The sequence below is a fragment of the Ambystoma mexicanum genome, chromosome 12 (assembly GCF_040938575.1).
Source record: "Ambystoma mexicanum isolate Mex_15411 chromosome 12, UKY_AmexF1_1, whole genome shotgun sequence".
NCBI classification, from domain to species: Eukaryota; Metazoa; Chordata; class Amphibia; order Caudata; family Ambystomatidae; genus Ambystoma; species Ambystoma mexicanum.
In genome coordinates this window covers 952,572-1,096,750 of record NC_090936.1, presented here as the reverse complement: position 1 = coordinate 1,096,750, position 144,179 = coordinate 952,572, and the positions used below count along the sequence as shown (strand labels likewise).

General features: G+C 45.9%; 1 protein-coding gene across 1 annotated transcript; it reads right to left on the bottom strand.

Moving 5' to 3' along the window:
• Positions 1–54,315: 54,315 nt before the first annotated feature.
• ECHDC3 (enoyl-CoA hydratase domain containing 3) lies at positions 54,316–141,817 on the bottom strand. Its single transcript, XM_069627781.1, has 5 exons — positions 141,633–141,817; positions 135,611–135,732; positions 86,983–87,077; positions 61,672–61,872; positions 54,316–54,847 (listed from the first exon to the last, which is right to left on the bottom strand). Exons 1-5 carry the CDS (start codon positions 141,761–141,763, stop codon positions 54,515–54,517), a joined length of 882 nt encoding a protein of 293 aa, XP_069483882.1. The 5' UTR covers positions 141,764–141,817; the 3' UTR covers positions 54,316–54,514.
• Positions 141,818–144,179: the final 2,362 nt, after the last annotated feature.

Genomic DNA, 144,179 nt, shown 5'->3' with positions numbered 1-144,179 from the left:
TTCAATCGGGTGTCATCTCAAACTGTCAAGGAGTTCCCCCCCTTCTCACCTGGGTCCGGTGTTTGCCGGTGACTTCGATCGCTGGCTTCTTGCGAACGCTCCTGGTCTTGAACAGCGCTGCTCGAGTCTAGTCTGGTTCCAGGTTGTGTTTGGTTCCGGGATCGCAGAGTCCAGGAATCCGGGAGACTGGAAAAGATAGAAATGCTCGGAACCAGGAAGGGGGAAAGGGACAGGAGTGGGTAATAGCACAGGGAGAAAGGAAATAATACCGCGAGCTATGAACACACGTCTGGGCAACTCTGCAATAGCATTGAGATGCGCTGAGCCACGGAAGGCGTGGTCTATAAATAGATCACGCCGCCTTCGGCGCATGGAACGAGCAAGGGCTTCAGCTCTGGACGGCCATGTTGGAAGTAGTACGGAATGTAAGCCCCGTTGAGACAAGGACCATGAGGTCCAAAAGGGGCGTGATCTGAAGTTCCTGACAGATACAACTGATAACCCTTTGCTTTGCAGAACCCACTTGTGGTTCGATATTCAACTTGATAGTTTCTTATGACAAATAACTATCTGAGTTTTATCAACATTTATAGTTAGGTTGTTTTCACAAGAATACTCATTCAATTTGTTCAACAAATTTTGAAGAACACTTGGAGTACGAGATAATAAAACAAGATCATCGGCATAAAGTAGCCAAATGATTTTTTGACAACCCAGTTTAGGAGCATCTGCGATGACATCAGCAAATTTACATCCTTTATCTAAAAGGAAAAGATTGAACAAAGTGGATGCTAGGATGCACCCCTGTTTTAAAACTCGCTGAGTGGGGATGGTGACTGAGAGCAATCCATCTAAATAAAGTAAGTTTAATTCGAATCGAGGTGTTACTATGACGTTTTTTAATTAGGCTGAGGAGAGAGGAGGGGCACCCATAACGTTGTAGTTTGTCAAAAAGCAACAACTGGTCAACCGAGTCAAACGCCATGCGGAAATCCATAAATGCCATATAGAGCATCTGGTTCTGATCTAAATATTTGGATTTGAGCAAATTAAGAGTGAGCATGTTTGGTGCAGTGCCCATCCCGCTTACGAAGTCAGATTGAATGGGATCTCTTTTGAGGTCTCGCATAATCCATACATTAAGTTCTTGGAGAATGATGCGACTATATATCTCACCCGGGGAATCAGTAGGGCAATGGGTCTGTAACTTTCTGGTCGATGGCATTCGCCCTTTTTATAAATTGGGATGATTAAAGATTGTTTCCAAGAGGGAGGGATACTTTGTGAATGGTTAATATGTTGATAGATTTGAAACAGAAATCTGACCAAAGTGCGGGATTTTGTTTAAAAATCTTGTTGGAGAGCCCATCCGGGCCTGGAGCCTTAGATTGGCTAATTACATTGATGAAGTGGAGTATGTCAGATTTCACAATGTCAAGATAAAAAGGAAAGTCAGCCTCTGATTCTCGAGTGCGCAGAAGGGCTACTGGTTTCGCATATATTTTCTTGAAATAATCTACCCACACCAACTCGGAAATATTATGTACCTGGGACAACAATTGTGGAATCCCTATCGTCTCATTTAGGGTATGCCAAATTTGTGCTATATTTTTATTATTTATGAAAGAAAGCATTTGTTCTCCATCCCTTTGACATAAAAGTGCACGATGCAAACAAATCCAATTTGTATATGTTGTTTTGGCTTTAATCAGAGCAGTCGATTTTAAGTCAAAAGGAAGTGTTAACGCTTTCCGCTTTTGAGCACGAAAAGCTGACTTCTTATTCTTGACTTCAATATCAAAGGTATGAAGCCTGCGTTCAAATCTTCTTTGGTTAGAAGACATTATGATATATTTTTGCATAAGGTCATAGTATGGAATCTGACCTCTAGAATCACAATATGAATAGTTATTGAACGCAGAAGTTAAAGTATCTGCAAATTGAGCTAAGGTTCCCTCTGTCCACATAATCTGATTCAATTGGGGTTAACAGTAATTACTCCAGGAGAAATTGAACCTTGGTATAAAGCTTGTTGGAACACTATGGGCCATTGCGCGGAAAGCATACAATGGTTACTAGATCCTACAGTTTGTAAATGGAAATGTCCCATTATAGAAAAAAGCCTTGAGTCCACATAGATGTAGTCAATGGTAGCTTTAAATTGACCTTGTGTCCATGTGTGATGAGGTGGAACATCTCCTGGAAATGCCCCATTAAGCACGCATAAAGCACAAGAAGATACGAGCATACAAAATAGAGTGGACTGAAACAATAGTGATTTGAGAAAAGGCATTGGGAGCATAAGAAAAAACAATTCTGAGGCCAGAGCTGATGTTAATGCAGGTGAGAAGGCCAGGCATTGGACGACCTTTCTCTCCTGCAAGGCTGGAGTAAGATGTAATACGTGGTTGTGCCAAATGGATACATTGTTCAACCAAGTTTCTTGTAACATGACTATATCGAATAATTCTAGTTGGGATTCCTTATTATTCATCAGATGACCATGGCCACACATATTCCAAGACACCATTGTTACAAGTCCTCGCACATCCTGTGGCTCTAGTTAACTTCTCGACCCACACTTGCAATCACACTTAGGCCTAGATTGTACATTTTTGTTTACAGTAGCACTGCCAGATAACAAACGTGTGGTTGTTTCCTTAAATAATCCACCCTCTTGTTGAACATCAAGGGTCTCGGAGGGGCCTACTAAAAGAATAAACCCCATTTCAAAAAGTTGTGCCTTGGTGCTCCAAATAATGTTACGCACAGCTTGTGAACAAACCCATAAACGAACAGTACTCAAGGTGAAGTCATTAAAAAACTTAATCTGATCAAGATCACCGGTACCTATGTCCTCTGGTTTGCTGATGTCAGAAAACAACTCAAGAATGCTGTGTTGGTTTAGATCATATTGAGGGAATGGCGCGGGTCGACATCCAAGTATTAAAGCAGTAGCCTGGTCACCCTTAAATGATGGTTTTAATATAGGTTTCAAAACCTGTTTTGATGTATGTGTAATCAAGGGCTTTTCCATCTGCTTCTTTTCTTGAGTTCTTGGAAGGAGAGATGGAAGCATTTTCGCAATCTCCGCCCCATGCCCTACATACTGATCTTCTTTGGCACTAAAGGGACACGTGGGGCAGTTTGGACCCGCAAGAGGTTCGATTTTTGAAACAGGACTTCAGTTAGAGCTTCCTCTCGTATAGGTTTAACCAAAACAGTGTGAATAGGAGCACATGGGTTAGAAGGTGCTGAGGAGGTGGAAGTGGTACATTGCCCAGATGGTAAAAGAGATGGGGCACCTATGATAGGTACGTTTGTAAATCGAGCCAAATAGGCATCAACTTCCTTTCTAATTTCCTGACGTCTAATAACCTTTACGGCTTGGTCGTCAGAAAATGTAACATGAGGAGGCGCAACACAACAGTCAAGAGCAGGGCTTTTAAGTGTTGTTCCAGGAAGAGCAGATTGGTGCTTTTGAACCACTTCGATGAGATCATCCAAGGGAGGATAAGACAAAATAACTGGTTCACTCGTACATTGTAACCCCATTTTAACTTTGCAGGATTGATTAAGTTGCATGCACTTTTCTGCTCGGAGCTTTTAGGGTTTTAATGAACTGTTTAGTGGCACCAGACGAGGTCGACTTACTGGCTTTAATGTTCTTAGTCTTTTTGATATTAGAGGTAGTAATAGCTGGAACCTCTGTTTTATTTTTGGGAAAAATTGTATAAGCTTTCCCAGTGATTTCAGGAGATGCACCTTTAAGAGGTAGCACTGCCACATCCTGGGGCGCTTTGAATTCAGTAATTACACCTGAGATAAGCGGCAGAACAGGTATAGTTTGTGTGCGTTCAGCGGCGCAACGCAAATTCACAGAAGAAGTGGCTTTGTTTGCAACTATCAAACATTGAGGAGGAAGCAATTTTTGGACAGGGGAACACATGTGTTTTTCAAGGAGGGTCTCATGATTAGCTTGCCATGTAATAATAGAGGCTATCTGAGGGGACTGGATGTTCATTTTATCGTTTAGGGTTTCAAATAATTTCACAATAGTATGCATAGTGGTATTCATCGCCTCCAGCGGTAGGCCCATAACTTTGCCCATATCGCGAGAAGCGGAATGGGGTGCACTTACATTGGTTGTTCGAGGAGTAGGCGCAAGAAAGGAAACCTCTACCTCAGATCTGACAGGGCTAGCGTCAGAGAACATGTTCGGGGAGAATGACAGTTTTTCTGAAATTGCTTGGACAGAGTAATCAGTCTTCATAGAATCTAAGTCTATGACAGCTACATCAACAGACAGGTTGGGTTCATTCACACCATTACACACCTGGTCAGCCGTCACCGATTCGCCTTGCAGGACCGCACTGTCCGTAAGTGATATATTACACGCTGTGGACTGGGCTGTATTTGATTCAATGTTTTGTATTTGTATTTATTTAGTTTATATAGAACTTTACACCAAAGCGCTGCACATTTTGACAACAGGATACATATATCAATTAACAATATAGCAGTAACAGTGGAAGCAATTTACAATTGAGAATCAGACCAACAAAACAGTAAGTAGAGCAATTAACTGGAGGGGAGAAGGAGAGGAGTGCAGTAGAACTGAGAGGGAGAGGGAGGGGAGGGGAAGAGGAGGAGGAGGGAAACGGATGGCTGAAGGGTGCAAATGGGGGGACGGGGGAGGGAGGTGGTCAAGGAGGTAAGGTAAGGTGGGAGGGAAGGGGAGGGGAGGAGGAAGTGGGGGAGGGGTTTCATGGCGGGGAATGGAGAAGGAGAGATTTGAGGGAAGTTCGGAATGAGGAAAAGGTAGAAATTGAGCATAGTGAGAGAGGCAAGGAGTTCCAGTGTAGGGGGGCTAGGAGATGGAAGGAGTTTTGAACCACATCGCGAGTGTGAGCACCCAAGCTATGCAAGTCATCAACGTTAGCATTCGAAGAGGACCCCAAGGGTGGATCCGGATTAAAAAAACGTATATGCGCTGCAGTAAAATTCTTACATTGGATTAAAACCTGTTCCTTCGTCTGCGGGTGATAATTAGGCGCAGAGCACACATTACGTTTAGTGGAGCTAACTGCTAAATTCAATGGTTTGATGTTTTTCTGTAAGACAGAATCAGTCCCTCTCCCAAGCAGTAGAGACGGCATGTCTGTATGCAGTGTATACAGATTACATTTCATTAGATGTCAAAAAAGAAAAAAGTAAAAGAAGAGATTCCAGATAATGTTAGGCTTGGCAACATGTCTATGAAAATAAAGACTTACTTAAGCTCTCCACCCAAACCTAAACAGCAAACAGACAGCAGACACGTTCAACACTTACCCGTGTCTCACTAGGAATTCTGGGAAGAAAAGGGGCGGGGGGTGGTGGACGTCACACGCTGACTGAGGAGAGCTATAATTAAATAAAAAACAAAAGTTGCATCAGTGACTGGGTGACACTAAGTAGGCAGCTTCAGGAGTCACTGTGAAAAGCACAGTAGAGCACCGGTAAAGAGTACAGAAATTGGACTTGGTGACAGGAATATTTACTTAATCAATGTTCCAAAACGGCATTTCTCAGCATTTCGCCGCAGGTGCTTGTAAAAAGTCCGTTCCTTCTCCTTGCGACTCGTGTTGGGCAGCGTTTCTTTTAGTTTAATCCCAGCAACGTTGCATGCAGCCTCCTGTGCTGACAACAGACACGTTCAACACTTACAGTGCGATGAATGTTATTATGTGGCTAGACTCGCACTTTAATGGAGCCAGTTTTGACATATTACCACACTGTGGCAGGGCATTTATAATGGTAATGCCAACTGGGGTACGTTCTGACACGGGGTACTGCCATGTTTTGGCAGAACAAGCGTGGACATGATTTCTTATAGTATAATTACTGCCATTATAGGTAAAGCAAACATGAACGTGTGATTAAATGGGAATACTGGCAAATATTGGTGCAGCCAGCATGGAAATGTATGGCCGCAGCCAGCGTGAACATGTTTTAACACTGGCATGTATTGTGGGCAAACGCAACCTGAAAATGTGTTGGCAAAATGCTCATCTGCGCTGTTGGTATCTTGCATCCATTGAATGTTTTCATGCGTTATCGTACAAAACCAACTGCAAACTGTTTGGCATTTTCCCAATTTGTGCACCATTTGAAGCCGTTATTTTTTTTTAAATTGCCTGGATGGGAAACACACCAACACTTCTTCAATATTTCGGGCTCCCTCGCTACACTCTATCACACTTGCATATTTGGGAGAAATATTTACGCCCCTCCAATTAAACAATTCACCAGCTGCCAGTGCGGCAGGAACTGAAAACTGATAATTCTACAGGGGCAAAGCGAGATTCCTGCAACTATTGCGAAAGAACCAAGGGAGCAGTTACCTCATTTCCTCCTGTACTTCGTGCCTTTATGTAATGTTTCATCTGTTATCATTTGAAAGTGAGGTATGAGGGATGTCTCTTCTGTTAAACAGGCTATTTTTGACTGGCTTTTATTTAAAGCTGAGTCAGCAGTGATGTCGCTTCTGCTATATGCCACCTGGAACTAGACATTATTTGAAGCTGCGCTGGGAGTGATGTCTGCTTGGCTGGGAGTGATGTCTGCTTGGCTGGGAGGGATGTCTGCTTGAAGTAAAAGAATGCAGTATCTTGCTGAGTGCAGGGGCATTTTTGCAACTGTTGAACATGACCGTCACTCTAGGGCAAATAACAGCATAACATTGCAGCCAGCTTTTCCAATCCGGTCTCTACGCGACCCATACCCCATTTTCTTATATTCACAGCCCCTCACGCCTGAGATGCCGAAGCTAATGTCCTCTGCTCCCTGGAGCCGGGTCAGCTCGATATCCAGTACTCAGCAAATTCATCAACTAGAACAAGAGGAAAGGCAAGTACCATCAAAAGAATTCTTTTCAAAGCGAATAGAAATTTCCTGAATTGAATGTGACCTCATTAAAAGAAAGTAGAATGTGTAGCAGTATTTCCACAAACTTGATTACAGCTGGTACTTTAAGAAAGGGGGGTGCATAAGGTGTATCATTGCCTTGTCTGAGGCAATAGGTGAAAGAAAGGAAAATGATCAATGAAGAACGTCAAACCTAGTTAACAAAGTTAAACTTCTCTCTTCCAAGCCTGGGCTGAACAACAACGCAACACTGTTTACAAAGGAACCCACAGCCAACAATGACATGCTCTGATGCGAAACCTCGGCTAGTGTCCGTTTATGGGAGAAACACTTCCTTATCACAAACAATCAACTATTCACTGTGATGAGTGGGAGCGGAAGGTGTCTAATGAAGAGCTTCAGGGCACCCATCTAGGATCAGAAGAACAGGTAAACACCCAGGCCATGCCCAGCAAACTCGCAGGGGCCAACCGGGCCACACTCAGCAAGCTGCAGGAACCAACCAGGCCACACCCAGCAAGCTGCAGGAGCCAACTCTCTCACTGCCCATGCTCTTGAAGTCAACAACCTCATCACAAGCCAGGTTTTGGATATACTAGCCATCGCTGAAACTTGGTTACATGAGGCAGCTGGCCCAACCATCTCATTAGCCCCACCCCAAGGTTACTCTATCCTCAGACAGGATGGACTATCTAAGATAGTAGGGGGGGTAGCCCTGATTTTTAAAGATGCGCTACCTTTTAGGGCCATACCCCATCTATGGGAGGGTAACGCAGACATCCTATCAGCCAAATTATATATATCTCCCAAATACAGCATAAATATGCATGTCATCTACCGGCCTCCGGTCACGTCATCCACTTACTCAGTGAAAACATAAAAAAGACCACAAAAACTCTACTCCTAGTTGACCTAAAACTAGGACTCAATGATCCTAATGATAAAGCCACTACAGTGCTCTCCAAGGACCTCATAGATCTCGGTTTCTCCTAGAAAATGATGACCCCCACCCACTCCAAAGGCTGCACCCTTGACTGGGTTGTCGATCCCAACTGTGACTCCACCATCACGTCCAAGGCAGCCTACCCATGGACTGACCACAATTGTATACAATTCACCATCGCCTCAGCCTCAAGCACCAAAACTACCACACAAGCACCTGCTACTCAAGCAAGAAGTTCAAAAAAGCTAACCGCAGACAACCTTCGTCCATATCTCGACATCCCATTCGTAGCGCCTCCTTTCTCACAAGAACCAAACATCCTAGCGGATATATTCAAGGACACCATTACTCACGCAGTCAACACCATTGCCCCACGAGAAGAAAAGAAGGAAAAAAAGTCCTTCCACTCTAACTCGTTCACGGAAGAGCTCCAAACCTTAGGTAATAATAAAAGGCAGGCGCAGGCTAACCCCTGTGACACCACTAAAGAAAGCTTCAAAACTAGTGCCAAAAAATACAAAGACGCCAGTTTCACTACCAAATCTGAAGCGTATAATCAACGGATATCCAACGCCAACTCCCAATCCAAAGAACTCTTTACCATCTTCAATGAACTCACTGACCCTCCTATCTGCACAGATGAGATCATTAAAGACAAAGCTTGGTGCTCTAGCATACAAGCTGTAATGCTAAAAAAAATAGACCTACTACAAAACAAAATACGAGACCTTTACAAAGCCTAAATGAACCAGAGCCAGCAAATACAGGCCCTGCCAAGCAGCAAAACCACCAACTTATTTTTGCATTTAAAGACATCACAGAAGAAGAGGTCATAGACATCCTCAAACATCTTAAACCCTCGCAATGTAAGGGCGATACATGCCCTCCCAAGATCATCAAGGAGTGTGCAGAGCCTCTTGCCCCACTCCTTACCGCTTTCATCAACGCATCATTTAAATCAGGCATTGTCCCTGACAGCCTTAAGGAGGCATGGGTGCGTCCCCTCTTAAAAAAGCCTACACTAGATCCATCCCAACCTAACAACTACCGGTCAATAACTACCGTCTCGTTTCTGCTCACAATACTAGACAAGGCCGCTCATAGCCAGATCCAACATTATTTAGAAACCAATTTCATACTGGGAAAAAGACAGTCTGGATTCTGCAAAGGGCACGGAACTGAAACTGCCCTGTTAGATCTAAAAAATCAAATAACGCAGATCTTAGACAAAGGTAAGCCCGCCCTACTCCTCCTATTAGACCTCTCAGCAGCGTTCAATCTTGTTGACCACAAAACACTCACCACACACCTCACGCATGATGCACACTTCTCTGACCAAGCAGCTTCCTGGATCACCTCCTTACTCGAAGGCAGAGCAATGAAAGTCTTCTCCAAAACAGCAAATGCAGCTCCCACCATCATTCACTGTCACGTCCCACAGGGATCCTGTATTGCCCCTACGCTCGACAATCTCTTCACTAAGCCCCTATCTGATAAACTGGATGCACTGGGGATCGCATACACTAACTATGCTGACGATACCCAAGTGATCCTTCCTCTATCCGGCTCATACCACCAAGATGCCACAACCCTACGGCAAGTCTACTCCAGTATTCAAGCATGGATGGCCACAAATGGCCTATGCCTCAATGGGGACAAGACAGAGATTCTTATCAATGGCCAAAAATCCACGCTAGCTAAGCTCGACTCACTCTATTCCAACTTTAACATCGACAACTGCATCATCCAAGTCCTTTCCTCTGTGAAAACACTAGGGGCCTCATTACAAGTTTGGAGGTAGCCATGGTGCTATTAGCGCCAAGGCTGCCTCCAAAATCGTGTCCGGGTTCCTTGAATGAGGAATTACCGGGTCGTTCCAACCTTGGAGGACCCGGTAATTCCTCATTCAAAAAACCCATCCCCATTCCCATTCGAGCCCCCATAGGACTCAATGGGAATGGGGATGGAGCTAATAACGGGCCCGTTAATAACAGGCCCGTTTTTAGCTCTCTGGTCCCCTTGTGGGACCTGCAAAGGACATCTGGTCTAACCAGATGTTCTGAGCGGGTCCCGCAAGGGAACCTCGTAATAGGGCGGAATGGGTTTACCGGCACCGGCACCATTACCGGTGCCGTTAAACCCATTCCGCCCACCTCATAATGAGGCCCTAAGTGTCCATATTGATGCTTCACTCTCTATGAATAACCAAGTCTCTGCCTATAGCACCAAACTCATCAACGCCATTAAACCATTCCTTACAAAGGACAACTGCCTATCAACAGCCAGAGCCACCATAGGGGCCAAGCTTGATTATTGTAATGCGCTATTAGATGGCACCTCCTCAAAAAAACTTAAATAGACTCCAAATCACCCAAAATAACTCACTCAGCTTTAAGCATACCAAAAAGAGACCACATTTCACAAGCGAGAAAATCTATTCACTGGCTCCCAGTCAAAGACTGCATCACATTCAATATTCTTACAACCACACACAAATGCATAAACCTCACAGCACCTTCCTAGCTCTTAGATACACTATCTAGATCCACCTCATCCAGGCCCACTAGAATGGGCTACTCCAACCAACTCACCATCCCTCGCATTAACGGAGCCAAAACAGCAGGGAGAGGCTTCCCATATTTAGCACCAAAGCTTTCGGATGTGCTCCCCACTGCCCTCAGAGCTGAAATGTCTCTCCCTGCCTTTCGCAAAAACCTTAAAACTGCTCTTTTCAACTAACCACTTCTACCCCTCCCCTATGCCTCTTCCTCCACCCTACTCTTTTTAGAAGTACAACATGTTCTATTCATATAGCACAATATGCATTACTGTCTGCTTTTCTATGTAACTAAGCTACGATCATTCAATGTAACAAGCACCACAATGCTTTCGGGCTGCTGCACGCTCTACAAATGTGAATAAAAAAAACGTGGCCACACCCAGCAAGCTGCAGGAGCCCATGGATACAGACACTGGCAATGGGCGAACCTTAAAGGTCTCCATAACCTGGGCATCTGTCCATTTATTATGCCAACATACATCACCCTTGCCCATTCTCTTGGCCCCTTGGTTTCCCCACCAGTAAGGTGCAGAATGAGACATGTCTTTTTTTGGCATAAAAGCAGATTTATTTTCACACATAATAAAACACAGCAGACAATAGTGAAAATAGTTCTGAAGGTGCAGCGACTGCTCCATGTCCAAAACCTGCTTCCCCCTTTTCCCAGTAAAGTCCATAATAGGCACAACTCCCCCAATGCTTTGTGTCTGAGACCCGCCTGCCCCTGCAGGTGTTCCTGGGCTGAGAGAGCGCCGTTTGTTGGGGGGAAGCTGAGCCCTCATTGCTACCACCAGACGCCCCTGCTGCTTAGGCTCCCAAGAAACGCTGGTCCGAAAGAGCGAAGACCCTTCCGGCTTTGCAATGGCTCATTCAGAGTCTATCTCTTGTCACTGGTCGCCAAAACAATGCCACGCCGAAGGTGGGCTACCGCCCACCGCGGCTCCCCACTTCCCTCATTCATAGTTCCAAGAACTTTGTGCAAACATTCCAAAAAAACAGATCCATCCCGATGCCAATAATTGCACTCCATCTTTCAAGTAGTAGTCCAGGGATTGCAAGTTGAGCAAGCCGTGCCTGATGGGGGGAAAACCTCTGCCCATGCATAATTTAGCCATTGTGCAATTCAATTTCCTCCTCAATTTCTCCACAGCTGAGTGACACTCGCCACCCCTCCATTCTTGCCTCGGAATGACTTCAGACCACACAATCTCGGTCTCCTGCAGCTGTGCTGACAACTCCTGTAAGGAAAACATCATCTCCCTCATCAAGCTCCCTCCCCCTGAGATGTATGATCAAGACGTCTGGTTTCCGCTGCTTACCCAGCAATTTGTGAATGTGCCCCTGTTGCTGTGCCCATCTCATCCCAGGCACCCCATGCCACCATATCCGGTACTCGCCAACGGTCAGCGCCTCCTGCTCGGCCGTTCAGCTCTCCCCAGCCCTTGACACAAAGGAATGCCCTACCACCCAGACGGACTGCCTCCTTCTCTGTGCTGCAGCTACTAGGAAGAAGATGAGAAGGAAGCTGTTAGCCCTACATTTTTTCAGGCCTGGTGTACCTCCTGAAACATCCCAATTTCCACCCCCCTATTTGCTTGATAGCATCTGCACTCAGGCCCATCTGTGACACAGAAGTGGCTGCCCCTATCCTAAAGGAATGAGTCCCGAACACTCCCTCTGTAACCCCCATCTTCTCCAGTGCCATGTCCATGACCCTCTTGAATTGGAAACGGCTCAAGGCTAACCCATCACTGTGCAAGAGAAGAGGGGACCCCTCCCATGTAGATGGTCTCTGCTGGAGATACGCCGCAACGCATCCCACCGGGCACACCGTGCTGCCTCGTTTGCCGATGAGTGTAACCGTCCTACCTTTCTCCTTCTGATCTGTCTTGGATTGTCTCTGAAAAATGCTCAAACGACCTTCGGATAAGTGTACGTCACCCCTCCTCAAAAACCCAGAGCCCCTGCCATCTCAATTCTCTGTTACCAGCTCACTCACTCTGAATGCCCCAAAGAAAGCGAACATGAAAGCCGCCGTGAACAAGATCGTCTCGGACTTGTTCCAACACACCCCTCCTAGGCATTTGATCATACTGTGCAATTTCACTACATCAATGGGCCGTCTTTCATCTGGCTTCCTCTCAGCCTGCTTGGCCCAACCTTTCATTGCCATCACAATGTAATGCTCTTTAGTGGGATCATACCTACCCCCTAACTTGTAATAATGTTTATTGCCGCCAAATGATAGGCCATCCAAGATCTGGTTCTCCCAGACCACCAACACCATCCCACAAAGGCCCGTACTGGCAACTCCCTTTGTCCTTCTGCCAACACTTTGTTCTGAAAGGCCAAGAACCGCTCCCAGCACCTTTTGTATCTCCTCGCTGTGCCAGGTGCTAGAGTGGCATAGATTAGGGAACTCATATCCCCCCAATCATGCCCCACCACTGTGCCTTGAATGGGGTCATCGTCATGCTTGCTTCGGACAGTTCCCCCGAAACTTCTCCCACTGTAAACGAGAGAGAGAGTCAGCGGCCACGTTTTCACCCCTGGTATATATCGTGCCCTCACCTCTGTGTTCAGCGTCAGCAGGCTCCTTGTGAGCAATCTAAGCAGCTTCAGAACCTTGGAATTACTGGACGTCCCTTTATTGATGATCTGGACCACTGCCTGTCTGACCAGAGCAACACCTTCTTGTTCCCCAACTGTCGCCCCCACATTTTAAAAGCTACTACGATGGGCTACAACTCTAGCAGTGTGATGTCCTTAGTAATCCCCTTGTGATGCCAAGCTGCCGGCCACGCCTGCCCACACCACTCGCTCCCCAAGATGGCCCCAAATCCATGTGAACCTGAGGAATCAGTGAAGAATTTAAGCCCCTCGCCGCTGTCCAACTCCTCTCTCCATAACAACACCCCATTAAAGTTATCCAGAAATCCATCTCACATTCTGAGATCCTCCTTAACCTCCGACCCCAGACGGACATGCTGTACTGCGTGTTGTAACCCCACCATTTTAAGCTTGATGCTCCTAGCGAACACCTTACCTGCCGGGATGACCTTTCCCGCAAAATTGAGGTTTCCCGCCAAAGATTGAAGCTCCCTCAGGGTGGCCTTACTCCTGCCCCTCAAAACCTCGATTGTTTCCTTCGATTTCAGCACTTTATCACCAGGCAGCCTGCACTCCCCTGTGACTGAATCAATCTCAATCCCTAGAAAGGTCAGTGTCGTGAACGGGCCAACTGTCTTCCCCCTGGCAAGTGGGACCCCAATTTCCTCAGTCAGTCCCTGAAATTATCTCATGAGCGACCTGCACTCCCCCGTTCCCTTCTTACCAATAAACAAGAAATCATCGAGGTAGTGCAGTTCGCCACCTAGTTTCTTTGCCTCAATGCAAACAAAGTATGCACACGAAATAGCACAACTCATTGGCAAACATTTATCAAAGAAGTAATCATTTTGAACCTTGAAGCGCAGTAAATGGTAACTCTCCTTGTGGATTGGCAACAACCAGTGCGGACTCTATGGGCCTCATTACGACCCAGGCGGTAGGAGGTTAACGGCGCCAGTAGAGCTGCCGGTGCCGTTAACCCCCTACTGCCTCATTACGAGGTCTGCTTGCGGGTCCCGCTAAGGGTAAACCAGGCGTCTTAGCGGGTCTCGTGAGCAGACCAGGATGCTAACAACGGGCCCGTTGTTAGCATCCTCCCCATTCCCATTGAGCCCTATGGGGGCTCAAATGGGAATGGGGATGTACTGGGTCTGGGTTCCTTGAATGGGGAAATACTGGGTCCTCCAAGGTCGAATTGGCCCGGTATTTCCCCATTCAGGGAACCCGGTACCCGGTATGGGGGTAGCCATGCCGCTACAAGTAACTCCATACTTGTAGTGAGGCCCTATTTCAGCTTTACCCATCAGAGCACCTCTTTTTCACCATCTCAACCGCTTCATCAAATGATGCATAATGCACCCTGCACTGCTCTTCCGCTGTGCCGTCATTCACGGATTACCCTTCCGGGAAGGACAGGTGCTGTATTAACCGGTACTGCCCTTCCTCCTTCTTAGGAACCAACCCCCAAAGGTGATACCACAAAATTGTCCAAAGGTGGGCAGGAGAAAGGGTCAGCAACCCTCCTGAGTTTGATTTCCTTTCCCACCTTTTGTGCCAATACCTCCGGCAACACCGACGCTAACTTCAAACTGCTGGCTTCCCTGCCAACCTTCGCCCCCGTGAAAGGAACCCTGAATCCCCACCTAAGCCTTCCTAGAGTGGTACACATTTAGAAAAGGAATCAACGCATGCAATCGGACCGGTGTGGGTAAATGGCTTTTACTCATGCTTTGTTTTCTCCTTAGGTTTGGCACTGCTACGCTGCTTCCCTTCCCCTGAAGAGGAGCGGCGATCCCTTGAGCTTTTGCCTTTTGCATGCTTGAATCTACAAGCTTTGCCGAAGGTACAGTTCCCTTCTTCAAACCTGCAGCATTCCGGCTGCTCCCCCTGGAAGCTGGAATGGTTGTTCCAGGAGGAGTTCCCATGGAAGGACCCCCTGCCTCTATTTGAGTAAGACCCTTTGTTCTTCCCGTATTGCCACTTCTCCCCTTGCGCCTTGTATCCAGATTCCCTGGCCGGTACCATCTTGTCTATGTAGCCGCCCACATCCACCTCATCCCAGGTCATAGCTGGCCACACCTGCATCTTAAGTCTAAACCCCCTGTCATAATTGAGCCAAGCGTCTGTGCCATATTGTAGATACAGATTGTGCATGTACTGCTCATATGCAATCATTGCCACCGCATCCTGTGGGAATTTCTCCAGCATGATGGAAGTATACATCCTAAAAGCCCTCAGCCAATTGTGAATAGTAGCCTACACCTTTGGTCTCTCTCTGTCTTTCTTCTCCCTCTCCTTCTCGGTTAACTCCCTTAACCCTTCACCCTCAGTTCCATTCCTACAAGATCCAGGATTTCCCAAAATTATTTTACCATACCCTCTCCTTGTATGCCCTTGGTATATGCCATACCAAGGAATTCACTGCCACCCTTGCAGGGGCAAAGCTTGGCATAGGCCTCCCATACTGCGTGACATTGCTCGCTAACCCGCTCTGTACCTGGTTTACTATGGGTGCCAGTACCGGCTGTGGCACCGGGCCGCCCCCCCACAGAGGTGACCCCAGGTACCGCTGCCCTTTGTCCCCACCATGTTGGCCCTACCACCTGCGGGCCAGCTGGTGGTGTACCAACCTGTGCTAACTGCCCTACTCCTACAACTGGTCCTGCACCGGGCGAGACAAAGGCTTGTCCCACCCCATAACCCAAGCCCCCAGATGGCAGTTTCTCCTCTTGATGTTGAACCGCCTCAGCATTCCTCCCCACTGGTTAAATGCATTGATATTGCCACATAACATTTGGCCATTCCCCCCATTTCCCCATACACTGCATGAACATACCTTTTACCATCTCCAAGGATGTAGGGCCCTCTGCTGCTACCGCCGAGTTGACTACAGGAGCGCTGGGTTCACCGCCACGATTCCTCGGATCCTGAGCAGGTGCAGGCTCCGTCAAGGCTACAGACTCCTGCGCCTAGGGCCGGTCTTGGCGTCAGTCCGCCTCTAGGGGGCGCTGCACCAGCAGTCCACAGTGCTAGAATACACGTGTAACACGTTATAAAATTTAATAAAAATTAATAAAAATTAATAAAAATTAATGTGCATGTTCATTTTTATAATGTTAGGAAACAAACGTGTTACATGTGTATTCTACCACTGGCACTGCTGCAAGATGGGCACTGCTGCAAGATGCGGCCTCAGACAGGACAGTGCTGGAATACACGTGTAACACGTTAGTTTCCTAACATTATACAAATTAATGTGCCTGTTCATTTTTTATAAAGTTAGGAAACAAACGTGTTACATGTGTATTCTACCACTGGCACTGCTGCAGGCTGCGACCTCGGCCAGGGCAGTTTCTAGTCCATTTGGTACCCAGGGCAAAACACTAGGTATGCGCCCCCCTGAACCCCATCCCATGTGCCACTCCCGCCACTCCCACCGCACCCCACGCTCCACTTCCGCCGCACTCCACGCACCACTCCCGCTGCACCCTGCACGCCATTCCCAAAATACACCATTAAGGAACTCGTACCCAAAGTCAAACAGTCTGTCACACAAGGAATGATTTGCCATTTGCAATGGTGGGCCATTTTTTCACTGGTGCCCAAGACAATTTTATGCCCCAGTCCCACTTAGGCTGCAGATAATGAGGACTCGGCACACCAACCAAGAGACCATGAACATGGCACAGGATGCAGTATATACAACCAACAAAGAACACAAGATGCTGAAGGGGGTTTGGAGGCAACCTAAGCCAAAAGGGCAATGACAAGGAGACACCTGAACCCAATAAACAATCACTTTAACATTATTTGAATGGGAATCAAGGGTTATGCTTTGATACAGTAAAGTCTTGACTGTTGTAAGGATACATGGACCAGGATTATTTATTTATTCATGCAATGTTTGTCGGGTACCTGCATATTTATTTATTTATGCAATGTGTGTCGGATACAGGTATCCGACAAACATTGCATGAATAAATAAATTATCCGTTTCCATGTACCCGACAAACATTGCATAAATAAATAAATAAACCGGTTCGTAGCTTAAAGAATATTTACTCAGCAACACTGCTCAAAACTATTATCCGCACAGTGAAGTAACTCATCACCAGTGCCATGGAAGTGGTTTAAAGTGTAATTGATATATAGTTTGGAAAAGAAGCAGCATGAAAGAAATAGCGCTGCTTTAAACTATTATTTTGGCCATTTTCTGGGCTTGCAGGGACGCACCATGGGCCCAAACGGGTCTCCGTTTGTACCGTGTTGGGGCCCACAGTGCGTCCCTGCAAGGCATGCCCACTCCCCACAGCCCACTGAACCTCCCCTCCCATCTCAATGCCAGCACGAAACCATTTAGTGACTAATGGGCCACCATTAGCAGTTTCCTGCCGACATTGTGATGGAAGGGGCTGGTCTTAGCTGCAGTGGGACCTAAAGTGTTTTTATTGGTGTGCTTATGCCACCACCCCAAGTGGCGCAAAAGTGGTCAGAGGGAGCCTCTGACTTCTGTAATGTCACGTAGTACTTTTGTACTACGTGACATTACAGTCGGAAGGGGCAGCGCCAGCACCTGACCTGCGGAACTTTCCCGATGTCAGTGCACCGCCCCACAAACTGGGGAATTCCATCCCCTCCAGAGGCTCCAGGGACCGGGGCAATTGCGTCCACCTGGGGCTATTGCACCCCAGGCAGTTGCCCACCTGGTCCAGGCCAAGAAACAGGCCTGGCCTCGGCCCTCAGGCAGGGCAATTGGAAAATAATTTAGCAACATTTGTTGCTTTATTACCTTCCCCTGGCCCCGGGTGGTGCCAGCATTGCTGGCGCCAGCCAGGCCCATGGGCGCATGTGCGGTGTACCCTCCTCCAGGCTATGGGCCCGCACTGACACTGAAGTGTGGATCGATTGGGGCTGGCTGGTGTTGTCGGCCCCAGCCATTACAGAAAAGAGGAGCAGGTGGGTCACTAAATCCTGAAGTTGTTCCCATCACAAGCACACACTCCCAAGCAGCAGCAGAATCAGCAAATACAAACAGTTCTGCATCCTGCCCTCACTGATTGGCCTTGTTTCAGGAAACCTGGCAGTAACTACAGCCTGCCGAGGCAAGCACACTTCTTTCCTCCTGCTCCCTTCCTCGTAGGTGAGGCCTATTGCTGCATAGGCGTTTTATTTATTTTAAAATGGTATTGCGGAGATGACTGAGCCATCCAAGAACAGCCTCTGGAGGCCACAAAGCTAGACACTTTTGTCAAGGCTCAAGTAGTCATGAAAAAGGAAGCGAGCACTGGTGATGAACTCTCCTCAGGAGATCAAAAGGCCGGTTCTCGGAAGACCTGGGCAGAGTGTCACCGTCAGCAGATCTTAGACAGTTGCACGTTCCAGCAGGGTTGGATGGTTGGCAGTTGGCCGGGCCAAAATCACTTCCAGGGCGAGGCCCTGGGGGCCGGTACCACGCTTGTGCCGGTTTGGGGGTTACTACGCCCCCCTAGTTCCCGCTCCTGAGCATATTGTTCGTCGTTCCCTCTTCCCTGGGCATGCACTGCTGACTTTCTTTTAGTGCAAGAGTTTCATACATTTCACTGTTCGCTCAGACTTGTCTTATACTCTTCTTTGTCGTTGTGCTTCTTTTGTTTGGATTAGCAATCACGCTGGTCTAACGAGATAAACAAACACCTACACGAACGCGCCTTGTGAATGATGGTGTGAAGGATGGATGCAGGCGCTGGACCAAAAGCTGAGTGAAGTCTGCACAGCAGCTGGCTTGGGAAAGCGACTCAGCAACTACAGTAGAAACCGACTCCGTGGACGGTTGGCCCAGCTTCCGTATAATGCAAATACCCAGACTTGCAGAATGCATGCTTCACTTTCTTTGTTCCATTGGGGGTGACATGCTGTAGCAACAATTCATGGCCTTTAAAATACCCCGCACAGTGCAGCTTCCGATCTCCTTTAACAAAAATGCTGGGATATGGCCATGACTAGCTAACGCCACATTAATCAAAGCCAGGTCTCTAAATAATGGTTCAAGTGTTGGGGAATCACCTGCTCACACTTTCTGTAGTGTGACCAACCAGTGCACAAAAGTTGTTTTAGAGCGTGGGGCTCTTGATGCCACCCATTTCTGCATTTGATGGACCAGCAGCTAAACACACCCTGGGGAGGCAGCTCCTTCTGCATAGTCCATTTCTCTCCCAAGCTCAGGACAATGTTCTTTACCATAATGGAGAATGAGAAAAAGCACAGGGCTGCAAGGCTGGGGGGTGAGGGTGGAGGGCAAAGCGCATTACGCTTGGGGTACACTGGAGATGCTTCCCCTGATACCCTTGAAATGAAATTCGTCTATACACTGCACAATGTGCAAGGGCCGCTGTTATTCAAGCAGCACGCGACTAGTAATTTGCAAAAAGTAAACTTAACGAGTCCCAAGAAAAGGTCATCTTCCCCTCTTTAAGAATTTGATAGTTTTTGTTTTTATGTTGGGATGGTAGACATTGTTTTTCTTTGCGATCTTACAGTTTCATGGTGCTGTCGCGAGCTAAAATTAGTGATCACGAAGGAAACATTTAAGAATTTGGAGAGTTCACAAGCATGAGCGAAACAAACCCCAATACTCGTACTGCCATTTCTCTGTAGCGGTAATGCACTGCAGTGTGTTTCAATGTAAAGTCCACATTGTAATGTCATAATTTTAGAACGCCACCTCTCCAACATTAACATGGGGAGCTATGTTGAATTGTACATGCATGTTAACTCTCTGCATATGTTTAAAGTAGACTTTACCACTCACATGGAGTAGTGATATTGTTTACGTGTGTACCTCCTAAATATATTTAACTTCCCATGAATATTTGATGCAATACATATTGCATAAATGCATGTATTTTAATGCTCAGATAGACAGGCTTGTACAGCTATCGGGGGGTGTGTTGCTAGTGCTTGTTCTTGGAGGTTCGAGTAACACTGTTCAAGACCAGTTCATCACCTTTTAAGAGTGGCTAAAAGTTTGAGGTCATATGAATGACATTAGTGTAGATCTGAAATTGTCGATTCTCTGACCTGAGTCACAGCAGCAAACTGGTCATTGTTACTAAAAATGAAGAGCAAAAGCAGACTAACATAACCAGGCCTGTTCGGGTTTGACCTTCTTATAGCTGTTTTCTGAGGTTCATGAAATTCAGCAGAGGCCAGCATTGACAATTGTGTTAACTCATAGTCCCCACTCCCACTGCTCAGCCCACGACACATGCATGAGATCACAGGTCGGGGGAGAGGGGGCACCAACGATGCTTCCCGCCTGGGGTGCAATCTGTTGTAAAACCGGCCCTGCCTGCGCCCTCCCCTTTAGCGCCAACTGATCTGCACCTCCTGGCAGCTTCGGCCTGCTGTTTTCTGGCCTTGGCTTTCTCTGTCATGGTCCTCTTCCTCTTGTATACTGGCTCTTCCTCTTCGCTCTGCTCCTCTTCTTCCTCTTCACCCTCTTCCAATGCCTGGCTTTCCTGCCAAGGCCCCTCATTGGAAGTGGATTGACCAAGCCTAGGAACATGCACTGCCACTGCCCAGCCTTCCAGGCTAAATAGTGACATATGTCCTTCTCTTCGTTCCTTCATTGAAATATTATAAGGTAAACAATCCTTTCGTTCCACGCCGTTAAATGCAGCCAAAAGTACTTAGAAATATGCCAGACCCTTTGTAATGGTTCACCCAGGCGAGCCCGGCAGCCCAATTCAGTCAAAAAGTACTTAAAAGTATGGCTGCTCCTTTTCAAAACGTACCCCCAGCGAGCCCGGACGATAAATGCAGCTACTAACGATTACAACTGCGGCCACTCCTTTGCACGCCTCCCCGAGGAACGCCGCTCATGGCAGCCGACTTCTTTGAAATGTACCTTATCTTCCAGGCAGGATGAGCCGTGAAATGCACACTTCCGCCTGCTCACTCGTCCGCTCCACGCCATAGCAGACCCAGCTGCTCCTGACAGCCTGTTGCTGCTCCTCCTCTGGATCACCCCGCTGCGAACAGCACCCCTGCTTCTTCTTCCCGACGCTGAACAAGGCTTCCTCGCAGCTACGGCGCCTTCAGCGGACTCTGTGGCTCCCGATATTCCTTCGCTGCTCTTTGCCGATACGACTCAAACTCCTCCCGTCAACAAATCCTCGAGCGAAACAACGAACCAAAACGAAAACCCTCCTCTGCTGCGGCGGGCATCCTTCTGCTGAAAGCTGAAAGTTCTTTGCAGCAGGAAGCCCACCGCTTATATGGGGCTTGGCCCGCCCCTTTCTTTTGTCGCCCCCTCGCGGGCTTTCCACACAATTTGGCACGCTTGGACTTATCCCTCCCCCTTACCCAGGGGGGAGGGAGGAGGAGTACCCTGCCCCGATTATCGGGGGGCCTCCTCCATTTTGGTTGTTTTTCCACATGAAATCAAATAATATAAATATAAAGAGAAGAGTGCAACAGAAGGTTCAGTGAGAACTGGTCGACATCCACCATTCAAAATGAGCTCCTAACCGTTCTCATCACTGTGAGTTTCTGCTGCATAGGGTTTGCATTTTTCCATGGTCCTTAGACTCAAGCTGCATTAATGGAAACGCAAGTACACGCATGTCTGAGGGGCATAGTCCAAATAGCTGAGTAGCGTGCAGGGGTCAAGAAGCAAAGCTGCACAATCATCTCAGTCACGGGAGGCGCTGTGCCAGACAGAGCAGCACAAAAGACTCTGTGCTCAGCCATGCAAAAGCACTTGCACACGCTTAGTCCAACAACCGAGAAATGCAAAACGACTCCATACAACTCAGTGGAGCAAAGCCAGGAAATGGAGGCGTTTCCAGAAATGCTAAAGGACACCAGCAGCCAAATGGAGGGCAAAGTTGTGAAAAGCTAATTAGGCAAACGGGAGACAGATGGGACATTGCAGCAAAGCACACAGGCCATGTTAGCAACTCAGAAATGCATCTGAACATTACCAGGCAGAGGACCGCACTGGAGAGAAGGGTCTTGGCTGGTAAACTAAATCAAGCAAGAAATTAGTTCTAGGTCAATTGACAGTTCTGAACTAATGAAGCAGAATAGTCGGAGTCTTTTAGCAGTTTTCATTGTGCTGACAAGGTTGTGTGTGGGTCAATGAAAGGTTCTCGGTGGATGATCTCCTTTTGCCATGTGTTAGCGTAGCTATGTATACTTGGTGGTTAGTCAGTTTGCGTCATTTGTGCCATTAGCCACATTGGCTCTCATTTCTTTTTCGAGATCCGCTGGTGTACTTGTCTGATTTCAAATAGACTTACCTCTGGTTTCTCCTCAAAACCTGCCACATTGAGTGCGTCAACTGTGCGCGCGTCTGTGCAATCCCAATTCTGTGCAGCTTCTTCCCTATTTCTGCAATCGGTTCCTCCGATTCGTAGCAATCCCCTTTTTTGTTTTTTGTTTAAGATAGTTCTTCTTGTGTTAGAAGGCACCCAGCAGGTAGGGTAGTACCAACCCCCTTATGTGTACAAATGTTGAGACTGAACAATGCACCACGGGGACTCGCGCCTCCTCCCAACACTTCAGAGTCTTCCTTTGAAAGGGGCAGTTGATGCCATCTCTAAGCGACTTTATTGCTTCGCGAAGGACTCGGCAGCTCCGAGACACTCCACGAGAGCATTGTAGTTTATCCATCCTGGGAGTAGAGAGAGCCATCTTGCTTGTCTCTGTGTGGGTCCCCCACTAACCCCTGGTAGGACGAGTGGTAGAGCCTCATGCACTCTGGGTGGGCCTGCTCCCATGCACTACATTGCCCGTTTACTACCTGAAAAACCTTTCTTGATGGAAAAGAAGGTCAAGGCAGGCATGCACCTGATTTTGAATCCAAGGGAACTGAGCCTCTGTCGCCTACTTCGTGGCCAGCAAGGTACCGAAGGAAGACAAGTCTCAAATCAGAAGTGAATAGGATTTCTTGTCTTGGAAAGTCCGAATGATGATAGGTCAGTGAAGGCATCCGCTCGCTGAGACTGCTGGTATAGCCGAGCACAGATGTCTTTCTTCCATCAACTTGCCTTGTGTATTTCACAGTTATCCTAGAATGGTTCCGTATTTTGAAAGTTGCTGCTGACATGGTCAGGTAGCAATCTTTCCATTTTAGTTTTTTCTGTCGAGTGTTAGTTATGCTCTACCCATCCTTTACTCTTGAATTTGAAAGGACTCAGTTGGCCAGCCATCTTCCCATTTTGGTCATGTCTCAGAATCAGTGTCAGTTGAACCTTGGGACCCGATCCCTGCGGTGCTTTTGGTGAGGTGATGTTAGGTCAGGGTTAGATATCAGTGTTGTTGGGAATTAGTCACACACCTCACCCTTTATATTCGTGGCTTCTCCTTCTTAAATGATAACCAGCTTCCCTAGTTCTTGACCTTCCCAATGTTCTACTGTAAAAAATAAGGGTTGTAGCTCATAGACCACCTCCTTACTCAGGGATTGGTGTCTTTCCTCAAATTCATGTTAATGGGGGTTGATCTGCGATTAACCGAAATTTGTGGCCTGTCAAATAATATTTCAAGTGCGTGACTGCCCACTTTATGGCCGCACCTTCCAGTTCCAAGTTTGCGTAGGATTTCTCCCTGGGGAAGAGTTTCCTACTCTCACATAGTAAAGGGTATTCAACGCCATCATGTTCTTGTGAGATCATGACCCGTAAGCCCACTTTAGAAGCGTCCATTTGTAATAAAAAGTTTCAATTAAAGTCAGGCATATTAAGAAGAGGTTCATTACCAAAACTTTCTCTGGACCATCATAGCTGTCTTGATCCCGTTTGTCCCATAGTATCTTTTGAGGTTGGGCATTCTTGAGCTTGTCTGTCAGTTTGACTGCAATTGTGGAGTAATTAGGAATGAATCTCCTATAATATCTAGTGAACCCCAGGAAGGCACAAGGTTCTTTATTTGTCTTTGGGACTGCTGTGAGCTGAAATGCCTTTACTTTCTCATGTTGTGGTTGTGTCAGACCCTATGAACAATCCTACGTATTTCACAGCGGATTGTGTGTTGTGACACTGACGAGGGTTGGCTGTGAAGCCACTTTTCTCAAGGCTCTAGTGATTTCATATAAATGATGGACATGTTGTGAAGAATCCTGCGGATCCCTCACTGAAACCCTACCTAAAGTTTTCTCCCAGACAGATGCTTCCTGATCCCAACCCTGTGGGTGGCGTAGGATTCTTTCCAATGTACCTAAAGAGGTTATGGCCTATTGCCATTTCAACATCTCTCAGCCTCATATCAAATATAAGGTTGCACATTCTAAGGTTATAAAGTCAAAGCACCCTATACCAAAAGAAAGACCCTTCTGGTCTCCCAAACTAAACACCCTCCTCAATCCCAATTGTACAATGCAAAGGGTTATAGAAATTATGTCTTCTCTAAACCATCTTCCTCTGTACAAGCTACACCTCACAGTCTGTTAAAAACCTTAAGGGAATCAAATCTACCCTTACAAGTAATTCAGAAGTAGGTAAACCTAACCGAATCCTAGAGGTACTAAGATGCGGAAGAGGATTAAAGAGGCATGTAGATGTAGTAGTCAGGCAATTCAGCTCAGTAGCCATTGTAGGAGTCAGGCAATTGAGGCTAATAACCCACACCTGGAAACAATCATTAACCCGGTGAGGCATAAAAGGCCCCAGGAGGACGAGCTGGAACAGGAGTTGGAAGGCTGGCAGAAGTAGTAGCACAGGAGAAGCACGAGGCTGGCAAGTCACAAGTAAGTGGGAGTACAGAAGGGTCGCCGGCACTTGGAGACAGCATATTTCACCTGCTAGTTCTGAGAAGGTCCTGTTCTCCCAAAACCTTAATTGCACCAGCTGCAAAACGGAAGCTGTACTGGAAGCTGAGTTTTCCCCATGTGAGCCGAGTTGCTGTGATTGCAGATCCGTGACCGTCCTGAAGCCCATGGCCAGAAGCAGAAGGCACGCCGAGGGTCTAGGGAGAAAGGGAAACTCCCAATTGAAGTTGCCAGACTGTGAAAACAAGGAAATAATATGAGGCAGGGTAACCAAAAAGGAAACACACCAAACACAGGTTACAAAGGAACATACAAAGTACTTTATTTTATACTGAATCCAGTTACAAAAGAACAGAACAAAATTCAGATAGCTATCGACCCTCAGTACAACACAGCGAACTCCAGCGTGGTTCGGTGTGCTCAGTGAGTGCAAATATTCATTGAAACCGTCAGGCTTTTATACATTTCTCCAGCCTGTTGTCCAGCCTTTCTTCAGGTTAACCATTCCATAAATAGGTTACTGCTCTAGGGTCCCTTGCCAGGTCAAATCTAGTTCATCTTAGGTTTATACATTAACAAGAAGAAATGGTAATAATGTATGCTCTAGGCCTAACATTACAATGCAGGACTTAATTTATACAATATAGTTAAGCAGGTGTTCTCATTCAATTATAGATCAGTTTTGGTGATACAGGTAATCCATTACACACAGGTCAGCAGAAGGACAAGGTCTCAGCTCATGACCCTAACAAGTGGCCTGCAGGCAAGTTATACATTAGCTATACAGAGGTCATGACAATCAAGTTCTGTTCTGAATAACATAAGCTACCATTTTAGCTCACATGGTGACTTTATAGAGCAAGAAAACCTAAAATGGCGGCTTGGCCCAAAATTACAGTTTACATGGTTTCTAAGGTCAGGACCTTGCAATGCGAGTTTATTCACAAGTAGTTTATAAGCAGCTTGTTAGCAGCTTGGCGTAGGCCAATATACATATATTCATAGCAATAGGAGGCACGATATAATTTCTAGTTTGACAAACCCTCCTTTTGGCCTATGCCAAGTGTTAAACTACTTCTGATCTCCCTGCAAATAACTCCATGTGTCATCGTCCATACACCCTGAATAGCTGTCAGAAATATCTATCGCCATTAGATCTTTTACTAAGATCTCTTTCAGTACATACTCCTTAGAGGTTTTATCCGGGGCATACACTTTATGTCCTATTGTACCTATCGCCTGAGCGCAACATCCCCCTAGCATTGAACATATACTTGGTAGACATTGGATACAACAACAAAGAAATAGCAGAATTCCCAAAATAATCAGCAAGACTGAAAGCACTTTCCAACCCCAAGACCGCAAGAAGTCCCAGAACCAAGCGCTAAAATCCCAATTTCCCTCGGGAACATGCACTTCTGAACTAAGAATATGCAGATTCTGTATTGCCTTAAAAATAGTTGGGGAGGAATCCGGTACGAAAACACAGCAAGCGGACCCCACTAGTTTACATACTCCACCACATTCAGCCAGAATGACATCTAATGCCATCCGGTTCTGAAGCGCTACCAATCTGATCGCTTTCTGCTCTAAAGTCATATTATAGAGTATATCTGTGGTCCGGTTGATGGTTCTCTCCAGTACTCTCGCTAGTTTCCTGATATCCTCGGAATTCGCTATCTGCCCAAAGAATGGAAGGAATTATTTCGCTACATCTCCTAAAACCTGTGCTGGAGTGTCGCCATTCTCGTCCCGCCGTGGACGAGCCTTCGAAACCTCTACAGTACTTGCTATAAACACCCCAGGTAACAGGATTCCTAGATAACAAGTTCCCTGCCAATCCCTGGGCAACCATGGAAATGCCACATTACCGCAAACAAAATAGATAGGTTCGCCTACATACAAAGGTCTGTCTTCCCCAGTCAAATTTGCAACGTTGGCACAACCTTTAAAATCTCCCATTGACCGGGTGCCATTCCTCTGGATGCAGAAAGAAACTGAATCGGGGCTATGGTTAACAGTATAAGAAGGAGGCACGGCATCCTTATTGCCTATCGGAGCCATTTTAAAGGAAATCAAAGATTGGAAAGGACGAGACAGTCTATCAGAAGGCCTAATAGAAGCAATATTGAGCTTACTCCTATTTGCGAAAAGCGAGCATCCCAGGGGAGTCAGAACACGTTTCTCAAAACTATTCAAATTTTTGTGATCAAAGTTCCCCGAGATGCTATCGTTCCATCGGCCAAAGAACAGTGCTCTAAGTGAAGCATAACAAGCAGTTGTCAAAGGTAAAGGGTGAATATACCAACCTAGCCCCTTATCCCCATGTTGCGGTAAATGTGAGCAGACCCAACAATTAGTCTTATTACAAATGGCATGCATTCATTATAAGCAACAAGGTATTATTGTGATACTTCTGTCTATGCTGTGAGTCCCTAGGTGACAGAGTATGCAAATGTACAAAAGCTGTAGGAACAGTGGGTACAATTTCAGTCGGCAGCAAAGACTCTAAAGGATGAGTTTCTTCGAAATACCAAAGGCCTAAGACAGTGACTATTATAAAACCAAATATTATCATAAAAACACAGCAATACGTTTTCGGGGCCCAGGCACATTGTTCATTGTCCGAGTTGGTCACCCCCTTATTTATAAGTCCAATACGAGCAGCAGCGGTGGCGGTAGCAGGCATTGTAGATTTTCAATCGACGACCCCAATGTTCGTTGGTGGCGACACTACGGTCGCGCGGCTTCTTAGTCCTTCCACAACCCCTAGCCAACAGAATCCCCTTCCTCAACTTTTTGGGCAAAAGCAAGCCCTTGATTATCCTTTCCTTCCTTGAATGCACAGCTGAACCATGCCGTATGTCTATCAGATGCACAGCAAAACCGTGCCGTATGTCTATCTTCGTGGCCGGAAGTTGTATCTTGTTGTGCCTGGTATTGTTTGATCCGAGAACAAGATGTCGTCACTTCCCGTTGGAAGCAACGTATCAGAGGCAAGTGAAGTTGGAACAGCAATTTCCGGGAGCAACATTTTCGGAGAGAGTGCGGAGACAAAATGGCAGCTTCCCCAAGCCTCACGGGCTCAGAAAGATTCTCCAACGCACTCTCAGTGCTACTCACTGCTTTGGGATCATTGGTTGCAGCGTTAGCGAGGGGTTCTGTTTCTTCTGTAATGTGTGGCACTGGGTGAGGAAGTTTCTTGACATGCGTTGCGTGGATCCAATGCTTCCGGCCTGCGACACGCACTGCTGTTTGTGTGACCAGCAGGACCTGGAACGGGCCCCGCCACCGAGGTGCAAGGCAGGAGGATCGGTCAAAGGATTTGACCAAAACCCAACTTCCAGGTTGTATACTGTGGCCTGGGCCCTCGTATCGCGGGTAAAGCGTCTCGTACCTGGTGATAAATGAAATACAGGTTTTTAGTCAACTGGCTACAATAGTCTGAAAGCAATACATTTTCTACATTCCTCAATGCCCTAGGCTTCGGAAGACCCCAGATATTGGCAGGTCTCCCCATTACCACCTCAAATGGAGAGAGCCCAGTCTTAGTTTGAGGGGTTGTACGCATGGCTAGTAACACGATCGGTAAGGCGTCCGGCCATTTTAGTTTGGTGCCGGAAAACGTCTTAGCGAGCTTGTTTTTTATGATACCATTGTGTCTTTCCACTAATCCGGCGCCCTGAGCATGTCTGGCCGAATGGAGTTGTTTGTCAATTTGCATTGCCGTACATATCTGTAGAATTACAGGAGCGATAAAATGCGACCATTATCCGACCAGATAACTCTCGGCAAACCGAACCGTGGAAAGAATTCCTTTAACATGGTCTTTGCAGTGGTCATGGCTGTAGCGTCTTTAACAGGGAAAGCCTCGACCCACTTACTAAAGGCGCAAATGACCACAAGGACATATTTTAGATTGTTACATCGCTCCATTTCAATAAAGTCAAAGTGAATCACTTCAAACGGGACAGAAGGAGGCCCAAAGCTACCTCTTGGAGTTGCTGTCCCCTTTCCCACATTGTGTTGTAGGCAAATCATGCGATTTTGGACATAATGCTGGGCAATTTTTGAAATCTTATCATTTACCCAGACTTTCTCTAACATTCTCGTGATCTGTTGAGCGCACGCATGTGTAGGACCGTGTGCCATGGTAACCATCATTACTATATAGGCATTAGGAAGCAACCATTTCCCTTCAACCATGTCCACCCAACATCCATCATCATCGAGTTTCCCCAAGCCCTCAGCCCACCTCTTGGATTCTTCTAATGTGGCATCGGCTTGGATATCCCGTACAGACCCAACACCCTCATCCATTGCATAGGCATCTACAGTCTCCCTTGAAACATACATCTCCGTGAAGAGATCAGAAGCAGTTTGTCAAGCTATTTGATCAGCAAAAGCATTCCCTTTCCTTACATCATCTATAATCTTGCGATGTGCTGCGCACTTAATGATTGCTAACTGACTAGGGAGCACAAGCGCTGAAAGCAATTGTACTATCAGGGAGCCATGTTGGATCTTGGTGCCATGCGAAGTTAAAAACCCTCTCTCTGACCAAAGTCTCCCAAAGTTGTGAGCCACCCCAAAGGCATACTGGCTATCAGTATATATGTTTACTGTTAGCCCTTCGGAAAGCTCACAAGCTCGAGTCAATGCTATAATCTCTGCGGCCTGCGGAGAGTTATGCGTAATTCTCTTGGTCTCCACAACCGTACTTAATGTAGTGACTGCATAAGCAGCTGTGGATGTACCATCCAGTAGTTTGAAGCAGGAGCCATCACAAAACAGCTCCCCTTGTGGGTTAACCAAAGGAGTGTCCCTCAAATCAACTCTGCCTTTTGTATCTTGTTCAGTAGTATACAGGCAGTCATGTGACTCTTCGTCACCGCAAACAGTATTTTGCGGGAAAGGTAGGAGTTCAGCCGGATTAAGAACGCAGCACCTCCTAATTTGAATCTGGGGAGCAAACAAGATTAATTCATATCTTGTCAGTCGTGCGGAAGTGAGGTGTTGCGTTTGGGTTTTGTTCAATAGAATATCTACAAAGTGAGGCACCATCAGGGTTAAATCATGGCCTAGGACCATTCCCTCACTCTGTTTTACAGACACAGCAGCAGCAGCGACAGCGCGGAAACATCTTGGCAAAGCGCATGCAACAGGATCAAGGGCGGAAGAGTAGTAACCACATGGCCTATTCTTCCCTCCATGTTCCTGCGTTAATACAGCCAAAGCACATCCATCACATTCATGCACAAACAACACAAAAGCCTTCTCATAGTTCGGTGTGCCCAAAACTGGCGCTGAACATAATGCAGTCTTGAGCAACTCGAATGAATGTTGATGCTCCGTATTCCATGGCAATGGCGAAGAAATACCCTTCTTCGTCAAGGCCAACATCGGTTTTATCACTAGTGAGAAGTTTGGGATCCATAACCTACAGTAAGAAGCCATACCTATCAAGGCTCTAACTTCCTTTTGTGTATTTGGGACAGACATGCCAGAAATGTGTTTTATTCTTTCAGGTGTCAATCTTCTTCCCTCCTTTGACAGGAGATAGCCTAAATAGGCGACCTCCTGGCAACAATATTGAAACTTTTTAAGCGAAGCTTTGTGACCATGCTTAGCTAGATGGATGAGCAACAACACAGTGCCCTCTTTACAAGAGCTCTCAGAGTCAGCGGCTAAAAGCAAATAATCAACATATTGAAGCAACGTACAAGTAGGGGGCAATCCAAGGGTATCAAGCTGCTCTTTCAAAGCCCTACTATAAATACTAGGACTCTCAGTATAATCTTGAGGTGCACGAGTAAATGTGAATGAGCGTCCCCCTAAGGTGAACGCGAACAAGTATCTACTATCCTCATGTATAGGAATACTGAAGAAAGCATTCTTTAGGTCCACAACACTGAAGTGAGTAGCCGTAGATGGAATCATGGTTAATATTGTCGTCACATCAGGCACAATTGGAAATTGCGGAGCGACGACTTTATTAATGGCACGTAAATCAATTATAAAACGAAATGGAATTGCATTATCACCTTTTTTGTACACGGGTAAAATCGGACTATTGCACAAACTTCCTGCAATCTCCTCAATCACCCCACGATGCACAAAATCGGAAACAATGCTCTTCAAAGCTCGCTCACCTTCAACTGAGATCTTATACTGTGGAATACGAGGCAGCTTAATTCCATGTTTCAAAACTATTTTAACAGGCTCAATCTGCAAAACACTGACATCATTGTCATCAACTGCCCACAAACACTCTGGTACATTACTGAATTCTGGCGGCAAAGGTCTAGTCAAGAATTGCGAAACAGAACATTGCTGTGGTGAAATCGTCAAACACACTCCATCAGAAGAACAATGAATTACTGCATTTAATTCCTTCAACACATTCAACCCCAGCAAATTCTCTCCACAATTCGAAGTCAAGAGAAATGGACAGTGGTCCGTAAAGGGACCCAAAGAAATAGGTACCGGTGAAGAAACCGGACAAACAACTGGTGTGCCAGAAAACCCTACAGAAACATTGGTTTGCCCTGACAGTGGAATGTTTGGAACCCGAGAATGATCAATGGAGCACTTCTGTGCTCCAGTGTCTATCAAAAATTGATGTTTCCTATTTCCCACTACCATTTCAACGTAGGGACCTTTCTGATTAACGGGAATAGGTGTAGGTTCCAAACCCTGCTTCGGGCAATCCTAACGAAACAAAATATCATCAAAAGGAAGCTCTTCAGATAGATATGCAGCAGAAAGATGATCAAATATGTTTCTAGTATCCACACTTGAAGTCTGATTATCCTGTGAAAAAGGTTGCTGGGGATCCTGCGAAAACTGGCCTCTACCAGGGCCCCCTACACCCGGGCGACCTCTGGATCGTCTACCCATATTTCCAAATGTGTTATTCGACCTCTGTCGAAGAACGGGGCATTGTGCACGCCAATGACCCTCCTGGCGACAATAGGCACACTAGTTAATATTCACAGGACCCAAGGGCACATTCCTTTGAGGAACATACTGACCTCTAATATGCGAACTACCCCCTCTGGGGCCTCTAACAATTTGCTGTAACAATACTTTAGTCTTCAAATCACCTTTTCTCTTCTCGACTCTATCTTTTTCATTATTGACACAGTTCTCGTAGTACTGAGCCATGTGCAGTACTTCTGATTGGGATTTCGCCTGCCAAGCGCTCTCAGAAGACATAATTTGTGACTGGATGTCAGGCAGCAATCCACGTACAAATTTGTCCACAAATAATCTTTTCCCAGACTCTGTGCCTAAGTCTTGTCCACTGAAATCCGAGAATACCTGTTCAAACCGATTAAAGAACTCGGTAGCACCCTCAGATTTTCCTTGGACACAGGCCGTAAGCTTGTCCCAAATAATTCTCTTTTCAGGGATTATAGTTTTCAGTTTTGCAATGATTCTGTCAGGCAAAGTTAGTATCACCTGAGGTGGTCTCTCACCAGCTGGCCTTTCCCCATCAAGCCTAACTATGTTAGCCCATGTATCTCCCAACCCTGGTACATCGTCTATAGTTCTAACGTGTTTCCACAAATCTACAGGCAGGAGTACAGGGAATAGCAAATCAATGTCGCCTAGGGTAAACACTGAGGTCTGCAAAACGGACTCTATCTCTTTATAGAACCCTGTCGGATTTTTCCTAATGTCAGGAATAGTTTGTCTAATAGTATTCACTTCCTGTCGTGAAAACGGGACGTGAACAAACTGCGATACATAATGTGCAGGAATGTCCACAGCAGGTGTACCTGCTGCAGCATTAGCAGGAATCTCAACCTTTGGGACAAATGTCGGATGAACCTCTCTCATAGGCAACTGAGATGTAGGCAACTCCGAACGCTTACTAAGCAACAGAGCTAAGTCGAGCGCTAAAGCAGTTGAAGAAGTGTCAAGTGAAAAAGCTCTCTTATAAATGCTCAATAACTCTGTGGGACAACTAACCTTTCTCTTTAAACATTCATCCTGCAGGTATTCTACCATTACCTGTATCACTTACCTCTGCATTTCTAGCGTATATTGACTGTATGTGTCATATACCTCAACTGGAGTTATCGATATGTCTGAAATCCATCTAATCGCATCTTTTGTACAAATTTGCGCCGCCTCAGATGTCGATTTACGACACGGAAGAAATCGTTTCTGTACATACATACTTTCTTCTTCGTCATCCTCATTCCGTAACCTTTCCAACTCCTTTCTATACTCAAATATCCTCTCAACATGCTCATGTACCTTCTCCACAGTGTCTCTTGAAAACGCTAAAGTATTCAGGTCCCTCAACCCTTGTGGGAGGTCTGCATTATTTAATTTACCCCACATTACACATAAATTAATCCCTAAACCTTCAATGAAAAAAAATGTTCTCAGGAAAATTATCCATATTAGAAAGGGTGGCAAGAACATTAGCTCGATCATCTCTCTCCATACAATGCTTAGCCCATGCAAACAAATCCTGTTTCTTTTCTGTAGGAACAGTATTACGAGTAACAATCCTCGACCCCGCACCCTGATCAACTACAAGCGGTACAGAACTACTTGGGAGTGAGTGTGCAGGCAAATTCAATGGAGGTACTATTACTGGTGCAATGGGCAGAGGAGCAGGTGGAGGAACAACAACCGGAGGAATAGGAACAACAGGTTGAGCAGGAAGAGCAGGAATAACAGCATGAAGAGGTACAGCAGGAGGAAGAGGAACATACGGAGGTGGTGCAGAGGCACCAGGCCTTCGTTCATTTAAAAATTTGTCGATAAACTCATCAGAAACATGAAGATCTTTAGAAGGATAGATTTTCTGAATACCGAGTGAGAAAGCCCTGTCCATATTCCTAACCGACTCAGACTGTTTGTCCTGATCATATAACAACGCCTTTTCAGCATTTGTTTTATGACGGCGAACATGTTTTTCCCTACTTTTAAGCTGCTGCAACGCTTCTCTTTTCCAATTTTGCAAAACATCAAATGCTGCAGGTCTGGCCTTCTTTTTTAACAAGACTGACTCTAAATATTCAATACGAGGGATCTCAAAACTACCATTGACTGGCCACTGGAGTTTCGGAGGCATGTCTGGTTTGTCTGTGCCAAATTTTATTAAATACTACACTTCCAATGCCATGCTTACAGTACATAGTACATGCCGGTGACCCCTCCTGTGGTGCCGGACGGCTAAATTCCAAAGATTGTCTATCGCTGCAGAATAATGCCCTAAAGCAGCTAGACAATTTCCCAGGCATTTCTCAAATACTCGGTGTTACCTGGTCAATAATTGTGTCTGCAGATACAATGCGCCAAATTCAAATTGTCAGGGTTGAATTAAGAGTCGGGTAACGACTCACCTGACCAAACCTAAGGAGGACCGATCGGTTTACAAAGGACTTACCTAACGAATTTTTCCTTGTGTATGGTGATTTCGGCAAATCTGCCCGCCTCAAAAAATTGACCCTTGTCAAGATGCCGTCTCAGAATACACGGCTATCGTCCAGGGAACGGATCGTGCAGCACTGTTGAGGTGTCGCGTCTCGTTCAGTCGGGCCCTTTATGTCACACCGTCCGATCCCGGTACGATAGCGTGCGTCAACCTTCAATAATCCGGCATCAATCTTGAAGGTCCCTATTCCGGGCGCCAACTGTGAAAACAAGGAAATAATATGAGGCAGGGTAACTAAAAAGGAAACACACCGAACACAGGTTATAAAGGAACATACAAAGTACTTTATTTTATACTGAATCCAGTTACAAAAGAACAGAACAAAATTCAGATAGCTATCGACCCTCAGCACAATACAGCGAACTCCGGCGTGGTTCGGTGTGCTCAGTGAGTGCAAATATTCATTGAAACAGTCAGGCTTTTATACATTTCTCCAGCCTGTTGTCCAGCCTTTCTTCAGGTTAACTATTCCATAAATAAGTTACTGCTCTAGGGTCCCTTGCCAGGTCAAATCTAGTTCATCTTAGGTTTATACATTAACAAGAAGAAATGGTAATAATGTATGCTCTAGGCCTAACATTACAATGCAGGACTTAATTTATACAATATAGTTAAGCAGGTGTTCTCATTCAATTATAGATCAGTTTCGGTGATACAGGTAATCCATTACACACAGGTCAGCAGAAGGACAAGGTCTCAGCTCATGACCCTAACAAGTGGCCTGCAGGCAAGTTATACAATAGCTGTACAGAGGTCATGACAATCAAGTTCTGTTCTGAATAACATAGGCTACCATTTTAGCTCACATGGTGACTTTATAGAGCAAGAAAACCTAAAATGGCGGCTTGACCCAAAATGACAGTTTACATGGTTTCTAAGGTCAGGACCTTGCAATGCAGGTTTATTCACATGTAGTTTATTAGCAGCTTGTTAGCAGCTTGGCGTAGGCCAATATACATATATTCATAGCAATAGGAGGCACGATATAATTTCTAGTTTGACAAGACCAGACATCAGGGCATGGGGGGGGCCGGGGGATGCACGATGCGTGACACTTTTTTTCTACCTCCCCGCTCCAGCGCCTCGCAGGGAGCTAATCACTGGAATAGGGCGTTCATGCTAATGCACAAGCGCCCTATTCCAATGCAAACCGCCTCACTCCCGTGTCAGAGCGAGGAGGTAATCATGTGAATAGGGTGCTGATGCAAAGCATCAGCACCCTATTGTTATTAAATACGCCCACTGCCGGAGGCGCATTTAATAGAAAAAGAGCACCTGCCGTGCCTTCTCCCACTATGCTAACTTGGGGAAGCCCTTGAAACACTCCCCTGAGCTGGCGTGGCAGGGGGTAATGGTGCCCTGGGGGGCACTGCACCCTGGACTGTTGCCCGGCCCGCCCTGCCCTTTACCTGGCCCTGCTCACTCGCCCTCCATTATTTGAGCCCTAACACACACCTCAGGCTATGCCTCTGTTAGGGAGAATTCTCATCTATGGCTAATTTCCCTCACCTAGTGAGTCCCGCAGCAGCTTTGCTGGACTTCTGGAGTTTATTTTTTTCCACTTGGTAAGAGTGTGAGCTTTTCCCCCGCTCTTACCTGTGTTTTGCTATGTGTTTCTAACTGTTTTTGTGATTGTGGACTCTGAAGTACACCACTTCAGTAGCCCTCTTCTTTTTGTGTGTCACACAGCACCTTCAGTGCCGTGGCACAGGGTTGTCTTTGAGACTTCCTTCGACTCCATTTCTGAGGCGACTACCGTCCCCCAGAAAAGGGTAAAGTTACCATTAACTTTACTTAGTCAATCTACCACAGATCCAGTACACCCCATCTTCCATGGAGTACTGGAAAGGGTTAATTCGTATCCCTTTTTATCTGTACCTCCTAGAGCATTGTTTCGCTCTTTTAACATTTAGACTTGGCTGGTGGCAGTGGTACCTACCCTAACCTTTCTACCGCGATTATATTAGATAAACGTGGTACTGTTCTTGGCTATTATATTAGCCTCGAACATAAACCCGCTTGACCAAATCGTCTTTCTTTTGGCTCCGGTTGGGTTTATTCGCAATTTCTTTTTGTTAAAGTCCTTCTTGTGTTTTACTTTGCGTGGCAAACTAGGTTCACCTTCTTTGTTCACTGTCTTTTGACAGGCTTTCTGTTCAGAAGCCCTCCACCAGGCGCCTGGGTGTCTAGGTGGGCTGAATGTGAGGGAGGGGGGTAGTCTCCCCCTGCACAGGGTATCCTAGGAAACCCAAGTCGCACTTTGTCATGATTGGCCAGGGTAATTGTCTGGGCTGGACAACCCCCCTGCTGGGTGATTGACAGCCAGGCTGTGTGAATAGGGGTTTTTCGCATAAAAGGCAGGTCTCTAGGGCTAGAAGTCAGAGAGTCGCCACTGGAACTACAAGGAACTGAAGAGAAGCGGAGAGAACGACGGTTGCTGCAACTACCCCGTCCCGGTGAAGCCCTGCTGCAGTCCTGAGCTATCTTCCCTTCAACGACTTAGAGAAGATCCAGTCCGGAGTCTTCTTCCCTTGAGCTTGGTGGCGATAACCAGCTCATCTTCTACTGCCAGAGGATCCTCTTCCTTGGTCGAAATCGTTGCACGCTGCTGTAGTGGTCCAGTTAGCCACCTGAAGAGCCTCTCCTGTTTTTAAGGAGCACCCCTTTTATTCCTCGTCGCTGCTGCTGGCTTCATCCCTGTGTGGTGCAGACCCCCTTCAGACGTCCTCCTTCACAACGAAGCTCCAGGAATCATGGGTCTGTGGGAAACCAACAGGAACAACTGCCAGGGCACGAGCTGCACCACTGGAACAAGGTACTGTGTTCTGCTTGAGGAAACTGGGTGAATCAATTTTTCTTCATTTCCAAGGCTTGCCCTGGTCTTCCCTCCTTCTTATAACTTTTGCTTCCGAACATTGACAATATCGAAGTACTTTTGGCTACATTAAATCGTGAACTGTCTGACTGTGTGATCTTCGGCAACAGGCCCCGGTGTCTTTCGACCCTGGCTCCTGCCCTTTGACTTTTGAACTCCTGTCTCTGAGTGTTTCTTGATTCTGCCTGCCTAACCAAAATATTGCCTGTGATTTGTGCCTCCAACTCCCTCTGGGTATCTCAGGTGCTAAGTGTGTTTTTGCCCCGATACCATTTCATGTCACGGATACGTGTTTATTTAGTAGACCGAATTGTCAAAAAGTGATCGCAATCGTATTTGCGGTAACGTGTTTTGTTCAAAACACCGGTTCATTCAAACACAGGGTACTTACCTTGAGACTTACTGTACAAAGTGAATTGGTTAGTTGTAGTGTATTTAACGTGTGGTTTTTATTGAAGTTTAATAGAAGTGTTGTGTTTATAACGAATGGTTTAAAAATAAATGTACTTATATTTTTCTACCTGAAACCTTGAGTCAGTGTTTGCTTGAGTCACAGTAATTGTGGTCCCTTTGTGTTATCTCTGCTACTGCTCATATACTCTTGAGATAAGCCTGGCTGCTCCGCCACTGCTACCCCTCTGACATAGTAGTACAGGCTTGTACCAAAGGTAAAACTTGTATTGCCACCTGTAGTCTTAATTGTGTGTAGTGGTCCCTAAGGGCACTGCACAGGATTCTGCCTAACACTGGTGTACAGCAGTGAGGATTTGGAAGTAGAGTGATTACACTTAGAGTGCTGCTATTGCTTGGGTTCAAATAACCACAAGGCTAACAGCACTAATTCTATTTATCTAAGAAATCATGTCAAATATGGAAAGCTACACTGAAGAGAGTCTTTTACTCTATACTGCTGAGGTTCTGAGAACCATGTGTAGGGATAAGAATATCTCTGGTAAAGGAAAGAAATCTGAACTGGTTGCAAAGTTAATGGGAAAAAGCCTGGAGAGTGGGTCAGAAGGACCTACCACTCCAGGAAATGTGGATTTTGATGTTTCTGATTCTGAGAGTGTTAATTGTGAAGAAGTAGATGAGTCCTTGCTATGAAACCCTGTAACTCCCTTGCCTGCTCAGAATGCACAACCTCTGTCCACAGGGACCCACACAGGTCCTACACTTACTCCTGAGTTTATTGCACTTGAGAACATGAGACTTGAATTGGAAGTGAAACGTATTGATGCACAAACTGCCATGAAACATCAAGAGTTAAGGCTCAGAGAAATGGAGCTGAACCATGAACTATTTTATTTATTTATTTATTTATTTATTTGTTACACGCCCAAACCCTCAGGTGTCACGGCGACGAAATAAGATGCCTTAGGAATTAGTCATATTCATACATTACATTAGTTGCTTCAACTAGAGATGAAGAAATTGTCTCTAGAAAATGCTTCTCTCCCAGAGTCTTCTAGGTCTTCCAGCCCTAAGAGACCCTGTATGCCAAAGGAAATGAATGGTATGTATGAGACTAAACTTGATGTTTTGGATTGGTTAGCAATGCTTGAGTACAATCATGGGATTCAAGGTATCTCAGGGAATCAGTTGATTACCTGGCTTTTCTCTAGGCTTCCCCCTGTTGCAAGTGATGCTGTAATGGAGTTGGGGGAGGAGGATAAACAGGATTATGAGTGTGTGAAACTAGCATTAACAGCTAGGTTTGGGAAGACCCCTTCCCAGTATCTTAAGAGGTTTAGAACCCTCAAAAAGCATGATGGTACCTCTTGGGCTACCTGGGTGTGTGAATGTTTGAAAAACTTAGATGGTTGGGTTAAGGGTTACAAAGTGAACACTTATGAAGGTTTGAGGAATCTTGTAATGTTGGAGTCTATTTTTGATGTCTGCTCTCATGAGCTTAGACAGCACCCGGCTGATTCAAAGGAGATAGATCCTAAGAAGCAAGCTAAGGCTGCTGACTTGTGGGTTGTCAAAAGGGCTACTCACAAGGATTCTGGGGCCACTCAGAAGAAGGAAGAGGGAAAGCAGTCAAAGAAAGACAACAAGGAGAATTCCAATAGTTTCCATCCAAAAGAGGGCCACAAACATAACCAGGCTAAGCCACAAGGTAAACCGAATCAGGCTAGTGTACCACCTGGTTACACACCAGATGGAGGCCAGGGCAAACCCCCCATTCCAGAGAGCATTTGGAAAATGCTTTGTTTGTGGGTTGCCTGGCCATGTGAAAGGAGATCCCAAGTGTAAGGGTATACCTTCAGGGATCAACACTGTCTCCTTAGCCTTCTCCCAGGTGGATGAAGTACCTATGACCAGTGGAAACTTTCAGCTCCTAGCTGATGAGCCCAATGAGAGTCTCAGCTAGTGTTTCTTTAGTGTCCTTGGGTCTTTGGGAACAACAGAACTTAGATGTCTATAACTCAATCCCAGATAATACTAAAGAGTATTACAAAGATAGTGTTCTTGTGAATGGTCAGGAGACCCCTGCCATCAGAGACACTGGAGCCAGCATAACTGTGGTTGATGAATGTTTTTTCAAAGTGGAGGATGTTGCTAAGGCACCCGGTTCTCATCCAGTGTAATGACATGACTGTCAGAATCCCTGTAAGTGTGCAAAATAACATACCTGGGAGGGTCCTGTTGGGTAATGACCTTAAAACTCTTGGAGTTGTGTCTAGCACCCCCAGACTCCCAACAGAAGGAATCAGGAGCTTGCAAGGTCTGCAAGGAAGAGAACCTTAAGAGGCTCTCCTGGGGACATGATAGAGGAAGCTATCACCCCACGTCCACAGGACGTACTTACTGCCATTGCAGGACAAGAAAAGACAAAGGGGAAACCTAAGTTTGCCAGCAAGAAACCAGCAAGCACTCCTGTGCCCAGTAGGACATCTACGAGACTGTCCAAAGTCACACCTGTGACTCCCACACCAGCTGAGGCTGAGTGTGAGGTTCAACCCTGTATGGTCAAACTAGATACTGAGGAATCAGATCTAGAAGAGGATCTTACCTTGGTAGGAGATCTTGACCCTGTTGACCATCCTGAGCTGCAGTCTTTACTGACAGAAGGTGGACCCAACAGGGAAGATTTCAGTAAGGGACAAAGAGAGTGTCCTACCTTGGAAGGTCTTCGCCAACAGGCAGCTTCTCAGCTCAATGGGATTGAGCCTGGGAAGTATAGGTTGCACTGGAAAGATGGCCTCTTCTACAGTGAACCAACTGAGTAACCCCTGGAGACTACAAAAGACTTGTAGTACCTCTAGTGAACCGACTCCAGCTTCTGCAGTTAGCCCATGAGGTACCTTTGGCTGGTCACTTACGTTTTAAGAAGATAAAAGAAAGGCTATCTCTGCACTTCTACTGGCCTAAAATGGGTACAGAAGTAGACTAATTATGCAGAAGCTGCCACACTTGCCAAACCTCTGGCAAGAGTGGATCCAAGAATGTGGCACCCTTAGTGCCTCTCCCAGTGGTGGGAATTCCTTTTGTGAGGGTTGGGATTGACATTGTTGGTCCTCTTGACCCTCCCACAACTTCAGGCAACAGGTTTATCCTGGTTGTAGTGGACCATGCCACTAGATTTCCTGAAGCCATACCTATGAGGACTGTTACGGCTCCGGCTGTGGCTAAGGCCCTACTTGATATTTTTACCAGAGTAGGTTTTCCTAAGGAGGTGATATCTGACAGGGGATCAAATTTCATGTCCCACTACATGCAAACCTTGTGGAAAACCTGTGGAGTCACCTACAAGTTCTCAACTGCCTACCACCTCCAAACCAATGGACTGGTAGAGAGGTTTAACAGAACTATCAAGAGCATGATAGGTGCTTTAGAAGAACCCCTTAGAAGAAAGTGGGACCTTCTACTGCCATGCCTTCTCTTTGCATATAGAGAAGTCCCTCAGGAGGGAGTAGGATTCAGTCCATTTGAACTTCTCTATGGCCATCCAGTCAGAGGTCCATTGGCCCTGATTAAGGAGGGGTTGGAGAGTGCTCCTTCCCCCAAGCCAGTCAGAGTGACTGACTATGTGATAGGTCTCCGGAGGAGAATGTCACACATGATGGCAGAGGCAAGTGATGACTTGAAGGCTGATCAAGCTCTGGTCAAACATTGGCATGACCAGAAGGCTAACATGGTTGAGTTTACTCAAGACCAGCTTGTTCTGGTTATGGGCCCCACAATGCAGAGGGCCTTGCAGGACAAATGGATAGGACCCTTCAAGGTTGTGGTTAAACCTGGATAGGGGAACTATCTGGTGGACTTAGGCCATCCTAAGGAGGCTCCCAGAGTCTTTCACACCAACCATTTAAAGGCTTATGTCTCTAGACCTGACATAGGAGCTTTGCTTCTAGCTTCAGCTCAGGAGGAGGAGGAGAGTGAACCTCTACCTGACCTCCTCAGAGGGTTACCTTTAGATGAGCAATTGGAAGGAGTTAATCTCTCTTCCAGTCTCACATCTGACCAGCAGGAGGAGTACAAGTTACTGTTAAATCAGTTTGCCTCCCTGTTCTCACTTTCACCAGGCTTGACCCCTTGAGGCCAGCATGACATACACACTGGTGACTGTTTGCCTGTCAAAAGCAGGGGGTACAGAATGTCAGATCCCACATAAGGAAGGAGGTCAACAAGATGCTTGAACTCGGGGTAATAGAGCCCGCTACTAGCCCATGGTCTAGCCCAATTGTGCTTGTACCAAAAGTCGGATCCAAGGAGTTGAGATTCTGCGTGGACTATAGAGCTCTAAATGCAGTCACCACGACTGATGCCCATCCTTTACCTAGGACAGATGAACTGGTGGACAGGCTTGGTGCAGCCAAGTACCTCAGCACATTTGACCTAACGTCAGGCTATTGGCAAATAGCCCTGCCAGACCATGCCAAGGAGAAAACTGCATTCTCCCCCCCAGCTGGCCTCTACCAGTTCAAGATAATGCCTTTTGGATTAAAGAATGCACCTGCTACATTTCAGAGGATGGTCAATCAAGTTCTGAATGGGATGGAGGACCTCTGCATGGCATACTTGGATGACATTGCAGTGTTCAGCCGTACATGGAAAGAACATGTTGAACACATAGGTTATGTATTGCAGGCTCTTGAACAGGCCCATCTGACCATAAAGACAAGCAAATGTCAAATTGGTAAGAGTTCAGTGGTCTACCTTGGACATGAGGTAGGAGGAGGTGAAATAAGGCCATTGCCTAGCAAAGTACAAGCTGTACAAAACTACTGCTAAAACCCCACTGAGAGCCTTCCTAGGTCTCACTGGGTATTATAGGAACTTCATAGAGAACTATGGGACCATAGCTTCTCCCTTGAATGTCATCTCCTCTCCCAAATTTCCTAAAAAGGTCAGGTGGAATGAGGAGTGCAATCAAGCCTTTGAAGGTCTAAAGAACAGTCCTAGCTCCAGTCCTAAGAGCTCCTGACTATCACCAACTCTTCATTGTACAAACTGGTGCTTCTAATGTAGGTATAGGTGCAGTCCTTAGTCAACTGGATGAAAAAGGTAGGGAACACCCCATTTGTTTCATCAGCAGGAAGTTAACAGATCCTGAGACAAGGTGGGCAACACTAGAAAGAGAAAGCCTTGCTATTGTGTGGGCACTGAAGAGGTTTAGACCATACTTGTATGGATCTACCTTCACTATTCAGACTGACCACCAACCCTTGAGATGGCTGATGCAAATGAAAGGGGAAAAACTGTCTGCAATGATTTGATTTTTCCATTGAGCACAGAGCAGGAAGTCACCACCAAAATGCTGAGGGTCTCTCTAGGATGTTTGTAACCGACTAGAGGTATGAGGTCCATCCAGGAGTGGATTAAATCCTCCTGTCCCTTAGTCTGGGGGGGCGAGTGTTAGGGAGAATTCTCATCTATGGCTAATTTCCCTCACCTAGTGAGTCCCCCAGCAGCTTTGCTGGACTTCTGGAGTTAATTTTTTTTTTTTCACTTGGTAAGAGTGAGAGCTTTTTCCCCCCACTCTTACCTGTGTTTTCCTATGTGTTTCTATCTGTTTTTGTGATTGGGGACTCTGAAGTACACCACTTCAGTAGCCCCCTTCTTTTTGTGTGTCACACAGCACCTTCATTGCCGTGGCACAGGGTTGTCTTTGAGACTTCCCTCGACTCCATTTCTGAGGCGACTACCGTCCCCCAGAAAAGGGTAAAGTTACCATTAACTATACTTAGTCAAACTACCACAGATCCAGTACAGCCCATCTTCCATGGAGTACTGGAAAGGGTTAATTTGTATCCCTTTTTATCTGTACCTCCTAGAGCATTGTTTCGCTCTTTTAACATTTAGACTTGGCTGGTGGTAGTGGTATCTACTCAAACTTTTCTACCGCGATTATATTAGATAAACGTTGTACGGCTATTATATTAGCCTCGAACATAAACCTGCTTGACCAAATCATCTTTCTTTTGGCTCCGGTTGGGTTTATTCGCCATTTCTTTTTGTTAAAGTCCTTCTTGTGTTTTACTTTGCGCAGCAAACTAGGTTTGCCTTCTTTGTTCACTGTCTTTTGGCGGGCTTCTGCCTAGAAGCCCTCCTCAAGGCGCCTGGGTGTCTAGGTGGGCTGAATGTGAGGGAGGGGTGTAGTCACCCCCTGCACAGGGTATCCTAGGAAACCCAAGTCGCACTTTGTCATGATTGGCCAGGGTAGTTGTTCGGGCTGGACAACCCCCCTGATGGGTGATTGACAGCCAGGCTATGTGAATGGGGGTTTTTCGCATAGAAGACAGGTCTCTTGGGCTAGAAGTCATAGAGTCGCCACTGGAACTACAAGGAACCGAAGAGAAGCGGAGAGAACGACGGCTGCTGCAACTACACCGTCCCAGTGAAGCCCTGCTGCAGTCCTGAGCTATCTGCCCTTCAATGACTCAGAGAAGATCCAGCCCAGAGTCTTCTTCCCTTAAGCTTGGTGGGGATAACCAGCTCATCTTCTACTGCCAGAGGATCCTCTTCCTTGGTTGAAATCGCTGCACGCAGCTGTAGTGGTCCGGATAGCCACCTGAAGAGCCTCTCCTGTTTTTAAGGAGCACCCCTTTTATTCCTTGTCGATGCTGCCGGCTTCATCCCTGTGTGGTGCAGACCCCCTTCAGACGTCCTCCTTCACAACGAAGCTCCAGGAATCGTGGGTCTGCGGGAAACCAACAGGAACAACTGCCAGGGCACCAGCTGCACCATTGGAACAAGGTACTGTGTTCTGTCGAGGAAACTGGGTGAATCCCTTTTTCTTCATTTCCAAGGCTTGCCCTTGTCTTTCCTCCTTCTTATAACTTTTGCTTCCGAACATTGACAATATAGAAGTACTTTTGGTTGCGTTGAATCGTGAACTGTCTGACTGTGTGATCTTCGGCAACATGCCCCGGTGTCTTTTGACCCTGGCTCCGGCCCTTTGACTTTTGAACTCCTGTCTCTGAGTGTTTCTTGATTCTGCCTGCCTAACCAAAATATTGCCTGTGATTTTTGCCTCCAACTCCCTCTGGGTATCTCAGGTGCTAAGTGTGTTTTTTCCCCGGTAGCATTTCATGTCACGGATACGAGTTTATGAAGTAGACCGAACTGTCAAAAAGTGATCGCAATCGTATTCGCGGTAACATGTTTTGTTCATAACACCGGTTCATTCAAACACACGGTACTTAACTTGAGACTTACTGTACAAAGTGAATTGCTTAGTTGTAGTATATTTAACGTGTAGGTTTAATTGAAGTTTAAGAGAAGTGTTGTGTTTATAACGAATGGTTTAAAAATAAATGTACTTATATTTTTCTACCTGAAACCTTGAGTCAGTGTTTGGTTGAGTCACAGTAATTGTGGTCCCTTTGTGTAATCTCTGCAACTGCTCATATACTCTTGAGATAAGCCTGGCTGCTCCGCCACTGCTACCACTCTGACATAGTAGTACAGGCTTGTACCAAAGGTAAAACTTGTATTGCCACCTGTACTCTTAATTGTGTGTAGTGATCCCTAAGGGCACTGCACAGGATTCTGCTTAATAGCCCTGCCCTCCTCACTGTGCACTCACTCACCCCCCCTCAACTATCCTTTCTCTGCTGTCCTTCACTCTTCCGTGCTCCTCGCTTGCCCTGCCTGTACTCTTCCGGTCTGCACTCTGTGCTCTGTCGCACACTAGCACCTGCTAACTCCTGCCTCTGAGGGCATCTTTCCAACCCCCCTACTATGCCCCTTTAAATATTCCACGAGGAATATCCCCCCCCCCAAAAAACAAATATTTTTAATAAACTTTTTGTGTGTTTGCCCATGGGTTCTAATAGCTTTATAGACCTCGCCCTCAGCTGTACCGTCGTTATGGACCCTGAAGACCGAGTTCAAGGCTATATTAGAACCCTAGGTGAGTGAAAAACCCTTTCCCATTGGCCAATTTGCGGGCTATAAGAATCGGTATAGCTCACAGTTTCATTATAGCCCGCAAATTGCCCTTTGCTTTCTTCAGCTCGGAAAGTTGTGCATTAACAGTGATTCAGCCCCCTCTAGTGGCCAAAGTGAAAATTACACTTTCATATGAATACCCTCTTTTTTCCTTTAATAGTTTGTTAGTTAAAAGAATAGCTTACTATAATTAAGCATTTCTTATTTTTTAATCATGCTATATTTCATGTTTTTTTCATATTTCAAGGAATATTTAAGTGCCCAAAAAACAATATAATAATTTTATAAATTATATTTTTAAATGAACTTTTTTTTCTCTGGCCATGGGTTCTAATAGCTTTTTGTAATGTTAATTTTCATTTTTTTGTAAACTTAAACATTCAAGACCCCAAAAAACAATGTATTAATGAAAAAATTATATTTTTAAATGAACTTTTTTCTTTTTGCCCATGGGTTCTAATAGCTTTATAGACCTTGCCCTCAGGCCGTACCGTCGTTATAGGCTCTCATACCTCGTCAAAGGCCCTCGGTGTGCTCAGGCCTTTAACTCAGTCTTCAGGGCCCTTACTGCCTGGTACGGCCCTCAGTGAGGTCTAAAAAGCTATATTAGAACCCTGGTCCGGGGAATACGCCTTTCCTATTGGTCAATTTGCGGCCTATAAGAAACGGTCTAACTTGCTTACAGCCCGCAAATTTGGCCTTTGCTTGTTTTGTAGCTCGGAAAGTGGAGCACTAACAGTGTTTCACCCCTCTCTAGTGGCCTTCTTTAAAATAACGTTTGCCTACAAATACCATCTGTTTTTCATTTTCTTTAAATGCATGACGGCTGGCGGTAGCTGTAAAGTCAGAGAGGGACCCCTTCACTTGTCCCTCACTCGCAGGGCCGGCTTTAGCGGCAGCAGCGCCCTCTGCAAGACAGTGCCACTCTCCCCAAGTGCCTCTGGTCACGGCGGGGGCCGGGGGATGCGTGACATTTTTTTTCTACCTCCCTGCTCCGGTGCCTCTTAGGGAGCTAATCACTGGAATAGGGCGTTCATGCTAATGCACGAGTGCTCTATTCCAATGTAAACCGCCTCACTCCTGCATGAAAGCGAGGAGGTAATCATGTGAATATCAGCACCTTATAATTATTAAATGCGCCCCACTGCCGCAGGCCCTTTTAATAGGAAAAGGGCATCTGCCGTGCCTTCTCCCACTATGCCAGCTTGGGGGAGCCCCTGAAACACTCCCCTGAGCTGGCATGGCAAAGGGGGTAATGGTGCACTGGGGGGCACTGCACCCCGGGCGATCGCCCGGCCCGCCCTGCCCTATACCCGGCCCTGCTCACCCCCCCATTCCGTGAGCCCAAGCACACAGCTCAGGCCCTCTCCCTCCTCACTGTGCACTCACTCACTCCCTCAACTATCCTTTCTCTGCTGTCCTTCACTCTTCCGTGGTCCTCGCTTGCCCTCCCTGTACTCCTCCGGTCTCCACTCTCTGTGCTCTGTCGCATATTTGCACCTGCTAACTCCTGCCTCTGAGGGCATGTTTCCAACCCTCCCCCTACTGTGCCCCTTTATAAACTTAAATATTCCACGTGGAATATTCCCCCCCCCAAAAAAACAAATGTTTTAACAAAATATATTTTTACATAAACTTTTTGTGCGTTTGCCCATTGGTTCTAATAGCTTTAAATACCTTGCCCTCTGGCTTTACCGTCGTTATGGGCTCTGAAGACCGAGTTAAAGGCTATATTAAAACCCTGGGTGAGTGAATAACCCTTTCCCATTGGCCAATTTGCGGGCTATAAGAATATAGCTCGCAGTTTCATTATAGCCCGCAAATTGCCCTTTGCTTTTTTCAGACCGGCAAGTTGTGAATTAAGAGTGATTTGCCGCCATCTAGTGGCTAAATTGAAAAATAACTTTTCCTATGAATACCCTCTTTTTTCCTTCAATAGTTTGTTAGTTAAAAGAATAGCTTACTAAAATTAAGCATGTCTTATTTTTTAATCATGCTATTTTTCACGGTTTTTTTAACTTAAATATTCCACAAGGAATATTTAAGTCCCCAAAAAACAATATAATAATTTTTTAATGAACTTTTTTCTATTTGGCCCTAGGTTCCAACAGCTTTTTGTAATGTTATTTTTCATTTTTTTTGTAAACTTAAACATTCCATAAGGAATATTCAAGGGCCCCAAAAAACAATGTATTAATAAAGTAATTATATTTTTTAATGAATTTTTTCCTTTTTGCCCATGGGTTCTAACAGCTTTATAGACCTTGCCCTCGCACCGTACCGTCGTTATTGTATTTATTTATTTGCATTTTTAAAGCGCTCACACAGCCCGCGGGCATCAAGGCACTGTTACAGGAATTGTTTGTTTTTCAGTTGCATAATAGTTTTTTTTTGTCTTAGTTGCGTACTTATAACGTGCTTAAACACCCAGAGGTTTCTAAGCATGGACCCGGGGATCGAACCTGTGTTGCTTCGTGTTGTCTTGCTTCCAAGGCGTGCACTTTGCCGCTGAGCTATGGGCCTTTTGCGCGGTCTTCAGGTCCCATAATGCCAGTACAGCCCTCAGGCTATAAAGCTATAATATGCAACTATTCCCTACTTTGGATGTTTCAAAGGGGCCCTTCTAAAAGTCCATCGCAATTCTTGAAAATGGAATTTCAATGATGGGAAACGTTTGCAATGAGGCAGGCGGAATAGGAGTGGCAGCTTTTTCCTGGCATATTTTACAAGTTAGAACAAAGTTCTTGATATCAGCAAAGACTCCTGGTCAATAAAACCTGGGAATGATCTGGTTTTGTGTTTTTCCTATTCCCATGCCAGTTCGAAAGGTACTCGTGTATGGCTCCGTGGGACAACTATCTGTTTATGCCATGCGCACTTGGTGGTTTCACCCCCCTGATAAAGTAAGTCCTTTAAAAAAAAAAAAAAGGGACTAGCTTGACTTTGTCCTTTCTCTTCAGTAATGACAATGCTAAAGGGCTCTGTGAGAATGGGGTCATTCCTTTGGGCAAAGGCTAGGTCAGTCAAGGGAACGATACTGCATCTGGAATTTCCTCTTCTCAGGGAAGGTCCGCCTCCCCAAACCCTGTGTTCCCTGCTCTGTTTGTTTGTTCTGTCACTTCCTGTGGTCGCGGGAATAAGGTTTTTTCAAGAATCCCTTGGGCTATCTGTTCTCGCACTTTTATGGTATACAGGTTTGTTTGTTTGTTTGTTTATTATTTCTAATGCGCATCATACCCTGGGCTAACAGGGCGCAATAGTTACAAGTATATGCGAAGCTTGGTTGCACAAAGGAATATACAGATTACAGAAATACAGATTACTTACGAATAGGTATTACAAGGGTGTAAATACAGAGAGGTGTTATTCAGCCAAGGTACGCATCATGAGAATACACAGGCAATTCCCAAGTGGGTACATACAAATAGAGTCTGGTGCAGGGGTAATTGTAGAAATGCTGTCATAACAGTGAACGTATTAGGTAAAAAGGTAGTTATCAAGGCGAAGGCCAATCAGTTGCAGGATGATAGTTATGAGTGCTGGATGTTGGATTTGAGCCATGTGATGGTGTTGGATCTGAATTTGTGGTAAGTTTGGTCTGTTCTTAGACTGGGAGGCAGCGTATTCCAGAGTTTGGCAGCTTTTACCGGGAAGCTGTTGCCTCCAATTGTGGATCGTTTATAATTTGGTATGGAGAGTCGATCTCTGTTGGCAAGTCTTACTGGTCTTGTGGACGTCTGCTTATGAAATCTTTCGGCCAGGTAAATAGGTGCAGCATTGTTGAGAGATTTGTGAGTTAGTCCGAGTTTTTAGGAGGACTTTTCCGTGGGTGGGAGCCAATTATTCTGGCGACTGGTTTCAGAGATGTAGTCGCTTCTAGATATGCCCAGGGCCGCGCTAAGAGCATTGTTTTGTAGAGTTTGGATTCTTTTGATAGTAGCTTTGGACGATCCTAGGTAAAGGGCATTACAGTAGTCCAGGCGTGATAGAATGAGGGCTCTGGCCAAGGTAATGCAACTGCTGTCCGAGAGGAATGGCTTGCCAGTGCGTATCAATTTACACATGTAGGCTGTGGATGATGCTAGGGAATTGACCTGTTTAGTGAATGACATGTTTCAGTCGAGGTAAAAGCCAAGTGTTTTCACCTCATGTTCAACTTTTATGATGTTGCCATCGATTGTGAATGATGAGTATTTGGGCCCTAGTGTTTTTAGGTTGGATTAGGTGCCCAGGATGAGTTCAGTTTTATCATCAGTCAGGCATAGACCGTGTGTGGCCATCCATGCCTGGATGATGATGTACACTCCAAGGCCAAATCCTCTTCATAATCCCCTGAAAGCGGGAGGAGGATCTGGGTATCATCTGCATAGTTAGTGTAGGTGATACCCAGATGATCCAGATCATCGAAGAGGGGCTTAGTGAAGATATTGTAGAGTGTAGGCGAGACCCATGAACCCTGGGGAACACCGCAGGTGATGGGTACAGGGTCTGCAGCTGCTAGCGGCGAGAAGATCCTCATTGTTCTGCCGTTTAGGAATGATCTTATCCAGACAATAGCTTCGTCAGAGAAATGTGCTGCTGTGTTTAGAAGGTTGCAGAGGATGGTGTGGTCGACTAGATCGAACGCAGCTGAGAGATCTAGGAGGAGGAGTAGTGCTGATTTCCCGCTGTCTTTGAGCTCGTCGAGTTGGATCTTTAGATCAATGGGGACGGTTTCTGTGCCACGCTGGGGACGGAAACCTGATTGTCTGGCTCCTAGCAAGTGGTGTTGTTCCAAGCGTTTTTGTATTTGTGTATACGCTACCTTATCCAGGATTTGTAAAAGGAAGGGCACAGTAGTAATGGGTCTGTAATTGGTTGGTGTCGATGGGTCAAGAGTCAGTTTTTTTTAAAAGTGGGAGTACCCAAGAATGTTTAAGGCTAGTGGGAATGATGCCAGTAGCGAAGGACGCATTGATTAGTTTGATGATGAATGGGGATAAGTCGCGGGCAGCATCCTTGATGAGCTGCGCAGGGTATAGGTCTCCCTGACAGTTCGAGGGTTTAAGGGACAGAATAATTCGTTCCACTTCAAGAGTAGAGACCTTGCTAAAGTTTAATCGCGTAGAATCATCAATGATGGGCTTACGGGTAATGTTAGAGGCAGGGGGATCATTTAAGGCAGTTCTTTTGCATGACATTTTTTCTGTAAAATGGCTATTTTATTAGCCAAGGCGTTTTGGATATATTTGCACCATTTTTTATCTTTCGTGCAGGTGTCGGGTAAAGTTATTGGAGTCTCTAGTTCTTTAAGAATGGTGAAGAGTTCCTTTGTGTTGGATTTGGCGTTGGATATGCGTGCATCAAAGGCATATTTCTTTTTTGTAGAGGGAGGACAGTTTAGTAAGTTTGAGCTTATTGGCTTCAGATGGGTGTTAAGTCCAGGTAGCCTCACAATTTTTTTGTTGTCTTACATTTTTTAAGAAGGGTGTAAACCATTTATTTAGATGAGTTTTCTGCTTATTTGGTCTTAGTTTCACTGGAGCGATGTGGTCCAGAGAGGTAGTCATGATTTTATTATATTCTCCGACCAAGCTCTCCGGATCAGTGTTGTTAGGGAGTGAGTTATGAGTAGGGAGTAGTAACGGGACAAGCCTATCCACAGTAACGCTCTTTATTTCTGGTTAGTGTAGGTGGAGCTCTAGGGGCCGAGGTTGGTGGAGGTCTATTGGTAGAGAGCATGAAGGACACAAGGTAGTGGTCCGTCCAGACTAGAGGTGAGACTGATAGGATGTTGGCCTGGCAGTTGTCATCTGCCACCCAGTCGAGTATTCTGCCTTTGTTATGGGTGGTGGTGTTACTTCTTTGGATGAACTCGAGTTCTGATAAGGTGTTAGCTGTAATGATGGCAAGTTGGTCTGATTGGTCGCTGAAGCCCAGATTCATGTCTCCAAGTAGAAGTACTTGCGAGGAGCTTTTAAGGTTGTTAGTAAGGATAGAATTAATGTCATCCACGATGGTTCCAGGTGGGCCTGGAGGGCGGTATATCAAATGGATGTTCAGGGTTTGGGCATTAGTTAAAGGGACTTTGACTGAGAGTAATTCGCATGACTGGATGTCTATCTGGGTGGCTAGTCTCATGGCAAGGCTACTTTTGTAAATAATAGCGTTATTCCCATGGTTACGTAGAAGGACCTTGAGATCTTTGCAGAAGTCTGGATCAATGACTCCTGCCATAACATCTAACCCATGTCTAATATATCTATCATCTAATGTAGGTCCCTTGAGGAGGGGTTAAGGTCAGCTCCGTAGGGACTAGTTGTCTTTCGCCTGGCAGAATTACAATTTCCCTTACTGAGAAGTATGCCGTTTACATTTCTCTTCAGAACAAAAAGATCAAGAAAGACAAGATCATCCTAGAAGTAAGGTTACTGAACTCTATCTTAGAAATAAACACCAGCACATCATAGGAACAAATGCAGACAGGCCGGCAATAGGAATATAAATACAGATAGGCCGATAACGTAGCTCACTGGAATATAATTCACACATGCTCAGAGGTTAAGGAAAGACCTTAATGAATGCTACAATGTCTCCCATCACAACTAAGTTAGCACTGCCCACAGTGATCGAAGATATAGGCCTTGCCACGATAGGATTTCACTTCATGGGAAAAGTGCAGCAAAGACGTAGGGCTCACAGTGAAAGCACAACTGCAAGTGGTAAAGTCCTTGATCAGATGAGCAACAACAGACACCACATGTGGACTTATTCATGTCAAAGTTTCTTTCAGGAGGTAATAGACACCACCTCACCTATGCAGTAGGTAATAGACACCAACTCACCTATGCAGGAGGTAATTAGACACCACCTCACCTATGCAGACTATGGTCCGCAACAATTTTGAGACTACACAGAGTGCAATTTTGCCTGTTAGAGGAACAAGCCTGTGAAATGCAACCGTAAAAAAAAGTGAATTTTTGTTACTATCATCTTGGGTCTGGGAATGACTAGAATGTGCAGCTCATATGTGACCTACAGTTTCACCCCAATTCAAGTTTGGGTCTGAACTGTCTACCTGCACTTGATCCAAAACAGAATCCATCCTCCTCAACAACATTTCCAGGTAAACCCAGGTCCAAGAATCTTTGCTTTCTAGGACATGAAGCGTGGCAGAGTCACACTCAAAATCACTTCCAGTGCCTTCACGTAGGATTCTTAATTGAAGGCGAGCTCTTTTGCAAGAAATCTCAAACAACGCAGTATTTGCTCTCCTCCTGCACAAATTCATTCCGCAAACAGATCAGAACCGCCATTAAGCCCTAGCTCAAACTCACCTGAACTCTACAGAGACCTTACTGAAGCGCCTCTGGCACACTACTGCCCAGCTCAAGGACTAAAGAAGTGGGACTGGCTTCAAAAACACCTGCATCACTTACAGTGCTCCAGCCTACCTGGCTAAACAGCTCATCATTTTAAGAGGCCTTGGCAGGACACTCCAAGACTAGACATGAAGAGATATTAAAGGAAGGGACCAGGGAAATGCTGTAACATTATGGGCATGAGCCCGGAGTGGCAACTTCAAAAGACCAGAGACATTAGAATTTAAGATGATGTAATCTTTTAGGACTCTGCAAAATACATTATATAGCACAAGGGGGTCCAACTACTCAACATAAAACCCTGTTTTTCGTTCGCTCGAGCACTTTTCAGGTATGTGGGAAAACAGGCCACTCCCACTTAATCCGACTTGAATGCGTAAGCAGTTCTTTAAGCTGATCATACGCTGAATCTTAAGGGCTGCACCATCATTGTGCAACGGCTTCACAATAGGACCACATGTACATCCCTAGCATTCCTTTGTGGGTAACTTCACAGAAGGCATTCCATTCCCAGTCTTTCACACACTCTCTACACTTTCCTTTTACACAGCACTTTTCATCCTGTCCTTCTTTCATCAAACACTTATTTGCCTTTAAGCACGGTAATATGTGATCAGACTGCATGTCCCTATATACCAAGGTTCTCTTCGAGGGGAACAGATGTATGTGGCCTTCAAAGCTGGCAGACACAATGAGCAGGCCTATTAAAAGGATCCTGCTAAAATATATGACTAAGACACTGTTCCAACCAGTGAGTGAGGACGGGATCTAAGAGCCACCTTCTGCCTCATCCAAGTATTGCCTCTGCCTCCTGCTCTTGTTGCACACGACTCAGCAAGATTTCCGCTACAGAAATCTCTACACATATAAACAGTAAAGAGTCAAATTGGTTGTACATGTCCCACTGGATGCCAATAGCATAGATTCTGCATTTGCTTGTAAAGTACCTTTTGTTGCCTTGCCAAGCATCAATGTTCCCTCTTCAATAGGCCGCCAAACGCCTCACCATCAAAAATCAACTCCCAGTTAAGATGTCTTCCTGTGTCGGCATCTGGAAAAAAGCAGCACGTCCCCAAAACGCAAGAGAAGGGCAGCTAGTAGGCCTCGGGTACCAAAGTAGGCAAAGAAGATCAAATACAAAACCTTAAAATCAGTGGTCGAAACATAAGAAAGGGTTCTCACATAGAATCATAAATAAGTAGAATAAAAGCTCAGACTTGCTCTAAGAGAGAAAGGCGCTGTTGACAATGCATCGACCACTGAAAGCAATATTAGCAGACATTTGAGATGTCTTCTGTAATACAATGTAGTGGGTATTCATAGGCTGTGTTCAGTCAGCTTTCCTGTGTTAGCAATTTGAATATAAACAAGAACATTAATTGACAGCTCTACAGTAAATGTAAAGCATAATGAATAATATTCCTAGCCTTATTCAGACATAAAAGCAATTTTAATAACTGATATTATTTTATTTTCTGCAATGTGTTGAATTAGATAATAGTGAAAGCAGGCCATTACAATACCAACACGTTTTACTTACAGATCATTGTAATATTAGAAAAACAGCAGAATGGTGTCCATCTAATGCAGCAAATAGGTTGTCTTGGAGACAGACACAAATGAATATTCGAACGTTTCCTTTTGTCATTATTTGGGGGGCGAGTCTAGGTTATGGGACCACAATGGCTTGCGCTTTTGAAAGAAGGCTTCAATCCCCTCTCGTCCGTCCTTGAGTGCCAAGTTGTCCACCATGCCCTGCGAGGCTGTCCTGTAAGCAGAGGCCACATCCTCTGCCATCTGTTTGTAATAAATGGCCTTGCCCAGCGCCACCACAGGCCGGCTCGTGGAACATATTCTCTCTGCAATGTTCATGGTCTCCTCTTCCAGTTTCTCCTCTGGCACCACCTTGCTTAAGAGGCCGTGGAGCAAAGCATCCTGGGCGGAGATCGGTTCACCAGTAAACAGCATTTCTAAGGCAACCTGCACAAGAAATAGGAATGCATGTTTTATTCCGAACCATGGTTAATTGGTTTTATCCCATTTTTAACATAGGAAAAAAGGCAATCAAACACTAGTCAACCGTTCTCTTTCAAAGACTCGTTGAGAGTGTTGTGCTAGGGTTTAAAATTGATCAAATGAATATTTTGAATGTGCACTCTAATTCCCACAGCCTTATATTTACTTACTAATCACTGCCTTTATCAAAGACCTGTGCTGAAGGGCCTTTCTAGGGCTTCACGCCTGCACTTGCAGGACTGCTGCGTAAGCCACGCATGCGGATGGCGGTGCCCTTCTGAAGTGTGCCAGTGTCCCTCCACAAGGCTCTGCTATCCTGCACCTCATAACAAGTCCGACATATTTCCCTCATTAGGGGTTCAATACCAGGGATGTGGACTCCCAGATCCCAGGGTCCAGTGCTCCTTGCTGGCCCCATTTACAAGTCCTCAGGTAGGGGCTGAGCAGCCATTAGGAAATATGCGATAAACTCCTGATTAGTGCCTTATTTGGATTTTTATTTAACCAAGGATATATGGTCCCTCTTGTGATGGTTGAGCTAAAACATGGCGCTGGTGCGCAGTGCATTCTGGGGGAACTCAGAGCCATGATGGATATTTATCCATGCCTTAGTGGAAAGCTACACTTGCTTTGCGAAACAACATGTTTTCAACGTTATTGCTGATGGGCTTGGAATGCAGGCATTCCCAGCCAAGGACACGGCGCTGGGAAAGCTAAGATCCGCAGGTGCCGGCTGGTACCTGATAGCGAAGTTTGTTTTGGGTTTGCTCGGCCTGTGCCAAGGTTTTGAGATGAGTTATGGAATTGTTTCCCGGGGCGGTTTAGGAGAGAGAAGTGCTTTGCTCCTTGAGGTTACTGTCGGTTGATTCAGCTGGCAACCAACGGTCACCCATCAATGCGCAAGCGCATTGCCAGAAGGTTCGAGAAGTTGCCACCCCTTGTTGAGGAGGGCATATATGCGGAAGCCCTCAACGGTCAGAGGGGATAAGCACAAAGACCTCAGTCGGAGGGGGGACGCTTCGGTCCGACACTCCTGTGGGTTGTTGTGCTCTTGGCCTGGCTGTTATCGGGGTCTTTCAGCCGCTTCTGGCCAGATGAAGTTCCATTAAACTACGCCCACGGTGATGTATTTCTTTCTTTGACTTCTTTATGTTTTCTGTGATCTATGCCCATGTGAGTTGTACGAGTTATTTCTATGTACCTGTAAGCTTTGAATAAATAGCCGTAAAGAGCTGATTATCTTCTAAAGTGTGCGTGGCTGTGAATTATTGTGTCTGTTTTTGGGTTGAAGTATTTGCTCTATAATTGCACTGGTGATTTATGGTAGTTCCGTGCACTTTTCAGAGGAGAGTAATACATTTTTGGCGACGAGGATGGGATATTTGTGATGAATTGCTCCAAATATTAAAGAATCCGTCTGAACGCAGAGTTATTTGTGATGAGGTGTTCCAAATAATCTGTTTGAACGAGCGAAAGGTTGTTTTAATTGGGCAGTGAGTGTTGAACTGTGTTAAGCTGTTTTTTTTTTTCCTTTTCCCTTGCTGTGAAATGACGATTGTGTGAGAGAGTGCAGAGCAGGCTGTCGCCTTTCCTTGGTCGTCTCACTGCAGCTCTGAGACAGCCAATAGACAGTACCTTTTGTGTTGGCTTGCCGCGGCCGATAGCATGTGTGTTTGAGATCTTGCCCCTTCAGTAAAGCAGTCGTGGCTGACTTACTGCTGGGAAATGAAACCAAGGAGCCGAAAAGCCGTGAGCAGAAAGGAAAAAATGTCTATGTTCACAGTGCTCCGATGAATGATGAATTAAAGATTTATGTTCAATTAGCAAAGAATTTTTTCATGCGGTTTCCCTTGACAAAGTTGCAAAGTGAAAGCTTGCTCTATTTTGGCATGAGAGCAGAGAAAGAAACAATTGCAAGTATTTGATAAGCAAATTGTGAACTAGTGTTTAAACATTAAACATTGCAACTCAGCCCCAGTGGGCTAGTGAGTGGGGGGCTGTAATATCAAGGAGGCGAGGATGCGCCTTTCTTATGATGTATGCTTTTGAAGTGTTCACATTCCTGAAGATAACGTGGGAATGAGCCCTGTTTAGGGGTAAAGAGTAATATCGGTGTTGAAAGCTTAAAGGGTTTGTTTTTGGCAACTATAAATTCCATGTGCTGGCGTTGCATTATGTTTAAGGAACACACTAAAATTGCCTGTTGTGCCATGTTTACAATGGGTGAGAGGCTCACTTGAAAAAACAAAATGAGTGAATGGCATTTGAATTTTCGATTTTTGTGTATTGATTTGAAATTGCAGAACCAGTTTGCAAGGGTTTGGGGGGAAAAGACAATTTGTATTTTCTAAATTGCCCCTAGAGTATTTTGACTGTTTGCACGCTATACCATGGAATTGCTGCTAAAAGCAAAAGTACTGTTGTTATTAAGGGATGTATGTTTTATACGAGACAAGGACAAGTTGATTGTGATATATAGTGAAAATGTTGTTGACCAATTAACGGCCCACAAGCAATACAGAGTGTGGGTTGCTTTTGTAGATAACGTGCAGGGAGCTGCACTACACATGACATGTTTTAAATGCACTGACATAAGTGGTTATATTCTGGCAATGGTACAACAGAATGGAAAATCTGTGTGTGATAAGACAGCACAAAGATTTAGAGGGTTGAAAGATCGCACAGTGCATTGGACTGAGTTTGTGAAGCCAAACTACAAGGTTACGAGGAAAAAGAAAAAAAAACGTATGCCTTTAAATGGGACATCAGTTTAAACAGGCTAAAAAGACATTTTGCAAAATTACATGAAGTTGAATCTGATGACAAGAAAATGTGCCTCTTTTGAACATGGGAGTCTTGCTGTGCGGAGCTTGTGGCTTGGAGATAACTTGCACTGTCTTGGGCGAGGCTGCGCGAAAAAAAAAAAAAAACTGCTGAGGAAGGCAGAAAAAGCACTCCTGTTCGGTGAAATGGTGTTTACAGAAGCTGGCAGATCTAAGTTGCTGGAACAGTGCAGGAAAGAGTTAATCTGAGGGAACTGTCTGAAACGAGTGCCTTCCATTAAAGCCGCCACAGTTTAAGAGTTATAGAGCAAAGAGATAAGCTTGCTGCACGAAAGATAAACAATGACATTCCTGCATTCCATCCCCTGTGAGAGACACTGTCAAAAACTGAGGAGGGGGTGGTGCAATTACAGAATGCTGAAACTGAACTGAAGGATGATGCATGCAAGTAAAGAATTTGCCCAGTATCAAATGGCAGACTGGGCGCATCGCGCATATGAACATTTGGGGAAAACTGTGCATTTGTGAATGGGCTAAGAAAAGACACAGCTGCCCATTTCAAGAGACATTGCCATGCAAGCTGCATTCCAGTGCCCCATGTGATGTGAACTGAAGTAAAGCGCTGTGCACTGGAGAAGAAACCTCTAGGCGCTTTGTGAGTGAAAATACACAGCTGTCACACAGCCGGCAAAACGCAAGTTACATTGCCAGGGCTGGAGTAACTGACAAAGACATTATGGTGTTCCAGATGGAAGCAAACTGACAAAGATAGCCGTTTTGCAAGAGACAACATGCAGAGCGAGGCTTTAGAGTATAACATGAACACTGCACATTAGCCACGATCCATAAGCCTCACGGCTTAGTGCAAGAATGAATGATTTGTTGAAGCAAATAAAGGAACTGACTCAAACTATCGCTCTCAAAAGGGTGGCCCACAAACACCCTTTGGGAAAATGACAAGTGGAAAACCAGAGGCTTGAAAGACACTGCCTGTATGGAGAGAAAATAAACAAGGCTGCTTGTGCAATTGTAGGCAGTATTGGACGAAAAGACTTTACCTATGAAAAATGGAGTGATGCCAGCAGGGCAATTTAAATCAAGATCATGAAATACTGGAAGCAAGTTGGTGCCTGGCATTCGTGATTGCTTTGGTGAAAAAGACCATTCAGAAGTGCGACCTAGGTACTTATTAGATGGCTATTGTAAAATCACAGATCAGTCTGAGGTACCATTGACCAACTATGATCGCATTGCACAAATGAGTTTGTGAGTAGGCGGTTACACCCCATATGGTTGAGTGCAAATAAGCCCCAGTAACATGCAGAACAGTGGTGTTAAGTGAAGGGGTGGACAACGCTGATATTGAAGTTTTGATGACATCCTAATGTGGATAACACTGATAGTGTACCTTTTGATGAAATATTAACCTTTCTGTTTGTATTTTGCCTAGGCAAATAACCAAGGAAGTAGATTAAGGGGTAGACGTGTGCAATTGCCGGGTAACACTGATCAGTCAAGCAGACGCATTCTCAGAGAAAGCGAGCCACTGCGACATGCTATTTCAACTTTGAACCTGTCCTGCACCGCACTCAAGGCTGCTAACGTGCGTGAAGAGTGAAAGCATTCGTTCGGCAACCTGTGAGAAGTGTCCAACAAAGTAATAACTTTTGCTGAACTGTCACGGTGCAGACTTGGCATATTGTCAAACATTTGATGCTGCATATACGAATGATTCAGTCGACGGTTGTAATGACCTTATTGATATGTTTTACCTTTTTTGTTCAAAGGACTGTGGACAATGAGTTGTGGACTGTGACATCATGCACCACAAACAGCTGTGTGAAACAGCACTTGAATGCCAACATGTTGAAACCTGATTCTTAAATGCATTTTGAAATTAATATGTGAAAAGAGAAAATGAAATGTTTTGCCATGAATTGCCTTAACCAGAGATTAATATGTTTTGCCTTTTCCAAAATTACTACATTGTATGTGGCCAGGAAAATGATTCATGAATTGTTTGGGCAGCAGGGTTGGGCGAGCAGGAGCATAATATATTTTGAGATAAAAGGAATGCGCACACCAGAGTTAACTGTGCGATTAAGGCCTTTGATTTGTAGTAATGCTGCCAAGTGTGTGAGCTCTAATTAGAGATGGTTGACTTGGAAACAGGATGGCTCTTTCCATGTGGTAACACGTGCTTTGACTCGATTAGAACTAATGATGTTTCCTTTACACTCAGTGATAACTCGAGGTAAAAGGTCAACTTTTGAATGTATGGGATTATTTCTGAGGTTTTAGCATTAACCCTTTCATTAGTAGGTGTTTGGGGTTTAGCTGCTGTGGGGTTACAAATCTTTGATGAAATTAGCATGTTTAGTAGTTAAGAGTTTCAATCATATTTCGCAAGCTTTACAAGAGTTACTCCTTGATAGTGAAGTTATTAGAAGAGTTACTTTGCAAAACAGAGCTGCTGTTGATTATCTACTGCTGAAACATAATTTAGGTTGTAACGCAGTTGAAGGGATGTGTTGTTTCAATTTAAGTGACCATTCATGATCCATTGAAAGTCATATTCAAGGTTTGAGGGATACATACTGGGAATTGGTGGGATTGGTTATTTCATTGGGTTCCCGATATTGGAGGTACACTGCGTTATGCTTTCGCTTGCATTTGTATTATATTAGCTATCACAATAGTTCGTCGGTTTTAAAGACCGCCTCTTTTGCCACTGGGCTATGGAAAGTAAATATCCAAGGGTGGATTGTGATGGTTGAGCTAAAACATGGCGCTGGTGCGCAGTGCATTCTGGGGGAACTCAGAGCCATGATGGATATTTATCCATGCCTTAGTGGAAAGCTACACTTGCTTTGCGAAACAACATGTTTTCAACGTTATTGCTGATGGGCTTGGAATGCAGGCATTCCCAGCCAAGGACACCGCGCTGGGAAAGCTAAGATCCGCAGGTGCCGGCTGGTACCTGATAGCGAAGTTTGTTTTGGGTTTGCTCGGCCTGTGCCAAGGTTTTGAGATGAGTTATGGAATTGTTTCCCGGGGCGGTTTAGGAGAGAGAAGTGCTTTGCTCCTTGAGGTTACTGTCGGTTGATTCAGCTGGCAACCAACGGTCACCCATCAATGCGCAAGCGCATTGCCAGAAGGTTCGAGAAGTTGCCACCCCTTGTTGAGGAGGGCATATATGCGGAAGCCCTCAACGGTCAGAGGGGATAAGCACAAAGACCTCAGTCGGAAGGGGGACGCTTCGGTCCGACACTCCTGTGGGTTGTTGTGCTCTTGGCCTGGCTGTTATCGGGGTCTTTCAGCCGCTTCTGGCCAGATGAAGTTCCATTAAACTACGCCCACGGTGATGTATTTCTTTCTTTGACTTCTTTATGTTTTCTGTGATCTATGCCCATGTGAGTTGTATGAGTTATTTCTATGTACCTGTAAGCTTTGAATAAATAGCCGTGAAGAGCTGATTATCTTCTAAAGTGTGCGTGGCTGTGAATTATTGTGTCTGTTTTTGGGTTGAAGTATTTGCTCTATAATTGCACTGGTGATTTATGGTAGTTCCGTGCACTTTTCAGAGGAGAGCAATACACCTCTCCAAGAACAAAAATAAACACCTGGTGGTCCAATGTGTCCCCAGTCCAAAGGGCATGCATTCCATGCCTGGACGTTGCGCTATAGTACCTGGCCATCTTTAAAATGTTTCTAAAGATGTTTAAGGGAAATAGTCTAACATGGAAATGTAGATCTTTTCTAGATAAAATCCCAATCGGAAAGCATGTTTAATGAAAAGATGCCATGAAGCAGGCCAATGTATTTGCAGTGCATTATTTCCTAGACTTTCCAGGAGCTGATGGGAGAGGGGGTGGGGGGGGGCTTATTAAATGATCACTTGAAAATATCAATCATAAAATAAAAGCAACTCGGTTACCGTGCCGTGAAATGATAGACTTTGTTCTATTGTAGGAAAACACATTAGACTACAGTCTTTGGACCTACCTTTCCAGGCACAGTTCGTCCCAAGGCCACTGCCGGGGTGGAACAGAACAGGCCGACGTTCACCCCAGGCGTGGCAAACCTAGACCTTGGGCTTGCCACTGCCAGGTCACAGCTGGCCACCAGCTGGCAGCCGGCTGCGGTGGCTAGGCCATCCACCATGGCAATTACAGGAACAGGGATTTCCTGGATGGAGGTCATGACCTATGAACAGAACAAGACAATTAATCCCAACCAATGAAGAAATCGGCTGGCATCCTTCTGAAACACAGCCAGGACAATAAGCAGTACCAGTTTCATGTACCATACAAATGACCCCTGGGACAAGACGGCCTGTTGATAAACTCCTAGGAACTTATTAGCGAATCAGACCCACTTCTGGAAAAGTAATAGCTTGTGTCATGCTATTATGTTATGTTATGTTACTTGGAATTTATAGAGCGCCTTATGTATCATTGGTATATCTCAAAGCGCTGGTAGGTTCAACGCCCTCGGAAATCAGTAGAGAGAGTAAGGGTCATAAGGTGCGTGTGTGCACCGGCTATGTGTGCAGCCGATGTGGTAGTTGCGTGTTAGCTGCTTCTTAGTGGTAGGTGTAGCGGCTGGGAGGTTAGGCATGTGTGTTCATTCTGAGGGGGATGATGCCCAGACTTATCTGTGGCTGAGTTAGGCCTGAGGAGACGCTTAAGCTAGTGGTGTGCTCAGCTGATGTTTAGTCAGGATGATGAGGAATATGTGGCGGGTGTTAGTATGAGAACAGCTATACCGAATGTGTCATAGTATGCTGTGTTCTAGTTGAGTGTTGGTGTACAGGAGCGAATAAGCGTGGTGGTGTAATATGGTGTTTATCAGTCATGCGCTTGAGATTGGGCACTCCATCTGTACCATCTATTCTATCCGTTTTGTTTACTCTGTCGGTTCATTCCACTTCGTCGGATCATCCGTTTCGTCTGTTGCATCCATTTGGTTATCAGTAAGGCGGGTTATCAGTAAGGCGTAACACTATCGGTTCCCTCCACTCCATCTGTTTCGCCCAGTCCAACCGTTCCATCCACTCCACCTGTTCCATCCACTCCATCTGTTTCGCCCAGTCCAACCGTTCCATCCACTCCACCTGTTCCATCCACTCCATTCATTCCATCCAATCTGTCCACTCCATCTGATCCATCCATTCCATCTGTTCCACCCACTTCATCTGTTCCATTCACTCCATTCGTTCCATCTGTTCCATTCACTCCATTCGTTCCATCTGTTCCATTCACTCCATTCGTTCCATCTGTTCCATCCACTCCATTCGTTCCATCTGTTCCATCCGTTCCATCTGTTCCATCCGTTCCATCTACTCCATCCGTTCCATCTACTCCATCCGTTCCATCTACTCCATCCGTTCCATCTACTCCATCCGTTCCATCTACTCCATCCGTTCCATCTACTCCATCCGTTCCATCTACTCCATCCGTTCCATCCACTCTATTAGGACTAGTACTGTACGTGTTAGGAAGAATTTCAATCTTATGTGTAATTCTCTCCATTGGTGAGTCCCCCAGCCCTTTTTGCTGGACTATTGTTGTTTTTTTTTTTTTTCGGACTCCCCTGAGTGGGATTCTTTTTCCTCTATGACTTATTCTTTTTATGTGACTATGGGAACCCTTTTTGGTTTCTCTTGATGGAGTCTGCTTTCCTCCATCTTTTTCTCCGGCATCTCTATTTTACTATTGCAGCCCGCGGCACCCTCTGTGCAGTGTTGCCGGGGGCGCCTTGAGCTTCCCTCTTTGGTTTTATTTTATTTTCCTGAGATAACTGAATCTTACCAGGACTGGGGGATACTTTTTATCCTATTTATGCTTTTCTTTTGTGAGATCACGACACCCCACCTTAAGTGGAGGGCTGCAGGGACACATGGATTTCCCTTTTCTCACTTCTCTTGTAACTTTATAGTTACAGTTGCAAGTCTAGGGAGGGGGGGTGGAGTCCTGCACACTCCTTTATCTTCTAGAGGCTCCCACTGGGAAGCCCGCCCGGAGGCGCCAGTGTGTCTGGGAGGACAGGAAGCTGGGAGGATACCGCAACTACTGAGGTCTTTGTCCTCCAATGTGTATGCAGTTCTAAATGGGTGCCCAATGTTGCATGCATGCTTATTGGCTGGGTTCGTGCATAAAAGATGAGGGTCTTGATGCAGAAGCCAGAGTCGAGCACTGCAAGATCTATTCTGAAGAAGAAAGTAGAGAACATCTGCAGCCACCCCCAGCGACAGCCAGAGCCGACTGTGTGACCGCTGCTGCTCCAGCCCTCTATTCTGTGTGACAGAGAAGATGCAGACCAGATGACTACCTCTCTTGGACGGGCGAGCCTACCCAGTCTCGAGACAAGCTACAGTTTCAACCATCCCATGAAGTGCTGCAAACTTTGAAGCCTGCAATACCCGAATACCCTGGGGCCTGTGGCACTGTTGCGGCGCATCTTCTTGCTGAGCGTGGTTCCAGTTGTAAACTTGTGGGCATCTGTCTCAGCCTACAGAAACTCCATCCTGATTATAGAAGTCCCCTCAGAAGAGTCGAGGACCGAAAGAAGGAAGAAGGTCTGACGGGTGACAACTGTCGCTGTCCCAAAGTCTGTGTCGATGCTTCACAACCAAGTACCGTGAAGATCACCTGCTGGGCATCCCTGTGACCAAGTCTGACCGCCTGCTCCCGCTAAACGTGCTTCCTCCAGCCGCAAAGGCCAGAGACCTGAACCACCGCTGCTGTCTTGCCTTGCGGACCCGCCGGTGGCATCGCTTTTCTTCAACATAGAAGGTACTGTATCACTCCTGGGTACTTACCTGGGCAGTTGTTGTGAAAATGTTCGCTCCTCCTGATCTAGTTGCGTCACGTTGGGGTGGATGGCCCAACTGGGTTCCTCACCTTAACCCCCCTCAGGTGGCCTGTCTAGTCCACCTGAAGCGTTGGAATGCAATTCCATTACTTACTTGTTACAAAAACACTTCTTCTGATATTTAACAACTTTGACATTGTCTGCCTTCCTTTGTTCTGCCACCCAAAGGTTACTGGTCCCCCAGTGCCCCATCTGACTTTTGAGATACTCATCCCCAGATAAGGTTGGACTTTTAAAGATAAGGCTTTCCTAGAGCTGTTAAACTACCAGTATTGCCATTTCAGTAAATGTTGGTTGATGTATGATTTGTTAACCTGAAACTACTCTTGTATTTACCTGCTTATCTAAAGGTCTGTTTGAAATGAGTATTTCAACTGCAAATATCTAGTGTAAATATCTGTGTGAAATGTTTTTACTTACCAGAATTGTTTTGAATTCAACATTGCCTTAGTATATGTAACAAATAAGCATATTCTTTACAATGTGTAAGTGTTTCCTTGACTATAGGTGTGCACAAAGGTCTTTATGCTCTACTACAGCCCTTCTCCGTCCTAGAGTAAGCCTGGCAGCTCGTCCATTGCTACCAAGCCTTTTAGAGTGTTCAGGCCAAACCTAAGAGCTGGAGCCCTGTACTCCTAAGTGTGAGTCTTCTACAGTCCTACCACAGGTGGACTTTAGTAAAACTCCCCAACAGTATGGTCTCCAGGCGCTCTGGTGGATATGAAGCAGAATGGGTGGGTTTGTTTAGTGGGGAGGAGGGGAACATGCACAATTACATTACTGTTGTGGTTATGTGTGCAGACCCTGATCTCTGGGGGAGTGGGTGATTTTCTGCATATAGAATGCACAGCCAGCCTGGTAACCAAGGTAGACAGAACATATTTATTACATAAAAAGGATCATAAAACAACTGTGGCATATTATTGTTTCAGAAAAGTACCACGCTTTACTCCCTCAGTGGTAACACGGGAATGCTATAGCAACCTGCAAACCTGATTCACCAGCGGAGCGTGAATCTAACAGTCTAAATATTGACCTTAGGGTTGGGATCTACAAGGCATCCACTGGTTTTTAAGAATTTATTTGCAGAGTTTTCCATTTAAAATGCACTGTGACAAATTCATGGAATTCATCACTTCTCCCTTATGGGGAGCCACCCTCTGTGAGGCTAGAGAGATGAGCTTGCTTAGCAAGACCCTCCCCAAGGATCTGGGAAAGCGGAAACCTCACTGCCAGTGACTCCCCTCTAGAGGACTAGGACCCCTATTCCTAGATGGAACTGCCCATGAAAAATACCCTCTCTGTTTATATGAGAGTGGAAAACACTGCTGTTGCTTCTATTTTGCATTTAAACCCTATTGACATTACTTCCGTATCTTTGGCTCTATGTAATGTTAGAATCCCCTTGAACTCAACCGCTTTAATGAAAAACAGCACACCCCTTTGAAATACAAAGAAGGGACTAAATAGATGAGGAACCTTGAATGGAGAAGGAAGAATCCTATGCAAAAGCAAGCCTCTGATGTAAGAATGCCCTGGAGGGGCGCAGCAATGCTACACTGTGGAACCAGCGGTATCACGGAAAACTGAAGAGAGGAATGAGGGTCCTTCTTCCATTTTTTCTAGAGACTGCATTCATTTGTATCATGGACATCAGATGAAAGCTCCCGTACGCGATACTCTGAATCGTCCTTGTCGGGACATATTTGGCACGATCACCGTTGCATCTATGGATGCGGTTCTAATAAACAGATGGTGTACGTCATAATCTAGACTGCAATACACGTTGCAGTAGATACTGATTCACTCAAGACAGATATTTTTCAAGCATTCTCGCTTGGTTACACCGTGCTTGATTTGAACTGCTCGATCCAACTAGTGGGCGCATGTCGCTACTCGATACATAGCAGAGTGTTAGGATGAGACTGACCCATGGAACTTTGCAGCATCCCAGCTCCGTCGATCATTGATGACTTCAGTTTCTAAGTCACCCTGAAGAATTTCCACACAATTAATTTAAATATGAAGTTGGAAAGAAACATGTCGGTTTTCTATATGGTCCAGCTTTGATGTGGTTAAAAATTGTCAATTAATATGACTTTTGGAAGGTCCAAAATTGGAAAGGACATTCTAACAATAGTCTAGTAATACAGTGCTTGTCACTTACTAGATCTTGAACATGGTGCTATAACAGTATGTGCAGTACGTTTATTGGTATTTTTGTATCGTCAGTGTTCTCCACTTTCGTTTTTGTGGTATGAATTATGGATATGTATGAGTTTTGTATGAATGGAGTGATTGGTGAATTGTATGGGTCTGGTTGTGTTGCTCATTGTTCCAATTATTTGCTGTATTAACTATGTACTAAATATTTTTTATAAATTGTATTTCATGACTTCAATGTTTTATGATACATTAGGAGTTTTTAGAATTCTTATGATATACTTTATTAAACTGAATGAATAATTTTCTACAACAATCAGGATGTGAATTGAATTCTTTCATCTCCTACCTTGTGATGTGGTTTGTACTTCTTTAGAGGTACCATTTGGTTGATTGCATCGTCTATGGGTTTAGTTCTTGCCCGTTTACCAAAACAAGATTTTCTACCTCGGTCTCCTAGTTGCTCTATATATATATATATATATATATATATATATATATATATATATATATATATATATGCACATGTGTCTTTCCAAGCACGACCGAGTGTATTTTTTGGCTTGGAGTCCCTCATTGTTTGTTGGGGAGAGGAATGAGGGTTACATTGCAGTGATGGAAACAGAGTCGGAGGAAAAACTGTATTACCTGTTGGCATGACCATGCTGCAGCCATAGTGAGCCTGGAACCCACAAACCGATGCTGAGAACAGGGGAGGAGACAGATCCTATATCCGGTTGCATGACCACGCTGCAAGCGCGGTGGGTCTGGGTCCCTCAAACCAACACTGAGACCAGAGAACAATGGAGGAGCGAATCCTCCACACTCGGTGCAAGGAACACCAAAACCGCCAAGACAGGTAGGAGAAGCAGAAAAGGCACATATGTGCCAGAGAAGCCACCCCGCTTGAGCAAACCGAAGGCAGATAAGATACTAGGGTTGGCCAGTGTGGGGGGAGGTGAGTGGAGTTAAATGAAGAGAGAGAAATAAATAATCCAATGGAGCAGAGGGGCCCGGAGAACTCTAAAGCGATAAGATACATTGTTACAAGAATGGAACCTACAGGATTTAATCAATCACGTGAAATTAAACAAAGAGCGATAAATAAGTAATCCAGAGGAACACAGGGGCCTCGAGAGCCATAGAGAGAAAAGACATTGTTACAAGAAGGGAACATACTCTATGCAAGGCACGATATTAGGGTAAAGAAAAGGGCCAACGTGGTGGAAACGGTCTATAGGTACTAGTTCCCTTTGAAAATTTGATAAATTTGATTTGGTAAAGACTTGCAATTTTTTCTGAAGAATTTAAAAACAGACTTTTGTGCACTATTAAGAACAACCATTTGTCCTACGACCAGTACTATGTGAGAGGTCCAACTAATAGTGGCCGGACGAAGCAAGAGCTGCGAGGCTACAGTTCTGGCTCATTTATGTTTTTTTTCTCAAAAGTGGTAGGGGAAGATAGTGAATAGGATTTGGACTGCATTTTGGTCTGTACAATTGACGAGCACCCTTAGTTTAGTTTGTAGGCAACGACGTTCCTCGTAGCAATATGGACAGAAAGGCATTTTTCATTTTGAGTTTAAATATAGACCATTGATTTGTTACCCCCAGTACTTGATTATAAACCAACTTACTTGATAAGCAATTCTGAATAACTAATTTCAGTGTCATGGTAAGTTATTTGACTCCTTCCAGAATAAGACATGTGTGAGAAGATTGTGGGTGTAAGACGTGAAGGATAGCTGCAGTACAGGGCACAGGATGGCCACTAAATACATTTAATAAAGGTTTTCAGTGCGAGGATCTCTGCAGTTGGACACGTTTGGTTTTTCACAGGATGGTATCCCTGTAAGTTTCTGTTTAGAAATTTCACACATCAACATATTCACAATATTAGAGTGAAAACAGAGTGGGTGACTAAATAGTGAAAATGGCGTTGCAGCTGGAAGGCTAAATGGCAAGAGCAGCTGGATCAGGTCACTTTCCTGCCATCGATGTTAATTGATTTGAACATAGAATATAACCCTAACCTAAGAACGTCTGGAGATGGAGGGTTGCAGCTCTGAATACGGGTAGACTGGATGGAACTGTTGCTCCACACTCTGCGTAAACATTTAGTTAGTAATGTGCATGTAATATACGCTCTATGTGTGCGCAAATTGTGACAAATCGAGGGATTCAGTCACTTCTCCCCAGGCGGGGGCGGGGCAGGGGTGTATCCTTTCCTTGTGAGGCTAGGGAGGTGAGCCTGCAACGCAATACTCTCCCTAGGGGTAGAGGCAAGCAGGAACTCACCAGGATAAGGACTCCCGTTCCCATGAGGAACTCCCTTTCGAACCCAACCATGCTTATCCTGTTGGGGAGAACAAGAGAAATCTGCCTACATTTGTTATTGTGGTGTTTCAGAGCAAAACAAGTACCCGTAAGGTACTGTGGGGGTCAGAAATGTGAGGCAGACAACTCTGTAAAGGTTTTTCATAAGAAGCCATTTTATTAAATTAAAAAGATTTGGTACACGCCTCATTATCCCTACTGTAAAGAGAATTTCTTTGCCTGTCAAAAGAACTAAAGGAAACACTAACACAAGGAATCCATTCCTCACACATATACATACAATAAACGCTCAGAGTGTGCTTTAGTGCTTCGCCTTTTATCCATGTGGGAAAGTTTAATCGAAGTCAGGTGTGAATGATTACCATCAATGCCTGACCTTGCCGGACCATAGTAGTGGGACATGTCAGGTACACGGCTCAGGTGTGAGTCTGTTTTCTCCCAAAATGGGCTGTCCGTGTGAAAGTGTTTGTGCAGGAAAAGGGATGGGGGGGTAGAGTTTCCATATATCGTACTGGGCAGGATGGGGTAAAGGTGTTGCAAGGAAGAGAGGGATCCATGCGTCTCACCATCAGGTGTCCCACTCCCCGAAGACCCCTCACCCAGGGGATCACCCAGGGGATCCTCCCACACTGGTCCACCCCCAGGAACTAGATCCAAATGCGATGCCCGTGTCCTGGCCACCTGGATGACAGATCCCAGAGGACTAGCGGGTGAGACACCTTCTGGTTTCTCACAGAAAGCTTTTCCAATAAACACTTCCCACTGCACAATCTCTGCATACAAAGTCTGTAGTGGGAAAGCTCTCTGAAACAATGCTTCCCGCTGCGCAACCTCCGCATACAAAGTCTCGAAGGGCAGATACCCTCACAGAGCCGGTATCCGCTTCACTCACAGCAGTGGCCCTTGCATCTCGACCTTCCTGCAACTTCTGCTGCCACTGCAACGTGGAGTATCAACCATTACTCCACCTTCTGCTTCTCCTGCTGCTACTTCCTCTGGCTTGCACCTGATGGGGTCTTTTATAGCCACTAATCCCTCTCAGGTGTGTGTCATTACAATCACTAGACTGCACTTTGCCTCCAGATCACTCTTCCTCGTCCCAGTACTTTGGGCATCGTGGGACTTGAAGTCCCAATGTTACAATCATATTTTTCTTCTACAGTTTCAATTTTACATTAGGTCATTAATAGTGTATGGTCTTTGGGAAAGTTGATAAATATTACCCCATCTCTCGTGACCTGATCCCCACCACACGTGGTCCTCCCGCAGAACACCACCCACAGGGTTAGGTTCAGAAAGAGTCTGCCTTTCCCTGGCCACATTGGAAGGGTCCAGGCGAGGATTTCTGTAGGAATCATCTCCAATTCATCACAGTACTGAAACGAGGAAACCCAAGTGAGTCATAGGGACTATGGCTCAGACACTGGGAAAGGACTCCCAAAAGATGCAGAGGAAGCCCCAGAAAAGTGGGAGGAGACAGCATGACAGCGAGCAAGACCCAGGATGGATGTTGGTGAACTGGAGAGAAAACGAACACCCCAATAGGGGCAACTTCCGGAGGAACAGGTGCCTGAGGAGCACTGTTCCCTAGACAGCCTAGTGAGAGGCTGTGAGGTGGAGTACCAGTAAGAAGTAGTGGCCGAGAACAGGGAAGAGAGGGAATCCCTCCCCAAGCCAAAACCACTTGGTGGAAAGCACGCTGGAGCGTGTCCAAAGAGGGAGCAGAGCAAAGGACAAGAAGTCTCGTTACACATGGTGGTCAAGACAGGGGAAGAGAGGGAACCTTTCTCAGTGCCGATACAACAGAGTGAGAAATACAATAAAGCATATCCGGAAAACCAGCAGAGACTAGGACGAGAGCCATCTTCACAAGCGTGAGAAGCATGGAGGAAACCGCCAACCCAATGGCGCAGCCCCTACAAAGGAAGGTGACAGGGAGAGTGGGAGACCCAGGGAGAGAGGCAGTGATAACTACTGGAATAATCAAAGTCTGCACAGTACCAAATCCGAATATAATGATTGAAGTAGGAGTGAGAGAATAACTACTGGACTAATCATACTCGCCCCAGTAACAAGGAGTGAGAGAATAACTACTGGACTAATCATACTCGCCCCAGTAAAAAGGAGTGAGAGAATAACTACTGGACTAATCATACTCGCCCCAGTAACAAGGAGAGAGAGAATAACTACTGGACTAATCATACTCGCCCCAGTAACAAGTAGTGAGAGAATAACTACTGGACTAATCATACTCGCCCCAGTAACAAGGAGTGAGAGAATAACTACTGGACTAATCATACTCGCCCCAGTAACAAGGGGTGAGAGAATTACTACTGGACTAATCATACTCGCCCCAGTAACAAGGGGTGAGAGAATAACTACTGGACTAATCATACTCGCCCCAGTAACAAGGGGTGAGAGAATTACTACTGGACTAATCATACTCGCCCCAGTAACAAGGGGTGAGAGAATAACTACTGGACTAATCATACTCGCCCCAGTAACAAGGGGTGAGAGAATAACTACTGGACTAATCATACTCGCCCCAGTAACAAGGGGTGAGAGAATAACTACTGGACTAATCATACTCGCCCCAGTAACAAGGGGTGAGAGAATAACTACTGGACTAATCATACTCGCCCCAGTAACAAGGAGTGAGAGAATAACTACTGGACTAATCATACTCGCCCCAGTAACAAGGAGTGAGAGAATAACTACTGGACTAATCATACTCGCCCCAGTAACAAGGAGTGAGAGAATAACTACTGGACTAATCATACTCGCCCCAGTAACAAGGAGTGAGAGAACAACTACTGGACTAATCATACTCGCCCCAGTAACAAGGAGTGAGAGAACAACTACTGGACTAATCATACTCGCCCCAGTAACAAGGAGTGAGAGAACAACTACTGGACTAATCATGCTCGCCCCAGTAACAAGGAGTGAGAGAACAACTACTGGACTAATCATGCTCGCCCCAGTAACAAGGAGTGAGAGAACAACTACTGGACTAATCATGCTCGCCCCAGTAACAAGGAGTGAGAGAACAACTACTGGACTAATCATGCTCGCCCCAGTAACAAGGAGTGAGAGAACAACTACTGGACTAATCATGCTCGCCCCAGTAACAAGGAGTGAGAGAACAACTACTGGACTAATCATGCTCGCCCCAGTAACAAGGAGTGAGAGAACAACTACTGGACTAATCATGCTCGCCCCAGTAACAAGGAGTGAGAGAACAACTACTGGACTAATCATGCTCGCCCCAGTAACAAGGAGTGAGAGAACAACTACTGGACTAATCATGCTCGCCCCAGTAACAAGGAGTGAGAGAACAACTACTGGACTAATCATGCTCGCCCCAGTAACAAGGAGTGAGAGAACAACTACTGGACTAATCATGCTCGCCCCAGTAACAAGGAGTGAGAGAACAACTACTGGACTAATCATGCTCGCCCCAGTAACAAGGAGTGAGAGAACAACTACTGGACTAATCATGCTCGCCCCAGTAACAAGGAGTGAGAGAACAACTACTGGACTAATCATGCTCGCCCCAGTAACAAGGAGTGAGAGAACAACTACTGGACTAATCATACTCGCCCCAGTAACAAGGAGTGAGAGAACAACTACTGGACTAATCATACTCGCCCCAGTAACAAGGAGTGAGAGAACAACTACTGGACTAATCATACTCGCCCCAGTAACAAGGAGTGAGAGAACAACTACTGGACTAATCATACTCGCCCCAGTAACAAGGAGTGAGAGAACAACTACTGGACTAATCATACTCGCCCCAGTAACAAGGGGTGAGAGAACAACTACTGGACTAATCATACTCGCCCCAGTAACAAGGGGTGAGAGAACAACTACTGGACTAATCATACTCGCCCCAGTAACAAGGGGTGAGAGAACAACTACTGGACTAATCATACTCGCCCCAGTAACAAGGGGTGAGAGAACAACTACTGGACTAATCATACTCGCCCCAGTAACAAGGAGTGAGAGAACAACTACTGGACTAATCATACTCGCCCCAGTAACAAGGAGTGAGAGAACAACTACTGGACTAATCATACTCGCCCCAGTAACAAGGAGTGAGAGAACAACTACTGGACTAATCATACTCGCCCCAGTAACAAGGAGTGAGAGAACAACTACTGGACTAATCATACTCGCCCCAGTAACAAGGAGTGAGAGAACAACTACTGGACTAATCGTACTCGCCCCAGTAACAAGGGGTGAGAGAACTACTACTGGACTAATCGTACTCGCCCCAGTAACAAGGGGTGAGAGAACAACTACTGGACTAATCGTACTCGCCCCAGTAACAAGGGGTGAGAGAACAACTACTGGACTAATCGTACTCGCCCCAGTAACAAGGAGTGAGAGAACAACTACTGGACTAATCGTACTCGCCCCAGTAACAAGGAGTGAGAGAACAACTACTGGACTAATCGTACTCGCCCCAGTAACAAGGAGTGAGAGAACAACTACTGGACTAATCGTACTCGCCCCAGTAACAAGGAGTGAGAGAACAACTACTGGACTAATCGTACTCGCCCCAGTAACAAGGAGTGAGAGAACAACTACTGGACTAATCGTACTCGCCCCAGTAACAAGGAGTGAGAGAACAACTACTGGACTAATCGTACTCGCCCCAGTAACAAGGAGTGAGAGAACAACTACTGGACTAATCGTACTCGCCCCAGTAACAAGGGGTGAGAGAACAACTACTGGACTAATCGTACTCGCCCCAGTAACAAGGGGTGAGAGAACAACTACTGGACTAATCGTACTCGCCCCAGTAACAAGGGGTGAGAGAACAACTACTGGACTAATCGTACTCGCCCCAGTAACAAGGGGTGAGAGAACAACTACTGGACTAATCGTACTCGCCCCAGTAACAAGGGGTGAGAGAACAACTACTGGACTAATCGTACTCGCCCCAGTAACAAGGGGTGAGAGAACAACTACTGGACTAATCGTACTCGCCCCAGTAACAAGGGGTGAGAGAACAACTACTGGACTAATCGTACTCGCCCCAGTAACAAGGAGTGAGAGAACAACTACTGGACTAATCGTACTCGCCCCAGTAACAAGGAGTGAGAGAACAACTACTGGACTAATCGTACTCGCCCCAGTAACAAGGAGTGAGAGAACAACTACTGGACTAATCGTACTCGCCCCAGTAACAAGGAGTGAGAGAACAACTACTGGACTAATCGTACTCGCCCCAGTAACAAGGGGTGAGAGAACAACTACTGGACTAATCGTACTCGCCCCAGTAACAAGGGGTGAGAGAACAACTACTGGACTAATCGTACTCGCCCCAGTAACAAGGGGTGAGAGAACAACTACTGGACTAATCGTACTCGCCCCAGTAACAAGGGGTGAGAGAACAACTACTGGACTAATCGTACTCGCCCCAGTAACAAGGGGTGAGAGAACAACTACTGGACTAATCGTACTCGCCCCAGTAACAAGGGGTGAGAGAACAACTACTGGACTAATCGTACTCGCCCCAGTAACAAGGGGTGAGAGAACAACTACTGGACTAATCGTACTCGCCCCAGTAACAAGGAGTGAGAGAACAACTACTGGACTAATCGTACTCGCCCCAGTAACAAGGAGTGAGAGAACAACTACTGGACTAATCGTACTCGCCCCAGTAACAAGGAGTGAGAGAACAACTACTGGACTAATCGTACTCGCCCCAGTAACAAGGAGTGAGAGAACAACTACTGGACTAATCGTACTCGCCCCAGTAACAAGGAGTGAGAGAACAACTACTGGACTAATCGTACTCGCCCCAGTAACAAGGAGTGAGAGAACAACTACTGGACTAATCGTACTCGCCCCAGTAACAAGGAGTGAGAGAACAACTACTGGACTAATCGTACTCGCCCCAGTAACAAGGAGTGAGAGAACAACTACTGGACTAATCGTACTCGCCCCAGTAACAAGGAGTGAGAGAACAACTACTGGACTAATCGTACTCGCCCCAGTAACAAGGAGTGAGAGAACAACTACTGGACTAATCGTACTCGCCCCAGTAACAAGGAGTGAGAGAACAACTACTGGACTAATCGTACTCGCCCCAGTAACAAGGAGTGAGAGAACAACTACTGGACTAATCGTACTCGCCCCAGTAACAAGGAGTGAGAGAACAACTACTGGACTAATCGTACTCGCCCCAGTAACAAGGAGTGAGAGAACAACTACTGGACTAATCGTACTCGCCCCAGTAACAAGGAGTGAGAGAACAACTACTGGACTAATCGTACTCGCCCCAGTAACAAGGAGTGAGAGAACAACTACTGGACTAATCGTACTCGCCCCAGTAACAAGGAGTGAGAGAACAACTACTGGACTAATCATACTCGCCCCAGTAACAAGGAGTGAGAGAACAACTACTGGATTAATCATACTCGTCCCAGTAACAAGTAGTGAGAGAACAACTACTGGACTAATCATACTCGCCCCAGTAACAAGGAGTGAGAGAACAACTACTGGACTAATCATACTCGCCCCAGTAACAAGGGGTGAGAGAACTACTACTGGACTAATCATACTCGCCCCAGTAACAAGGGGTGAGAGAACAACTACTGGACTAATCATACTCGCCCCAGTAACAAGGGGTGAGAGAACTACTACTGGACTAATCATACTCGCCCCAGTAACAAGGGGTGAGAGAACAACTACTGGACTAATCATACTCGCCCCAGTAACAAGGGGTGAGAGAACAACTACTGGACTAATCATACTCGCCCCAGTAACAAGGGGTGAGAGAACAACTACTGGACTAATCATACTCGCCCCAGTAACAAGGGGTGAGAGAACAACTACTGGACTAATCATACTCGCCCCAGTAACAAGGAGTGAGAGAATAACTACTGGACTAATCATACTCGCCCCAGTAACAAGGAGTGAGAGAATAACTACTGGACTAATCATACTCGCCCCAGTAACAAGGAGTGAGAGAATAACTACTGGACTAATCATACTCGCCCCAGTAACAAGGAGTGAGAGAACAACTACTGGACTAATCATACTCGCCCCAGTAACAAGGAGTGAGAGAACAACTACTGGACTAATCATACTCGCCCCAGTAACAAGGAGTGAGAGAACAACTACTGGACTAATCATACTCGCCCCAGTAACAAGGAGTGAGAGAACAACTACTGGACTAATCATACTCGCCCCAGTAACAAGGAGTGAGAGAACAACTACTGGACTAATCATGCTCGCCCCAGTAACAAGGAGTGAGAGAACAACTACTGGACTAATCATGCTCGCCCCAGTAACAAGGAGTGAGAGAACAACTACTGGACTAATCATGCTCGCCCCAGTAACAAGGAGTGAGAGAACAACTACTGGACTAATCATGCTCGCCCCAGTAACAAGGAGTGAGAGAACAACTACTGGACTAATCATGCTCGCCCCAGTAACAAGGAGTGAGAGAACAACTACTGGACTAATCATGCTCGCCCCAGTAACAAGGAGTGAGAGAACAACTACTGGACTAATCATGCTCGCCCCAGTAACAAGGAGTGAGAGAACAACTACTGGACTAATCATGCTCGCCCCAGTAACAAGGAGTGAGAGAACAACTACTGGACTAATCATGCTCGCCCCAGTAACAAGGAGTGAGAGAACAACTACTGGACTAATCATGCTCGCCCCAGTAACAAGGAGTGAGAGAACAACTACTGGACTAATCATGCTCGCCCCAGTAACAAGGAGTGAGAGAACAACTACTGGACTAATCATGCTCGCCCCAGTAACAAGGAGTGAGAGAACAACTACTGGACTAATCATGCTCGCCCCAGTAACAAGGAGTGAGAGAACAACTACTGGACTAATCATGCTCGCCCCAGTAACAAGGAGTGAGAGAACAACTACTGGACTAATCATGCTCGCCCCAGTAACAAGGAGTGAGAGAACAACTACTGGACTAATCATACTCGCCCCAGTAACAAGGAGTGAGAGAACAACTACTGGACTAATCATACTCGCCCCAGTAACAAGGAGTGAGAGAACAACTACTGGACTAATCATACTCGCCCCAGTAACAAGGAGTGAGAGAACAACTACTGGACTAATCATACTCGCCCCAGTAACAAGGGGTGAGAGAACAACTACTGGACTAATCATACTCGCCCCAGTAACAAGGGGTGAGAGAACAACTACTGGACTAATCATACTCGCCCCAGTAACAAGGGGTGAGAGAACAACTACTGGACTAATCATACTCGCCCCAGTAACAAGGGGTGAGAGAACAACTACTGGACTAATCATACTCGCCCCAGTAACAAGGAGTGAGAGAACAACTACTGGACTAATCATACTCGCCCCAGTAACAAGGAGTGAGAGAACAACTACTGGACTAATCGTACTCGCCCCAGTAACAAGGAGTGAGAGAACAACTACTGGACTAATCGTACTCGCCCCAGTAACAAGGGGTGAGAGAACTACTACTGGACTAATCGTACTCGCCCCAGTAACAAGGGGTGAGAGAACAACTACTGGACTAATCGTACTCGCCCCAGTAACAAGGGGTGAGAGAACAACTACTGGACTAATCGTACTCGCCCCAGTAACAAGGAGTGAGAGAACAACTACTGGACTAATCGTACTCGCCCCAGTAACAAGGAGTGAGAGAACAACTACTGGACTAATCGTACTCGCCCCAGTAACAAGGAGTGAGAGAACAACTACTGGACTAATCGTACTCGCCCCAGTAACAAGGAGTGAGAGAACAACTACTGGACTAATCGTACTCGCCCCAGTAACAAGGAGTGAGAGAACAACTACTGGACTAATCGTACTCGCCCCAGTAACAAGGAGTGAGAGAACAACTACTGGACTAATCGTACTCGCCCCAGTAACAAGGAGTGAGAGAACAACTACTGGACTAATCGTACTCGCCCCAGTAACAAGGGGTGAGAGAACAACTACTGGACTAATCGTACTCGCCCCAGTAACAAGGGGTGAGAGAACAACTACTGGACTAATCGTACTCGCCCCAGTAACAAGGGGTGAGAGAACAACTACTGGACTAATCGTACTCGCCCCAGTAACAAGGGGTGAGAGAACAACTACTGGACTAATCGTACTCGCCCCAGTAACAAGGGGTGAGAGAACAACTACTGGACTAATCGTACTCGCCCCAGTAACAAGGGGTGAGAGAACAACTACTGGACTAATCGTACTCGCCCCAGTAACAAGGGGTGAGAGAACAACTACTGGACTAATCGTACTCTCCCCAGTAACAAGGAGTGAGAGAACAACTACTGGACTAATCGTACTCGCCCCAGTAACTAGGAGTGAGAGAACAACTACTGGACTAATCGTACTCGCCCCAGTAACAAGGGGTGAGAGAACAACTACTGGACTAATCGTACTCGCCCCAGTAACAAGGAGTGAGAGAACAACTACTGGACTAATCGTACTCGCCCCAGTAACAAGGGGTGAGAGAACAACTACTGGACTAATCGTACTCGCCCCAGTAACAAGGGGTGAGAGAACAACTACTGGACTAATCGTACTCGCCCCAGTAACAAGGGGTGAGAGAACAACTACTGGACTAATCGTACTCGCCCCAGTAACAAGGGGTGAGAGAACAACTACTGGACTAATCGTACTCGCCCCAGTAACAAGGGGTGAGAGAACAACTACTGGACTAATCGTACTCGCCCCAGTAACAAGGGGTGAGAGAACAACTACTGGACTAATCGTACTCGCCCCAGTAACAAGGGGTGAGAGAACAACTACTGGACTAATCGTACTCGCCCCAGTAACAAGGAGTGAGAGAACAACTACTGGACTAATCGTACTCGCCCCAGTAACAAGGAGTGAGAGAACAACTACTGGACTAATCGTACTCGCCCCAGTAACAAGGAGTGAGAGAACAACTACTGGACTAATCGTACTCGCCCCAGTAACAAGGAGTGAGAGAACAACTACTGGACTAATCGTACTCGCCCCAGTAACAAGGAGTGAGAGAACAACTACTGGACTAATCGTACTCGCCCCAGTAACAAGGAGTGAGAGAACAACTACTGGACTAATCGTACTCGCCCCAGTAACAAGGAGTGAGAGAACAACTACTGGACTAATCGTACTCGCCCCAGTAACAAGGAGTGAGAGAACAACTACTGGACTAATCGTACTCGCCCCAGTAACAAGGAGTGAGAGAACAACTACTGGACTAATCGTACTCGCCCCAGTAACAAGGAGTGAGAGAACAACTACTGGACTAATCGTACTCGCCCCAGTAACAAGGAGTGAGAGAACAACTACTGGACTAATCGTACTCGCCCCAGTAACAAGGAGTGAGAGAACAACTACTGGACTAATCGTACTCGCCCCAGTAACAAGGAGTGAGAGAACAACTACTGGACTAATCGTACTCGCCCCAGTAACAAGGAGTGAGAGAACAACTACTGGACTAATCGTACTCGCCCCAGTAACAAGGAGTGAGAGAACAACTACTGGACTAATCGTACTCGCCCCAGTAACAAGGAGTGAGAGAACAACTACTGGACTAATCGTACTCGCCCCAGTAACAAGGAGTGAGAGAACAACTACTGGACTAATCGTACTCGCCCCAGTAACAAGGAGTGAGAGAACAACTACTGGACTAATCGTACTCGCCCCAGTAACAAGGAGTGAGAGAACAACTACTGGACTAATCGTACTCGCCCCAGTAACAAGGAGTGAGAGAACAACTACTGGACTAATCGTACTCGCCCCAGTAACAAGGAGTGAGAGAACAACTACTGGACTAATCGTACTCGCCCCAGTAACAAGGAGTGAGAGAACAACTACTGGACTAATCGTACTCGCCCCAGTAACAAGGAGTGAGAGAACAACTACTGGACTAATCGTACTCGCCCCAGTAACAAGGAGTGAGAGAACAACTACTGGACTAATCGTACTCGCCCCAGTAACAAGGAGTGAGAGAACAACTACTGGACTAATCGTACTCGCCCCAGTAACAAGGAGTGAGAGAACAACTACTGGACTAATCGTACTCGCCCCAGTAACAAGGAGTGAGAGAACAACTACTGGACTAATCGTACTCGCCCCAGTAACAAGGAGTGAGAGAACAACTACTGGACTAATCGTACTCGCCCCAGTAACAAGGAGTGAGAGAACAACTACTGGACTAATCGTACTCGCCCCAGTAACAAGGAGTGAGAGAACAACTACTGGACTAATCGTACTCGCCCCAGTAACAAGGAGTGAGAGAACAACTACTGGACTAATCGCACTCGCCCCAGTAACAAGGAGTGAGAGAACAACTACTGGACTAATCGCACTCGCCCCAGTAACAAGGAGTGAGAGAACAACTACTGGACTAATCGCACTCGCCCCAGTAACAAGGAGTGAGAGAACAACTACTGGACTAATCGCACTCGCCCCAGTAACAAGGAGTGAGAGAACAACTACTGGACTAATCGCACTCGCCCCAGTAACAAGGAGTGAGAGAACAACTACTGGACTAATCGCACTCGCCCCAGTAACAAGGAGTGAGAGAACAACTACTGGACTAATCGCACTCGCCCCAGTAACAAGGAGTGAGAGAACAACTACTGGACTAATCGCACTCGCCCCAGTAACAAGGAGTGAGAGAACAACTACTGGACTAATCGCACTCGCCCCAGTAACAAGGAGTGAGAGAACAACTACTGGACTAATCGCACTCGCCCCAGTAACAAGGAGTGAGAGAACAACTACTGGACTAATCGCACTCGCCCCAGTAACAAGGAGTGAGAGAACAACTACTGGACTAATCGCACTCGCCCCAGTAACAAGGAGTGAGAGAACAACTACTGGACTAATCGCACTCGCCCCAGTAACAAGGAGTGAGAGAACAACTACTGGACTAATCGCACTCGCCCCAGTAACAAGGAGTGAGAGAACAACTACTGGACTAATCGCACTCGCCCCAGTAACAAGGAGTGAGAGAACAACTACTGGACTAATCGCACTCGCCCCAGTAACAAGGAGTGAGAGAACAACTACTGGACTAATCGCACTCGCCCCAGTAACAAGGAGTGAGAGAACAACTACTGGACTAATCGCACTCGCCCCAGTAACAAGGAGTGAGAGAACAACTACTGGACTAATCGCACTCGCCCCAGTAACAAGGAGTGAGAGAACAACTACTGGACTAATCGCACTCGCCCCAGTAACAAGGAGTGAGAGAACAACTACTGGACTAATCGCACTCGCCCCAGTAACAAGGAGTGAGAGAACAACTACTGGACTAATCGCACTCGCCCCAGTAACAAGGAGTGAGAGAACAACTACTGGACTAATCGCACTCGCCCCAGTAACAAGGAGTGAGAGAACAACTACTGGACTAATCGCACTCGCCCCAGTAACAAGGAGTGAGAGAACAACTACTGGACTAATCGCACTCGCCCCAGTAACAAGGAGTGAGAGAACAACTACTGGACTAATCGCACTCGCCCCAGTAACAAGGAGTGAGAGAACAACTACTGGACTAATCGCACTCGCCCCAGTAACAAGGAGTGAGAGAACAACTACTGGACTAATCGCACTCGCCCCAGTAACAAGGAGTGAGAGAACAACTACTGGACTAATCGCACTCGCCCCAGTAACAAGGAGTGAGAGAACAACTACTGGACTAATCGCACTCGCCCCAGTAACAAGGAGTGAGAGAACAACTACTGGACTAATCGCACTCGCCCCAGTAACAAGGAGTGAGAGAACAACTACTGGACTAATCGCACTCGCCCCAGTAACAAGGAGTGAGAGAACAACTACTGGACTAATCGCACTCGCCCCAGTAACAAGGAGTGAGAGAATAACTACTGGACTAATCGCACTCGCCCCAGTAACAAGGAGTGAGAGAATAACTACTGGACTAATCGCACTCGCCCCAGTAACAAGGGGTGAGAGAATAACTACTGGACTAATCGCACTCGTCCCAGTAACAAGGGGTGAGAATAACTACTGGACTAATCATACTCGCCCCAGTAACAAGGGGTGAGAGAATAACTACTGGACTAATCATACTCGCCCCAGTAACAAGGGGTGAGAGAATAACTACTGGACTAATCATACTCGCCCCAGTAACAAGGAGTGAGAGAATAACTACTGGACTAATCATACTCGCCCCAGTAACAAGGAGTGAGAGAATAACTACTGGACTAATCATACTCGCCCCAGTAACAAGGAGTGAGAGGGCACCAATAATTAAGAGAGTGAGGATCGCCATTGGTTTCATCAGACTCATCTCAGTGAGAAGGCTAATAACCAAGAGGGTGAGTAAGCCAATAACCAAGAGATTGAGAACCAGTACTGGGGTTAGCATCGTTACCTTAGTGAGAAAGTGAGTGACCAAGAGAGTGAGAGTCAACCAGAGAAAGAAAGACTTTTATCTAGGTCTAAGAAACACCAAGAGAGTCAAAGACAAAGAACTTTGAACACCAGGGGAAAGCGAAACCCGAGGACTGGAAGAGGACTGGGAAAATCTCCTTTATGAACTGAACGCGCTTGTAAAAAAGATAGCTAAGAACTATCTGAAGATTCGTTATTAAAAAGGAACTGACGTGAGAAACATGATCTAGGAGTCATTCTCCTGGACTTCAGTTAGGTTCACAATAAGCAAGGCTGGGAAAGCTACCCCAGGAAAAGGGAGTTATTCTCCTGTCCTTCAGTTGTTTTGTCTTAGTGGTAGGGTCAGCGTAGTTTTGGTTTGGGCCGAGGACTGCTTCTGGACTTCACAAACTGACGAGCAACCTAGTTAGTTGAGTTAGGTAGAGAAACCCATAGATTAGGGAAAGGTAGGCATCTTTCTATTATTTGAATAAAAGCATCTTGACAACGGCAACTTTAGTCTATCTCTCTCTGACCCTCCACAAAATACAAAGCAAGAGACTAAATAGAGTGGATGTCCTCGTAGCAAGTTTACTTGGCAGATAAGATGGAAAATGGTAGTTTGCAGCCAACCACACCTTTCAGGTTAGATGTTTTGAAGCAGCAGGTTTATTGATCTGAGCGTCATGGAGTAGGAGATCAATTTGTGGGTTTAACAGCAGCTGAGGAGAACTAAATAGCCATCTTGTCACAGAACCATTTCTTGCATCAAAAATAGGACTGTGGATATCATGGACATTTTCAAAAGTGTCTTCTTGAGCTTGTCAATATGATGCCCCTTTTTCCAGCCTGGATAAGTAATGTTAGACCAGAAAGATAGACAGCTCATGCGGTAACTGCTTGCACTAACGTGGGGCCAACCTAAAGTTTGAAGGTTTGAATCCCATTGCAGGGCCAACTCAGCCTTTCTTCTTTCAAAGGCTGATGTGAGAAACCTGGCGGTGCTCTCACACCTACTCCACACAGGATCTTCCATTCAGGTGGCCAGGGAAGCGTCATTACTTTTGGATCCCGACCCTGGCGGTGGACAAGTAAGGGAGGATCACCTGAAAGGAGGGTCACAGGGGAGAATACCCGAAGGCGAGACATGGTACTCCCCACCTCCCCAGTTTCCATCAGAACCCCCTTCCTCAGTCTTCATGGGCTATTTACAATCCATTCCATCTCCCCCTGTCCATTTCTGACAAATACTGGGAAGAAGAAGAAGAGGCAACCGAGAGTAGAGTGGATTACCTGCACAAAACCCATTGAGAAACAAAAGGAAGACTGCCACCTACTACCATTAGGTTGTCCCATTAAAAGAGTCAGTCAGGGTCAGGCATGTACCACAGACTACTTACACCTGACTCCACTTGACTGCTGAGTATAAAAGGTGTGGTTTTGCTCAATCTGAAGGGCGAGCTGTGAATTCTGATCGGAGCCGAGAAGCCAAGGAGCGGGGAGCTGAAGGGAGAGAAGTCTGGAGGATCCGGAGGAGAGCGCCGTCCCAACACACTGGCCCAGCATTTGTGAGGGGCTCAACAGTGATGGGGAGCCAGGGAGCAGGAGCGAGGCAGCCCATGTCCTGCTGGTGGTGTGCAGAAAAGTGCTTGTTCCCTTGGAACGTGTGCTTGTCTCAAGGGAGTATGAGGGGCAGGTGGTGAGACCCTGACCTCGATCTGATATACCCGGAGAGACCGCTCGCCAGCACAATGCTACCCGGTCAGTTTAAAGCCAGAGAAACTCAGAAGGGTGCGGCTAGCTGGAACGGGAAGGGAGAAAGACTTTCTGCAAGAGGCATGAAGCAGAAAGCAAGAGAGAAAACGGAAGGTTAATGGAAAGTGAGAGAAAGGCGCTAAGAGAGCGGAAAGGAAGGAAAAGGCTTGAAAGTAAATAAGAAGGGTGCGAGTAACCCGAAAGTAAAGGAAAGGGGCAAGTGAGCACCAAAGAATGAAATAAGTGTGCAAGAGGCACGATATGGAAAAGGACAGGTTCAAGGGTGTAGGAAAGTAAAGAAATAAATGTGCAAGAGGCACAGTGACGAGAAAGTGAACCAAAGGAAGGTGCCAGAGGCGAGAAAGACAATGCTAGAGCACACAGCAAAGTGGAAGATAACAAAGGGGTGCTTGAAGCACCTGAAAGATAAAAGAATAGAAGAAAAGCAAGTACATGAAATACATTGAGGGGCCAAAGATCAGAGTGGTCGCGCTTAGGAGGAACAAAGAACCTAGCATTTTCTAAAGTGTCTGATGTTACCCATGAGAAGGTTGTGTGTGAAAGGAACTGTAAATAAGTAAAAGGCACATCTTGACCAGTTGAATTTTGTGTTTGAAAAGGGGCCTAAGCTTCGGGAAGGGAACCCTGATAGGCTGAAGAAGAACTGTGTTATATTTTATTTTGTCTGAAACTTGGAAGGATTGAAGCTTGGGGAAGGGAATCCTCAGGAACTAAAGACATTGAGACTTGCTGAACACAGTGCAAGAACTTTGTGGAGAAGAGCTAACAAACCTCTTTTTGATTGTAATGAACTTTGATGATACTGACCAAACCACACCTGGTGAGAAGACCACCTGAAACCAGCCTTAGTATATATTTCTTTTTTAATCACTATTTTTTTTCTTTAAGGAGACTTCCTACCACATTTTAAGCAGAGAGTGAGGGCAAGCATAGGTTTAGATTGATTGATTGATATTTTATTTCTATCGCGCTCGTACACAAGTGTTTCAGAGCGCAACAAGGCAAGGGAGGGGAACAGGGGAGAACAAAACAGCGATCTTACTAGGCCCAGTGACATTGAGAACGCGCAAGTGCATGGGAGAGGGGGGAGAGGAAAAGTGCATGGAAGGGTGGAGATGTGGAAAGTGCGAAGCAGAGGAGAAACAGATAAATAACAATAAATAAATAATAAAAGCAACAAACAGTGTTAATGCAGCCAGCAATTTGCAAGTGCTAGGTTTAAGGCAGCAGACAGGGTAGGTCCGATAAGTGCAGGAAGAAAAAGGGGAGGCTGTATGGGTACAGATATAGACCCCAGTGCAAGGGGTGGCCCGGAGGCAGTGTGGGAGGGTGACAGGATAAGCAGGTACCTGGCCCAAAAGACAGAGGGTGGCCAGGTGCACGGTGCCAAGAGAGAATAGATAAGCAGGGGAGAGGGGGAGCGAAGGCAGAAGAAAAGAGGATGGTCTTGAGGTGCTTCCGGAACCGGAGATGGTTCTCCTCAAGTTTTAGAGTGGCAGGGAGACTGTTCAAGAGGGAGGCCCCAGCCGAAGACAGAGATCTACCCCCAGGTCGTTTCTTAGAAAAACGACTGACCCTGAGTGAGTTGGAGGTAGAGGAGCAATAGCTGAAGGTATTTAGACACAGACGGATTTTGATTTTGGACTTTCAGACGTCGACGGCCCTTAGAAACATCAGTTGAGGGAACCGTCCCTTAGAGTTAGACCCACTTAGGTATTACACCAACCCCAGCTCTATAGTAAATAAAGGCTTTGAAACTATAACAATTGAGTCTGTCTCTCTATCTTGCCTGCCTCACACAAGTGGAGTACCGTTAATTGGCTAATAACACTTATTACCACAGTAAGACGCTGGAGGAATATGGCATGATTTTCTATGTATATAAAATAACACAATCCTATTTCTATTCTATAATATGTCTTTGCAATAGGGACTGAGCTTCTGCACAGCCCTAGAGCCGTCCCCCCGCCCTTTTTAAATTCTGCACAGGAAGAGGAAACATCCCCAGAAACGGGAAGTAAGACAGCCATCAGAGGCATCAGCTTCAAAGGCATAACAAATATCAGACATTTATCCTCTCACCCAAATCCTCTGGCTGTCCAAATAGTATCTATGATTCATTGTCATGCAACAGTGAGTGTTGTGTGTTGTGAAAAATGAAATGAACACCAAGCCTAGTGTGCGTTATGTACTTGTGATTCAAGCACACAACCGTATTATTACAAACAGATGTCAAATACAAAGATCTGTTGTCATTCTTATGCTCCCAGAATGCACTTTGATTTTATGCAAAGCAGGAGGAACCGTTCTTAGTGCTATATGGCCTTTCCCCCTATCTCAGACCATTTCAAAGGAGTACATTATGGGGGGATAACAGACTGTCCGTCTTTGAATGGTAATCTATCAGAAAATAATCTTCATGGTTGTTTTAGGAGGCTTTGATGATGTGCTTTACTACGGGACACACGTTTTACATTCTTAGAAGGACAATAATATATATACTCAAAGTAATCATTACAAATGAACATTGTAAAACAATTCTAAAAAGAGCTAGTTTACAATGTTAGAATAATTTAATCATTTTCTTTTTAATAGCTTCTTTAGAGGAAAAAAAACACCTTTGTCCGCTCCACCCCGAGTTCCTCTCCAATATGTCAAGAGTTCAATTACTTGCAGTGTTTCAATAATGTTGCGAAAGACGATTAATAGGTTTGTGATGGGACACAATAGTAATTTTCACAGCCGTTACCATATAAACACGCTCAGTTGCATTGCCATGTTTATTGCCACCCGCCCTACAGTCACTCACCTCAGCACAGGTGGAAAACATTCTAGTTTGGTGTTCCATGCCTTGAGAAGCCAGCTCCTTCAGATCATGACCAGAAGAAAAAACAGGCCCTTCAGCTGTAGATCATTCCAGATAAACCGTGTAGAGAAAAAAAGGAAAAACATCAAATTATACACAAAGCTACATGCATTCTATGACCGCTACAGGCAACACATTGCTCAAAACACTCGTGTATCCATTCTTCTTCTGTTACTGTAACTCTGGGGAAGGCCAGTCCTGTATGTTGCAGAGCCTGGGTCTTTGGGAGGAGGTGGTTTAGGGTGTTGTGTACCTTGCAAGGTAGCAGGTAACCTAAGTGGCCAACAGCATTTTTGTGGGGAATGTGAGACTCAGGACCACCTCACATATTAATTGAGCAATGGGGTCACCAACATGGGTGACAATTGCTCTAAGGCAGCAAGATAGCTGAACATGTTGAGAGCTCAGTGCTGTGAGTGTGATCTGCAGGTCACAGATTCGAATCACGGCAAGGCCAACTCAGTCTTTCATCCTTCCAAGGTCGATAAATGAGTCCCAATTTCGGTTGTGTGATAAATTGTATGTAAATATGTTCTCTGTACAGCGCTTGGGCGGTAGCGCTATATAAATAACACATCATTATCAATCATAAGTCAAGATGACTTTCAGCCCTTCTGAATAGCCACTGTCAAACACCCCTGCTTTTACATGCTCCGAGTGGTGGAGCACCAGGATAGATTTGGGGGTATCCCGCCATACGTTCCGGTAACCTTAAGTCCGGTTTTAATGTTAACCTTTCCTCCAGGTGTGTTAGTTACTTGCTCCAGAATACAGATGTCGAGGATGTTGGGCAAGATTTGATGCAGTATCTCTGTGGCAGACTACGCCAGCCTCGTCCTCTTGGTATTTGATAACCCACCTTTTGGTATAGGTCTGTACAACACAAGTTGGTAGAGTGATTGAGCAGACAGACTTATCTCAAGAGGGATAAATGTGAGCTGTAGAGCTGTAGCATCGAAATCCACAAATACAAGTATACAAATAACACTTACACTCAGGGTTTTCTAGTAAAATAATTATTTATTTAACAGTCAGTTTTAAATAAGCATTCTTTAAAAAGGACAATGTGCAACAATGAAAATACACTTCAAAATACTTTCTCAGAATCAAGGCTAAGCAAGTAGATACTCTTTCGAGATGCTTCATACACACTCCCTACCCCCTGAGGTGACTTCACTAACTAGGACAGTAATGGAATTTATATATCACTTTTGTACTTTGTAAAATTCTGAGGTTGGTAAAGAGGAAAGGTTAAGGGAAGGAAAAGGTGTGAGCACTTTTAAATCTCCCAATGAAGTCTAGATAAAAACCTTTCCAGGCAATATTAGTTCAAAACCAATGTATCACGTCTGAGGGACAGTAAGAATCAAAGGCAATGATTAGAAGAGTCGTCAGGGAGCCAGCACAGCCAAAGTCCATTTGGAATAAAGTCTATGGGGCACTTCTTAGGTAGAAAAAAGTCTTGCACAGAGTTAGAGAGTTTGTTGTAGAAAGTCACTGTTGGGCCACAAGCTGTTACACGTGTGAAAAGTTAGAGCTGAGATCAACTCTAGAAAAGCAGCTACTGCAAGTCTCAACTGAGAATAGCAAGCTACAGACAATGAGCCAAGTACCCCAGAGTCAGAACAGTACCTTAGGTTAGAAGAAGAGGGTCCAGCTGGCTTCTGTCTCGGTTGCTGTGTTGCAGATCCTGTGTTCCTGGGCCTCAGTCGTGGGGACAAGAGGGCTGGAGGACTCCTGCAGAGCGGTTCGGTGGACGGCGGCACCTACAGGCTCTTTTCAATTCAGCTGTACTTCGCGATTTCAGCGAGCGGTAAACAGCACCACCGCAGATCTTGGACGTCAGTTGGGCTTCCTTTGCTTCTTGAGTCTAGCACTCTGGTGAGAGCTTGGGTCGTCCTGCTTCAGGAGGGTCCTCAGGATCTTCCTGGAGCTTTTGGCCAGCTTACAGACGTTGCACTCGACTATGGATTTCTCGACCCCTGGCACTCGGTTCCAGCAGCAGCAAGGAAGTACAGCCAGTTGGGGAAGGTCTTCCAGTGAAGTTTGTCTCAGGGTTAGTTGCAGCAGGAGCAGGGCTTCACTGGGCAGTTCAACAGTCCAGGAGGATGCAGCAAGCTTCTCTTCACGATCCCTTATCGTTTGTTTCTTCCAGTGGTCGACTGTCTTCAGTCAAAGAAGCCTCAACTTTTATGCAGGTTTCTCGCATTCATGCACAGCCTAGCTGTCACTCACACAGCCGGGTGGCTGTCTTGCAAGGACAGCCAGCCAGCCAATCAGGACTGGGTGCATTCAATTAACCAAGGAGACTAAGGACAAGGAGGTTTCAGGCACCTCCCTCACTTCCTGCCCAGCCACACACACTGGAGCGAGAGGCGGGATTCAGTACTGAAGCCCGCCAAAGGCAAATAGAACAAAAGGGTTAAACGTGGTTTGGTGCGCAGAGCAAAAACCAAGAAAGACCTCACAAACAATAAATGGCGAAAAAAGAAGACCGTGCCATTTTGACACAATGGTTACCCATGGGTGCTATACTGGAGCTGAGGATTCAGCCTGCGGTAGAAAAGCACAATGGTAGGAAAATTAAACCACTGCCACCAGCCATTAAAAGTAGTCAGGGTAACATAAAAATTGTTACATGAGTAAGTAGGAACAGGGGTTACTAAGCAACCCCCCCCCCACTGCACATAAGATGGGGTGTGCTGAACTACATAGGAAAAAGTTAAGTAAAGTTAATTTCACTTTACTATTCTCGGGAACTGTAGTTCACCCAAGAAAAGGTATTTAAACCTTAAGAGAAATGCAAAAGGATTTATCTGTGACACTGCACACAACGTAGATGCCTTTGGAGTTTGTCAGACTCCAAAAAAAAAGAAAACAGAGTCCAAATCAAATCAAAAATACATGAGAGAGTGAGAAAAAAGTCTCACTCACTCCAGGATAAAAATTAAAAAGTCCTAAAGTCCAGCAAAAGAGCAGGGTTCTCTAAGGTTGATGGAAATTAGCACAGAAATGAGAATTCTCCCTAACAGAGGCAAGCTGAACCTGGTGTGACTCTGTGGCAATCTAGCATACAGGGAGTTTTGGCAGAATCTTAAGAGTCGGTCAACGATTTGCCAATGCGTTGGGCCCTTTTTATCAGAGCTATTTATCCCACTTCCTACATCTTGTGTAAGAAGGTCACGCAATGATGAAACCGAAGTCAAAGGGCCTCATTCCGAGGTTGGCGTTAAGGGGTTAACAGCGCCAGTAAAGGTGCCAGAGCCATCAACCCCTTACCGCCCTATTACGAGTCTGCTTGCGGACCCGCAAAGGGCGCCTGGTAAAACCAGGCGCCCTTAGCGGGTCCCACTAGCAGACCAGGGTGCTAACAATGGGCACGTTATTAACAGTCCCGTTGTTAGCACCTTCTCCATTCCCATTGGGGGCTCAAATGGGAATGGGGATGGACCGGAACCCGGGTTCCCTGAATGGGGGAATACCGGGCCCTCCAAGGTTAGAATGGCCCAGTACTTCCCCATTCAGGGAACCCGGATCCGGTACCCGGAATGGAGGTAGCCATGCCGCAAATTGCGGCATGATTACCTCCAAGGTCGTAATGACCCCCAAAATGTGGTAAGAGGCTTTTATTAAGCATGCATGGTTTTACAGTAGGGTTGGACAAACACCTACAGGAACTAGGGAGGAACGACACAAACTGTGATACTCCAGGTGCACCCTACACCTCAGGATGGTGACTTCTTGCAACATAAGCTCTTAACCAAAGCTTACAGTTCTCTGTCCATCCAGGGATACTAGACTCTAATAACCAAGGTCCAAAAGGAGTGGCCAAACTCAACTAGTTCTTTTGCCTACTAGAAAAAGGATGTTCTCCAAATCTAGCCAACAAAAGTGTTCAAAAGTTGTGAAGAAATTCAGGGATTTTGTACCCTCTCCCTAAGGGAGAGCCACCCCTCTTGAATACGGTGGGTGATCTCTACTTCGTTTAGCACCCCCTAGGGGGCAGGGCAAACGTGATCCCACTGGAGTTGACTCTTGCCCCCACTCTACCCTGTAAAGGACAAGAAATCCCCAGCATGGTATTTCAGTTATCCTCCCATGTGTCAAGATCCCAATATCTTTCTTGGCTATAGGGGAATTAAAGTGTGTGATGTGTGATGTCTTGAAACTACCTTTGTGAAGTGCTAGTATGGTTTCTGACCCTCTGTGTACTCCGTACTTACCCAAAGCGAAAGAACAGGGGATAGTCCCATGCCCTAAAAGAGGGAAGGATAAAGTGCCAATCCGAATAGAAGAGAATCTAGAAGAGCTGCAGAAGGAAAGAAACCTTCTCCTGGAAAGTGTGCCAAGAAAGGGGGAGCGTACACCAGGCATGGCGCACTCAACAGTGGCGAAGCCACGGAAGATCGAGCCCCTGCAAGCAGCAGGAAGCACCCGGCCAAGATGGACATTGAGGAGCGAACTCCGCTCGATGAGCTGATAATCGGTGTGCCAAAGAGCTGGCCTCGAAGCTCTGCCGGGAGACAGCGGAAAACGAGGGCAAACTCCACCTGACGTGGAACACTTAGAAGAAGCTATAGAAGCAGTGTTGCATCAGCCGACCTCCCCAACACTCCAGAGGAGCACCACACAAGGATAGAGGTACTGGTGGTGAGGCCCAACCAGACCCCAAGGCCGTGTGAGATAAACCAGACCCCAAGGCGGGGTGAGAGAGACCAGAGCCCAAGTTGGGGTGACAGAAACCAGGCCTTAAGGCGGGATGAGAAGAACAAGACCGGAAAGAGGGGTAAAGACAGGGGGTGGGGAACCGCTTGGTAAGAAACACAAAGAGACCACTGTGATGAACCTGATATCATCACTTCTTTCCTGGCGTTGGCCTCCTCCCATGTGACCAGGGGACGGCAGCTGCTACCTGATTCTGATATGGTGGTATCATCGGGTGAGACATGGTATATCCTTTCCTTTCTGAAGATACATCTCCAACTACCGATGCCCTAATAACCTATTGTAATACCCCCCTCTTCCACCCATGGAGAATAGTAAGAATCTGTTACATTCCAAAGGCCAACTCTCAGAATCTAACCAGCCTTGTAAAATTGTGAAAGACATTTTTCACAATCCCACATGCTCTTCATTAAAACCAGGTTTGCCTTTAAAACCCATTGCAAACATTCATACACGGTTTTCAGGAAGGGATACTATTCCCACAATCACCATAACACTGGGACGAAGAAGAGGAGTGGGGTAATGCAGAGCAAGGGAACCCACGAGAAGAGCCAGGGCTCTAGTGGCAGCAAGCGCACACCTGTGCCTGGAACCTTTAAATCACCAAAGAAATAGACACATGGAGGCTGCTGGCAGGAGCGTGTTGCTCCTCTGTGCGAAAGGAAATCTGTGGAGCCAATCAGCTCGGGGGCCTGAAGGAAGAAGGCTGCTGGAAGTAGGTGGCATGCAGCAGGAACACCAAAAGCCTGCATCGGAGAACAGCACTTTGCTCACTAGAATCCCATGCAAAGCAGACTAGTGCAGTGGAGGCCTCAAGAAGCAGGAAACTGGTCGATAAACAGTCATGAAGCAGAAAGAGAAGGAGACCGTCACCGGCAGAATGCAGAAGCAACAATAGACGCCATCAAGATCCGGTGAGTCCACAAACGGATAAAGGGCACACTGGGCATATCGGTGACTAAGCCATTCTGAAATAATTGCAAATAGTGAAACCAAAAGAGAAAAGGACCGGTTTATGAAACAAGAGAAAGAAAGACTGGAAGAGCAGTTTTCTAACAGGAGATACTTTCAAGTTTGTCAATGTTCTCAATGGACTTTGGCTGAGGACTTTCACTGTTGGATCTCCCTCGACCGGGCTTGGACCCACTTGACAAGGGGGAGCATTCACTTCGCCTGGTCTTCCAGTGCTTCTTACTTTCACAGGTCTTACTGTCTTTTTAAACAATTCTTCAGGCTTCGCCCTTGATAGTCAGCTTCCCTCTGCCGGGTTCACTCTCGCCAACTTTTCCTCAAACAGTTCATTATGGGACTTTAGACTTCACCCGTCTCATTAGCAGATTTGCATCCTCCGCAGGGTTCACTCTTGCCAACTTTTAACAAGCAGTTCATGTATTAGTTTTCACCATGCAGGATTAATTTCCCTTTTTAATCACAATCATCGGTTGGGCAAAGACTTTCGACAGTACAGAGGATTTTACAAGACCCTTCTATGACCACTTTGACCTCTCTTCACCTCTTCCCAAAGCTTGTTATGGTAGTCTCTTATCAGCGGGTAATCACCCAGAGTTTCCTGCGAGAGCACCCACGTGGTGCTGGTCGCCTCTGTTACAGGTTTTCCCCTCTTTTCTCAATAGTTCCTTTCAAAGTTCAAATCAGCTCCTGCTACTTTTCGTTCAACACAGTTCGGTTTCTTATCGACTCTCCCCTCGTCTCACCAGTCGTGATGAACCACATGGCTTTCTTCTCCTTCCGAGTCAAGGTTGGTATCACTGAGACAAGCGTCTCTCCCAAGCTTGGTTATCAGCAAAGGAGGGTCATGTCTAGCATAGAAATCTGTTTCAACACATGCTGGCATTTGTTCGCAAGGTTATGCCTCTCCTTGTCACCCTCTTGATGTTCGCCGTTGCTCGCCTTATCTTGAACTGCCGTGCTGAGTGTTAATAACCCTCACGTTGTGTGGTCTGCCTTGCTCATCCTGTGCTCTTGTGCTCCACCTTTTATCCCTGTGGGGAAGGGAAAGGGCTATGTGTGTGGTTCTGGTCAATTGCCTGACTTTGCCTGACCCTTGTATTGGGCCATGTCAGGTAAACGGCTCTGGTGTTAGTCCATTGTCTTTCGTGTTGTACGAAAGGGGGGCAGTATTTGGAATATCCTACATGGTAGGATGGAGAAAAGGTGTTAAAAGAAGAGGATCATCACATCTCACCAGTCATTGTCCCACTCCCCAAGATCCCCCCATCCAGGTGATCCTCCCTCACTGGTCCACCCCCAGGAACTGGATCCAATAGCGATGGCTGTGTCCTGGCCACCTGGATGACAGATCCCCAGGGACTAGCTAGTGGGACACCTTCAGGTTTCTCACAAAGCCTATCCTGTAAACAAACATATAAGATGCTTCCCATAGCAATCCGCTGCAGAGTATGTGATATGCAGAGATTGTGATGTGTCCACAGTCTCCTTGTCTTTCATATTTCAGCACCTTCTTCTTTCAGGCCTCTCCACTGCCTCTGTCTCAGCACACAGGTTTCTTAGCATCCCCAAGTTTCCCCAGCATCTTGATCTCTAGTACAATTCTGCAAGTCCTCTCCACTATCTCTTGATTCTCAATGACATTGTCACAAGCCTCTATATAGCCTTTTGCTCTCTTAGCTGCAATGAGTATTCCTCACCCAAGGCCCTTTTCAGGCAGAGGATAGTCTATCCCTCCGACCAGGGTTCTTATCCTTAAGCTTTTCATGGAAGGGTCCTGTTCTCCAGACTGCCTTCCTTCTTCTGTTCTCTATTGCAGAGCCTCGCCCCGTGTTCCACCTTCACGCAAACAGACTTGCTGGTATGTAAGGCATCTTGTAGATCTTCCACTGAATGACTAACTGCAGACATAATACCTTGTTCTATGTCGCAGTTAGCCTATGTATCCAGGAAGCGCTTCCAATACATCTGGTTCCTGCAAACCGTTGGCCCTTAAAGATTTTTTCCAGCCTCTTTCATACACCTGAGCTTGTGGGCATCTTTGAAAGCCTGCCCTGGACTGGTTTTCCATTGGGTGGCCCATGTCGGGGCTTCAGATTGGCTGTCTGGAGTTGTTTTATCATTATTGTTGAGCTTCTGCTATTGGGCAGGATTCGAATTGGCAGTTTTAGGTTTACCTATTGTCCACAAGGCATTAAATATGCGCAGGCCATCCTCTGTGTTAAAGATGGCGTCTCTAGGGCGCTGAGTACCTGGGCTTCCGGTAGTTGTTCGTGGTGAGGTCGCCAGGCTGTCCGATAGGTTATTGTAGATTATGAAACGTGAGAAACCAGCGCACCCCTTCCCCTGAAGTCAACAGGGTTAGAGGTGGACCAGCTCCCAACGCCCCAAAAGTGCACCTTCCTTGTTCTTGCAGAATGTAACAATATGCCAGGTAGGATTGCAGACTGATTGCAGAAGTATATTACAGAAGACGCAATCTGGAGGCAGCAGGTAGGCGGAAAGGAAGAGGCAGGCAGATCTTGGAAGGCGAGCCAGATGAGCAGGACTGAAGAGTAGATAGGAGGCAGGTAAGGACTGGAAGGCTGGCTGAGGCAGGTAAGGACTGGAAGGCTGGCTGAGGCAGGTTGGGACTGGAAGGCAGGCTGAGGCAGGTAAGGACTGGAAGGCAGGCTGAGGCAGGTAGGACTGGAAGGCAGGCTGAGGCAGGTAAGGAACTGAAGCAGCAAGGCTTCAGGAGCGAGGACACGATCCGCAAAACAAACCGCGTTGAGACGCGTTGAGTTTCGAGATCTCGCTGCTTAAATAGGACCGGCAGCACTCAGGAGGCTTGGAACGCAAGCCGTGCTGTCCCGAGTGCTGCCGCGTCCGGAACGAGGCTTGGGAAGCAAGCTTGTGGATTGCGCATGCGCGGAGACCGAGCCGCGGCTTTCCGCGCATGCGCAGACCCCGGGACACAGAAACCCCGGAAACGCTGGGTGCCGCGGATGGGCGCGATCCCCCCAACCGGTATCGGGGATAACAACGCCAGGAGGGGGCGCGTCGGAACCCATAACCGCGCCCCCTCTGACAGGTAAGTGAGGTGGTAACACTTTGCCCCCTCCCAGAAAGCCCAGAAACCCCAGGTTTCCAAGAAAAACGGCGATAGAAATCTCGGACCAGACGGGGGGCATGTACATGACTGTGTGGTTCCCAAGTTCTATCACAGGCTGGGTAGCCTTTCCAGTCCACCAAATACTGCAACACCCCTCGCCTGATGCGAGAATCGCATATTTCCTGTACCTCAAATTCGGGAGACCCCCGGATCACAACAGGCGCTGGACGAGGAGTAGATCGGCCAAATGTGTCCACCACGTATGGCTTTAACAAGGAGACATGAAAAACCGGATGCACCCGCCAAGTTTGAGGCAGTTGCAAACGGAAAGCCACAGCAGACAGACGTTTAGTGATCTTGAAAGGGCCAAAATACCGGGGAGCCAATTTGGTGGGTAGATTGCGAATGGGAAGATGTTTTGAGGACAACCAAACTAAATCCCCCACCTGAAAAGCAGGTTCAGGTGACCTCCCCTTATCAGCCTGTCTCTTCATCCGAGTCTGGACCTCTGCCAAAGTACTGCGAGCCAAGGAGTGTTGATCTTGAATGGAAGTGATGAGCCAATCAGCAGAGGGAACCATACTCGAAGGTACAGGACAAAAGGGTACCAATCTAGGATGTAAGCCAGACAAACAGAAAAACGGACTCAGTCCCGTAGCTGAATGGACTGTGTTGTTATAGGAGACTTCAGCAAAAACCAGGTGAGACTTCCAATTGGATTGAGTGGCATTGGCAAAACAGCGAAGATATTGTTCCAGAGTCTGGTTAGTCCTTTCTGTCTGGCCGTTGGTGTGAGGATGATATCCAGAACTGAGTGCACGATGAATGCCGAGATGGCTGCACAATTGACGCCAGAATGATGACAAGAACTGAGACCCTCGGTCGGATATGATTTTTTGCGGTAGTCCGTGTAACCTGTATATCTCCAAAAGAAATGCTGATGCCATCTGAGTAGCAGTTGGTATTTTAAAGAATGGAACAAAATGCGCTGCTTTGGAAAAACAGTCCACTACAACCATGATACAGGTATATTCTTCAGATGGAGGAAGTTCCACAATGAAATCAACCGCTATGGTGTGCCAAGGGTATGGAGGAATCTCGGTGGGATGAAGCAATCCCAGGGGCCTCTTCCTAGGAATCTTCACCTGGGCACACACAGGACAACTCTTTACGTAACGTTCCACATCATTGGCCCAACCGGGCCACCAGAACTGTCTGGATATTATTTCTTGAGTTGCCCCGATTCCCCTATGACCACCAACTCGGGAGTCGTGAAACCCCTGAAGCACTAGAGTTCGAAGACTGGTCGTGGGAACATATAGCCTGTTCCGGAAGAAAAGCAGTCCATTATCTTCAGTAATCTGTGGACGTTTCATGAGGTTTTCCCGATCAGGATCGGATATTGTTTCTTGTAGTATCTTCTGAAGATAAGGTGAGAGAGTGAACAAGAAATGCTTTGGGGATATTATTGGCTCTTCTCTGTACTGCTTTCCTGCTTCTACCTCCAAGGATCGAGACAAGGCATCAGCCTTAAAATTCTGAGCACTGGGAATGTATGTGATATGGAAGTCATAATGAGAGAAAAAAAAGGCCCATCGGGCTTGACGAGAGGTTCTGCACTGAAGGGACTTCAAATACTGCAAATTTCGGTGGTCAGTACGTACTTCCACGGAATGCTGATCTCCGAGGAGATGATGTCTCCACTCTTCGAAAGCAACTTTTATTGCCAACAATTCCTTCTCGATTACTGCATAATTCTGTTCGCTAGGTGTTAACTTGCGGGAAAAATATGCCACAGGGTGTTCCACATCCGTTTCTGGTTCTCTTTGTAAAAGGACTGCTCCCACCGCAAGGTCGGAAGCGTCGGCTTCTATAATGAATGGCATCTCGTCATTGGGATAACGCAAAATTGGAGCAGTACTAAAGGCCTGTTTCAAGACGTTGAAAGCCTTGGTGGCTTGTGTATCCCAGAAAAAAGGTGTTTTAATGCTAGTTAGTTGAGTTAAGGGAGCTGTGAGTTGGGAAAAATGGGGTATAAATTGCCGATAAAAATTTGCAAAACCCAAAAACCGTTGAAGGGACTTTACATCAGCAGGTTGAGACCAATCCTGAATGGCTTGTACTTTGGCTGGATCCATGAAAATTCCAGTGCCACTGATCACATAGCCCAGAAATTCCATTCTTTTCTGGTGGAAAGAACACTTTTCTACTTTCACGTACAAGTGGTTCTGGGACAAACGTCGAAGCACCTCTCGAACATGTTCCACATGTTGTTTTAGGGAGACAGAGAAAATAAGGATATCATCGAGGTACACCCAAACAGATATCCCGATTAAATCACAAAAAATGCTGTCCATGAAACGCTGAAAGACTGCCGGGGCATTACATAATCCGAATGGCATAACCCTGTATTCGTAATGCCCAAAAGGGGTCTTAAAAGCCGTCTTCCACTCGTCTCCCTCTTTAATTCGGATTAAGTGATAAGCGCCTCGTAAATCCAACTTTGTAAACACTTGAGCAGTTCGAAGGGACTCCATGATGCTTCGAATTAAAGGCAATGGATACCTGTCTTTTCTTGTGATATCATTTAATTGACGGTAGTCAATACAGGGTCGTAGGGTTCCTTCCTTCTTCTTCACAAAGAATAGTGGGAATCCGGCTGGTGATTTCGAGGGAGTGATATAACCCTTCTTAATACAGTCTGACAAATAGTCTTGAAGAACTGCCTTTTCAGTAATGGTCAAGGCGTATACCTTCCCATGTGGTATCACTGAACCCGGTACCAATTCAATAGTACAATCAAATGTTCGATGAGGTGGTAATGGTATGTCTTTGGGTTCAGAAAACACTGGCTGGAATTCAGCATACTCCTGAGGAACAGACAATAGAGCACAAAATTCTGGACAGCCAGTACCCCTCGTGAGGGGTATGGAGGAAATCTCCTTCCTTGACACACCGGCCAAACAGCAGTCCTGGAGGCAGAGAACTGAGGTGAAATCCAAAAGGCGAGCTCCCCAATTGATGGTAGGATTGTGGTGAAGAAGCCAAGGTAAACCCAGGACCACGGGATAAGAGGGTGATCTGATGACATCCAAGACGATCTTTTCCCCGTGTTCTTTAATCTGCATATGAAGACACATGGTTTGTTGACGAATCGGACCGGAAGATAACGGAGTTCCATCAATAACCTCGACGGGCAAGATACTTCTCCGGGGTAACAAGGGTATTTCTTGGCAGGCTGGAAATGTCTCATCAATATAGTTCCCAGATGCTCCACAATCCAATAAGCCCAGCACCTCTGTCTCCTTGTTTAACCATGACAACTTGATCCTCACCACCAATAAAACTGCCGGTTGCATGGGCTGCAATGAAGAGACTGAACTGGAAAGGACTGAATACGAATCTGGACCTGTCGTTGCCCTTCCTACTGACGACAGGTCAACTAGTTTTCCGACTTTCTTTGTGGGCGTAAAGGGCAAGTACCCAAGAAATGCCCAGCAGCCCCACAGTATAGGCAAAGTCTTAAATTCCGTCTGCGTTTCCGTTCAGCTTCCGAGAGCGGACCCCTAACAGCTCCCAACTGCATGGGTTCAGGGCCAGAGTCTGAGGGTCCGGAATTTCCAGTTTGAGCGTTGGGTGGTCTTGTAAACAGCCGTTCAGCTCGTCTTCTTTCACCCTTCCGTTCTGCCAATCTGTGGTCAATTCGCAAGACTTGCTCAATTAATTGTTGCAGGGTATCAGGCTCAGGAATATGTAATAATTCATCCTTGTACTCCTCTCGTAGACCTCTTCGGAACAAAGTCTTTTGGGTTATCTCAGGCCATTGGGAGTCGGTTGCCAATTGACGGAAACGACCAATGTAAGCTATGATATCTGTAGCACCCTGTTTCAGTTCCATCAATAAGTTCTGGGCAGCGGAGGTCAAATTAGGTGATTGAAAGACTCCCAGAAATGCTTTTTCAAAAGCTGCAAAGTCATTAAGTATAGGGCTATTGGTGGACACCAACGGAACGGCCCAAGCCAAGGCATTTCCGATCAAATTCCCCAAAATATATCCTATCTTGGCTTTATCGGAATTGAAATGTGAGGCTCTGAAGAGGAAATGTATTCTGCAATGATTGCAAAACTCCGCTACACGTCTCGGATCTCCGTCAAACTTGATGGGCGTAGTCTGGGACATGGCCCCTTCTCCCTGAGACGTTCCTCCAGAGGATTGTGACATCATCTGTCTTAGACCAATGTTCTCTTGGCGGAGTGCTGTCATTTCGGCCCGAAGAACGCGCATCTCCTCCCGGAGTTCTTGAGTCTCGTCCATCTCGGAATCGGAAGGCAGGCGTCTCAATCTGTTAAAGATGGCGTCTCTAGGGCGCTGAGTACCTGGGCTTCCGGTAGTTGTTCGTGGTGAGGTCGCCAGGCTGTCCGATAGGTTATTGTAGATTATGAAACGTGAGAAACCAGCGCACCCCTTCCTCTGAAGTCAACAGGGTTAGAGGTGGACCAGCTCCCAACGCCCCAAAAGTGCACCTTCCTTGTTCTTGCAGAATGTAACAATATGCCAGGTAGGATTGCAGACTGATTGCAGTAGTATATTACAGAAGACGCAATCTGGAGGCAGCAGGTAGGCGGAAAGGAAGAGGCAGGCAGATCTTGGAAGGCGAGCCAGATGAGCAGGACTGAAGAGTAGATAGGAGGCAGGTAAGGACTGGAAGGCTGGCTGAGGCAGGTAAGGACTGGAAGGCTGGCTGAGGCAGGTTGGGACTGGAAGGCAGGCTGAGGCAGGTAAGGACTGGAAGGCAGGCTGAGGCAGGTAAGGAACTGAAGCAGCAAGGCTTCAGGAGCGAGGACACGATCCGCAAAACAAACCGCGTTGAGACGCGTTGAGTTTCGAGATCTCGCTGCTTAAATAGGACCGGCAGCACTCAGGAGGCTTGGAACGCAAGCCGTGCTGTCCCGAGTGCTGCCGCGTCCGGAACGAGGCTTGGGAAGCAAGCTTGTGGATTGCGCATGCGCGGAGACCGAGCCGCGGCTTTCCGCGCATGCGCAGACCCCGGGACACAGAAACCCCGGAATCGCTGGGTGCCGCGGATGGCCGCGATCCCCCCAACCGGTATCGGGGATAACAACGCCAGGAGGGGGCGCGTCGGAACCCATAACCGCGCCCCCTCTGACAGGTAAGTGAGGTGGTAACACTCTGGAACTTGGAACTACCTGTGAGCTAGTCTGTGGCTCCACCACGCCCAACTGCTGTGCTCTCTAGCACCACACGGTTCAGAAACATCCCAAAATGGGCCTTCACATTGGATGGGAATTTCATGGAAGTATTTGCAGTTTACCATCTTCCACAATTTGAGTTTCTTGAGCGTCCACAGCTTAATTCTTCTCCACAATCTGCTGCTGCCAGATGCAGGGTTTTCTGGGACTTTTAGTCCCCAACTTCAAGCTCAGGTGATAATATCCTCATAGGGTACATCTCAATACTAATGAGAACTGAAATGGGGTGGTTTGAGGCCGACCTTCACATTCTGTGACCTAACATTAGATACTCATAACACTGTTCATTGTGTCACATTTGGCAGGAGAGATAGAGGTACACGCCCGCACCTCTACGAAAGGATAATATTGTTGTAGAACTCTCCTTCGTACAAATGCGCCAGATTATGCCATTTGATGTGTCCAGAAATATGGTTTATTTTCACATTTTATTCTGAACAATTCTTTTTTTGTATTATTATCTGCCCTTCATGGTAACACGTGTTTCGGCAACACAAAAATGCCTTTCTCAAACCAGGGCTATGTGATGCATAAATAAATTAGACATGAAACAATGTGAAATATACATCAAAGCGATCATTATAATAATGAAATATTCAATTCAACATCCAAAAGAAGAAAAATTGTCAAACATCATGAATTTTGATATGAGACAGAGATGAGAAGGGATGGGTGAAGGGAAAGGTATTTTCAGGAAAAGTGCAAAAAATACAAACAAAAATGCGAATAAATACAGATTAGTTCAAATGTCTTTTCCCAGAACATACTGATTGAGTATCGACACATGGTTAATCTCATGCTAAAAGTAACTAACATCCAATAATTATCCAAAATTATTTTTTAATTTTATTATTGTTACTCAGCACTAATTGTGAATGCATGGCAAACTAATTTAGAATGTTAATTTGTGCATTGCTTGGCTATAATTTTTATGTGTCAGCAAAAACAAGAAACACCACCATTGACCCCTCTGTCTGCGATTGTAGAGCTTGTGCATTTGCTTATGGTTGTGCCATTACCTGTTTACTTGATACACATGGGGTTAATAAGCTGCCGTCTGTTCTTGGCGTAATAACCGGGTTAGATCCCTGAAGAAAGAGATAACTCCAATTATCTATTGCTGTGAAGATATTTAGCCGCGCAACTGTTTTTAACTGGTCTTTGAAAATAAGTTCTCAGAACGTTACCATACGTCCATGATTGACTTATGGTGACTGATAAATAGTTTGTTCTAATAATCATGAGCGAACCTTTTTAAGGTTCTAACGCCCGTGTGGGATTTTATGGATACACAATGTCACATTCGGATGTTGCGCATGCTTTCTTTTCTAAGGGTATTTCTAATTGCGCGCACGCGTTTCTTTTGGCTCACGCGGCTGCATTGTTGTTGCCGTCTTATCGGCAAACAGTTTTATACTAGCTTGCATATATGTGAGAAACATTTAGAACGCTCACCGTACAGGTCGGGCTCCTGCGCCTCGTCAATCAACCTGCATTCACTGTGGGTCGCTGCTTTTGAATGAACATGAAGAGTATGTTGTCGACTGGCGTCATGGCAACGTTATGGTCCTTTCTTTGTTGCCATGTTCCTGTCGGCCATCTTTTGGGATAAATCGTATGCAAACGTATAGTGGACCATGTTTGTGGTCGTGTACTCGTGTTATTTTAATTTAATACTGACATATTTTAGAAGCATTACCAAGGCTATTTAGAAACTTAATAATTGATCATGTTGCTCAAATATTTAGCAACAATCGTCACTTTTGATAAATAGATATGGTTGTGGGGCGGATTAACACTGCACAAATTATCCGTGTGACATTAACTTTTTGTAACTTACTAACTTAGCCCCAATTATGTTGAGAGGTAGGTTTATAGTGGATAGGACTTGTGTGACTGAGGTACCAGCGGTCATTTCAATTTAAAAAAACATGGTGTATTTGTGTATGGTACACTATTTTTGATGCTCTATTTCTATGTTAATTTCTAATTCCCTCCATATTTGCATACTCAGGAGATTTAAGTAAAAGAGTACATATTATGAATTATGTCCAACATGACTTGCTGTCAATACTGTGAGAGGTCTGGCAACCTGTCACGTGCCCCATATACAGACCTTGCTGACAAATGTCCGTTATTTGTTTGTGTATTAACTTATGGTAAGATTTTAGTTAACTGCACATTATCTATTCACTAAACTCATAAAAAACAGTACATTTCACTGTCGGTATTGAAACCAAATTTAAGGGCTTGGAAATGACAAATATGTCTTGCTCCTGATTGCCGTAATGCCACCTGTAGGTTTCCACCTCTCCAGCCGAGCATTTCTTGTTTCAAGCCAATAAATCTGGTATACAGTTCTTTTGCCGCGGGATTTTTCGTCGCAGAACAGTTTTTTTATCGAAATAAAAATCATTGTTTTTTTTTTGGGGGGGGGGTAAAAAATTAAATAAATATTTGTGGGTGAAAGGGAATAATGAAAAAAAGGGAGGGTTCGGGGGGGTAACCCCCCCCCAAAAAAACAAAAAAAACGTTTTTTCGATAAAAAAACGTCAATGAAAAGTCCCGCAACGAAGAATCCTGCGGCAAAATAACATAGAACCATAAATCTGATGTCTTTTTTGTCTGCCATGTGGTGCTCCTGTTGCCAATGTACGGCTAGCGGCAAAGTCTTATTTTGGCTGCCAATACCGGCTAAATGCTCTCGAATACATGTCCGGAGTTGGCGAATCGTTCTTCCAATATATATTTTTAGACAGATACATACTATGGCATACACTACGTGTTTAGTCCTGCAGTTAATATTCTGTCTGATGGTCATGTGGTTTCCCTAGTTATCTTGAAACTTGGTCGCTGGTTCACAGGTGTATGGGCACATGGAGCAGGTCCCACATTTTCTAAATCCAAAATTGTCTGGTGTGAGCCAATTTGATGACTGGTTTCCGCTTGTGCTTGGGAGCAGTGACAGACTTACTTAATTCCTTAATGTTTTAGCTCTTGTGAACACTATTTGCGGACTTTTCTGCGTGAAAGAAGTTAGATGCGAGATCTAGTTGTAATAAGTGCCAGTTTCGGTTCAGTATTTGTCTGATCTTGGAGTGGTCATGAGAATATGATGTGATAAATCTGCCATTTTCCAATTGTCGTTCTTTGACTTGTGTGTGACTCGGGGTTTCTGACTGTTCCATGGATGATGCTTTATCCTCTGCTTTCTTGATGTGTTTGGTTTTGTAGCCTCTTTGCTTGAATCTAAATAAGAGTAGATCACACTCCTTTTCATACTGAGATGCAGTTACGTCTTGCACGTATGAATTCCCCTACTGGAATGTTATCCTTGACCCTTTGTAAATGAGAACTTGTTGCGAACAATGTGGCATTAACTTCCGTAGGTTTGCAGAACGTCTTGGTGTACAGTTGATTGTTTTTTACGTAAATGGTAAGATCCAAAAAATTGATGGTTGACGTATTGATTTTAGATGTGAACTTGATTCCATATTGATTGTTATTTATGCGTTCCATGAACTGTTCCAGTAGGTACATTTCACCTCTCCAGATCAGGAGAATGTCGTCAATATAGCGGGCCCACACAACCACATACACGCTATATTGACTATCAGTGTAGACTATGGGCCTCATTACGACCCAGGCGGTAAGTTACCGCCTGGGTTGTACCTTTACCACCATGGCGTAAACTATGTTGGTTGGCGGACTTACCGCCCCATTCCGAGGTTGGCGGGGCGGTAAGTCCCCAATCCCCATTTACCCTTCCCCATTCCCATTTTTGCCCCATAGGGCATAATGGGAGTGGGGAAGGCGTTAATTACGCCACCGTAAATTACGGTGGCGTAATTAACAACAAGGTCCCTTAGCGCCATGGATTTTAACACCTGCTAAAAGCAGGTGTTAAATCCTCCATGGCGCTAAGGGACCTCGGAATCAGGCGGTAAGGGTCGGCGCTGTTTACGCTGCCGTAAACCCCTTACCGCCTGGGTCGTAATGAGGCCCAATGTCGTCTTCTAACATCCCCATAAATAAGTTGGCAAGCGCCGGGGCATATTTTGTGCCCATTGCCATTCCTTGGATTTGATGATAGTAATTGCCATCAAATATAAACACATTGAGTTCAAGTCTTGCTTTCAACATTTCCTTTAGCATGTGCATTTGCTGAAAATGAGATGCGCTGGTATCTTTGTACAAATAGTCAATTGTTTGGATAGCTAAATGGTGTTGAATCGATGTATATAGCGCTCATACATCAAGTGATGCAAGGATATATTGAGTTTCCCACTGGATGTCATTGAGGATCTGTATAGCATGGTAGTATCTTTCAAATACGCCTTTAGATTGGGTACCTCTGGACTTAGAAGGTTATCGATATATTCTGATATATTTTCAGTGGCTCCTCCGTTGCCACTTACAATTGGCCTTCCCTCTGGTATATGTTGATAAGCTTTATGCACCTTGGCAATAAATATATCGTTGGCATGTGAGGATATTGAATAAAAAGGTATTTCTTCTCTTCATCTTTTATGTTGCCTTGTCAGTGCCAAAGATTGATCATTTGCTCAAGTTCAGAAACAATATTTGTTTGCGGATTGGACGGTAGCTTCTCTTAGCAATCTGGAGTGGATAAATGTTGGTATGCCATGGTTAGATAATCCTGCCGATTCATGATTGTAATATTGCCCCCTTTGTCCACCTCCTTTATTACTATGTTTTTGTCTTTCTTCAAGTTATCCAATGCAATTTTTTCAGATTGATAAAACAAAACTAGCAAAAAGATCTTTTTCAAACTAGTTGTTGTATATCATTGAGGACTGCCTATGGAAGACATCGATAACATTCTCGGGTGCCATCTGTGGTATACATTTTGATCTCGTCTTGAGTTCTACATCCGTCATGGATCCTGGTACTATTTTTAAGTTGTTGCAACATATGGATGATTTCATATGTCTCTGGCTCCTCAAGAGCCCTCAGAAGTTGTATATTTTCAATGTCCTGCATGCTTAAATGGCTTTCCTGCACATGTGATGGGCCTGACACATGCTTCTTTATTTGTGTGGCAAAAAACTTCTAATTTTCGTATGTATTTGAATAGGTCTATCTGTAGATCAATTGGATTAAATCTATAATTAGGAGCGAATGATAGTCCTTTGTTAAGTACAGCAATTTCTTCATAGTGAGTTCTTTGTCCGATAGATTGAGTACCACGTTATTTATTTACGATTCCTTGCATCTCTTGTGTTTGCCCGTATTTGTCTCCTGAATTCATCTTGTATGTCGGGGTTTCGTGTGTCTCCCCTCGCCCCTCCTTCTCCTCCTGGTATAGGTGGACCACTTTGAGAGGTCGTAGGAAGACGAAAACGGACTTGCTTAGTGGGAATATCTCTGTTGCCCTTCTTGTATCTGCGGATTTGGTTGATGAAACACTATTTTTATGGAATGGGGATTGTCCCTTCTAGGTTCTCTGATGCTGGTAACATATCTTCAGCGTCCGATGATCCAGACGAGGTATTGGGTGTGCTGGTCTTAGATATAGGTTTGGTATACTTGTTGTACTTTTCTTGAAAAGTATACACTCTGTCTTCATGATAATCTCGCTCATCTCAGAAAAACTTGCGTAATTTTCTAAGCTTGAATACTGAATACTTTTGTACCCTTTGGTGCATAACAGCCCATCAAGACAGAGCAGGTGAAAAGTAAAGAAATGTACATGGAAAGCTGTGCCTTGTCCACAAGTCCGCAAAGGGAGAACCTCAACTAGAGAAGACCATCATTATTATTAGGGTATTTATTGCGCATGGACTTAGCCTTGGGAAGCAACACAGCGCTTTACAATCCAAGGGGGAATATTAAGGTTAGGGAGCATAGGACAAGGGAGTGAGATCTAACAACAGGGGAGGGAGGTGTGAGGAGTCAGAAATGCGCGACGGAAACAAAACTATAGTTTTCTCAAAGTTTGTCATTTATTAAAATAAAAATGGGTGAGATAAACACCTATCTTTCCCTATGCTAACGAGAATATCCCTAGCTATCAAACTAAAACTCAAGAAAGATGACCTAGTGTCCAACAAGTCTCTGACCCTCACACTAATAAATACAACATAAATGTACAAGGAATATTTGGCTGTCCTCAGTTCAACAAAACAGTGCAAAGGTTCAAACATAACTTTTATAAAGTACTCCTTGTGACCAGGGTCAGACTCCCCTCCCTCTGGTCAATTCAGGAATACCCTTGGAAAAGTTCTGATTCAACAAAGTTCTGTTAGGTTCAACACGAAATGTCTTTTCCATCCACTGCGTCCTTCCTCTTGGTAAAGTAAATTTCGAATGGATTGTGTCCTCCCATGTATTCCTCATCTTAGATATTCGTATCTTCCAGCTTTGCTGCTTCGGAATTCTTTTTCCACCACAGGGCGCTGTGCTCGAGGTGGCAGCGTCAATGTCCCTCGAGGGCTGCCGTCGAGCGCCAACGTCATCCGCAGTATAAAGGGCTTGAGCCGCGCCTGTTGGCTTCAGTTCTGTTTTTCCGATAGCTCTGCTTCGTGTCACGAAAATGGTGCTGCAGGATACTGCAAAATGTCTTCCTCATCAATTTTAAGAAATGTCAGAAGTGCAGGAAGAAGATGTCGATCCCCGACCCCATCGAAATTGCCTCTGGTGTTTGGGCCCTGACCATCGGGACGACTAGTGGGGTTCATGTCAAGCTATGACCAACAAGGCTTTTAAGGAACGTAGAGAGGTAAACTGGCGGTGGGGGAGGAATCCTCGAAGTCTTCTTTGCGAAAGAAGAAAGAATTGAGACAATTGAGTGAGAAATCTAGGCATAGGTCGAGGAAATCGAGATCAAGAAGTCATTAGAGGAAATCTTCCTCTTCTTCTTCTGAAAAAAAAAAATAATAATAATAAAAATCGAAGAAAAGACGACACTGATCTCCTTCGTCCTCTTCCTCCTTGGCTGACGCAAGGGTCATCTCATACCCTTCAAAACATGATTCACCCAAAAAATGGGAGGCCTTCAGGACCTCGTGATGAACATTTTCGAGAACGCGGCCCAGACCCCCTCGAAAAAGCCACATGGAGACCATGCCCCATCTCGCTCCAGAAGTGACAGGGGGAGGTCAAAGACCAGACGCACGAAATCCGACAAGTCGTCGAGTGTGTCGTCGGAAGAAATTTCCCAGACACCTCGTAAAGAAAGATTAGACCTACCGGTGCATAAATCAGAGGTGACGACTAACAAGATGGTGCCGGGAATCCAGCCGCCCTCGAAGTCGATGTTAAAGGATACTTCAACGCATCTATTGAAGGCGCCCTCGAAGCCGACTTCGAAGATGGGGTCGACACCTTCCTTGACTGTAACGAAGGCTCCTTCAAGATTGTCGAAGCCAGCGACAATGACATAGAAGCATTCGACGCCATTGTCGAGGCCAACTTTAATTCCGGCGCCAAAATCGACACCTTTGTCGAAGCCGAGGTCAATGCCTATGGAGTCACCCAGAAAGATATACCAACCACAACCCAGACAAGACTTTTGCAGGTCTATGTCGTCCATTTATGAGGAGCAATACTCTGAAGAGGACATTCGCCGGCTGGAGTGAAATTTGGGACTAGAGATGTCCCTGAAGAATTAATAGACCCTAGATCTAAAACGGCTGGCCTATATGAATGCCTACAAAAAGCCAGTGGCCTGGATACTTCTCCTGAATTAGATTTTGATAGACCAGACCCTGCAGACTCGGAGTACAGAAATTTGATGAATACAGTCATTGGGCCTCATTATGACCCTGGTGGTAAGGCCACAACGGCGCTGGTTGTGCTACCGGCGCCGTTGTTGCCTCACCGCCTCATTACGAGTTCTGTTCGCGGGGCCGCCCTGTACGCCTGGTTAGAGCAGACATGCAGAGCGGCATCCGCTAGCAGAACAGGATGCTAACAACTGTCCCGTCATTAACGGGCCATTGTTAGCATCCTCCCCATTCCCATTGAGCCCTATGGGTGCACAAATGGGAATGGGGATGTACTGGGTCCCGCGAATGGGAATTTCCGGGCCCGCAAAGGTCGGAATGGCCCGGTAATTCCCATTTTTAAAAACGGCATGGCTATCTCCAAACTCATAATGAGGCCCATTGAGTTTATGTGATGGAACACTAATTCCCCTAATTTAGGTCAAGACAACATGACGGACATCCTTAATGAAGGCCCTCAAAAGGACCCTGTCCTCCCCTTTCATAAAGCATTACAAAAAAGGGTCATGGCCACATGGGAAAACCCAGATTCTGGCCAAACTATAAATAAAAATGTGTAGGGAAGTACAGGCCTTCCTCTTCTGACCCGGAATACCTAGCAAAACATCCCTCGCCTGAGAGCTTAGTGGTGCAGGCGGCCACATCTACTAGGCAATCGGCCTACCCTTCGATCCCCCCGGACAGGGATGACTAAAGGATTGATGCCTGGGCCCGGAAGGTTTTTTCTTCGGGCAGCATGGCCTTAAAAATCGACAAATGTGACTTGCACCCTTGCAAGGTTCACTTACACCCTTTGGGATTGTATGACGGCAGCGGCTGAACACATTCCTGAAGGCGAGAAATGGGAAGGTTTCCTTGCTATCGTCATAGATGGAAAGGAGGCTATAGGGGAATGCCTCCAATCAGGATTGGACACTGCTGACAGCATAAGCAGGTCCATGGCGTCTAGCACAGTCCTGCGCAGATTTGCATGGCTGAGGAAGACAGGTTTTGCACCGGATGTGCAATCCAGACTACTCAATATGCCTTTTGACGGCTTGAGGTTGTTTGGCAGCAAGGCAGACGAAAGTTTAGAAAAGCTGCAGACCTCGAAAGTGGCAGCTAAATAACTTAGCGTCACTATAAGACAGCCTCAACAACACTCCTACTCAGGGTCATGTTCCTGAAGGAACCGTCCTTTTCAATTCTACTCCTCATTTGGGAGAGGGAAAGGACAGGCCAGTCAAAAAGAACAACAAAGAAAATGTCCTCGTGGTGGAAGAGGAAAGAGTGTTAGATCAGCCCCAGCAACAGCAGCTGTCCCCTCAGCCGCTGCTGCAGCCGCTGCAAAGCCACTCTGAGGCCTTGACCCACAAGACCCCGGTGGGAGGTTGGATCACTCGGTATCTGAACGAATGGCGGGGCATTACTTCAGATGCCTGGGCACTAGAAACAGTGGCCCATGGTTACTGTCTTTCTTTTCGACAAAGGCCACAGGACTATCCACCAGGAGCCAGCTCTATCAAAATTCCAGACCCGCTCCTTATGCAGGAGATTGTAACCCTGCTAGAGAAAGGTGAAATAGAACATGTACCTGTAGCAGAGAGGAACAAGGGTTGGTACCCCCCTTATTTTCTCATTGCCAACAAGGACGGAGGATTGAAGCCCATCTTGGACTTAAGAATTTTGAACAAATTCCTCAGGAAGGACAAGTTCAAGATGGTGACCCTTTCTCAGATCCTTCAGGCTCTCCAACTCCAAGACTGGTTGGTATCATTGGACCTTCAGGATGCTTACTTTAATGTGCCGATCCATCTCAAGCACAGAAAGTACCTGGGGTTCGCGATTGGCGGTTCTCATTATCAGTTTCGAGTTCTGCCATTTGGGCTGACCTCCGAGGGTTTTCACCAAGCTGATGGCTGTGGTGGCAGAGAGACTCAGGAAAGGGGGGATTCATGTCTACCCTTACCTGGAAGATTGGTTAATCAGGGCAAGTTCACCCGAACGAGTCCAGGAACATCTGAGCAATACCTGCCATTTCTTGCACAGACTGGGCTTCTCCCTCAATTACAAGAAGTCACAAATGATTCCACTCCAAAAGCTCCAATTAATCGGAGCAGTCCTGGATACTTCCTCGGGCAAAGCCTCGCCTCCCGAGGAGAGAGCTCACCACATTCTGCAGATGGTAACAAAGTTTCAGAATGCCCAACATCTGCCAGCCTTTGATTTTCTGAGGTTGCTCAGCCTCATGGCATCCTGCATTTTTCTGGTCCCAGTTTTCGGGAGATATGTCAGATCTTTTACAAGTCCCGACCACAGTGGATCAGGATCTGCTATGATGGGCTTGCAAAGACAATATCCTCAGAGAAGAATCTTTTTGGCAACCATGGCTGGAGATAACTTTAGTGACAGATGCCTCATTCACAGGGTGGGGAGCCCCCACCAACGATATGACAATCAGCGGTCGTCGGTCTCCATCGGAGTCCAAACTACACATCAACCTTTTAGAGCTGAGGGCAATCAGACTAGGGCTGAAGTCCTTTCTGCCATCTGTATGTGTAAAGAATGTCCTGATAATGACTGACAACACAGTGGCCATGTACTACCTCAACAAAAGAGGAGGTGTAGGGTCACTACCACTGAAGAGACGCAATGCAGCTTTGGTTCTGGGCAATACAAGAAGGAATCTCTCTGTCAGCGGTTCACCTAGCCGGAGAGAAGAACAAGGCGGCGGACGCTCTGAGCAGGTAGAGCACAGTCCCCCACGAGTGGCAACCAGCTCAGGAAGTCCTTCAAGAGATCTTCACCCTTTGGGGAACCCCTCAAGTGGATCTGTTTGCGACCGAGGTGAATCGGAAGTCCGAACAGTATTGCTCAAGGGAATTTCCTCTAAGAGGAGCTCTACCAGACGCGTTCGTAGTGGACTGGGAATTTACACTCCTGTACGCCCTTCCTCGTGTCCCCGTGATTCTTCATTTAATCAGGAGGTTGAGAAAGTTCAGGAAGACCATAATCCTGATTGCCCCGGATTGAGCCAGGAGAATGTGGTACCCGGACCTTCTGGACATGTCCATCTGCCCTCCAATTAGTCTTCCACAAAGAGAGGATCTCCTCTCGCAAGAGGAAGGTCGGGTTCTCCATCAAGAGGTCAAACCGCTCAACCATCACGCATGGCCTCTGAGAGGTTAAGGTATAAGGATTGGGACCTCCCGGATAACGTGATGGAGATTTTGCTTTCGGCCAGAAGGCCAGTAACAAAATCCCTGTACCGGTGTCGTTAGAACAAGTTCAGCGACTGGTGCAGGGAAAAGAATGTGGACCCATTCCTATGTAATACTCCTGTGGTACTCTCTTTACTGTTACACTTGGCACTATAAAAGGGATACTTGGCAGCGCTTTCTATTTTCAAGCGCTCCTCAGAAGAGGCATCTTATTTTAAAATGCCCTTTGTTATTGGGCTCACAAAGGTTTACCCTCCAACACCCTTTCAGGTTCCCATCTGGGATTTCAATTTAGTTCGAAAATTTCTCACATGTATCCCTTTTGAGCCATTACATTCTTGCCCGTTAAGGCTCCTCACTTTGAAGACAATTCTGCTAATGGCAATTACATCAGCCCGTAGGGTGAGTGAGGTGAAGGCGCTTTCTTGTACTCCTCCTCATACCATTTTCCATAGAGACAAAGTTACTCTTAAGGTCAAACCACCTTTTTTTTAACCAAAAATAGTCTCAGACTTCCACCTGCCACAGAAAATTACCTTACCTTCGTTCTATCCTCCTCCACATGCAAGTAAGGAGGAAGAAAGGCTACACCGACTGGACCCGAAAAGGGCTCTCAGTTTCTTTAACTTCAGATTGGCTAAATTTCGACAAAGTGACCAACTCTTTGTCGGGTATACTGGACACAAATTGGGTCTAGTGGTATCAAAACAGACGCTGTACAGATAGATAATTTTGGCAATTACTGAATGCTATAAATTGGCTGGTAAAGAGCCTCCAGATGGGCTAAGGGCCAATTCAATTAGGGGCATGACGACTTCAATGGCTCTTCAGAGGGCAAAATATTTGTGCAGTGGCCACCTGGTCGGCAATGCACACCTTCGTGAAGCACTATTGCTTGGACTCACATCATCTCAATGTGGCCTTTTTGCAAAAGCCGTCCTTCACACGGTTCATGAATAACATTTCTGGTACTCCCTCCTCCAAATTCATACTGCTTTGGGAGCCTATCTAAGATGAGGGAGGACGTGGGAGGACTCAGCGGCTTCATTTGGTGTCTCCGTGGTGCTCCCTGCTGATGCGGTGGACCCTCAGCGGATCGTTAATATGTTTTGACAGCTCTGCCATACCTACCACCACCTGCAAGGCTCTTCTCTTGAGCCCCGCTGGGTCTCCGCATCCTCCAGCACCTCCAGGGTATTTGCGTCGGGTCAGGATCACATCTCCGAAACAGCTGGGCCTCTCTTCCCGCTGCTGACCACGACTCTGCTACCTGCTGCACATACTGCTAAACCACACACCTTCTCTTCCCGCATCGGCTTCTACTGCCGTCCGCACTTCAGCTGCAGCCCCAACTGCTTTAGGTGGCCTCATTACGAGTCAGGCGGTCAGGAAATAATGGTGGCGGTAAACCCACCGCCACCGTTGTTTCCGGATCGCCTGATCTCGAGTCCTGCAGGCGGAGGTGTCATTCCCGCCAGGTCTGACCTGGCGGGTTTAACACCGCCCGCCTGCAGGCAGACATGGAAACACTGCCACCATCACGAGATGGTGCCGGTGTTTCCATGGTCCCCATTTCCATTGAGTCCTATGGTCCTATGGGACTCAATGGGAATGGGGATTTACCGAATTCCGCCTCCGGAATTCACGGGTCACCGGGGTTGTAATGCCCCGGTAATTCCAGGATTCACGGAGGCGGAATGGTAATACGAGTCTGGCGGTAATCGAGCCGGAAAAAACGGCAGGTTACCGCCAGACTCGTAATGAGGCCCAGTATCTTCCCAGACTGCTTCTGCCTCTGCTGCTTCTTTCCTTCTCCTTAGCGGTGGTCTATTTTCAGGTTTAAAGATCCCGCTCAGGTGTTTTGCATTCAAACAACTAGACTGCATATTCCCCTTCAATGGCACTTTGGATCCTCATTCCCTCTTGGTCCATCTTCCTCGTCCCAGTGCCACAAGCATTATGGAGCTTGAAGTCCGTAATGGGTTTGGGTCTTTTAAGTCTATTCATTTCTATTTGATTGTTGAACTGGATGTTAACAGAGTTTGGAGCGATTAGGTGAATAGCAGTTGCATCAATTCCCTCTACTTTACAAAATGCCATCTTCAAGGAGAAAAGAGGAATCATGGGTTAAAGAGGTCACCAATTCTCCTTGATATAAGTCTCCTCCCAAGTGATCCTCCCGCATAATACCACCACCAGGGTCAGGATCAGGTAACGGCTGCTTTCCCCTAGCCCCATGAGAGGAGGCCCATACCTGGGTCTTTGTGATAACCTCACTAGATTCATCACAGAGGACAATAGTCAGCCATTGATCTACAAATAACCATGGAAGAAACAGACAAAAGAACAGTCGATAGAGAAAGCCCATCTCCCTTTGTGAATGGGCAAAAAGTCTTTGTTGATGAAGAGTAAGTCAACGGACCTCGACAAGCAAAGTAGTAGCTTTTTCAGCTTCATCCTCGAAAACACTAGTCACATCATCAAGAATGAAGATAAATGCATTACTGTGTTTTGCTTTGTCAGGGACAAGATGGTCAACGACAACTGCTTCAGGGTCCTTTCATCGACAGTCTCATACATGGCAATAAGGAAAAGACCACAACAGTCCATTGTGATGATTTCTCCATTAACAAATTCTGCAATCCCTCCATAAGAAATGGTTAAGCATCAAATCGATAAAGACTTTGAAATACCAGCATATGAATCAGACCAATCTACATTAGAAGAATCCAAAATGGATGTTGTATTAACAAGCAGCGTCTTTGGGAGAACTCAGGAGGATCCGTTCCCAGTGTAATGACTGTGAGAAACCAAAGGGTGTCTCACTTGCTAGTCCCTGTGGATCTCTCTCTCAGGTGGGCAGGGCACGCCCATCACCTATTTTCTCACATTGGCCAGCATGGTATACTTCCTCCATCTTGGAAATCCAGTAATATTTTAACTGTCCACAAGAAAGGGGCTTGGGATGACCCATCCAATTTCCGTAGGCTAGCCATGCTTGATTCCACCTCTAAAATGTTCACAAAAGTCCTCCTATTTGAGTTGAACACTTGGATTGCTGACAATAAGATTCTGCCAGTAAACCAAATTGGTTTTAGGGACAAGTCAAGCACATGACACAACCTGCTTATATTGACCTCTGCCATTGAACTCTCTTGGCTGCGGCGTAATCTAGATGTACACTGTGCATTTATTGATTTTTCCGCCGCTTTCGATACTGTCTGTAGGAATCGGTTGTGGCAGAAATTGGATGCCTGGTGGATTCCGCCTGCCTTGCTTCGCATGCTGATGATCCTACATGCAGACACTACTGTTCGTGTGCGCCTAAATGCAGTGGGCAGACAATTGAAATCCATGGCTACCCACTGTGGAGTCAAACAGGGATGCAGGATCACGGCCATCTTATTTAACTTATATTTAGCCGATATTTCTGCTGCATTTGTGATCCATGCTGCAAACCCTGTGAAAATCAAGAATGTCACCATAGGCTGGCTTGCATATGCAGACCACCTTATCCTTCTAGACTACACACCAGCAGGACTTCAACTGATGCTGAATGCCCTAGCTACATACTCGGATGCTAATGGTCTTAAAATTAACATCGCCAAAAGTAAAACAATGGTTTTTACTAAGAAACATTGACCTAAAAGATTCCGATGGACTCTATCTACTGAACCGCTTGAGCAAGTATCATCTTATAAATATCTAGGCCTAGTAGTTGATGACAAATTGAAATGGAACCTGCATTGGTCTGAAGTGAAAAGGAAATGTGTGATATCAGTTAATGCACTTAGTGCATTCATTGGTCACAACAATGGCTCTTGTGTATCTGCTGTTCTGACCATATACAATGCAAAGATTGTGTCTATGCTGTCGTATGCTGTTGCAATTTGGGGCCAAAAATACAAGAAACGCATGATTGTTTTTGAAGCTAAAATACTGAGGAGGCTATTTCGCCTCCCCCAATGCATCAGCGTGGAGTACCTATACCAGGGGTGCACAACTGATTTTGACAGAGGGCCGAAACTACCTTACATGAGGGCTATAGTGGGCCGAAAAGTAAATGTGGGCGGGGCGGTAGGCGGGGCGTGGCAGGAGGCTTTTTAAACCCCCAATTCGTACTAAACACATGGAAAAATAATGTTTTTGAGGGGTAACGATTTTTATTTGCATTTCAAACTTACATTTTGTACTACACATTTTCCATTGTTATAATTTATTTCTATTATTGTATCTCGCCTGTTTAACTTATATATATTTTATTGACCCTAGATTGGACATGCCGTTATTTTGGACTGCTACAGTTTGCTGTTTGGGTTGCCCAAGAGGAGTATGGCCTTCCTTGAGTCAGGTTTCCTCAAAAAGCCAAAGATGAACATCTCCTTACTGTGCCTGTTTTAGCTTTATTATTGGGTTCACTCTTGGAGTGCAACACTATGCCCCATGACCCCCTCGCCCCCAACCAAACACTATGCACCATGGCACCCTCACCCCCAACCAAACACTATGCCCCAGGGCCCCCTTACCCCCAACCAAACACTATGCCCCATGGCCCCCTCACACCCAACCAAACACAATGCCCCATGGCCCCCTCACCCCCAACCAAACACTATGCCCCATGTCCCTCACCCCCAACCAAACACTATGCCCATGGCCCTCACCATCAACCAAACACTATGCCCCAGGGCCCCCTTACCCCCAACCAAACACTATGCCCCATGGCCCCCTCACCCACAACCAAACACCATGCCCCATGTCCCTCACTCCCAACCAAACACTATGCCCCATGGCCCCCTCACCCCCAACCAAACACTATGCCCCAGGGCCCCCTTACCCCCAACCAAACACTATGCCCCCTGGCCCCCTCACCCCCAACCAAACACTATGCCCCATGGCCCCCTCACACCCAACCAAACACAATGTCCCATGGCCCCCTCACCCCCAACCAAACACTATGCCCCAGGGCCCCCTTACCCCCAACCAAACACTATGCCCCATGGCCCCCTCACCCCCAACCAAACACTATGCCCCATGTCCCTCACCCCCAACCAAACACTATGCCCCATGGCCCTCACCCCCAACCAAACACTATGCCCCAGGGCCCCCTTACCCCCAACCAAACACTATGCCCCATGGCCCCCTCTCCCCCAACCAAACACTATGACAGTTGGAAAAAACACCTTTTTGGAGGTATACCGTTTTATTTGTATTTAAAACTTACATTTTGTACTATACATTTCCCCAAATCATACAGGATGAAACAGTGAACCAGACATAGTTGATCAGTGAGAAACATTGCAGCGTTTCTCAGCTGTCAGTTTCTGGATCTCGGCTCCAGTGAGGTTGTTCCTACTCTCAGGATAGCATGGAGATGTTGGTCAGTTAGTCTTGTCCTTAGGCTGGATTTATGTAGTTTCATTTGTGAAAAAACTTGCTCACAAATGTAAGTACTGCCAAACATAGAAACCATCTTTAATGCTTCCCGTGACAGATTGGGGAATTGCGAAGTGTCCAGAGACTGATAGAAGACTAATAAAGGCATCTCTCTGTGCTTATTTTTGAGGGCACTACAGCACTGAAGTTCAATCAGTTCCAGTTGCAGTTCAGGTTGCACACTGTCAACATCGCTGAGAAAGGGTCTGCAAAAAGTTTAAAAGAGGCTCGCTGGGATTTGAATTGTGAGAAACGATTCTCAAAAACATTTTGCAGTTCCTTCAGGACCTTCACATGCCGATACCACCCTACATACTTGTCATGGGGGAAAACCTCTGCACATGCGGGGTAGTGTGCCAGCATCCCTTTCTCCAGTTGGGCTGTCAGAAGCCTTAACTTTATTTCAAAGGCACAAACTGCCTCAAACAGATCCGATATGAGATTTTGGCTTCCTTGCAACTTTAAATTTAAATCATTGAAATGGCCTGTCAGGTCAGTTAGAAAAGCAAAGTCAGCTACCCAGTCAATATCTTGTATGACAGAAGTGTCCATTCCCTTTTCATCAAGGAATGCTTTTATTTTGTGCCGTAAAGCAAAGAATCGCTTCAGCACATTGCCACGACTAAGCCATCGAACATCGGTGTGATATAGGACATCACCATAATCCGCCTTTACCTCTTCTAAAAACGCCTGAAACAATCAGTGATTTAAAGAGCGTGCACGGACAAAATTAACCGTTTTCACAACAAAGTCCATAACTTGAGTGAATTTCAAATGTTTTGCACATAATGCCTCGTGGTGGATGAAGCAGTGATCATTTTTTTAATGGACAGCTTTCTCGCCCAAGTGCCTTTTCAATCAGCCAATAAACCCATTTTGCTCCCCAACCATGGCTGGCGCCCCATCTGTCGTCACGCCTACCAACGCATCCCATGGCAAATTTAAATCATCAATGACTTTTTGAAAGGCATTAAAAATGTCAGCACCAGTAGTCCTGCCATGCAAAGATACCAGAGAAGCCAGTTCCTGAAATACTTTGCATTGATTATCGACCCCCTGAAAGAAAATGAAGAGTTGGGCTGTGTCACTTGCCTCTGTGCTCTCATCAAGGGCAGCTGAAAAGAACTTGACATCCTTACATCGCGTTTTCAGTTGGCTGTAACAATTGTCAGCCATATCTACAATACGCCGCTGGATACTCATACGTGAAAGGGGAACATTTGTAAAAGCATCTTTTTTTTCTTTACACACTGCCTCGCAAATCTCCATCAGGCAGTCTTTAACGAAATCCCCATCTGTGAAAGGACGTGATGACCTTGCAATAAGCTGTGCAACCTTATAACTCGCAAAGGTGGCACATTCAGATTATTTTTTTTTCTGGGCAAAAACCCCCTGTTGTTTAGCCAGCTGTGTTTTTAGCTCCCCAGCTTTCTTAATTCTCGCTTCCCCCTGCAAATTCTTATATTGTGAATGTTTTGATTCACAATGGCGGCGGATATTATATTCCTTGGGGACTGCTATGCGTTCAAGACAAATGAGACACGAGTACACATCAGGTTTGGACTCAATGAAAAAAAACTTCTCAGTCCACTCATCCTTAAATTGACGGTGCTCCTGGTCAATTTTTCTTTTTTTTACTGCACTGAACATTGGCAGGGACATCTTTGGATAAAGATACAAACTCCACTGTTATGCTCCCACTACGACGGTCCAAGTCTAGAGTATATACAAATTATATACTTTTTTGAGAATCCTAGAAGCGACAAAAGAACAAGATCAGATAAAGAACATAGCCTTGCCACCATACCTTTTCATGCACTTATTGATGGATACTTTCAGGAATAGCGGCTGCATAGCATATCAACCTGCTATGTTTGAGATTAAGGTGGAAATTGAGGACATACTTTAAAAAACAAAAATAGCATTTCAAAGCACAAGCTGTTGCCAAATTATGAGCTTTTGAAAGGAATTATCACAGGATGACCAATTACTTTAGTGAACATACAAAGAAACTGATCTCAGTTTCTTCCTGGGCAGGGCAAAACTGACAGGAGCTCTACCATATTGCGCCAGAGAAATAGTTTCTGCTTGTGCTTCTATTCCCCTGAACAATGCTTGATGGGGTTGTAGAAAGGTAACAATTACCCACACTCAATGGGTCTCAGTTGCAAAATTACAGAAGCAGACATCATCCAGGACCATACTAGAAAAGGCTGCAGCCGATTTTGAAAGCTTTAGGAATGTACAAATAAACCACACCCACTGCTGACCCTGGACACTCTGGCCCAACATCTCTAATGATATGCTATGATAGTTTATTTATATAGCGCCTATACACAATGTGTTTCAAAGCGCTTCTCGACAAGGGAGGGAACAAGGGAAATACAAAACATTCTTACAGGCCATGAACAACAAGAATGCGAAATTAACTATCGTACTCGGCCTAGCGACACAGATAGGAAGGAAATGGGAACAGACAGGCGACTACCGTCCTAGGCCTGACAACATTTCTGGTAGAGCCGGAGAATTACACAAGGTGAGGGAGAGGGGAGGAGAAAGGAGGGAGAGGAACAAAACAAGCTTTTATCGTACTAGGCCCGACGACATTTCAGATAGTGCTGGAGAGGGAGAGAGGATAGTAAGTGGGGGTCGGGGGCAAACATTTGTTAATATCATACTATGTCCAGGGACAATTCTGGACCTAGGAGTATGATCTTTAGGGGACTGCAGCTAATGCCAAAGAGCATCACTAAATGGGAACAGATCTAGGTGGTGATGCCGATTTGGGTTTGGCCCGGGATTTATACACTGGGTGCAGTTGCTATACATCAGGCCAGTGGCCAGGGTTCGCACTGGCAAACACATTTCACCTTCCTGGGTGATCCTACGGGGCACCAGGCAAGGCTGCCCGTTGTCTCTAATATTATTCATCCTGGCACCCCCCACTCCCCAACTCAGCAAACACACTCTCAAACAAGCACCCATACAGACCCAAACCCCCCACCCCCAAATCAGCACACACACAGACCCGAACCCCCCACCCCCCAACTCAGCACACACAAACATGCACCCATACAGACCCGAACCCCCCACCGCCCCAAATCAGCACACTCTCAAACAAGCACCCATACAGACCCGAACCGCCCACCTCCCCACCTCCAAACCCCCACCCCCCAAATCAGCACACACACGAACCAGCACCCATACAGACCCGAACCCCCACCCCCCAACTCAGCACACACACAAACATGCACCCATACAGACCCGAACCCCCCCCACCCCCCAAATCAGCACACACACAAACCAGCACCCATACAGACCCGAACCCCCACCCCCCAACTCAGCACACACACAAACATGCACCCATACAGATCCGAACCCCCTCCCCCCAAATCAGCATACTCTCAAACAAGCACCTATACAGACCCGAACCCCCCACCTCCCCAACTCCAAACCCCCACCCCCCAAATCAGCACACACAAACCAGCACCCATACAGACCCGAACCCGACACCCCCCAACTCAGCACACACACAAACATGCACCCATACAGACCCAAACCCCCCACCCCCCCCAACTCCAAACCCTCCACCCCCCAAATCAGCACACACACAAACCAGCACCCATACAGACCCGAACCCCCACCCCCCCACCCCACTCCAAACCCCCCACCCCCAAATCAGCACACACACAAACCAGCACCCATACAGACCCGAACCCCCACCCCCCAACTCAGCACACACACAAACATGCACCTATACAGACCCGAACCCCCCCCACAACCCCCCCCAACTCCAAACCCCCCACTCCCCAACTCAGCACACACACTCTCAAGCATGCACCCATACAGACCCAAACCCCCACCCCCCAACTCAGCACACACACAAGCATGCACCCATACAGACCCGAATCCCCCACCCCCTAACTCAGCACACACACAAACATGCACCCATACAGACCCAAACCCCCCACAGCCCCACAACTCCATACCCCCCAAATCAGCACACACACAAACCAGCACCCATACAGACCCGAACCCCCACCCCCCAACTCAGCACACACACAAACATGCACCCATACAGACCCGAACCCCGAACCCCCACCCCCCACAACTCCAAACCCCCCACCCCCAACTCAGCACACACACAAACATGCACCCATACAGACCTGAACCCCCCACCCCCCAACTCAGCACACACACAAACATGCACCCATACAGCCCCGAACCCCCCACCCCCCGAACTCCAAACCCCCCACCCCCCAACTCAGCGCACACACTCTCAAGCATGCACCCATACAGACCCGAACCCCCCACCCCCAACTCAGCACACACACAAACATGCACCCATACAGACCAGAACCCCCCACCCCCCAAATCAGCACACACACAAACCAGCACCCATACAGACCCGAACCCCCCACCCCCCAACTCAGCACACACAAACATGCAAACATACAGACCCGAACCCCCCACCCCTGAACTCAGCACACACACTCTCAAGCATGCACCCATACAGACCCGAACCCCCACCCCCCAAACCAGCACACACACAGACCCAAACACCCCACCCCCCAACTCAGCACACACACAAACATGCACAGATACAGACCCGAACCCCCCACCCCCATCTCAGCACACAAAAAACATTCAAATCAAAACATTCATACACATCTGACAACCCTCCCCACCCCCGCATCTCAACATACACACAAAAAGCATTCAAATACAAACATTCATACACATCCGACACCCCCCACCCCAGCATCTCAACATACACACAAAATACATTCAAATCCAAACATCCAACACACATCCAACACCCCCACACCCTCATCGCAACATACACACACAAACAAAGCAAAACAGACCCGACACACAAACACAAACAGATCACTTACCGGAGACGTGCTGGAAGGCAGGTAAGCGGCAGGTAAGCTGGAACGCTGGAATCGTACTACGGCTGGCGCATGGTCCAAGGCTGAAATGCCTTCCGGCATCAAGCCTTATGGACCATGCCAGCCGTAGTGCTGGCCCTCCATTGGTGCAGCACACACACATTACGTGGTTCGTAGGAGCGACGTGGTGCGTGTGTGTGCTGAGCCAATGAGGGCCAGTGTTTTGTCTGGCCCGGAAGACAACAAAGACTTTCCTAATGGAGGGCGGCTGCCTCGCGGGCCGGACAAAAGAGCATGGCGGGCCGCAACTGGCCCGCGGGCCGTATGTTGTGCACCCATGACCTATACCTTGAATTTAATCTAAAGGGTATATGGAATGTATATATTGCTCAATGTGTACTCCTCCTTGAATGCTTACTTACAGTACAATCTGATACAATCATTGTCCCCTATATGAAGGCCTTTTTAAGTCTCGAAGAAAATATTTCAATCGGAACCATTGGTGTTTTAAGGTGTATTCATAACAAATGGTTATATGAGTTATATGAGGGAAACATTTCATTTCTATCCGGCAATGTAAAACACTGGTGGAAGACTAAATTACGAGAGGCTGCTTTTGTGCAAAATATGCTGCATGTTGGGAGTATGTCATTTACTAGGGATTTCTGCAATGAAAGAATGGTACGTACCTCCTTTCCAAGGTACATCACTCCCTATCCGAGTCCGTATATATTTCGTACTTACCTTCTAATCAAATTTAATACGTCAGTGGTCCTTTCGTCTAATGGAAGTTACAACTATTCTCACTATTCACACACCTTTTGTCGATTATGTGGAAATTTGGTATGTGAAACAGTGCCTCACTTGATAACAGAATGTGATAGCTTAGACTCACTACGCATTAAGTTTTTCAAAGCATATGACAATGCGACCACTATTAATGAATTACCGTCTTTATGGTTGGCTTTTATTCAGGGAAACAATATAAATTTTATATATTTTATTGTTCGATTTTACATGCACTTAGTCGAAATTTTTAAATGTCTTGATTAAGTCTTGATCATTCCGTGGCGTTTCTGTGAATCATGAAATTTTTTGTATACGATCTGTATGTTATGTGTTATACAAAGCCTTGTTGCTACATGCATATCAAATAAAAATTGAATTGAATACCGGCATATGAATCAGAACTCAGGAGGATCCGTTCCCATTGTAATGACTGTGAGAAACCAAAGGGCGTCACTTGCTAATCCCTGTGGATCTCTCGCTCAGGTGGGAAGGGCACGCCCATCACCTTTGGATCCAGACCCTGGGAGTGGATCAGTGCGGGAGGATCACCTGGGTGAGGGCTATTTCGGGGAGTGGGGGTGAGGGAACCAATGCTGGGGCGCAGTATTCCCCCCTTTCCCGTTCCCATATCTCATCCTATTTTTTATGATTCTTCGACATACCAACCCCCTCACCCTTTCTACACAAACAATGGGCTGAGGAAGTGGGCGACAGAGTAAAGAGGTGAACATATCTCATTGAACATGTCTTGCTAATCGGGTCAGGCAAAGTCAGGCTCTCCCCACACGGATAAAAGGCAGAACATAGAGCCAGTGAGTTAGCGAAAGACATGAAAGGTCTGTGTTAAGGAGAGATTGAAGCCCCAACAGTGTATCTTACAATTGAAAGTTGCGCACATGCTGATGAGATGCGATTGAAGCAAACCAGTAGTGAACTTTAAGTTACCGATAACTTTGAAGCCAGTGATATAGATAAGTGGAGTGGTCCGGCAAAAGGAAGTAGCCCACTCGAACGTCTCAGCCAAATGTGTGTTATCTTATCATAAATCAGCAGAGTGAACAAACTTGGAAATGCGCAATGGTCAAGATTAACCACGGCACAAGGGGAAGTTAAAAGGTGAATGCTTTAAGAGAAAGATTTCTTTGAACTTTTGTGCTTATGGTATGGAACTACCAAGACCAAGAGACATTTGGGCAAATAACCAAAGGGAGAGGTAAAGTGAAAGTCAAAGTGGTCCTGCAGAGGTCTATAGAAAAAGCCTTGCACATTTGGCATCAATCGAAGGCCAGAGCCCGACTGACCAGAAGCATGAACTAAGTTAGGGGACCGGAACCCCTAACGAATGTCAATGAAGCTTGGGGAAGGGAACCCCCATGCAAGTGCTGTGATTGCGAGGTCCGAGCCCGGCTGAAGGAGATCTGCGTTGAATCGGGTACTTGTTGATTGAGAGGTCCGAGCCCGGCTGAGGGAGACCTATGTGAACTTTTTGTTGAGCTGTCGAATAACTTTTAGAAAGCTGGAATAAGTGACTTCAATGTGGAAGGCCAGGCTGGCCTTGATCCACGTCTTGAACTGCCTTTGTTTTGAGAACCTGAGCCAGAGTGTGTCATCCTGTTTACGGGGGCCACCTTACTCCATGCTGTCCATCGTGGGGAGGAGAGCTGACTCAGCCATCTTGATCCTTTATGTTGCAACACTGATTTTCCTTTGCATACATATTCCCTTGTGCACACTTTTAGTATAAGAGATAGGGCAGGCATTAGGTTTTGTTACTATAGGGCATTTTAATTTGACAAAGACTGACTAGGGCCTTGTTTTCTTTATTATTCGATGGTAGAGACTACTCCCATCATAGCTATAGGGCAAAGCAGGAGATTTTTCAAACCCGAAAATTGAAGAATGCTTTTGAAACTAGTACCTCTTGTGTCAGTGTCATACTTGTGATACCATGCCTCCCTTACATGACACACATTTGGGACACGCCAGGAACACTAATATCTATACCAGTTGACATCTTATGTACCTTTCAAGCTTATTGAAGCTTGAAAGATGACTGTCTCAGTTTCAACCTCCCTTAGTGCTATCTGATATACCACTTCAACCGACAGGTTCGACACCAATACTAGCTTCGATCTGTCAAAGGTGGAAACCTCTGGGTGCAGATTATATGTTTGTAACAGCACGCTGTCTAAGCCGCATGTGAGTGCAGGTAAATGAAAGCAAAAAGGAGATACCAGAGCGCTTTGCGGCGTGGACCACAGATGCTAAGAACAAGTTACTATAAAAGTAGGATGAGAAAGCCCGAAAGGAAGAGAGAGAACAGTATGCAGAAGAAAGCCCTCTTGCGTCAGAAGGTCTTGGAGAGGTGGAGCCAAGCACAGTCGCAGAACCCGCAGCACGCCAGGGAAGGGAAGTAGTCCCATCAGAGGGGCGGACAGTGGGGAAGCCGTTGTCCAGACGGATAAGAGAGCAGTGTACAAAGTGGTGGCGTGACCATGGAAATACTGTGGAGGGCCAGGCACCCGCACAATGACAGCAAGGCCAGCAGTACTGAGCAGAACCAGCTCCCAGTCACTGCTGTTCAGAGAAGACAGCAACCAAGAAGTACGCTGAATCAGGGACGAGCGGGAAACCAGAGCAGACGGACGATCAGGAGACCAAGGAACCTAAGTGAGTGCCGAGCCCTGCAATTGTAATCCCAAGGAGAACAGGTAACACGGTATGCTGGAGTGGCATGAGGCCACTGTGGAGACTCTTAATACTGCATTGGAATGATACAAGTCATAAATGTGATCATGGAAGAGAAACCCAAGTTACTGAGACAACATTATTTCTAAGTGGGACCATATAAAATCTTATAAAAGAAAGGTCTCCTAATTACTACCTGCCGACTTCAGAAAACACATGTATATTATGTAAACCTATTGAAAGAATGGAAGGTAGACCCTAGAGAAACAACCACGGTCACTATAGCCACCTAACTTACTGACTCAGACCTGGAGAATCAGTTGATTCCCCTCATTACCATTGACCCAATAGGAATATCTTAGTGACCTACTATCCCAATTCCCCAAAGTCTTTTGATAAAAACTGGGTAGGGTTACTAACTTCTTCCATTATATTCGAACACCAGAAAGAAAGACCATTACCTCAAGCCCTATTGAATCCCTGGAGGAAAATTATTGAGACAGAAATTGAGGAAATGCTCAAGGTTGATATCATCGAGCCCTCTGAGAGTCCCTGGTCCTTCCTGCTAATGTTAGTTGCAAACCTGACCAGTCCTGGTGATTTTGTATTGACTTTACCTAAACTCAATATCCCTTTTTGACAATTATCCCATGCCAAGGATAGATGAGTCTATTGAGAAATTAGGTACCGCCAAATATATTTCAACACTTGACATATTGGCAAGTACCATTGAATCCAGTCGATGGAGAGAAAACAGCCTTCTCTATGCCTCAGGGTTTATTTCAATTCCAAGTCCTCCCCTTTGGCCTCCACAGAGCCCCTGCCACATTTCAATGGCTTATTGACAGACTCTTAAAATCTTACTCAGCCTTCTGTGGTGCCTATCTGGATGACATTTTAATTCATATCAACAGCTGCCCAGTGCATGTACATTATCTGTATGAAAATCGCCCATGCTCTCAGGAAAGCTGGCTTAACGGCTAACCCTAGAAAGTGTCATCTGGCACAATCGTCCGTCAAGTACCTTGGGTATTTTTTTGCCAATGGCTTGACTCAACCTCAGTCTGAGAAAGTGAAAGCAATCCAGCAAACGCCAAATTCCAAATCCAAAAGGGATCTACGAGCATTTTGTGGACTGACTGGTTACTATAGGCGATTTATTCCCAACTATTCCACCTTGGCAGCTAACCTCACAGAACCTGTGCTCAAGATGCCCGATAACAAACCAACGCCTCCAAAGTCGGTTCTGCTGCAGTATTGTCGTAAGAACATGATGGCATTGAACATCTGATTTTCTTATACCAGCAGAAAACACTTTCCTAGAGAACAGTCTTATGCCACCTTGGAACTAGAGGCCTTGCCAATCAAGTGGGCCGTTGGGCACTTAAGATACTGCCCGACGGGGCAGTAGTTTAAATTAATTACTCATTACTCGCCTTTAACCTGGATCAGCCTGACGAAACCCAAGAGTAATTGGATGGATCCTAGATCTACAACCGTTTTATTTCTCAGTGGAAGACAGAAAAGGAAAGGAACAAGGGAATGTAGACTTCCTAAGCAGATTCCCATTCAAGCCTGATGGAGAAGCCACACACTTAAGGGGAGGGGTATGTGATGAATCAGGAGTATTTGTCCCTTCTCCATAAGGGGATGCCACACCCTATGAGGCTATGTGAGCCCACTACGGAAGACCTTCCCTAGGGAACCCCACTGGGAGTGACTCCACCGTAGGGGACAAGGACTCCCAGTGCCAAGGGGAACTCCTCCTGAAAGACACTTTTTCTGCATACATAACACTGCCTATCACAAGAGCGATAATGCAGAGTGTGTAATAAAAGTGTTGAGTGAAATAAAACAGGACAGAAAGGATACATAAAAGAGTTCCCAAGAGTGGAGAAATCTCAAAGCTTATCAAAAACTCGAACCATATACAGTAAGAGGAAGAAGGTGGAAAGCATATTATTATTATATGTGGAAAACAAACACAAAATGACTAGAATCATGTAAATTGAAGCCTAAAATATAGTGATTTTTGGAAAGAGTTACAAGAACTCGTAGATCAGACCCGCTGGTCTTATATCAAGAGATCATCCTAAAGGGATTCATTGAGAAAGACAGACACTTGTGTTTGCATGAACATTGTTTAGAGAAGAAACCCTGAGAATAAGCCACAAGACCAAAAGGCAAAGGGGAGGTCATATAGCCAAAGACATTTGTCTGGCCCAGTTTAGTGATCAGTCATTAGTGGTAGGGATAGATAGAAATAGGTTTGGACGTACAACATTGGTTTGGTCGTAGAACATTTCATTAACTGACTTCCTGATGACAAACGAGCACCTTTAATTTAGTTGGGGAGGCAGGTAACTACCCCATAGTGATAGAGAAAAGTATGTCTGTTTTTTCTTTATCATTTAAATAAAACAAGTGAACATGTCCAACCTGTGCCCATATCCTCCTCCTAATCCATCACGACAGTGAAGGGTCCGAAAAACTATGGGAAAAACGTTTTGGTGCCAGATAGGAAGGTAAGTGTGGAGCTGACAACCAAACCTTTCTCCCACATTGTAGGTCGTGCATCTGCTCTGCGGAGATCGTCATTGGATTTTATGCCCTCTTGGGCCTTTTGTAAGTTGTGCAAGACTTGTTCGGGAGTCTTCATGGGGAATGAGAAGGGAGAATTACAATTGACGGGTGTCCATAGGTTAAAACAAATGGGTCATACCCAATGAAGAAGGGTGTGAATTATTATAACAAAACACTGCAGTGGGTAGATGGGAGACCCAGTCATCTTTTTTAGCAGCAACAAAACATCTGAGTTGACTCTTTCGGTTAGACCGTTAGATTCAGGGCGATATTTGTATTCCAAGTGACCTACAGAGTTCAGACAAAATGTTGTGTCTTTCGATTGGACACAATTGCTTCTGACAGTCTGTGCAGTCGAAACGTATCTTATACGAAGATGCAACTCATTTGAGGGGCAGATGGAAGCTTAGTTAAGGCTGAAAAGTGAGCCATCTTTGTAAGAGCATTGACAGTGGCCATGAGAACTGAAAAGCCTAATGTAGGAATGTTTACAATAATATCTGTGAAAGTCTTCTGCCAGGGTCTTGTAGGCAAGTCAGGTTGAGGAAGTTTTCCTGCAGGTCTTTGTCTAGGACTTTTAGTCGTTTGCATATGGCACATGTCTTCACATACTCTTACTTGTCGTAACAGGGTAGGCCACCAAAAATGTATCAGTTCCTGAGTGGAATTGATTCCACGATGCCCTACCAGATGCGAGTCATAGCATAAAGATACAAGCTCCTGACGCACCGTCAATGAGGGAATGTGCAATCTGTCTTCATGAAACAGTAGACTATTTTTCTCTTTGAGTTACCTTATTTCACAAAAGACTTTTACTGGAGAAAGACATGCTTATTTCAGAGCAGATTTTGTGTAGAAAAGTGTCTAAAAGTGTTGAAATGCATGTCATGTTTTTTTGAGATCCTTTCCCCATCGGGAAAGCATATTCGCAACTAGATTTTTGGTTCCTGGTATTGTACGGAAGGCATGGTATCAAACAGTAAGACAGACACAAGTGATCACAGTTCAAGGGTGTTTATTGAACTTCAATTGGATTTGAAAAACACCCATCTAAACCTAAATCTAAAGATGGGAGCAAGCTACGATCATCAAATAATAATAATGCAGTCCTAGTCGAGTTTGTCAAAATAAAAGGGCCTATACTAATAAAGCAATTGTCAATCCTTACTTCTAAATACATATAGTGTGGGAAAGAATGTTATGCAAAAGGAAAAGTGTTCAAGAAATGATATATTAGGATATTCAAGGCATTGGATCCCTTCCCTATGTTTTCAGCACGGGATAAGGCAGCACACTCAAGCTTAGCGCACTCTCTGGCTTCTCTAGCACGAGGATGTAGTTCAGAACTTCAACATCAGACCTTCTGTGCCAAAGACCCTTTACCATTCAAAGTCTCGTATTTCGGAGATTGCCTGATGCAACAAGATAAACATTAGAGTTTCTTTCTTCTTAGGATTTCACATATACAACTTCTCAGGTGAGTTACTGTTCACCCGGGTCCCCCTCCGTCAGGCTCAGACAAATCTTCAATTGGTCTCCCTCTGCCAGGCTCAGACAAAATACACAACTTCTCGGGTGGTCAACTGTTCACCCCGGGCACCCCTCCCACCCACACAAAACCTTGCAATTGGCCTCCCACCACCGGGCTCGGACCAAATTTCTCTACTTCACCAAAATCGAAGACTTTCGACTGTGCGCAGGATTTTGCTTTGCATGTCACATGACCACTTCAATTTACAATTACTCGTTCTATTCTTGATATGGCTTTTTCTTACTTTCACTTTTGCAACTTCTCAGCTGGATACCTTACACAGACCTTTGATTGAGCATCCATGCGGCACCGGTCCACTCTGTCAAAGGTATTCTATCTTGGTTTTAAAGTTCAATCACTCATTAGCAATCCAACTTTAGTCTTCTTATCACACACGTTTTAACAATGTTCGTTCCAGGGCTCGCCATACAATGTTGCTGTTCGCAACCTTGGCTTCAACACAGACTGGTCTTGTATCGGTCTCCCCAACTCACCGGCTGTGTTGATTTCACTAACACTGCTTTGTTCTTGGAGCCAAGGACGGTCTCACTGAGGCTGGTGATTCTCCTTGCCTTGCTCATTGACTTTCGAGGGCCCCGGTATCTCCTACACACAATGCAGGACTCTTGAGCCTGGTTTCCTGGTCTTGGGCTTTCTATTCTTGAGGGTTCAGAAAAATAACAGTTCCTTGTCAAAAAGGTCAAGGGAATTTCCCTCCTTCCGATCGCCTTCTGTTTTGTCGTCTTTCCTCTCCTGTTCAGCTGCCGTCTCAAAACTGCTGTTTCCGTGTGTGCTTTGCCTCGCTCAAAGTGTGCTCTTGTGCTCCGCCTTTTATCCGTGTGGGGAAGCTTAATGGTAGTCAGGTGTGTGTGATGGTTAGTAATTGCCTGACCTCGCCTGACCAATGTATTGGGACACATCAGGTATACTTGGTCGGTCTGCAGTTGTTTCAGAGCCCTTCTTGGTCGATCTGCATTTTTTTGAGAGCTGCTCCTACGGCTCTAACAGAGGCACCGTCTCTAATATAAATGCCTTATAGAGGTTGGGTTGAGCGAACACGGGGCTGTCATAAAGGCTTCATTCAACTCATTGAATGCTCTTCCTCTGGTCCCATCACAGTTTGTTTGCCTTCTTAAGAAGTGTTGTTAATTGTAACACCTTCCTAGAAAAGCCAGTGCGAAGGGTCAAAAATGAAACCCGGACACAAAGTTGTCATGTTTTTGGTTAAAGATTTCATTAACATAAACGGGTTGGGAACATGCCTCTCTAACCCTGCTCTTAGAGGAATCCCCTACCTAAAACCCAAAAACGAAGGATCTGTCTGTTACAGAATGTCAGAAATCCAAACCGTCCTTGTGTCCAAACTTTCTATTCTGACCCACACACTACAAACCAAATAATAAAGTGAGAAGGGAAATGTCTTTAACCTGGTGTTTGTAAAATGTGTTCATAAATGAAAATAGAACAGCTCCAACATAAACATTCTCCAAGGTAACAGAACCATGGTTCCAGAGGGTGGTTCCCTTCTCTGGATTCTTCAATTGTATGGCAATGTTTCTTGGTCTAACAGTTTTGTGTCTTTCTTGGCAAACAACAATCCTGTTTGGTACAAAGATGCTTAGCTTCTTCAAAAAGTTCATCAAGAGTAACAAGCCTTGGTTCCAGAGGTTTACTCTCTTCCATTGGATTCTTCTCCAACATCGGTGACTCTCGGTCTGGCAATTCTTTCCCACCAAACATGGTACTTTCTCTGGACTGCCTATAGGTTTTACCAATGCCTGGTATACCCCAGCCAGGACTCTTTAAACACTTGTGATTGCCTGGTATAATTTCTTACCGTGACCTCTTATGGTTCATAGTAAAAATAAAAATAAAAAAAATATATAAAATCGAAAAACAAAAAGTCGAAAGTCAAAATATCGAGAAAAAAAAGTCAAAAAAAAATGTCGAATTTCTTTTATATAACGTTTTTTATTCGAAATGGGGGGGTTCCCCCAGCCCTTTATTTTTTTGATTTTGTACCTTTTTTTTGCATACGAGAGCCAAAAAAAAAATATAAATAAAAAAAGAAATAATTAGACTTTTTTTTCCAATTTTTTTGTCTTTCGACATTTGTTTTCTCAATATTTTGACTGCACACCACCTCTTATACGTCTTATAACTGCCTGGTATACTCCTTTGCCAGGATTTCTTATATTCATGAGAAACAGTTCCTCTTTCACTTCCACAAACTCTATTCAACAAACACAGTCCTTTCTTGGGACTTCTTGTAGTTTTGCAATTGCCTGGTATACTCCCCTGGCAGGACTTCTCATGTACGTGTAGCTGCCTGGTTTACTCACCTACAGGACTTCCTACTGCCATACATATATAAAGGTTTCTCTTTGCATCCGAAATTGCGAATATCTTCCTTGGTTCGGTAGATCTATAGTTGTTTCAATGTTCGCTTGAAGTTTTCCCCATGTCTGCATTCCACGCACGCATATTGTTGGGGGTCGTGTTTGTACTCTGCCTTTTTGGCTCGCAAGCACTCTTCTTATTGTTTCTGTCTCTGCAGCTTTACAACCTTCAAACTGCATTCGGTGCAGTGGCCGAAATGCCCCAGGCTCCCCACTTTGCTTTGGCTGACTCACTGGCTCTGTGTGGCGTCTTTGGTTCAGTTTGTGCTTTTGCGGTTTAGCTTTGCCACCTGCTTTCCACTCTGGACTGCTTTGACGTCTCTCTGGCTTCTCTTGCAGCTCTGCTCCTGCACGCCTGCATTCCTTCAGGTTTGGGTGAAGGTAACGCTGCTTCCTTTAGCTGCCGAATGCCCAGAAATCTTCCTGTGGTTCCTGGCGTCTCTGCGGCATGTCCTGCTCGTGCAATGTTACTTTCCCTCTCTCCTGGAGATCCCCTTGGCTCTGCCATACCAGCTCGTGCCTCCAGGTTCCACACGCCTCCAAGGCAGATGCAACGTTTTCTCCTGAACAGCTGCTCCAAATAGTTTGGTTTCCATCTTTAAAATGTCCTGCGCACCAGTGCTTTGTGAAGCACTGCATCATTTCCTTCATCCTCCTCTTCCAAGTACTTAGGTGGTTGTGGGAATTGGAGTTCATTGATGTGAACTGATGTATAGTACTTGGAAAATCTCTTTCAACGGTTCCGTATGAAAAAACAGTTTTATATGAAGGGGAATTAGAACTGAAAAGGGTATTCTTGGAGCTTCTACCTTTTAGATCACGGATGGGAGTATGCCCTAACGGGTATTGGGAAAAGGTTTCTCCATTTTCCCTTAAAGGGGGACAGATGTATGGCAATAGGTCATTAGGGTATTGGGTATGAGGGGGGTCTCTTCCATGGGCAGATGGGGGATACCATGTCCTATCCATAACCTAAATCGGAAACTGAGCATGCATCAAAAATGCATCTTTCAGACTTAGCCCGTACCCGATTTCTCCCCAACCGTTGGAGTACCGCAGAGACATGATTTTGGTGTTCTTTCGGAACGCTGGAATAAATCATAATGTCATTCAGGTAAGCGATGACTGAATGTTGAAGAAAATCTGCAAAGGGGATGGTTGATAAAACATTGAAATACAGAAGGTGTGTTTACAAGGCCAAAGGGCATTATGCAATATTCATAGTGACCAAAAGGGGTTTTGAATACGATTTTCTTCCTCCCCAGCCTTCACTCTTATGAGGTGGAAAGCACCTGGCAGGCCCAACTTTCTAAATATCTGAGCTCCTCGTACTGCCTCCAAGATGTCAGGTATTAAAGGAAGGGGGTATTTATGCTTCAATGAGATGTGGTTTAGCCCTCTATAGTCTATGGAAGGCCTCAGCTCAGTGGTATCCTTTTTTGGTGTAAAGAAGAAAGAGGCCCCACCAGACGAAGTGGACTCTCTGATCAACCCATTCTTTAGATACTCTTGTAAATACTGCTTAGGCGCTGTTTTTAATTTCTGAGGAAAGATGACCATCCTGCTGAAAGGAACAGTGGTATTTGGGAGCAGGTAGATAGAACAGTCTTCTGGACGACGTGCAGGAAGGGTCTTAATTTCATTTTGAAATACCTCACGATATTCGGCGTATTTCATCAGAATGGCTCACCGGAGCGGTATACCTTTTGTTCCTTCCGTTTTTGCACAGTGGGGAATTGGAGAAGAGGACACCATCAGACAAAAGGTAGTACAAAAGTATAAGCTCATAATTCTTTCTGTGGTGCTCTTCTCTTTTATTTTATAGTTTGAGTGCAGAGACCAATGTCGATGCCTTTCAGACTGAAACGGCCATCTTCAGGGCAGGTTCTGTCTTGCAATAAAGAAGAAGGCTGGCACTCGTTGCTGGCTATAGACATATAGCCTTCTTTTTTAAAGCTGCTCAAAACCTCAACTGTATTGGTAATTGTGTCTACCTAATGGCGATCAAAGAAATTATAGTCCTGTCGTGAAGCTAATTAGCCCGACTGGGGCTGTGTAACCGCAGCAGTGATATTCCTCATAAGTGTCAGCGCTGCTAAGACTGACAATGGTGGAATATTTGTGCTGCTCTTCGGTGCAGCTCATTGCGTTGTGCTGGCGACTGTGCCAAACAGACTGGCACTTCTCAATGTTTGTGCTCCGCTAAGTGAGTAGCATGCTTTCATTAGTTTGTTTCCCAGTTTCTGACCCTCTTTTGCTTCCTTCTGTTTTTAGATGTGGGTTTTGATGTTTCTGGGATTCTAGTCATCACGAGTGGAGTTTACCAATGACATCTTGGATTTAGGTGTACCCGAGTTTTCCAGGGACAATTTTCTAGATAGCGTTGCACCCTTGTGCCACCCAGATCTAATATTGGGCTCCTTTCTCTGCATTTGTACTCTTTGTTGAGATCGTCTTGAAAGTGCTGCGCTTTGTACCGCCCGGGTCTATGTCAGACAGATGCTCTGGTACAGATTATCATACTTTGGTTATTTCCTACTCCATGAACGCTGCACTGAAAGCTTTTATATTGCTCTTCATGGCAGAGACAGCCTCTAATTGCGGGACCGAGATGAGAACTCATCCCGGTTTGCGTTGTCTTGTTTCCAAGACAAACATGTTGCCCCCGAGCTATCCTCCCACCGGTCGGTAGAATATGTATTAGGTGCATCAGAACTCTGTTCTCTCCATCTTATAGGAAAAGAAGATCTGGGGAGACAGAAGGCTAAGACTCATAGAACGACATGTCTGTATTTCCTTTGAAGAGTGGGAGAGAACATGGTGGTAGTCCTCCTGTCCTTCCCAAGTTCTGGTATTTCTCAATGGTGGTGCTCTTGGGGTGGGAGGAGATCTAGTTTTATGATATGATATGCATTTGTAACGCTCCTATACACAAGTGTTTCAAGTGTTTTTGGACTAATTGTACGATTTCACAAGAGGCTGATACTGAGCCCCACTCTAAACTATTAGAGGGACAGCACCTTCTGCGGGAGAAGGTTTTCTTTCCGTGCAGCCTGCATTGCAGGCTATCCCAACCAGTTGTGAATCAAGGAGAGCAGGATGCTGGAGTACAAAGACTTAGGCAAAAAGTGGTAACATCTGACAATCTTGGGTAATTGTAGAAAATTCATTTTTGAAAATGAAAACAAGACATTTGTAATCACATCAGTGAAATGTGCAGCGTTCTCTCAGTGACATCTAACGTACCTGAAATGATGATGACCCTCAGCTTCCGATTCTCAAGATCATGCAGCAGGTCACACTGGAGGGACTGCAGCATAGCAAAGGAGAGGGCATTCCTTTTCTGTGGGTTATTCAGGATAATTTTCCTGAAAAACAATGTCACAATATAAGCATCAGATGATAACAGTTAATTTCAAAAGTCAGGATTTCTTTCATAGCCTCCCCATCAACCCAAGTATTCACCTGGGTTGTTTTCCATCAACATACACATATTAATTTTATCAACGCTTCAAAACAAACTATGTGTAGGGTTCCTAATACTGCCATGCAGTTTTTTTCCTCAAAAAGACTTGGGATTGAACATTTTGTAACCAGTGTCATGTCTTGGTGCTTCTCAAATTGTGAAGCCACACTCTACCTGCGGGTGGCTCACGTGGCCGAGTTGGCTGCCTCCTGTTCCCACTCTTCCTCTCCTGGACGGATTATCCCATTATTGTAGTTTTTGTTAAAAAGTATTTCTGAACTCTGACCTGGTGGGCAGAGCTTCAGAAGGCCAGCCTAGTTTCTTGGAACAGGGTAACCTTCTGGATAAGCCAGACCAATCATGGTAACATTGGCGGCAGTCAAGACTAGGTATCAGGAGGGGTGAGGGTGATCGAAAGCCCACAATGAGCACACACAGCAAACAATACCACAAGTTATTCTCAGTCAGGTGTATATTAAAAATATATATACATTTATTAAAGGCCTTTTAAGTCAAACACAAAGTAATTAATCAGCAGTACAGTTCCACAACCTGTAAAGAAAGGGGTTATACAGTGCAAATATCTCTGAGGCAGTCCTTTACAATTCGAACCCTAACTAAGAGACAGTCCAGTCCCTAAAATGAGTAAAGCCTTGAGCTCAAAAGTTCTTTCGGTGCTGGCGCACGCAATTGTGCACTTAAATCAAAACGGGGTCTCTTCAAGGGGCTCTAGCAACTCAGGAAGGTGCGTGAGGCAGTGAAGAATAAGTTCCCACTATTCAAGGAGGGTCTCCCTGAAATGGCAGAACAGGATCCAAGAGTTGGGAATAGCTCAGTAGCACAGGCTACCTCGATAAAGAACAGTGGCACTCAGGGGACACTTGTGCGTAAATATATATGGATACACCAGGGGCCACCGTTAAGGGTTGCAAGTACTCACTGACCCTCTGCGCACTCTGGACCAAACTTCAGCAGTCAAGTCCACTTCGGTCGCAGGTTCAAATCCTACAGTTGCGCGGCTCTGCAGCTTTCAGGGGCTGCGCTCCAGGAATTATTCTGTGGTGGGACAGAGGCGATTTCTCTGCTCCTGATGAAGGCATAAGGCAAGTTCTGTTGCAGAAAGTCTGAGGGCCCAGGGGGGCAAAGCAGCAAGGCACCCACAAAGTTCGTCACCACAGCTGGGCAACACAGTGACCACGTATTTTCGGGTTTAGGTGTACTCTCTTAATTCCAGACCTAGGAATGCTAGGTATACCAGAGTGCCTTACACCCAGAGCTTACAGTCTCCAAAGGCTAAAGTAAAAACTTGAGGCGGCGGCGGTTCCAGGGCAAAGGTCCCGTATGAGCTGGTCAGTTCATTGGGCGGTCCAGGAAAACTTCCGAAAAGGCTTGCGCCCAGGTTAAGTTGGAGGTGCCGAGAATAGTTGGTCTCACAATTCCAATGGGTTGAAGCGCCATTGCAGGCTTTCCAGGTTCGATCAGAAACAGGGGAGTCTGACAGGACAACAGCGGGCTCAGTGTCCCAAACCTTTCAGCGGGTCACCAGCGGTTCCACAGATCTGCTTCGTTGATTCAGGATACTTGGCTCCTTTACTAAGTTTGGTTTGAACTCAGAAGATCGATCTGGAATGGGTGCAAGAGGCCTTCTCTTATCCAAAATCTCTGTCACGCCAAAACTAAGAGAAACCAATAGGAGATCTGCTCACATACAGCCATCCCAAACGTGGACCAATCTCGGACCACAGTGATCCCAGTCATCCCAGCACACCAGACATCCTGGCACCCAGGATGTGTATTGGAACTAGACAGCCCCAGCCCACATCCTGGAGGCACACACACAAGGCATGCAGAAGCCCACGAAAGCTTCGGTTTGCATGACCAAATAAGGAATTTCCCAGGTCTCGACCAGGGGAAGGCAAAGGGACAAGATGGCCAAAGGACAGAACAGAAGACCTTGTGGCATGGCCATTTTAGGCACTGGCCACTGTAATGGGCCAAATGAGGCAAACGTCGTATGGACCATTGAAAAGAGTTGGAAACACATCAAAGTAACAGCTGCCACCAGCTCTGTCCAAGGCACACTTGTACATTTCACCAAAAATCCTCTGTGGGTGTCTAGGGCCGTAAAAATGAAAAAGGGACCCCAGCGCACTGTAAGGTACTTTGTGCACTGATAAAATGTTACTAAAGAATAGCAACAAAGTGAAAGACTAAAAGAAACAAAGTCTCCCAGTACTGACTGTCTTAAGGGCATGTCAGTTTCCCCAGAACAGAATGACCAAAAGCCCAGCAGAGTGCAGCAGAGGGCTGGGCTCCACTGGCAAAAGTCAGACTAGGATGGTCAGACAACAGCAAAACGTTTTGGGGTACACAACTGGAGGGAAAATAAGACATAAATGAAAATCTTTCCTAACAGTTTTCATTCCACCTCTTTATGGATGGCATGCACATACTTCAGCTTGATGGGATTTCGATCACAGATGAGCTCTCACTGTTCTGTCAAGTGCTCAACAGAACTTTGGTAACAACGCACCAATAAAGAGGTAACAATGCACCAATAAATGCTTCCTTTGGGAAAGCCCATAGATATCTCCAAAAACTTGGCTATATTCTGCACGACTCCAAATAGCATGATACCACTCTACAATTGAGGACACGAGCAATGTACTCAGAACATGGTTTATTTATCACACGTGATGTTTGTGGCACGGATTTCCTTCCATATCACTTCAGATTTTCTCAAAGTCCTGTTTAATTTACCTTATAGAGTGCATGATGGACTGATTCAATGGAAAACAGGGTTAGTGCTGGTGGCCTGTAGACGTCACAGTGGCGTTAGGAATACACGACTTTAGTTTATGCCCACATTCTCCAGCTTTTCGCAACTGCGCATTCCATTAACATTTAACATGACGCATTTCTGCACAGCATGAGCACCAACAGCGCGCGCGTGCGTGTATGTGTGTGTGTGTATATATATATATATATATACACGTTGTACAGGTAGTACTGCTACAAACCTGCTGTGACTGTGGACGAGGTGCAGGTTGTACTGTTCCAATCCTACTGTGCCTGTATACTTGGTGGTGAAGGTACTGCTTTGGCTACACAGATATGTTAGTATTGCTGCTGCCACTCTCTTCACCAGGTAAATGCAGCAGCGCTGCTATTACGCAGTGTGTACACCTGGTGAGTATAGTACCACTGTAGTCTCACTGTAAACTGAGGTTGGGTATGTGCAGGGGATGCAAGTAGTGATACAGCCTTCACAGTGTCTAGAATATGTGATGGTAGTACTGTTTCCATCACAGTGTGTTTGTCTAGCGCTGGCAGTACTATTCATAGGGTCATGAAGTTGTGTATGCCTCATAGAGGCTTCCCTGTAAACTTAGTGCATGGTACTGTTGCTGTCCATGCATGTCTGCATACAAGACACATGTTCTACTAAGGCCACACTGCAAGAGGACTCAGATGGGCAGTGACTTCCTCTGTCTGAACCTGTGCCCAACTCTTTTCTCCGCCCAACCATCGCAACCCAACCAACAGCGCTGACATAACCACTTCTTCCCTGGATGCTGTTTGTAGGTTTGTCCTGTGTAAAGCATGTAACAGTAGGACGGTGAAGGTGCAAATACAGCGCTGCCAAGGGGGCGCACCTATCAGTTGCAGGAATGATGGGTACGGGGGGCATCCATAACGATGATGTACCGCATGCACAGACGCAGCTTGAGGAGCTTGTGTGACACAGAAGGGGTGGGGGCGCCTAGGGGTGGGTGAGTGGGACCCGGGAACCGAGGCAACGGGTAGCAGACTATAATGTGAACTAAACAATAACCACAAAACATAGGCCACAGGTAAGTAAAGTCACCTAGGTTTCCATACTGACGAATCCCGTATTTCAGGGGCAGACATGAATTTCTCAAGCACTCTGCCGTCATGGGTTGCTGGGGAAATGATTCAGCCTGACCGTTCCCAGGAGACTGTAGTCACTGAGAGATGGGTCCAGCAGATACTTTCGAGGTCAGTGAGCCAGGTTCCTAGATACTCGCTGGGAAAGGAAGATCTCCAATTAATAAACACTGGTAAATTGAAGGAGCACTATAGTGGGGTTAGCAGTTTCAAATCTCCCCTTGGCAGACGGGCCTGGGAAGAGGGTTGTGGGCAAGGGGATTAGCCATTAGGGGGCCAATCAGGTGATGAGTTTTGTTGTCCTGAGGGAGCAACAGTGTCTTGTGGCCTTGCCGTTGTCCGCAGGGCACCTCATTGGTTAGATGCGGTGTGAATGTCTGTACTTTGCTAAGCCCAGGTTGCATTGTGGTTCTCATGAGTACTGGCCACTGGCAGGTTAATAAAAGTTCTCGTGGTTAGCACAACTATGTCATGAAAAGTTTGTCATTGTAGGGTGGTGTGGAAAGGTCTGTGATGTCACTGTGGTGGTTTCGGCAGAGGGGGTCAAGAAGGCTTGCTCTAATCATGTTTGACTAATGTATGCCTAACTATAGGGGGCTGACGTAGACCCACCAATAGGCTTTGTAGGATGATTAAACAGTGTTGCTAACTTTATTCAATGCTTATAATGTTTAACTCTATCAAAGGTTTGGCCACGGTAGGTAGCACTGACAGCTCCCTTCTCTTAGTCCTATTCCACTCTGCTCAATGAATTGTGGTCTCCTATCTGAGTCTGGACTTGTAAGAAACCGCGTTACTCCTTGCTTTGTGTACCCTTCTTTTTGGACTACTTTGCTGTTTGCAACCTGACGCGCCAGAGAGGACCCCTGATACAGTAGATTGACTGCATTTGGAGGACCACAGGCAATCTATTCATTTGATTACCTCTAATGACCAGCATTAGCAAAGCTTACCTCGAAATGTGTCATTTTCTACTGAACTAAGTCTGCTGATTTTGTGACCCACTGATGTGAACATAGGAATGGAGTGTTTTGCCGCTACTATGGAATAGTCCACATGTCTATTTAACCCATGGAGTTTGCAGACTGCATAGACCAAATATCCTTCAAAAAGTGGATGAAAGTCGTTTAACACACAATAGGCACCTTTGATAAAGAACTCTTTTATATAATGGCGGGTTGACGTCTGACATGATTTGTAAGCCTGCTTCCTTTAACACTGAGAACTAATGGCGCTCCTGTAACACCAATGCACAAAACAACATTCTCTGGAGTTTGGAGTAAAAAGAGGCTGTAGAACAGAAAAAGGCAATCTCGAATCCTGCCTTCACCGTGTGGTTAGTGTCTGGCCCTACTGTGTCTTATTTTATTCATATGCTAAAATGAGAAATTGTTCCCAGTGGCCTTTCATACAAAATTACAAAAAGCCTGTTACTTAATGGTTTAATAACTATAACATTCTGCGCTATTAGAAAACGCAGCCTCTTTACCCGCTGGTCTGAGCCCTATTGTGGATTGGATCATTTAAGTAGCATTCTTTTTGAGGTTGTTGTACATGCGTGTCAATGTTGTGCCTTTAAGATTGAGTAAATAATTAGATGTGAATTGCATGTTTCTCATATGGTGCGAAACAAACTCTAAATGGGGGCCCGTGGATTTCTTGCGATGAAAGCATCAGGTCGGTGTCGTCGGAGAGATGAAGCGCTCTCCAGGCAGACCTAGGAAAAGGGCCAAGTCCCGGAGAGGTAGAGGCCTGGGCGGGAGGAGCCTGCGCATGCGCACACGGCGCGACGCGGAGGGACGGGGGGAGGGGCGGAGGCGGCCGGGCTCCCGAGATGAGAAGCGTCGTCCCTGAAGCGGCGCTGCCGGCCGGTGCCTGCCTCCGAGAGCTGACCTGATGCCGCCGTGCTGCACCCGGAGCGTGAGGCCGCCGCCGCCGCCGCTGCCAGCTCTGCTCGGGCCCGGGGAGGCCCGCAGGACCCGGCGGGCCTCCCCCCGCAGCAGCGCACCTGCCCGCCGCAGCATTGCTCCAGCAGAGTCCGCCCCGCGCGGATGCACACACCAGAAGCCGGGCAGTGATGCGTCCTGCGCGCGACCAGAGAGCGCGCCGCCGCCGCTGCTGCTGCTGCCACCCAGCGGCGGTCCTTGGGATCGGCATGCTACTCATCGTGTGCACCTCCAGGTGGTGTGCTTAACCTTATATCACCCCGAGTGCATCACTCTGAAGGGATGTTCAGCCCCATCATTAATGTGACCTCATTCTAGCAGCAGATCTAGTGACAGGGGACCTTCAAACTGGGGGGCTCGCTACCCTCGGGAGGGGTGCGCCTCCACAGCGGTCAAATATTTATTTGGATGCAATCACACCATAAAAGAACATATGTAAACAATTACACATTAACACAGATATGATCAGACACACAACGTCTTTCATAGCTTAACAACATTAAAACAAAGAAAACCGCTTCCTATGTGTGCAATTAAAAAAGGCAACAGTTGCTTTGATTTCTATTAAGGAAGTGCAGCATTTCAAAGAATCAAATGCTGCAGAATAGGCTCTTACATCTAAGTGTGCCCAAATTGGTTTCAGCCAATAACATCTTGCCTTAGCGGTACAAGAATAAAAAAAGTGATTTTTCGTCCTTAACTGGAGCAAAGCAATATGCACACATGGAAGACAAGTTCTCACCCCACCGCGTGAAGCACCATCAAAACTAGCCGAAGCTCCCTGCAGTGAATGGGTCCATTAATGGAAATAAGCGCAGTCTGAAAGAAAGTTTCAGGCTGTGTTCATTTCTCAGTTACTGAAGTCGGCAGCAGTGCCCTGAAAGAGGGGCACGCTGTGACAACTTTGGCTGTTCAACAGAGGAAAAAAACTAAAAGGAGAGGCAACAAATTGGAAATGGGCTGGAAGGAGGTGAAAGGGCAGAACAGGATAAAAGTGAAGGGACAGATGCATCAGTAACCTATGCAGAGGTGAAGGGAATGTGTGAAGAGTGACATCCACAGACATTAAAGGGGCGAAGGACAGGGTGAGGGCCAAAAGCGAGAGGGAGAGACTGAGCAGACAGCCAGGTGAAACTGAACAGATGGGGAATTAAGAATGATAGAAGCAATATAAGGAGTAGGAGCGAGCACAAAGCAAGAGAGTGTGAGGGAAGCAAGATATTGAATGAGTGGACAGGGAGATAAAGGGGAAGCGAAAGAACAAAGTATATAGAAAGACGGGCAGATAGGGAGGGAGTGAGAGACAAGCACGCCAGAGAGACGCAGAGCTATAGAGTTTACACATGTATTCATAACTCGGTCACCCAGTCCAGGCTTTATTCTTTGCCTGCTAGGGTCATTAATCTTGTTGGTAAGGAAACACCAGAACTGGAGGACCTACTCGTGGATGGCATGTGGCAAATACACTGCTCTGGAAAAGGGGAGTAAGAGAAAGAAAATACAAAACGTGAGGTGACAATATAGCAGACGAAAAGGAGGAGAGAGAGAATGGAGATGAGAGAAGAAAGAGAACAAAAGGCAGTGAAAGAGAAAGAACACGAGAAAGGTAAGAAAGAATGTGAGGGAGGATGGCCCAATCAACTGTAAGAAAGAGTGGAGGTCAGAGAGAACCAAGAGACTGCATGAAAGGGGCAGCAGAATTGTTGGGATAAAGGGAAGAAACTACACAAAATGTAAAGTCCTGATCGGAGGAAAGGAGTGATAGGACAGGAGCAGGAAAGAGGGACAGAGGCCAGTAAATAGTAAGAGAAAGAAGGCGAAAAATGATCAAGAATAAAAGAGGATTGACGCGCACCGCCCCATCTTCACCATTTATAGTCTCTTACTAGTTAAAGTGGCGAACCCTGAGCTCAAAATAGGAAGTGGACTGGAAGTGGGATATAGAGAGGCCCATCAAGGACAAACAATAGAAGGCAATATGTTCCTACACCAAGGCAGTGCCTTGCAATGCACGACTAAGCCTAGAACAATACTACATTTTGCAGATGACATAACTGAACCCTAGCAGGCCAACATAATGCCGAGGTGTGACAAATGGGATGTCAGCTTTTCTTCTTATGGGTTGGGAATGCACGCACTTGAAACCGTTTTCTGAGGCAGTGTTGAAAGAGGTATGAGATATGTGAGCCACGTGGATCAACCTGGCACTGCCGATGTTCTTACTGGATCAATTCCCCCAGAGTAAGCCCAATACACAGCTGAATAGAATGGTTGACTTAGCTATGTGTAAAGTATGGGTTCAATGGAACTCAGTTGCCTGAATTACAGGCGCTGATAACACCTCACCCAGTATTATCGGTGCCAGTAACACAGGCAATGGAAACACCAGCAATGCCGGAAACATGTGCCAGTAATACTGGAACAATGGTATCACTGGCACATTATGAGCATGGAATTGCCAGTAACACTGGCAGAAAATCGCCAGTACTACCAG

Excerpts from the sequence above, each read along its gene's own strand:
- ECHDC3 (XM_069627781.1), bottom strand. The coding sequence starts at position 141,763 with ATGCTGCGGCGGGCAGGTGCGCTGCTGCGGGGGGAGGCCCGCCGGGTC. Across the intron at positions 135,733-141,632 it reads GTGCAGCACGGCGGCATCAG|GAAAATTATCCTGAATAACC; the intron begins GTCAGCTCTCGG and ends ATTGTTTTTCAG. Across the intron at positions 61,873-86,982 it reads TGTTTTCCACCTGTGCTGAG|GTCATGACCTCCATCCAGGA; the intron begins GTGAGTGACTGT and ends TTCTGTTCATAG.